The sequence below is a fragment of the Accipiter gentilis genome, chromosome 34 (assembly GCF_929443795.1).
Source record: "Accipiter gentilis chromosome 34, bAccGen1.1, whole genome shotgun sequence".
Taxonomy (NCBI): domain Eukaryota; kingdom Metazoa; phylum Chordata; class Aves; order Accipitriformes; family Accipitridae; genus Astur; species Astur gentilis.
Window position 1 is genome coordinate 16059988 of NC_064913.1, and position 131798 is coordinate 16191785.

General features: G+C 47.8%; 8 protein-coding genes across 63 annotated transcripts; 3 read left to right on the plus strand and 5 right to left on the minus strand.

The window, feature by feature from the left end:
* Positions 1–722: 722 nt before the first annotated feature.
* On the minus strand, positions 723–15062 carry STRA8 (stimulated by retinoic acid 8). The gene is made up of 8 exons (XM_049792280.1): positions 14871–15062; positions 13136–13211; positions 11616–11700; positions 11062–11214; positions 7678–7960; positions 6310–6386; positions 4544–4655; positions 723–993 (listed from the first exon to the last, which is right to left on the minus strand). Exons 1-8 carry the CDS (start codon positions 15060–15062, stop codon positions 919–921), a joined length of 1053 nt encoding a protein of 350 aa, XP_049648237.1. The 3' UTR covers positions 723–918.
* Positions 15063–16103: 1041 nt separating this feature from the next.
* Positions 16104–35692, plus strand: WDR91 (WD repeat domain 91). Of its 4 annotated transcripts, none has more exons than XM_049792502.1 (15): positions 16104–16292; positions 18046–18225; positions 19705–19911; positions 20763–20846; positions 23041–23165; positions 25169–25346; positions 25623–25781; positions 27688–27887; positions 28336–28486; positions 29904–30052; positions 30381–30549; positions 31342–31450; positions 32992–33104; positions 33869–34066; positions 35024–35692. In XM_049792502.1, the coding sequence occupies exons 1-15, from the start codon at positions 16170–16172 to the stop codon at positions 35186–35188; spliced, it is 2310 nt and encodes a 769-aa protein (XP_049648459.1). In that variant the 5' UTR covers positions 16104–16169; the 3' UTR covers positions 35189–35692. The 4 variants fall into 4 exon arrangements, with proteins under 4 accessions (XP_049648459.1, XP_049648460.1, XP_049648461.1 ...); XM_049792503.1 differs by having other exon boundaries at positions 29958–30052; XM_049792504.1 differs by lacking the exon at positions 20763–20846 and having other exon boundaries at positions 19705–19767.
* A 1191-nt stretch (positions 35693–36883) lies between these two features.
* On the minus strand, positions 36884–59656 carry LOC126034588 (ankyrin repeat domain-containing protein 30A-like). Of its 50 annotated transcripts, none has more exons than XM_049792448.1 (31): positions 57323–57534; positions 56715–56829; positions 56296–56469; positions 56101–56207; positions 55501–55638; positions 53919–54067; positions 53703–53764; positions 53064–53166; positions 52886–52944; positions 51478–51580; positions 51300–51358; positions 49892–49994; positions 49714–49772; positions 48306–48408; positions 48128–48186; positions 46720–46822; positions 46542–46600; positions 45134–45236; positions 44956–45014; positions 43548–43650; positions 43370–43428; positions 41962–42064; positions 41817–41842; positions 41573–41650; positions 40404–40556; positions 39393–39562; positions 39099–39192; positions 38359–38433; positions 37847–37959; positions 37303–37426; positions 36889–37075 (listed from the first exon to the last, which is right to left on the minus strand). In XM_049792448.1, exons 1-30 carry the CDS (start codon positions 57532–57534, stop codon positions 37315–37317), a joined length of 3015 nt encoding a protein of 1004 aa, XP_049648405.1. In that variant the 3' UTR covers positions 36889–37075; positions 37303–37314. The 50 variants fall into 50 exon arrangements, 49 of the variants coding, with proteins under 49 accessions (XP_049648454.1, XP_049648455.1, XP_049648453.1 ...); XM_049792499.1 differs by having other exon boundaries at positions 53871–54067; XM_049792464.1 differs by lacking the exon at positions 57323–57534 and adding an exon at positions 59571–59656 and having other exon boundaries at positions 36890–37075; positions 53871–54067.
* CYREN (cell cycle regulator of NHEJ) lies at positions 57547–59039 on the plus strand. The gene is made up of 2 exons (XM_049792509.1): positions 57547–58080; positions 58297–59039. The coding sequence occupies exons 1-2, from the start codon at positions 57547–57549 to the stop codon at positions 58522–58524; spliced, it is 762 nt and encodes a 253-aa protein (XP_049648466.1). The 3' UTR covers positions 58525–59039.
* Positions 59159–65072, minus strand: TMEM140 (transmembrane protein 140). 2 transcript variants are annotated; one of them, XM_049792508.1, is made up of 4 exons: positions 64894–65072; positions 62944–63059; positions 62267–62363; positions 59159–60927 (listed from the first exon to the last, which is right to left on the minus strand). In XM_049792508.1, exons 3-4 carry the CDS (start codon positions 62277–62279, stop codon positions 60314–60316), a joined length of 627 nt encoding a protein of 208 aa, XP_049648465.1. In that variant the 5' UTR covers positions 62280–62363; positions 62944–63059; positions 64894–65072; the 3' UTR covers positions 59159–60313. The 2 variants fall into 2 exon arrangements, with proteins under 2 accessions (XP_049648465.1, XP_049648464.1); XM_049792507.1 differs by having other exon boundaries at positions 59159–60930.
* LOC126034591 (uncharacterized) lies at positions 63087–65145 on the plus strand. The gene is made up of 2 exons (XM_049792506.1): positions 63087–64866; positions 65063–65145. Exons 1-2 carry the CDS (start codon positions 63685–63687, stop codon positions 65066–65068), a joined length of 1188 nt encoding a protein of 395 aa, XP_049648463.1. The 5' UTR covers positions 63087–63684; the 3' UTR covers positions 65069–65145.
* A 2667-nt stretch (positions 65146–67812) lies between these two features.
* On the minus strand, positions 67813–92988 carry AGBL3 (AGBL carboxypeptidase 3). Its single transcript, XM_049792511.1, is given in 16 exon segments — positions 67813–69609; positions 70292–70500; positions 71769–71817; positions 74212–74269; positions 75429–75497; positions 78629–78695; positions 79816–79895; positions 80056–80153; positions 80695–80821; positions 81604–81766; positions 83365–84144; positions 84670–84808; positions 88525–88632; positions 90201–90383; positions 91671–91731; positions 92838–92988. Coding segments are annotated over 16 exon segments (2463 nt in total). The 5' UTR covers positions 92850–92988; the 3' UTR covers positions 67813–69349.
* An 18508-nt stretch (positions 92989–111496) lies between these two features.
* PDE6H (phosphodiesterase 6H) lies at positions 111497–120593 on the minus strand. 3 transcript variants are annotated; one of them, XM_049792301.1, is made up of 4 exons: positions 120489–120593; positions 115606–115795; positions 115317–115357; positions 111497–114415 (listed from the first exon to the last, which is right to left on the minus strand). In XM_049792301.1, the coding sequence occupies exons 2-4, from the start codon at positions 115743–115745 to the stop codon at positions 114339–114341; spliced, it is 258 nt and encodes an 85-aa protein (XP_049648258.1). In that variant the 5' UTR covers positions 115746–115795; positions 120489–120593; the 3' UTR covers positions 111497–114338. The 3 variants fall into 3 exon arrangements, with proteins under 3 accessions (XP_049648258.1, XP_049648260.1, XP_049648259.1); XM_049792303.1 differs by lacking the exon at positions 120489–120593 and adding an exon at positions 118871–119118; XM_049792302.1 differs by lacking the exon at positions 120489–120593 and adding an exon at positions 118863–119117.
* Between the last annotated feature and the right edge of the window lie 11205 nt (positions 120594–131798).

Sequence of the window (131798 nt, forward strand, 5' to 3'; positions counted from 1 at the left end):
TTGGATTCAGCCTAAAAGCCTGGCTGCTGTAGACTGATGGATACCTGGGCATGCCAGCTTTAGTTTAGATTTTAAAATAGAACTTTTAGCCTTTCTCTCCGTGATGGCTTGTTAGCATGACTTTAGCATAACCACTGTCAATACAATCTGTCAAAATCTGCAGAAAGCCTTTAATGATAGCTCTGAGATATGAAGGATTTTATTCATCTTCATAGCATTTTTAATTCCGAGATACTATCTGAGCAGCACTACTCATCAAAGAATGAGATGTGGCAGAAGAGCTCAGGGCTGATCACTCAGCTTTACACGCTGTGCAAAAGTAAATAAGCCAAAGTGTGTTATTGTGCCTGCCCTTCTCTGGGTAATTTGGGAGTGGGTGGCCACTGCTGCTGTCCTCATCAACGGATGGAAGAGACTCATCTCTCTGTGAGGAAATCCCTCTTTCCTTGTCAGCCACTGAAAAATTGCACCAGAAAAGTAATTACTGCCAGGGTGCAGGGCACTTTTTGTGATTTTTGCAGGCTGCAGTTTGAGACCTGCATCCTCTAGGGGTGTGCAGGCTGTCACTGATGTCACCTCTCTGCAGCTCTTCCACAGCTTATGCTAGGCTAGGTCACTTAACTGTACATGCCTCAGTTTACTTGTGAAGTGAGGTTAAACATTAAAAAGCAATAGACAAAAGTATTTCTTAAGATTTTATAGATATCTAAAACCTGGAACTTTTAAAGGTATAAATTACTCAACTGATACATCAAGAAGCACTGATGAGGGAATGGGAAGTCAATGGTAACAAACCACTTTAACACAGTGTCTCCACACTCTGCTCAGAGAGGGGCTTCACTGAAAGAGGTGCAGTCTCTTCACGTGCCTGGCATACCCAGCAACACTTGGCAAAACGTTAGCAAACAGAGATACTGTTTAGAAATCTTCATCATCGAAGGTCTCGGTGCACCTCAGCATCACAGTCTCGTAATCGAACTGAAGATCTTCTTCCTGAAAGCCCCCCCAAAGGCAAGCAGAATTAAAAAACAAGGAGTTGACCGTTTCAAATATACAGTGGGTTGGCCAAATGCTGCCGTTCGTCAGCTAATGGGCCATGAGCCCTCCTTCCTCTCTGAGTCAGCAACCAGCACTTGTCAAGTGCCTGAGGCACCTGATGAAGAATGGCTCAAATTTTCAACCAATTTCTTTCTAAAATCACAGGGCTCCACCCTGTGACTATTTACATCATTTAGACAGCTGTTACTGACTGTGGTAGCAAGTGGGTCATGTAACAGGCTCTGAAGATACGAGAGCTTCCTCGAGGCCTTAACTTCTACTGACTTCAGAGTTTGCTGCTCTTTTAGCAACAGAAGGAAATGGCCTTCTCTTTCACCAGCTTACAGAGAATAAAAGTGGCTCTTGAGAAATCAAAGTCTAGGAGATGAAAGTGTTCATCTAGTCCACCTTCTGCATTGATGCAAGACTCTTTAGGACAAGACTGTGTTTAAAAATAGGTGCTGTTTAAAAAATATATAGCTTAAGGAGCACTAAATCCCACTTGCTTGTCAAGTGACTCATCTAAAATCCATAATTTTAAAAGAAAATGTGCCTTTGAAGATGCAAAGGTGCTCAGTGCTATTTAGAAAAAACCCCAGTCTTTCACTTAGATATTGTAAAACCTTTGGACCTCAATCTAAATTAATTCTTTACTGCCTTTGCTGCCCAGCATCTTTTATGATGTGACCATAAGACAACAGCTCTTGAAAAATGCTTAAATAATCTCATGCTCAGAGATATTTCTCTACCATGTACCATGGAAGCATGCTCCTGTTCTCATTTTTGGGTCACTGTCCTTTTAAGAGCCTTCCCTTTCCTTGTCCAAATGATTTCCTCCCTCCTCTTGTGTGAGTCTTTCTCAAGCATTTTATACCAGTGGGGTGCATGCCCTTGGCAGCCTTGAGAGCCAGGGCAGCGGCTCAAGAGGAGCTGCACTCAGTGGAGCTGTGACTACGAAACGGTGAACATACACAAGCCGACAGTGGTACTGTATACCTGGACAGTTAACCAGAAATAGCATAACATAGCGCTGGCATGTAATGACCAGCAATAAAACCTGTCACTTCATCAGCACTGCAGATGAAAGGAAAGGAGACCATAGGCTGCCTTTCGTATTTCAGTCAGGTGCACATCACATGCCTTGCCTTGGTAATGTACCTGCTACCCACCTCTCTATCTTCTACAAGGTGTGTGCACAGTGCACCAGAACATCGCTTTATCCTTGGGATAATTTATCCCAGCACTGCCCAAACTCCTGAGCTAGTGTAGCACTGGCACAAGTACGATATCAAGGGAGGGGGAATGGTCTGCAGGGTTTCAGTCAGACCCATAAGATAAGCAGGAAGGCCTCCCTTCCCTGTGAAGTTCAGGAGTCTCCAATGCTCTGAATAGCCCTATTTCTGGGGTAAGGTATGTAGCTTAGACTGAGCTCTCTGCTGCTGCTTGAGTTGGTGTGTTTCAAGCCAGGTGGAACATCTCCTATCCCCACTCTGCAACCGCATCCATAACTGCCTCAATCTGTCTGTTTTGAGATGGAGCTGAATTTCTGCTCTCAAAACAAAAAATTCTTGTCAGTCTTTTTTTTTTTTTTTGTCTCTTGGCAGGACTCTCTAGATGTGCTGTACTGCAGTTATCTAATCCAAAACAAACTGTGACCTTCATATTATCAGCACTCTTTAGCCTGGGTGATTTCTGCTCAAACTCCCTTTTTATTGTTTTATCACAGACAACTCAAAGTTCCTGCCTAAAAGAAGTGCGCGCAGCCTTTTATTTCCTTTTGGATCCACAGAGCTGAGTCAACTGCCAATTTGCAGTACAGCTTCTTTTGCTGCCTGTGTTCCTTCCCATCACTCCCATTCTCCTAGTCTTATTTCAAATGTGCCTCTTTAAAGCTAGAAAGAGACACCATCTCTTCTCATACCACCTCATCTGGGACCAGTGAGATGGACTTGGGCTCACATACAACAATGCAGCACCAAGCAGAAGGACAAAATGGGTCCACCTAATGCTGGCAGGCATGATATTCACAAAAGAAATTTTAAACCCGAAAATACAGCATCTTGCCTAAAGCTTTTCTTTCTTTTCTAGGCATGCTCAGTTCACGGTCATTTACATAAACACAGGAAGAGCGCTGCCCTTATGAAGAACATAGCTATTCACAGACCAAAGGGCTATGTAGATCAGTGGCTGGTCTCTGACAATGGCCAGGAGTGGATGTTTAGACAGAAAGTGCAAGAATTGTGCATCCAGTGTGCTCTGTTACACAATATATGCTCCCACATTACGGCAAACTGTGCTGTGAGGACCTTCTGAGCTGGAAATTGTATCTGTACCTTCAGATTTAGTAATTGTCAATGGTTTGACGCCCCAGCAGTTAAATCTGGTAATTTGCATGTGCAAATATTTTTTAATATGCTGTTTGTTCATTTCATTGAGTGCTTTCTAGTTCTTCTGGTGTTAGACACAATGAATAATAATTCTGTGAACCAAATCTACACCATTTAGGATCAAAATTCTCTCACGGTACCCCTCAGTCTTTTTTTTTTGCAGAAGAGTCCTACTCTGGTAGCTTCTGTTTAATGCCTTTTGCTGTGCCTGCTGCCATTCTCTGCACCTCCTCTAGTTCTACTGTCTCCCTGAGATGGTGGAACCAAATGGCACACAGCAGTCACTATGTGATAGATTCAGATAGTAGTGCAACACTAGTTTCTGCTTTGTGTTCTGTCCTAATTACCCCTCATCGCTAACACTCGATTTCCTTCAAAGGAGCATCTGCTCAAGTAACAGAGACTGGGTAGAAGCTAGGCGATAGAAAATAGCAAACAGTGGATACTGTGGAGATACAATTGACTCTGAGCCCAAACAAGCATGCTCTGACTGAGGGATATCTCCCTTTCAGTCCTCCACCCATGTGCAAGCTCTGAGCCACGTCCTTGGCAGGAGGGCAAGAAGGGGAGGAAGAACACTGCAAACACAACGATTTCTGGCTCAGCAAACCTGCAACAGTAGGCTGAGGTTAAGAGGCAGCTCAGCAGCTGTTTATCAGCTCTTTCAAGAACACGAATACCCTACTCCTAAGGCCTGCCAGCGGAGGGCTCAGGGTAGGGAACCTGGCACCCAAACAAGCAGAAGGTGGTCCTACTGAGCTCAGAATGAAGCGGCCGGGGATTAATGAGAACTGCAAAGTGAGCTTTGCCCGCTCAGATGAGATCACTCAAGCTTCTCCACAAGGAACTTTCATGCAACCAATTAAAAAAAACCACATTCCTCATGTCATTTGCCATTTTGAATAATATTCAAAGCAGTAATAACCCCTTGTACTTTGCCTCTTACAAAGGCAATTCTACTGACCTTTTGAAATGACACATCTGAAGTGATGAACCCCAAGTTCTTATTTGTAATGATTCTGGACAATACGATCAGAAGCACAGAAAACAGAAATCCCTTTCTGACAATGACTGAAATACATTACTCCTTCTATAAAGAATCCTTTGGCAAAGCTTACCTGGCAAAACTGTGTATTAGCAAAGAAAAGGCTTTTCAGGAAGTCAGTGATCTGCAGATAGAGTCCGTGGTGATCCTCTGGACTTTCAGAAGTGCAGCTTGCAAATGCTGAACTGAAAATGGAACCAGATACTATATTTAATTTCCTGTTCCCTCATTTCTCCTCCTACTTACTTTCTTTCCTCCACATTTTACTCATAAATTAAAAAAGATTAAAACTGTTTTCAAGACGGTTCTGATATTAAAGACAATAGCCAAGCAAGGGGGGGAGTGGAGGTGGACGTATGGACGAGATACTGTCTAATAAATGCAAGGAAGATATGTAAGAACAGAGAACAGCAAGACAAGAAACCAGAAACAACAAAGAGATCCACTGATACATGACAGCTATAGTAACACTGTTTTGAGGAAAAGTATATATCCATTATAACAGAGAGCAACAATGGTTATTTGGTAGTATATTTTGTAGGGTTGTTCAGAGGAACAACTGACTTCTTTTGTAAAGTTTTAGAGTGAATGGGGTAACATGTGGTCGTGAAATGACATATTAGCTATCACTGGCAGGTTTGTACTCAGGTAACAGGTAACTGGCAAAAAGCTAAGATATTCATTCTGGACCTCACCTCTATATTCTCCCTGGGATTTTACAAAGTTCTGCCATCACGCCTCTGTCTAGAATTACAAGGCAGAGTGATAAGGAAGGAAGGGAACAAGAGAAATGTTGACTACTGAAATACTGATCTAATTTGGGACCTAAAACAGATTGCAAAGATGATGGCAATACACTGCAGTATTAAGGAATACATAGTCTTATTTTAACCTTTATTATGTATTCAAGTATATTCTGATCAACAGCCAAAACAACCTTATTTCCATTCATTCTGTTCTGAAAGTGCAAGGTAGAATGCTGGTGAAAGAAAAAAGAGATTCACACTGAAGAACTCTAAATATGGAAAACTAAGTAGAAAATGGGATTTAAAAAAAACAGATTAAAACCACTATTTGCAAAGTGAAACAATCCTAATGAAGACTAAGTAGCAAGAACGCATAAAAGATGAGTCATAATGTGATTTTCCTCTTGAGGAAAGCAACCCTTTCCTTTCTTTGGTCCACTGCAAAAAATCAAAGGCAGTGCCAGCTTTGTATCTGACACGTTCTGTTTCAGATAACTCATCTGACCTGCAGAGGAAAAAGATGTTATTCTTTAATTGGTCTTGTGTTTCTTTGATGTTACTGTTCAGGTCAACCACACTTTAAGCTCGATCACCTCCTTGTGATCAAATTAGGGTACTTGAAAAAGATAACTAAGACAGTGTTAAAAAATTATCATTTTTTGTCTCATTAAAAGAGAGTACAGTTTATGATTAACTGACTTATCCAGAGAATGCCCTATGGTCCTTATAGACCTAGCAAGTGAGACAGAGAAAAGGAAAACATTACAAATATTGTAATTTGAAAAGATGGAAAGCTACACAGAGTGAAGAATAAAATCAGAAGGACCTCAGTTATCCTGAAGTGATGCTCTTAATAAGGGATTCTTACTGATTCTGCCATAAATGCCTACTAATAATTTCACTTTTGCACATTAAGAGACAGTATTATTGCAAGCACAATTGCTGGAGGCTGCTATTCTAACCATTTACTAAAAATTAGGCACAAAAAAGGAAGCTAGGCTATTGCATTACTACACAGAAAACTTGCCATGGAGTATTGACAGTGGCCTATTAACTTACTTTGTCTAGCAAAAGGGGCAAGTTGGTACTTTACCTCTGGCTAGACATTCCCTGAGTCTCGCTTCTGTCAAGGAAACCAGCGGCAACATCAAATGCATCTTCAAACATTATCTATCAGAGAAAACACTTCAGATGTCAACATATCCAGCCACCTAAAAGTTTTACCTAGGGCATAATTTTTAATAATGAATTCTTTAAAAGCATGATACTTTTTCTTTCCATTTAACAGGTACATTTACAGCTAGAGTAAACACAGAGTAAACCAAGAGGGTTTTGTGGAGACAGGAATAATAGGAATAACTGTATTTCATGACTAGGAACACAAGGTTAGTCCATTCCCTTAGGCCTGTGCTTCAACCTCTAGGTATTAGACTTAACATTACATGTGCCCCAAAATCAGTAAAAACCACGAATTGTATCAGTGCTTTAGAGACCTGACTGTGGACTGCTGCTTATGGCTGGAGATCTCAGCTGTACCAGCCAGTCTCCCCAAATCTGATTTCCAGTCTGCAACCTGGCTTACAAATGAGTTAAGATGCATCCTGTGACAGACCGATAAGCTCATTAGTTCACTCTGCCATAATGCAGTTCACACATTTTCTGTGCCAGAAAGTACTGTACATACATCCCCATAACATTTCCTAAGAAGGTCTGCAATATCAGTTGTGTCCTGTGACTCAAAAAGCACTTGTCAATGCAATTTACTTATATGCTAAAGGTAGACATCTGTTCCTCCTTTGCAGCTAATAAAATTACAAGTCTTTAAGCAGCTAGTTGCTTAAGTAATCAGTGCTCCAGGAGCAGTTTACCAAGAGTTGGCTGTTATTTCATCTCTTTTTAACAAATGCCCCGGTCTACTCAGTCACTGACTTCTTAGATCTGCAGAGATGCATGGCACAGGCAGTCATTAGCCCTGTTCCACTGGAACTGGTCTACAAATACTTTCCTTTTGCTACCAAGTGCTTTGATGAAAAAAACCCACCCAACCCAAAACACAGCAGGCCTTGGCAAACTCGGTATTCCTTCTGGATTTAGATAATCTCTGCTTCTTGGAGAGTTTGCAGAGCACAGTAACTGTATAATTCATGTTCTTTTTCCCTCCCCCCCTGGAGCAAGTTAGAGCAAATTTAACTGTTACTTAGCACAGACACTCTACAGGTCAGTGGAGACTAGCAGGATTACTACCACTGCACTCCTGTAGCTTGCTGTGTATCTTACCACGAGAGAATTTGGTGCAGGCGTTTACTCAAAGACTGCTTATTGTCTCCACTTATGCATTCAAGTAGTCTTGAGAAAGCTTAATTACAACTACTGTATGTTTCCAATTAAAAGCTGCAGAACCAATTAGCATCTGAAGGCTTGGAGTTTCAGAGGCAGACCATGTATGTTACTCAGCACTTACTTCCTCTGGCGTGGAGACTGAGGAACCACTGGCTTCCTCACTGTTACCTCGGCTGTCCCTCACACTACCTTCAGTGCATGCAGGCTCTTGACAAGCAGCCTTAGGATCCATGAGGAAATCTCTCTGGCTACAGTACTGCAAGATGCTGTCTCTCCTTTCTTCAGAAAGCTCTTGCCAGAGGTGGGAAATAGCTGTGGAGACCTCAGGAAGAGGCACCTCCTCAGTGCAAACAATTCTATGCTCTATCAGCAGGTCCACTGTGTGCTTATAAAAATACAGGTATCTGTAAGGAAAGGAAAGGGAGCACCTCTTAAGAGCAGGCTATGAGACAGCCATCTATTGTAAATCAGCAGGAGACTGGGGAATAGCTCTGATTCATAACTACTTCACTGTCTCCCCTCTCTAAGGCTCCATACAATTACTGAAGGTTGCCCAACACTGAAGACTTTAGCAACTCTGTTCTGCCAAGATTTCATCTGCAAAAGACAGGCTCCAGCCACAGCCTCAGCGGACTGCCTCACAACAGAAGCTCCAGGCGCTGCAGGCTGTACTTGTTGCACAGGCAAACCTCATTCTGGCATTTAATAAATTTTGAGTTACTTGCCTTTGTATCCTGAGGCTTTTACACTATAAGTCACTTTTTATACCTTTACTGGCATTGCACTACACTTAAAAGCCTTGGCTGAGGTCATATCCTGACATATTAGGTACTATACATGCACATTGAAAGAGACTACCCCAGGCCTGGATGCTCTGACTTAAATAAGCATGGGAGCTCAATTTCCTCCATTTTACATATGAGGAAATGCATCCCTAAGACTTACTTCTATGCAGTCTGTAGTGAAACTGGTAACGGAACCCAAGTGTTGCAATTTGAACCTGGTGACTAAATCTCAGAACGAGCCTGCTTCTTCTATTAGCACTGTGTGGCACAGTGAACCAGGGATAAGAATGTCTACTTTGGAAAGCACCACTGAAGGTTATTTTATGTTAATTACATGCTTAGAGCGTCTCAAATGAAAATAACAAGATCAAAGGAGTACAAACCAAGAGTTCTATAAACAGCAGTCATTGTTACTAAGTTTGGGCTCAAAATGATTCCTTGGAAGATGTCCCAAATGAGCACATTTCCTGATTAACTGAACAGTATTGCATAACAAAGTAACTCAAAAGAGTTCAGCCTTTTCTTTTTGAAAAAAAAAAAAAAAGAAAAAAAGAATTACTTGTTGCAGCAAATCAATATTGAAAATCTTAAGACAATTCTGCATGCAAGGATAAATATGTTTAAACTCTAGTTTCCATACTCTGGAGTATTTTCCACCATTGCTGGAGACAAAATACCGGAAGGGGAATAAGTGTTCTCATGTAAGGTATTGCGCTCACTAAGGATTCTGGATGTCCAGCTCCAAACAAAGGATCTGGAGTTTCTCAAACAGAAGAATATGAATCACCACTAGATTGCTTTGCTAAAGAAACTAAGCTTGAACCATGACTTCACTATTTCCTTCCCAGCTGCAAGGAGACAACCACATTTTGTTCTGGACAGAGTACTGTGTAGTCCTACCAGTGTAGCTCCTGCTGCTGGACATGGAAAAAAAACCTAGTCCGTTGAAGCTCAAAGCATTTCTGATGCTGCCCAAATAATGTGATTGGACAATCACCAAAAGCCTGTTATTTTCTTTGCTGAAGAGTCTCTATTGTTTTATGCCTGTTATAAAAGATCAATTTTTGAGAATTAGCTACGAACCAGCTGCCGTCTGCCATAAGACTGTAGGATAAGTGCCAGAGGCCACACAGTACAGGCCCTGCTCTACCTTGTCAGTGAAGAAGGAGAAAGTCAGGTGTTTACAGCTCTGTTGTGCAGTCGTTGATGAATAGAGCTTACTTCCCCCAGAAAATCTTGATTCAGCACTTTTCAAGGTCTTGTAAATGATACCTTACCACAGCCGCCTCTGATTCTCACAAGAGCAAAAGTAGAACAGTAGTGGGAGGCTGGTGCCATCTGCTGGCACAGCTGCAGTCTCAGTTTGATGAAAAAATCAATAATCCAAGGGAATTTTATAAATAAGCACCAGTTCAAAGCAAAAGAGAAGAAAAAACTGTGGAAGTTTTTGTTTATGGTGGTGACGCTGTGGAAGAGGATGCCAGCTGCAGCTGTGGATTCTCCTGCACTGCATATTCTTAACTCTGGAACAGTTAGGGTGAAATTGACTCTGCTTGATGGTACAGGATAGATTAGACATCCATCTGTTTCTCAAATCTTTATGATGAAATGATAATTTATCCTTTAGGAAAAGCATCCATGACCTCTAAGTACCTCCTAGTGCTGTCTGACAGCAAGGGGAAGAATATGATGAATAATGTACTCAGTCTTAAGATATCAATAACTTTGAAAAAACCCAGTAATTTTACCATTACAACCCCAGACTAAAATACATGGACCACTGACATGAGAACAGTGGTCTTTTTAGGTCCTGAATCAGGCACTTAGGAGCTGATCCTAAGGGGGGTTACAGTCTCACACCCCCTAGCTATAAATGTAACACACATGTAAGTGTTTAGGTTCCCCTCCACCTTCCCGTGTTGCATTTTGAGGAGTGCTTTCTGGTATCTTCCAGACCACCATTATTCTGCAGCCTGCAGGCTGAGGACTACATGATCTTCTGTGGTCCCATCCAGCCTTATCCTGCTCCGATCCAACAAAAAAGGTACTCCAAGCTGCCAGGAGCTATGGGTCTACTTCTGGAAGGAGCAAGTGTGTTCATAACAATGCTCCTCATAACAATGCCATTAGAGGCAGGATGAACATCACTGTGGGGGAAAAGTATCTGCCTACATCTGGTTCCTGCACCTCCCCAGAACACACATAGCTAGACCTGGTGCAGCAATTCCTACGTTCCTAAAACCTAGCCCCATTGCAGGGATACAGCTTGATAGTGGTACTGATACCACAAACACACAGGGACAGGCACCTGCATAAATCATTCTGGATGAATAACCTCCTATTCCATCTGAGTTTGCCTGTTAAACCACTACTGTTAGCAGGTATGTTGCATCTTACTCTGCAAGCCCTATGGAGAGTGGTAAAACATGGCCACACAGGGACTGACACACTTGAAAGAAATTTTTTTGTCTTTCCTCAGGGATTTTCCAAGGCCTGGAGAACTGGGGGCTGCTACGACACTGGGAGTCCATTCACATGCAAGTCACAGGTAAGGAACTTGGGAGGTGCTCAGCTTCACCACCAACAGGGCCAAAGCTGCTGGCACAAGGCTTCTGCAAAGCAGATGCAGGCTCCAGCAGGGCTGCATGAATGGCAGTGACTGGATGCACAGTGTTAATGCCAACAAATTAAAAAATGAAGGCAACGTGGGGTGCACGTACCGTTCAAATTCCACCAGATCTGGGGATGAAGTCTCTGAAGACTGGATCAATTCTGGCTTCCCATCCTCTTCCAGTGTTTGTTTTTCACATTCTCCAATCAGATGCCAGACGGTAGAGTCACTCTCACTCACAGCTTCCAAGGCTGATGCAGTGCTGGAAAAAACACACAGGAAAAAAAGCCACTTGAGCAACTTCTTAACTGGATTAATAAGGCCCTTGTCATGGTCACTCCCAAGTCCAGGGCCATTCTTCCTGAGCCAGCTCTCTCCTCCTCCTTTCGCTTTGCCAGCAAATGAGAAGTCCTTGGTGGAGATCAGCTACATAGAAGCGAAAGGAAATATAAGCACTGACTGGAAATGAGACCAACAATACGCGTCAAGTGTTTGTGCACTGTACAGGATTACAGGGGTCCAGGTGAAATCTCTTAATCTCTTCCTCACGATGAAAGGCCTCTGCTTGAAAATTCAGTAACAATGACAAAGAGGTTCAGAGATGCTGGGAGGGAAGCAAATGCAAAGTATTACCATCTTTCCTTGATTGGCATAAGCCCTTACCTGTGATTGCTGAAGTGCCTCTTGACATATTCCTCCCTGACTTCCTCCAAGCTGGACGGGTTCCCATCCTCCAGACTGAAGGACTCTGTTGTGAGTAGAAAGGTACTGTCACATCAGTGGCACTTTTGGCTTCCCTCTCTCTCAGCCCCAATCAAACAGAATAATTTCAGCAACTGGTTCTTCACGAGCCAGAGCTTTTTGTCAGGCAAAAATGATGTGAAAGGAGAAACTTCTGCCCCTCCTACAATGTAACTAGCATTATTGGGAGTTTATGATCATTGAGGAACTTAGAATCAATGCCTTCTTCCTAACGTTGGTCTGACAGAACTGATGGTGAAAACAACCAGCAAATCAAAGTACAGGCAAGCACTGGACAACACAGTATTTTGTGATTGCCACATAATGAGGAAATTGCACGTAAAAACCTCTGACAACCAACCCATGATTCACAAGCAGTATGAATTGTACATATATGCAAGTGAATACAAGGGGAAGTTACCCCTTCAATTTTGCTCTGTCAAACTATTCCTTCTACCTATGACTGACTTTTATGGGTTATCCAAGGATGTGGGTTCAGAGGAGACTGCTTATTTTAAGCACTGGAACTTTTAGTTGATGAAAATTATTGGAGATGCAAGTTGCATGAATAGCAGTGTTTTTTTTCTAGCTGATGATAATTTGGACACTTGAAGGGACACAAAAGTATGTCCAAAGTCTCTACCCCATCAGCCCCCTGGCCTACTTGCTGTCCCTGGAGGCAGTGGCCAGCATCAGTAAACAGAAGGCACGCTGGCGAGGGCGTGAAGCCCTGCAGCAGGAGCTGCCTCAACTGTGGAGAGCACATGCTAGACCAGCGTGACGCATGGTGTCACAGGTGGTAACAGAGGAGCACATGGAGACGACCCGCCAAGCTGCAGTATCTCTCTTACCCATTTCTATCAGAGTAAATTCTTAAATAGAGGCTTCCCTTTCCTATACTAGGAAATCCTCAACAGCTTCTCTGTCCTTTTTTACCTCACACCAGAGCATGCCAAAATTTAAGCTCTGGCTGTGCTTGACTTGCAACGCTGGGTGCTCGGGACGGCTGTGACTCGCACTGCGTCCATGTCGCTGCGGCTGGGAGGAGCACACACGCTCCTGCAGCCTCTCAGTGGGAGCCCAAGCATGCAGCCTGGGGACCCATGCCAGCCCCACACCTGCTGGGGGTGAATCGGCAGCAGGGTGACAAGGGCACTCTGCCTGAACTGCCTGCTGCCATGGGATAGCAGGAGTTACTTGTTTCCTTCCTTCACCTAGGCTGGGGAGGGGGTAGGAATGGCTGAGAGTCAGAGGGGGATTTCTGAGGTGCAGCACTTAGTGGGTCGACAGACTTTTCACTATCCCTTGCTTATTGCTACAACTAAAGCCTCAGTTAGCTCTAATGCTTTAATGGGCTCAGCTGCGTACCTATCTGTCTCTATTTAAGAAATAAATAAAAAACAAGTCCAGGCACTCTAAGGCAAATATTTGCATACAGTTACCTTTCATCTTCAGAAAAGAACCCAAGGTTTGCTCCAGCTTCTGGATAGATTTCTTAGCCTTACGCAAAACCTGATACTAAACATAAGAAGAAATCAGAACTGATTGCTCTCTGCTCTGACTAGATTCGTGTTTTAACAAGCCTTGGTTGTTTTCTTCACTCTTCCTTCATTTTGACCTTCAGTTATCTTGATGTCTCTGTGAAAACAACTGTATTGTTTCACCAGCTACCCTTATCCATATGAAAAGGGGAAAGAACTAATACCAGAGCAAACTTAAATATATATAATAAGAATATTGGGGTATATATTATGCATTACATACACAGAACACCCAGTCACATAAACATTTGCTACTTAACTCTGATCTTCTTTCATCAGCAAATGGTCTTGTCTGGATCGTTCTCTTCTTGAAGTATGTCCAGAAATACCAAGCTGTGAAGTCTTCTTGGATGTCTACCAACTTTAGGCATCAGACTTTACTAATCATTTCCCATGAGAATTTAGCTAGGAGAAGCCTTTGCCATGTTCTACTCTCGGCTACACCGATGTTAACTGGAGTAACTTCAGTGCTGCACATCATTCCTTCATCATTTATAGCAAGCATAACTGAGAACATATGGGCAACGCATTTAAGCATACACATCTCAAAAAAATTTCAAGACTTATGTGATTGGTGAGACCAACCACAATAACCTTAGACAGGATGTCTACCCCGCAGAGCTTTCACGCTGGATATTTTAGCCAGCACTAAGCACTAGAATTACAAGTGAACTTCTGTATTTAGGCTCTTGAAGATACTGAACTTCCTTGGCCCCCAAAAGTCGCACAAGGGGCACATGATACTATGAAAAAGCAATTTTAAGAATTGGTATGTGGAGATAGCCTCTTTAGACTAGACAGAACAAGTATGTGTTTAGTCTTGTCTTCAGAGATCACAGTGACTTCAGCTTAACTTGCATCTTGTTCAGAACATGGCAGACTGAACTCTCACCTCGACCTGCATGAGAGGCAAGAGCTCAGCAGTCACAAGCCCTAGATAGCAGTATTTCGCATGTTCAGAGCCTCAAAAGCCCTTTACAAGGACAATTCCTGTCCTAAACAGTTATGACCCTCTCCATTTTACACACTGGAAAACTGAAAGTACCCACTCTAACTAAATGAACTGGTGGCAGAGTTGAGGATAAAAGGGACTCCTGATGTTTATTCCTCTGCCTTTAACATGGCAATATCCATCTTTTCAGCAGCATTTTGGGTCAATTAAATAGTTTCTTAGTTTAGTAGAGACCAATAAGCAGTACTAGTGTTTTTTTCCTGACTTACTTTTCCAGAATGTCTTGAAGACAGAGTGCACTTCATAAGGCTGAATGAATTACTTCCTCCCCTACAACTTCTTCTGTTCCTACATTCACTATTCTGCTTCATCATGTGATCCCTTGGTTTGTTTCCAGAACGCTATAAAGAAGCCACAAAGCTATAAAGAAGCTGCAAAACCCCTGTAATAAAAGTGCAGATAAGGCACATGATAAACCCATGACCCAGAGACTACAAAGTGAACAATTTGCTTACGCTGAGCTGGCAGCTTTAAAGTAAAAGAGATCCAGGAAAGCTGCACACAGTGAAATTACACACACACTGGCACCCGTGAAGATACAGTGGTCATCCTAATAAACCTGTTTAAATTTAAACACACCCATGTATAGTAGCTATGCATAGAGAAATGGTCACTGCTCCGCACCTTTAAGGCTGAGTTGTCTGACTGGGATAAAACAGCTTCCCGCAATCCGCTGAAGAGTCCTGCCAGCGTAGCCCGGTGGCGTGCCTGTGCCAAGCGCCGCTTTGCCACACGGGGTTCCACCTCCTGCAGGTGTGTCAGGGGATTAGGATTCACTCTGGCACGTGTCTTCCTACAGTCTCCAGCTGTCTCCATCAAAAGCTGCAATGCAACATTTACTTCTACTGAATAAATATGTTAAGTGAAGAAAAAGAAATCTTACAGCCTGCGTAGAGGACAGACAAAAAAAGGAAAGCTCAGGGTGACTAACGAGAGCACTCCAGCTCATTTTTCCGTAGGAAATAATGGGGTTTGAAATCTTCTCTTTGCCTGGAGGATGCCATCTGTAAGTACTGACTAAAACCTCATCTACCACCGATAAACTGAGCAGCACGAAACACAGCTGAGACAAACCTCCCACCTCCTGCACCCTTCCCCGCAATGCTCTGACGCTCCATTTCCATGGGATATCCAGGGCTCGGCTTCACAAAGCGCTGAGACTCCTCTGCTCCCACCGACGGTACTAAAAGACAGACTTCTTCACAGCATCGCCTTTTTTTTCCCCCAATTAACTGTGGCATCAGAGCAGGCAACGATAACCAGACATCTACATGCGTGACACGGCCAGATCCAGGCCCAGCCGGGCCCGCTGCAGCCACCCCGCCGGCCTGACAAGAGCCCCAGGGCGCCCGCCTCGGAAGCCCTTTCCTGGCAACCGGACCGATGCCCCCTGCCCTGTTACCGACCGCAAGTACGGCCTAGAGGTAAGAACGCCTGCCCCTCCTGTTTCTTCCCGGGGAAACCCGTGAGGGCCCCACGCCAGACGCCTCCGGAGGATCGATCGATCGATCGACCGACCGACCACACCACGCCACGCCCGGCCCGGCCCGGCCCCCTTCCCCTGGCCGCCTCCGCGCCTCTGCCCGCCCGCGCCCAGCAACACGAGCCGCACGTGGCGGCGGGCCAATCGGCACGCAGCCGGCGTCCGGCGGCGGCCAATAAGGAAGCGGGAAAAACGCGGGCTGTAGGCGTAGTGTGTGTGTGTGTGTGTGTGGGGGGGGGGTGAGCGCAAGGAAGAGGCGGGAAAAGGCGGGCGGGCTGTGCGCATGTGCAACGGCGGGGACTACAAGTCCCGTCGTGCCTTGCGCTGGGCGGGCGCGGCAAGGCACGCCGGGAGCTGTAGTCCTCCCGGCGCTAGGCCGGGCCGTTCCGTTCGGGGCCGGGCTCTCCCGCCCGTGGGCGGGCGGAGCCGGCGGCTCCCCCATGGCGGCGGCGGCGGAGCGGACGGACGAGCTGGTGCGGGAGTATCTGCTCTTCCGCGGCTTCACCGCCGCCCTGAAGCAGCTGGACGCGGAGATCAAGGCGGACCGGGAGAAGGGTTTCCGGGTGAGCGGCGGGCGCCTGTCCCGTGTCCCGTGCCCCCCCCCCCCCCCTCCTTTTCCCGGCGGGGCGCGGGTACCCCCGCGGGCAGGACGCAGGTCCCCGGGCAGGCCGCGGGCCGCCCTCCGCGCCTCAGCTGTGGGGACTCCGGTGAGGAGAAGCGGGACCGGGCGGCGGCCCTGAGCCGGGTTGGGCGGCGGGGCCCGGCGGCGCCGCCCCGCCGGCGGGACCCCCCTGCGTGGCGGTGGCCGGGGGCCGCCGCCCGGGCCGGGCGCCGTTCTGTCTGCTCAGCCTCCCGGCGGGGAACGGGGGGGAGAAGACGGGGACGGGGACGCGGGGACGGACAAGGCCTCCATCTCCTCGTCTGGCTTCCCAGCCGGGGGCCGCAGTTGCCCGCTCGCTCGCCCACCGGGAGGCGGTCTGCTCGGCCCGTCCGCGGACCCCACGTCCCAGCTGGAAATCACCAGAGGATTCTTCGGTCCGTGGGGAGGGTGAACGGAGGAGACGCGCGTAGGAGAAGGCAGCGGCGGCTCTTTGCCCGGATCTTCTCTCAGGCGTGACATTCGTATCCAGCGGCTTTGCAGCTCCGCTCCCTCCTTGGGATGGCTTCAGCACCAGCTCGCTTGCGAGATGTGTGGAAGTCGGCGGAGACTTTGCCAGCCTCGAAAATACGGTTTCAGTCCTGTCTGCGAGCTCCGTGTTCCTGTAGCAGCAGTTCTGGGCAGTGAATGTAGTGTTTTGAACGGTTTTGAACAATTTTTCTTCAGCCGGCAGTACAACCACTGCCTTTATCGTTCAAAAAGCGTGTTGCTTTTATTTTTCAAACACCAGCTCTTTGCTAATCCTTAGAAGTCAGCAAATGCTTGATTTAATTGGAATTATATTGCCCAAGGAGGGACTGCTGGGGGTCACAGGCTTAAGTTTCCTTTATCTGTAGGAAGCCACAGAGGTAGAGGCTGGATGATGTCCTAAGACATTCACAGAGGTAGAGGCTGGATGTTGTCCTAAGACATTAACTGATGACAGGGGAGCAAACCACATATTAAACAACTTTGATAGTAGGATTTTGTATAGGGTGCAGATTTTTTTCTTCTTTTTTTCCTAGTGCCTGTCTCGGCCATCAGAAATCACTGGATGAAAAATATATTCCCACGTCACCATTCTGCCTTATTCATATTGCAGAAATGATTTTCAAAGAGACATAATGACAAAAAAAATTTCTGTTGCAAACTTTTATGCCTGCCTTGTTAGTAGATGATATTATTAAAGATAAAGGTACTTCAAAGATTGCAGTATGCTGGATCTTTCTTCCTCTTTCTGATGGCTAAATACAGGGTTTTTTCCTTTTAGTCTAAAAATAATACTATTTTCCAGGTGCTGCACTTGAGTTCTCAATATTTAATCACATTATTCCTGTTTCTTCATTATCAACTGGCTTTTAAAAGAAGCTGAAAGTTTTGCTTACTTGCAAAAAACCTCACCAACTGTGCTTAACAAAACGTAATCTTTTTGTCAAAATCTGTTTGGCTATGTTCTTTCATGTTTCTTTCTTGTTTTTATTTGAAGGGTGCTGCAGAGTGGAAGAATGCTAATACAAAATGCAGAGTGTTTCCAGGATTAAGAAAATAGCTAATGCATTAAGTGCTGGATTGTAATATTATTTGTGCAGTTAAAGCTTCTCAGCATTAAGTTACAGAAAGTCTCTTGTGCCGGAAGAGCCCTCATGTGACTGCAGTCTTCCCCGTTTTGCCCTCTTTAGGTAGATAAGATAGTGGACCAGCTGCAGCAGTTTGTTCAGAGCTATGATCTGGCAGCCCTTCGGGATTACTGGAGTTATCTTGACCGACGCCTTTTCAGCCGTTTGGAAGATGTGTACCGGCCAACAGTGAACAAGCTGAAAACCAGCTTATTCCGATACTACCTTGTCCATACTGTTCAGGTAGTGTTTGATTTTTAGGCTTCTGTTTTAAAAAGATCCTGGTCTCTGAAACCAGAGCAATAAAATACTCTTGTGAGCCTCTGACAGGCCTGGCATGTAAGAGACAAGCAATTTATGTGTCATGTATCAGGAGTGTAGCAAGGAGTTTGATGCAGACTCACATGACAAGCTTGTAAAGAGGATAGAGAAGCTCGGGCGAGAGGGAAATACAGTTAGCTGGGAGCAAGATACTTGTACTCAGTCATGAAGGCACATCCCGCTCAGACAGGATGGCTGTACTGCTAGTTCAGTCCTGCTCAGCTTCTGTTAATAACTTGCATACTGGGAGAGATCACAAGGTTTGTAAACACCTCCTTGTGGGGCATTGCCATGGGAACAGAGGAGGACAAGAACAGTGTTCAAAGCAATCTTCATAAGTTGAAGAAACAGACAGAAAAAAAGCCCCAAGCACCTGTGTGTAGGCAGGAGTCATCGATGCTCCAGTGCAGAATAAAGAACGATTGAGCAGGCAGCAGCAGTGCTGGGAAGGGCCTTACTGCATGCAGCACTGGGGATCAACGGGCAGGATTGTCTGTATTCCTTCTACTCAGCCAATCCTTCCTGGCACCCCAGTTCTTAAAGCATCAAGGGAGTTGGAGGGCCCAGAAGGAAAAAAGGTGACTTGAAGTTGGTGGAGTTGAGTTTTAGTTTATAAGAAAGGGGAGAAGTGGGCTTCAAATCTGTACAAGGTAATGTGGAAGAGAAAATGAGTGAACGTTTTTTGTTTGCTTTGAATAGAACAGAAAATAATGACCTTAAAATGGAGCAGAGATTATCTTGTTGAAACCCTAGGAAAGTCAATGGAATATATTACGCAGGGTGGGCTTTGGCAAACGGAATAGACAAATACCTGTCAGGAATTCGTGTTCCATTTCTTACGACTTAGAAGCATGTTTCCTCCTTGATTCTATTTCCTGACTGAAAATCTTTAATGACAGGTGTTGGTGGAGAAGTCGAAATCTAATGCATGTTTCTGGAAGTGTGTTTTTTCATGTTTTGTTTTGCCCTGTACTTACCCTGAGGCATGTCTGTCCTTCTCTGAATAATGTATCAGATGGAAACCTTTTCAGCCTACATCTGCTGTAGACTTGGGTAATTTGAAGTACACTTTGGTCCTATATATGAATGTTCAGGTCTTGTGTCAGTGCACAAACTGCACTGGTTTAGCTGAAAATCAGTGTAAGTGATTAGTTTGATTTGCCTCAGCCTTTTCAACAAGACTGTGGTGAGTAGAAAGAAGGTCAGATCAAGTGCATTTGTGAGCGTCTCTTAGCGTATTTGAGAGTCTTTTGTTGCCCGATGAATCTGTTAACTAACCGCTTGCTCTGTTGGGTGGCGAAAGTAGTTGTTACTGTGTTCATAACACAGAGCAAATATTCCTAGAACCCATGTGGTGGCATTAATGGAAGCATGAGCCCTGTTCTTCTTGCTGTGTTTCAGACCGGCCGCAATGACAAGGCGCAGGAGTTTTTCCTCAAGCAGGCCTCTGAGCTCCAGAACCAGGCGGAGTGGAAGGATTGGTTTGTCCTGCCCTTCCTCCCTGCCCCAGACTCCAACCCCACCTTCTCCACCTATTTCTCACGCCAATGGGCAGATACGTTTATTGTGTCTCTGCACAACTTCCTGAGTGTGTTGTTTCAGTGCATGCATATCCTTTTTTGCAACTAATAGTTAAATCTCCCTTGCCCTGGTGTTATGCTTACTATTAACAGTGGTGCCAAGAATATAGCATTACAGAATTACAGCAGTATTGCTGCTTTCAGGTGATTGTTTAGAGCCAAGACTTTGTAGGAAGTTGGTGTTTACCAGAGGGTGTTGGAATAGTTATTGTTCAATTATCTGATGATATGTTATATTCCCTGGGTACAAGCAATTGTGGTTGTTGCTAATGCTGTGCTCATCACTATGCTAGTGACTAGAAATCTTGTCCATATCTTGTTCTGAAACGCTTTTCCTTTTTGCTTGGCCTGGTACAAAACAGGCATGCAACCTTGGGTCATAGTCCATAACTGAACTAGCATCTCCTGTTAGACCCTTCTCTGGGTACATATGTTGACAACATTGTCTAGTGACAGCTCACTGTAATAGGGTAATTCAATGTTAGCAGAAATAACAGCTTTTGTCCCACACTATGGAGTTCTGACCTTGTCTGTTTGCTGATGGGCAGATTTACACTGTAGCTGGAATACAGCTCCTCTTGAACTGTTTCTTCACTGTACACTAATGCAGTAACATAATCTGTCTTGTCCTCCACATCTGACATGTAAAAGGAAGACTCTAAAAATCCTTGCAAAGCCTATATGAAATAGTTTGTGCAACAGTAAAGTACAAAGAAAGTACAAAGTTGGCTTGGGTAACTAAGCTGTTACTAGTCTTCTGGCTTTGCACATATTTCTTGCTTTGCTGTTTTACAGTCCAATGGCTAGTATGGAGTACGGGCTTTTAGAATTAAGCCAGGTGCACACAAGTTCTTGCCTTGTTTTCTTTAACGTTCCTCACCAGTTCCAGTCATTTTGAACTTTGAAGCTGAATGTCTCAGGAGCAGTCTCATACAAGAAGAAAATGAATTGTTGCGGCATAAGGTCAGAACTGAAGTCACTCTTTAGTTGCTGACTGTGTGAGGCTGTTAGTTTTGTAAAATTGGTTCCATCCATTCAAGAAGGTTGTAGCTGTTCAGTTCAGTGCAATTATTCCAAGGCAGATTCTTCTGTAAGTCCTTTGTTATTTTGCTTTATCTTTTCAACTGTTTCCAGCAAACTTAGGGTTGTGATCATATCATGAAATGTCTGTTTAGGGTATTAACTGTCCCTCTGCTGGAGGTGACTGTCTCTCTCCCTGTGCTATCTGACAGGTGGCTGCATACTGTGCAAACTGCTTTCCTGCTACACTGCAAAGTCAAGACAAGCTGAAACTAGTGGTGGGTTAAGGGCATATATGGCTGACTTTGCATGGAAACTCCTGAATAGTATTCAGTCACTTCCAAGTTTTAGCTGATGGAGCAACAGAAAAGGGCAATAACTTCCGGCAAGGAGGCAGAAACTATTACTTCTGAAATGGCTGCTTCACCATGGTTGAAGTGCACTTAAAACAATCTAGATCAACTAATGGAAATGTTGTGAATGTCTGTTTTCCAATTCTGGACCTTAGAGTAACCCATAAGAAGGGCTGACCGGTTCAGACAAAATGTTGCCCAGCTCCATGTCTTGTTTTTGACGGTATCGTCAGCAGATGCTTGGAGAGAGGGTGTAAGAGTATGTAGCACAGGTCAGTCCTTTCCCAGTATAATTTCTTGTTAGGAGAGATTTCGGAAATCTACAGTTTAAGAACTTTCTAAACTACAGATCACATGTGGATGATCACATACAAGTGGGAAGCCTTATTCATGTAAGCAGGACTTTAGTTTCACTTCCTCAAACATATCAAGTAAAAGTTCATTCTGTATGAATACTTCAGTAAAGTGAGTTTTGTGCTTTGCCTCTTTTATTACAAAACATTATCTTGTATGTTGTGCTTCCTGTTTCAGCTGTTTTGGTAGCTGATCAACACTGTTCGTTTGTCCTAAGAATGTTGAAGTAAAATATAATAATTGATTTCAAAAAGGAGGCTTTTTTGCGAAAGAAAAGCGAGGTTTGTCACTGTGTACTGTATGGAGTCACTGGATCAGGCAAACTTTGACAAGAGGGTTCTGCAAAGATGGTCAGTGAATAGGGACAGCAGGATAAGGTATGTTTTGAAGTAGAGCTCTTTTATTTCCTTCAATTTTGTGTTCTGTACTTCTAGTCAAATTAAACCTGTTTTTTGTTTGTGGTATGTTGATTGATATTACTTACAGACTGGGTAAGCATTCTCTGGCAAATAGGCAGAGGTAAAACTATAGACTTTCCTTTTTGGAGAACTGCTCAGGTCAGAAAAGGAAGCAGCCACCTATAGAATACAGGTTTAAATAAAAAATGGTGTGAATAAATGTTGAATTTGATGCTAGTTGAAATTAAGTAGTGATTCTGATTTCACTGTTGAAACAATGCATATATGTGAACAGCAAGCTGGATTTCTAAAGCTCCTTTTTCTTCTTGTAATTTCTTTCCTTAAATACTATGGTAAAAGGAAAAAGAAGAATTATATCTGAAAAACAAATGTACAGAAGCAGAAAAGCCTGAGGAACTCTTCATGTGCAGAGGAGTCACAGGCATAAACCACATCTGTCACAGAAAGCTGCATCCTGAGGTTCCTCTCTGCTAAGGGGGGAAAAGAAAAATTTCTTTCTCCATGATGTGGAGATAAATCTCCCTGTCATGCTTGGGAGGGAGCTGGGCAGGGTGTGGAGCTGGATTTCAGGGTGACCTGATGGCGTTGGCCTCGGTGCACCCTGACAGCTCACCAAACCCTTGGCTGTGGGAAGAAGATTACCTTCTAGGCTCAGTGCCCATACATCACTACTGCCAGTCACATGCATCGCCCTGGCCTTGAACTGCCTGCATGGAGTGCCTGATCAGCTCTGCCCTGGCTGGCTCTAGTTTCCCAGCACCATTAACGTTCCTACAGCAACAGCCCAAGGAGAGGTGTGAAGGGTTTTAAGTAGGCTCCAGTTTCATGTGTGTAAAGTGCTGATTGTTTTGACTGCTTGGACTAATGTGATGCTCAGCCAGTCAGAGCAACTTTCTTCCTTCCCCACCCTTCTAGGGCTGTTGAAATAAAAGGAGTAAACAACTACAGCAAGTGGGAAGGAGGTGAATCTCTGTGACCCTCTGTTTACTTGGCTGTCTTCTCTTGTTGTAGCTGTTTGCTTTGCAGGCTGAATCCTCCCGCATGAAGAAAGAGGAACTGGAGGTGGAACAAGAAGTTGTGCATCACAAGTTGCCTGCATACGTGGCCAACATGGATCGACTGGGGGACTCTGAGCTGTGAGTGCCTGCAGGGGAGGAGCTGGGGACAGACTCTGCTGCTTTTATTGGGTCAGGGAGGCTGCTGAAGAGTCATTTCCTTGTTCCCTGCCCTGGGAATCGATGCAGAAAGACATCCCGGCAGAAATTCTGGTGACCAAAGTGGGTTTAATGGCAGAATTCATGACAGGCTTCTCCCCTGCTATTTGGGAGAGAGGTTTTTGCCAATCAGTGAGAGCCCAAGCACACATGGAGGTGACTCTGCTCTGCTCTCAGCATTGCGCCAAGGTGTGCTGGGCAACCAGGGCACTGGTAGCAGTACAATACCTTGCAGTATTGCTCAACTGAAGTGGATTGTCTCTTGACTCCTATTTACTTTAGTGCCTGCGGTGCAGTAGGTGAATGCCCTGTGTTGTTTTGTAGACACTGTTACTGTATGACCCAAAGGGGTCATTGTTATGCAGAGATGCTTTCTTGCTCTTGCAAAGTCAAGGGAAAAGGAGTTTCTCTTCTGCAAGGCTCAGTTACACACAGAATTCACCCTAAAATTGCTGCAGTTAGTGTGTTTTATGGCTACATCTATTGTATTCTACATCTATTGTATTCTTATCTGTGGAAATTAGGCAGCATACACAGTGATACAGCTTGTTTAATTGTTATTTAAACTCTTACTTTTCCCCCAGTACACAGTCATGCAAAGCAAGTCTGTGTGTTTGAATTTATTGTGTTATTGAGATTTTGGGTCTTTTTTCTTGTTTTAAAAGGATCTGAAAGCAAAAGTAGCTTAGCCACAGGGTATTAATAACACTTCTGGGCCTTTGACTTTCTCATGTGCTTTTTTCACGTCTATTCAGACAGGAGGGGGATTGATCAAATTATCCTGCTGACAATGACAAATAGAAGTTGTAGCAGAGACCACACACAAAGTCTTTGTTATAGTCTAAAAGTTGTCTGATTAAATAGACTTCAGTGTCTGGTGACCTATCTTGAGAACTGCTCTGCAATCTCTGCATGGGACAGGCTACAGAGTTTAATATGAGGGTTTTGTTTGTTTTGTTTTGTTTTGTTTTTTGACTACTCTGTGTGGGAAGCCCTGATGTTCACCTGCACACGGCGGGGAGAGTGACATGAGGGATGGGATAATTTGTTCCCATAGTAAATTTTGTCCATTTGTATTAGAAGAACTTGCCTTAGAAGTGGCATTTCTTATGTGTGCAACTTGTCTCTTAGTCTGGGGGCCAGTTCTGGTTGCTTTTTCCATGTCTCTGCTCAACGCAAAGCCCAACTTTGATAGAACAGTTCCTTCCTAGAAGAGAGGGATAGGCACAGTGCAGATGATTGTATTCCCCTTCCCCTGGGTGCTGCTCTGCTCTGAGGAAGCTGTAGCAGAGTGAGGTCAGACAGTTATGTTCTGGGAAGCAGCTGCTGCTCTTGACATTGTGGGGTGAGAAGGGAGGCGTGCGTAATCATAGAAATGGACCTAAACTTTCTTATTTTCTTCGGATCTGGTTTTTGAGATATCGAGGGCCTGTGCTTTAAAATTGCTGAACATGACTTGCTGAGTAACTAAGGGTGTTCAGTAAAAACTCTGGATACTCAATGCCTCTTGAAGTAGGTCTGTTTTATGCCTTGAATTGGGAATCCCAGCTGAATAGGTTCTTTGGAAATCTGGATTCCCCTGCCTTTCCCTTAGGGTCTTTCTAAACTAACCAGATGGAGTGGAAGGAGTTGGAGGTGGCCCTACAGGGGATTCAGCAACAGTTGAGCCCACTGTCTCAGTGGCATCACTGAGAAGTGAGCTTTGGTTACAGTAATTATAATGATCTTCCCCAGGCACTAACAGGATGTTTTAAAACATTTTTTTTTAATGCACAGTGGTCCATCAGCTTGGAAAGGAACATGTGTCCTCCAGTGGTTCAAACAGCCAGCACTTCGCTTGTTGGGTGGTCTTTGATCAGGTTGTCTGGCTACACTTTCATGTTCTGTTTGGTGGTGTTTTTTGTTTTTGTTTTTTTTTTAATTAGTGATATGACCTGCAGCCAGAGGAGTACTACGCATTCTCTTCAGACCCGGGGAGGCTTTCTGTCCTCTTTTCTTTCTCAAAGTAAAAAGGGCCCTTCCAGACCACCCCATCCAAGTGGGGCGTCTCCAACGCAGACTGGCAGTATGCTGCTAGGGAAGAAAGAACCAACAAATCACCAGGTAATTCTCAACTGTGTTAGTTGAAAGGTGCTCAGTATCCAAGGAATTAACTTGCAGCACAGCACTGCTCTAAGCTTTTGCTTCCACCTGTAAAAAAGATGTCCTTTCCTTCCTTGCAAGTGTATGCTGGGTGTGAATGCAGCGCAAGAACAGCTGCTGTTGTCTGGGGTCTTGTGAAGCCCTTGCAGGTGCTTGGTTTCTTTGCCTCCTCTTTTGCTCTTTGTTCTGCAGCCTAGCACAAGTGTAACTTTGCCAAATCACTCCTCTGCCTTCCAGAGTGCCAAAGGAAAAGAAGGAACAGTGAGCTGTAAGGACGGGAAGAGCCACTTCAGTGGGTTAGTAGCAGGCGAGTCAAGTTCCCTGCAGCAGCGGCAGAAGCGCTTGCAAGAGCATGGGAAGGAAAGGAAGGAACTGCTGTCAAAAGGGACCTTTCAGGTACCAGGCAACACTGCAAGGCTGCAAAGCGGAGGGCTGGTGTTTCTGTAGTTTGTTGTGCTAGGTGGTAAAACAAGTGCAAGTGTTCATGTTAAGCTTCTGAATTACTACTCAGCTCTTAACTGTATCAAAGGTTAATCTCTGTAGTTAATCAACTCCTTCCACACTCGGTTTATTTCTGTGTCCCTGGAAGGGAATCAGTATTGACATATCAAATGGAAGAAGAGTTGTCTTTTGTCATGATCTTTTCAACAGCCTGGTCTTGGGGAGGGTATGTTTCCTCCACCTTAATGGTTATATTCAAAATACCTTGTTATAAACCCCATTCCTTAGTGACAATGGGCTTCGCTCACCCATCCTGCCCAAGTGAGTTCTCTCCTGTGGGTTCTTACGCTGGTTTGTACAGGCTCTGTGTGGGACAGATAAAAATTGATAGAAAGTTCCTGGGTAGGAGTGGAAATATCCTTTGTAGCAATCTTAGCTTTTTGGAGATTTTTGCACTGTATGTTGCAGTTTTGCCTGGGGGCGTGCCCTGCTTTCTAGTCTAATGAAATGATAAAACTGTATTCTGGATTTTAACTGCTGAAGGTCAGCAGACTACTTCTGTTCACCTGTGTGTTGTCTGGCTTTCAGCAGCCATGTGGTCAAAGGATACAGAGCGCAAGAAGAATGATGGGAGCATCTTAGCTGTGTTTATTTTGGCTGTATGAGACACTCTGCCTCGGGGGAGAGACAGTGCTGAGGGACTGTTGCGTATTGGCCTGTATTTGTGGCTGTTCTGTGTTGGGGAGCGCTGCTTTAGGGAGGAGATGTTATTCCATGACTGAGCATTCAAGGCTACGAGAGAACTTTTTTTTTCTCAATGCATGTGAGCAAAAAGGAAACTGAAAGGCAGCACTGTTTCTTTCACACGAGTGTCATTCATTGGTTGTTATCTCCCCACACTAACTAACACAGAGAGAGGCATTCTTGGATTTATCTCCCAATCTTTTCCAGCTTTGTGATTTCAGATTATTTGATTATGGCGTGCTTGACCCATTGCTTAAGATGTGAAGCTACTGTAAATAAGGCAAGGGTGTGTTAGGGAACAGGGATTCAAAACCATCAATACCAATACCATTGTGGGGCATTTCATCTTCAGAGGATGGTTTAGCAAGGGAATGCTTGCAGATGTTTTACTGGCTTATGTGCTGTATCTGCTTCTTGTTCAGTTTCTGGTGGCAAGGGAAGACTAAGCTGCTTTCAAACACTTCTGCATGCTGCAGTGCAGATCTTGTCTCATTCAGATACCTTGACCTCCTAGAACTCTTATTTGTTCTGTCTGCCTTGTCAAATTGGGTTTTAAGCTTTTGGGCTCATGTCGACTTTACCACTGTCATCAGTCAGTTGGCTGCCATGGTTGCCCCATTGCGCACAGATTAAATCTCTGGCAGACAAAGATAATCCGTCCACTGGGGCTCACCATCCAACAAGAGATTTTGTCCAGGTTTACTGAACTGCATATTACACAGACTTAACTTAAATTGCTGAATGCAAGAATTCCTTGAAATATGTTGATTTGCTTCTGACACTGTGCTCTAATGGCATCAAAATGGGCCTCTGATATTGGCTGGAGTACGCCAAACAGATGTTGTGGTTCCTTTAATACAGGAAAGCGTATGGCTGGGCACATGGAAGGGGGATATAAGGGACTCTACAACGAAGGAGGCTATATTAAATGGTGCAATTGTGCAACACACTATCCTTGTTCTCAGAAAGGTCTCTGGTAGGAGGGGTGTTGAACTGACAATGCTTCTTTTTCAGTGCAGCTTCTTGGGGTTTTTTTCTCCCAGCCAGCTGGGGTGGCTGAAGAGCTTGATCTGGAGCTTGTGCTTCCTTGTATTTCACATAGGATTTCTTCCTTCAGGGCCAAAGTGCTGAGAAGAAAACAGATATTAGCACAGCTGAGACAGAGCTGTGCTCAGAGCTGCATGCTGAGCAAACAGAGACTTCAACCAAAATGCCTGTCAGCAGTGCAGAGGCTGTGGGGGTCCGGCAGGAGCAGCCTTTCATCGTCCTGAGCCAAGAGGAGTATGGGGAGCACCATTCATCCATCATGTACTGCAGGTAGTGGACTGGTAGAAGAGGGCTTTCCTGTACAAGCTGTTGTAGAGGACCAGCAGTGTCTGGCATCTTTCTCCCAGCCTCTGTTCTGTCCAGCACATTGTGCAAGTACTCTCAGTTGTAGGGCAGTTGAGTTGGTGTGACTGAAAATAGCCTGTAGCTTATGCAGTGAGAATGGATGGTGATTTTTGTGATTGGGAGAAGCCAGCCAGGAAGAAACTCTCTGGGAAAACAGGATGATATTGCTTAAGGGCGCTGTGCTTTGCATGTGGAGCTTGGTGCGCTTCATTGTGCCAGTTATTGTGGACTGAACAGGAAGTGGTGCAAGGAAGTTCTGATTCCTGCAGAAGGAATTGGTGTGTGGCCAGGACGGGAAGGATTACTGAGTTATCTACTGGCATCTGAGAACTTTAGGGAGAAAAATATCTAATCAGTTTCCTTCTGCATATAGGGTTGATTGTTCTGGACGGAGGGTGGCCAGCTTGGATGTGGACGGGGTCATCAAAGTCTGGTCTTTTAACCCCATAATGCAAACTACAGCTTCATCCATTTCCAAATCTCCGTTGCTGTCTCTGGAATGGGCGACCAAGCGTGATCGGCTGGTGAGTAGTCTGCGTGTGGAGGCTCAAGGGTCACAGCAGATGATTTGGGACAGTGTTGCTATGTGTTGCACGTTAAATTGTAGACAGATGCATTGTGGATAAGATCAGGGCAAAAGTTAGTTTCTACTTCAGTGGCACATGGGGACCTGAAGCCTGTAGGGTCTAAATAAAACTAGAGTGGGGATTGTGCTCTGTGTATTGAGCAAGGAATTCCACCTTACAGTAGGTGAACCACCACTGGTTGCCCTGAGAGAGAGGTTCCCAGGCTACAGTGTGGGTACAGCTGCAGGATAGAAGTAGCCCCTTTGAGAAGTGCCTGTTTTCAGGCAGAGCAGGCAGCCACTTGTAAAGGCAGGCAGAGGCAACCAGGTACAACAGCCCATGGGAACCCTGCAACAGGGAGCTGTGGAGCTTTACTCGCACGCTGAGCCAGAAGCAGAGAAGGAAGAGCAGGGATGTGGTGTTGGCATTCTACTTGCACAGGTGTGAAAAGGGCTCCATGGCCAGTTTTATACTGGTGCCTTATGACTTGGGGGGTGGTGTGTGCGTAAGGGGCTCGGGGCTTGTTTAAATACCATGGCAGTTTAAGTGTTTCCTATAGCACTTTTCCTCTAGTTCTGTTACTAGAGAGGAGCCTTAAATTATATGCATTCTTCTGAGTCCTAGAACTGTTGCTAGTGTTTCATGGCCTCCCTTGGTGAACAGAGTGGGCTGTGTGAGAAGGCAGGCCTGCAACTGGGAATATTCCTTACATTCTGGTACTGACAATGTGTTGCTGCTAACCCCAAAATGCCTCCTGTGAAGAGCTGGTGCTACAGCTTCTCTTTCTTTTCTTTTGCTCTTAGAAAGGAGGCTGTCCATGTAGTTGTTCTGATGTTTCTTCTGTTTTGTGGAGTTTATTTCCTGCTTGCTGAAATAAATATTCTTCTTTCTGAAATATATGGGGATTCAGCAGCAAATCAGGCTCTGAAGAGAGAAGGATCTGGCTTGCTTAATTTTCTTGGATAATGCATCCCTCCATGGTTTTACTTTAGATCTAAATTGTAGCGCCACTGGTAAAGCATGTGTGAGCCCTTCTGAATTTCATTCTCCCCAAGGCTTCTACTTGGTTTTCTCTTAAACTTAGATGGTTAATTCTGTTACTCTTTCCTTGCTCCCCTAGATAATGAGACTGCACATAGGTTTTGCATCCTATAATGTTAAGCCATACTCTAGAAAGTGGCTTTTACTCCATCTTGGTGCCTATCAGATCTTCTTCTCACTGGAAAGCAGTGCTTTTACTCTGACTTCTGTGGCTCTGGGGTAGTCCTTCTCAGCATGATATGTAGAGAAAGACAGGATGTACCCTAATGGAGCGACATTTAATCCAAATGCATAAATAGAAAAAAATTTACTCTGTGTCTTGATTGTTGGACAGAATCATTGTACTCCTCACTCACACTTCTTCCATCTCCTCCTTGCTGGTTTCAAGCTATTGCTTGGCAGTGGGGTTGGGACGGTTCGTCTTTATGACACAGAAGCGAAGAAGAATCTCTGTGAAATCAGCATTGATGAAGACATGCCCAGGTAACTCTGGAATAGTGATTTTTATATGTAAATATAAATGTTGTTGGTTCTGACTGTGAAAAGGTAGGTGAAGTCTCAACGTTCCTGCTGCTTTCCTGAAACTGCAGGACTATCTAGCCTTCGTCCAGAGGGCAGTCCCTGCCTGAGCAGTGTAAAACTGCTCAGTTAAATGGGAGACACTCAAAATCTGTCTAAGCATGTGAATCCTACCCTCCTTTACAGTGCACCCTGTCTTGCAGGGTCTTAATGGTAGAGATCGTAGGCAAGTACTGTGTTTGAGGCAGCTGCTGGAGAAAGGCAATTCAGGATCATGTTCGCTCTGTTTCAGGATCCTCTCGCTTGCCTGCAGCCCAAGTGGTGCCTCCTTTGTCTGTTCTGCGGCAGCCCAAAGCCCCATCTCCCACATGGGCTTCTCAGCAGTCAGCTCTGGGGGCAAAAGCATGAACCAAGTTCCTGGGAAGCTGCTGCTGTGGGACACTAAAACAATGAAGCAGCAGGTATTTGCTGAGTTTCTTTTCTTTCTCAGTCTGCTTGCTGAGAATGAGTGTCTTCTCTTTCAGTGTGTAGGAGCTCTCTTTCTAAATTATGCTGACTTTCTTTTTCCCCCCTTCCTCCTTTCCCCTCTATCACATGCAGGATAAAAATGAATAATGTAAGTAGCTGCTGGGTTTGGATGGGGTTTTTTTGTTTTGTTGGTGTGTTGGTTTTTTTGAGGGATTCCTCAAAATAGTCCATAGCCTTGTTTCTATCCTGCCTGCACAGTTTGTGACTGGAAATGTCCCAAGAGGACTGAATGACGCTTTGCTCAGGCTTTCTCTGGTTGAGCTATACTGAAGGGTTTTCTTTGCTATTTCCCCTGCCTTCCCTGTTTTTTAAGTGAAGTGCTTCCTTCAGAGGTTTCATCTCATGTCATCTTCTCCATTGTTTTGATTTAGATGGGTCAGACTCTGACAGGGAATCTCATCCCATCCTTCACCTTTGCCCTTAAGAAATGCTGTCCCTGACATGTAGGAGAAAGCAACATACTCAAGCTAATGCCTGCCAGAAGCTGGTTTTGCAGCCTTGAGGCCATGGCCAAGAAAGCTGTGGCTTGGCTGAGGTGAATTGTTGGGTTAGTGTCGTAGTAAAATGCAGCTGCCAACCTTGAAGTCTGTAGTCACAAGAGGTGTAGGGCTCCAAACTGGAGGAGTTCTTGCTACTAAATACCGTCTTCCCTCCCTCCCCTGGAGATCAGCTTCTTGGCACCCCCAGCTCCGTTTCTCAGCATTAATGCAGACTTTCCCTTCCAGCTGCAGTTCTCCCTGGAGCCTGAGCCCATTGCTATTAACTGCACAGCCTTCAACCACAACGGCAACCTGCTGGTCACTGGGGCTGCAGACGGGATTGTTCGTCTCTTTGGTACGGTGGAAAAGGACCTGCGGGTGTTGGTCGACAGCTGGTTGAATATGAGCCAGCAGCGTGCCCAGGTGGCCAACAAGGCCAATAGTGTTCTGGCTTATATCAGAAATAGTGTGGCTGGCAGGACAAGGGACGTGATTGTGTGTTTGGACTTGGCACTGCTGGGGCCGCATCTCCAATACTGTGGTCAGTTTTGGGCCCCTCACTCACTACAAGGCCAACCTTGAGGTGCTGGAGCGCATTCAGAGAAGAGCAACGAAGCTGCTGAAGTGTCTAGAGAACAGGCCCTGTGAGGAGCAGCTGAGGGAACTGGGGCTGTTTAGCCTGGAGGAAAGGAGGCTTTTGGGAGGAGACCTTATCGCTCTCTGCAACTGCCTGAAAGGAGGTTGTAGCAGTGGGGGTGCCGGACTCTTTTCCCAAGTAGCAAGCGACAGGACAAGGGGAAAGGGCCTGAAGTTGCACCAGGGGAGGTTTAGATTGGGTATTAGGAGAAATGTCTTCACTGGAAGGGTTATGAAGCCCTGGAACAGGCTGCCCAGGGAAGTGGTTGAGTCACCATCCCTGGAGGTATTTCGAAGACGTGTAGACGTGGCGCTCGGGGACACGGTTTAGGGGTGGGCTTGGCCGTGTTGGGTTTACAGTTGGATGTGGTGATCTTTTCCAACCTAAACAATTCTATGATTCTATGAAATTGGGCAGTGAGGTGGCCCCTCAGTGTCCCCAGGTGGCTACTCCTAGCACCTTTCTTCTGCCAGCAGTGAGGCAGCAGTGAGGCATGCCTGAACACCAAGGTGAAAGCTATTATCTCTCCTCCACAATAGCTGTCAGGAGTCAACTGACATAAACTTTCTCTGGGGGACATTGGCTGGAGACCCTGGTAGTGCTGCTGGATTTGTTGTTTCCTTCTTGCTGAGGAGCAGAGTTAACTTGTCTTTGAGCCATGTGGTCTTGGCTGTGCCATAGAGCAGTACTACTGCCAGAGGCTGAGTCTTGAGGAGAGGAATTAATGTGTGACCTTCCAGTTGAAGGCAAGGGCTTCACTTCAGTCCTCCTTCCCTAAGCAATTTCTGTTTCTCAGGTTTTGTCCTCTTCAGCCTGTCCTTGTGATAAAGGCAGTTTGGGCCTCCTTCTTCTGTGAATGAGGGATCTGCTTCTGGTCGGGTGCTGAGCTGGAGGTTGCAGTCCCACATCTGTGGGAGGGTAGAACCAGCAGCAGCTGTCCAGGTGGACAGGATAGCAAGGGGAAGAGAAGAAGAAAGGTCGCAGTGGGGCTTGGATGCCAAATGCCTGCAGTTGACAGTGAGCATGTGAGCAGCCCTATAAAGCTGGAGGAAGAGGTGACTAGTTAGAGGCGATGATTTTTGTGGCCAGTGTAAAAGCCACATGTTGGAGAATAAGCACAGGGTGCTGGCATTGGATTGAGCTGCCCCAGGCTGATTTAGAGGGCTGGGACAGAGACCTTATGAACGTAAAGGGCCTCTCTGTCTTTACCTCAGTTCTGTGCATCTATGAGGAGTGTTCAGTACTGGTTCTTCCTTCAGATATGCAGCAGCACGAGTGCGCCATGAGCTGGAAGGCACACGATGGGGAAGTCTACTCCGTTGAGTTCAGCTATGATGAGAACACAGTCTACACCATAGGAGAGGATGGCAAGGTAGGCTCTGGGTGACCTTCTACTGGTCAGCTGGCAGTGAGATCCCTTCAGGAGTCTTCTCCATATGGTGGGGATGGCAGTAAAAATACCCTCAGGATCTGGAGGATCTGTGGGCTGCTAACTGTAATTTTAGCTGTGCAGCACCACCCTGCTGCATACAGTCTGCAGAGAGACTGGCTGGAAAGCATATTAACAGCTGGAGCGGTCTTAGACCTTGTCTGCAAATCCTGCTGTTGGCGACATCCCCTTCCTATGGAATCCTATGGAATGTGAAGATGACCTTTCCATGCCCCTGAGATCACCACATTTGAGGTCTGGGATTCACCAGGGACCAGACCCTTGACCACTTTGCATAAATTTCCTTGTCAGCAGCTCCCTGTTGCTTATAACAAAGGCTTCAATTTCTGTGGTTCCAGTCTTCAGCAGTAGAGGTGTGGCTCTGGGAGGGAGACTGCCTAAAGGTGCGGGTCCTTGGCTGGTGCCAGTTAAGTGAATTCCCACCAGGATCCTGCATGCGATGTGGAAGGACACACAGGCAGCAGTGCTTGTGGAAGGGAGAGCCTCTGTGTTTGCCTGGATAGTAGGCACTCTTACAGCTTTTGCAGGCTGTGTTTTGTAAAGATACCCACTTAGATATGCACGTCCAAATGCCGTCCTCTGTTCGTGAGGAATAGCCACTTTGCTTAAAAACCACAAATGGCCTGTCTACTTTCATCCCAGTCCATTAAACTATGCGCTTTTGTCATCTCTTTTTGTCATTCTAGTTTATTCAGTGGAATATTCACAAAAGTGGCTTGAAGGTGTCTGAGTACGATCTTCCCAGCGAAGCTACAGGTCCTTTTGTTCTGTCCGGGTACAGTGGCTACAAGCAAGTCCAATTCCCGCGAGGAAGGCTTTTTGCTTTTGACTCTGAGGGCAACTATATGTTGACGTGTTCTTCTACTGGGGGAGTCATTTTTAAGGTAAGTCTGAGAAGTGACAGGGAGTGCTCTTGCACATCCATACAAGCTCTTGTTGTTACAAGGCTGCAAGAGCAGCGGCTGAAGTTCTCGAGCAGCACCTACCCATCCGTGCTCTGTGCAAGTTGCCGCTCGGTTTCATGCAGCGTGCGTTTTAGCAGTGTGTGGTGCTTGGCAAGTGTTTGAACCCTCTGTAAGCGTTTGGCCCTCTAGAGTATGTAACTAGAGTATGTGTGCTCTGTGTTCTTAAAGCTTAGCTGCAGGAGTTTTCCTTAGTACCCAAGTGCCTAGGACAAAATTTTAAATTTATTTTTTTTTACTATATTGATGCATGCCAGTTCAATGCAGAATGTGTGATTGTTGACTGATGCTCATGTTTAACCTGCCTTGTGTGCTTGCTGATGCTATGTTAGTCCCAGCCTGATTCTCTCCTCTTACTGTGTACTGGAAATGAAATGAAGGGTAAGGCCGAATGGTTCCAAGTACCCAAATTTCTGTGCCGCAGTAACAAGCGGTTACTGATCGCATGCCCCTTGCCTGCCTCCTCTTGAGTCAATACCCATCGGTATATATACCCATCAGTATAAGCCACTGCAAGGCAGGTTAGATGGAATTTTTACTTTGCATCTGGGGCGTTCAGAGCACCCGCACTAACATGAGCTATAGCTTAGGCTTACGTGTTCTTCATCAGCGTGTGCTTTTAGCCTGCCCTGTTCAATTGCTGCAGCTCAGCTGATAGCAGAAGCTGAGCTGCTTGAGACTGCGTGCTTCTGTTGTGAGACTGGAAATTTGCTTCCTCGTGCGTGCTACGTACATCTCGACATCTCTCTGATTTTTCCACTTAATTATGTACGCTGATGGGGATATGGAGTCTGTGGCAGGCTTTGGCTTCTCCTGTGGGTGCGCTGCCCCCACTGCAGAAACTTGCCTCATTAAAAACTTGTGCTTTCCTTCTTTTAGTTGAATGGTGAGGAAAAGGTTCTGGAGAGCTGCCTTTCCCTGGGAGGACACAGAGCTCCCGTTGTCACAGTGGATTGGAGCACGGCCATGGACTGCGGGACCTGCCTCACTGCCTCTATGGATGGGAAGATTAAATTAACAACCTTACTGGCGCAAAAGTCTTAACCCGGACAGTGCCGAAGGGAAAGAGCAAAAGACTTGACCAAAACAGCGCTAACTCCCCAGGAACAAACTGCATGGGAGAGAAGGCAAACCACAGTCCCTCTTCTCATTGTAGCTTTTGCCTCTTGACAAAAGTTAAATGCATTTGCCAAACCCCTGTGCAGTAGAATGCTGGTATGGGACTGGATCAGTGGCAGCACTGAAAAATAAGTCTTCACTGATCCATAGTGGCAGCTGGACCCACTCTGTTAGGGAGTCTTGAGTAGCATGTGGCTAGAAGGCTGCTGGGATCACGTCAAGGCTTCTGCAGAAGAAGGTGAGGTTGGAGGAGGCATGCATGAGGCAGCACAGTGCACGGTGATAAGATGACTCAAACTGGAAAGGCCAGTGCAAAACCAGAGTATTCTTTCAGTATAGCATTTGTTGTTGTGCTTTTATTATTTTTTTTTTTGTTTGTGTGTTTCTTCAGGTCCTGTCCCCATCCCCGTGTGTCGTCGTCCCCCCCCCCCCCCCCAAAAAAAACGAAAGTACTCCCTTGCACTTGATTCCTGTGCTCTGTTCAGTTGTTGCTGCAAAACATGGGGAGGGTGGCTGGGGCAGGGATGTGCTCAGCAAGTCTCCTGCACGGAGAAAAGACCCTTGGGCTTTCAGCGGGTGCTTCCAGCACTGACACCCACACACTGAGGGGAACCAGTGCAAGACATCCAGGAACAACAATAATTGCGTTTGTTTGGATGTATTGTGTTCCCTTGGGGTAGATGCCTGCTACCAACCAGAGGAGAGATCCCTAGTCAGACTTCTTGAAATGCTTGTGTTGGAGTTCAGCAGCTCCATAAATGCCTGGCAGCTACCTGATGGGGGATAGGAGGAGGGGGGGCCAGAACGAGTCTGGTCATGTACAGTGCTCTCTGTCACTGGAGCCGTCTGTCCCCCTGCAGCCCCCCAAGGTCAGGGGAAGTGCTGTGCTTGGGTGTTGCATAGTCTTTGAATGGACTGCTAAGCAGCCAGCTCTCATCTGCTTGCACATTGCCGTTGAGCTCGCTGGCCCGACTTCTTCGTTCGCCCTCGGCACCGCTGCCTCCCCACGCGCTCGTTCGTCCCTCCAGGCTCTCGGCTGCCTTCCCCGGGGACGGCCCCGCTCCCCTTGCTCGTGCGGGCCGAGGCTGGGTCTGCCCCGCTGGCTGCGGGGACCCCCTTCGGCTCCCCGTCCCTGAGGGAGCAGCGTGCCTGCGCCGCTCCCTGCCAGCGGTCCCTGGCCGCCCTCGCAGGAGGAAGGGTTTTTCCTCGGGTCGAGGGGGGTTTCTCCCTGCTGCGGCTCATGCCCGCTTCTTCCCACTTTTCCCCTTGGCAGGCTGCAGGTCCGTCAGGTCCCTGTGGGATCTGCAGAGCTCACCCAGACTCGCGGGAGGGTTGCTCTAGAAAGGAGTCTGGCAACCGGTTATTAGCAGTCGCTCAGCACTGGTCCCTGACCTGAGCACCGTCACAGTTCCAGCCTCTGCAGAGGGAAGGGACACGGATGCGTGCTCCCTGCTGGCGACGTCTGCAGGACTGGTTTTCATTGGGAGCGAGGGCAGAGAGCGATGTGCTGACTGCCTGCATAGGAAGGGAGCCTGAGCGAGCCTTCAGAAACAGAGGATGCTCCTCATCCGGACAGGCTAGGTCCGAAGAGCTCCAGTTGTGCAGCAAAACTGAGACCCGTACTACGTGACAGAGTTTATTAAATACCAAACTGCAACAGAACACTTGGAATTACATGTGGGGTGGGGGGTGCACAGGGTGGAAGGCAAAGGTTTCTAGGCTTCAGGCATCAGCCCTGGGAGCACTCTTTTCTGGCATTGGTACTTCCTCTGCTCCAGCATCTTCTCATTGTTAACCGTGTTGGAGGTTCAGCTGTGATGGGGCAAGGGAGGGAGGGAAAAGAAAAGGCTGTGCGTTAGTTTTACGGCAGGCTGGGCCAAAGGCAGCACTGCAAAGTGGATCCTGGAAGTACAGCACTAACGTGCAGATCCAGGTACCGAAAAAAGTATAGGAAAAGAATCAACACAGGTTCTAGCAGAAAAAAATAATCGCCTCAAATCCACCAAACAAACCAGAGCTCACTTTTCTTCTTAGTTTACCAATTTAGCTAGTCAATTCGGAACAACTGTCTTCATCTCTCCCCGGAAGCTGAGCTGGGACATTCTCCTTCTCGCTGCAGATGCAGTCAGGGTTGTCGGAGACATCTGCAGAAGCATCTTCAACCTGCACAGCAAATTAGTAAGGAAAGCGTGAAGCAAAGCAGCAGTCGGCCTTTTTCACATACTCTTCTGTAAGCAGCACAGCCATGGATGGCTTGCTTCCTCTCTAATGTGCTTGACAAGCCAGGAGTTACTGGGAACAGCCAGCTCCCCAGCACCACCCAACACTTGGAGGGCCCCAAATTTATCTGAACAGAAGAAGAAAAGACTTCCTTCCCAGCCAGGAGAAGTGCAGGCAGCCTGCATTTGCGAGGCCTTTTGCAGCTTTTTCAAACCATAGGCTCATGCACAGAAGCACCTTGCAAGATCGAATGCGAGGCTTGAATTTGCTCACAAATGCTTATCTACATGCTTTTACACTAGGGTTCAGTAAAGCTTGACTTCTCCTCAATGTCTATTTCTTTAAAGCACTAAAAAGCCTTGCCTGGTCTGTTCTTCCTCCAGTGCGGCGCTTCTTTTCGACACTTCATCCGGAAGCGCTTCTGATCGGCATTTCGTCTTGCCCAGCATCTTTACTTCCTTGCTTTCACTCCCACGCTTTCAAAACAGAAAAGATACATCACACACAGGGAACAGGAACAGGATCCACATGCAGAATGTGCCGACAGCATTCCCCACAAAGAAGAAAATGTGCATCTCCCAAGTCCAGTCTCCTCTCGCAGCTCTCACCCACAGATGTCTCTCCTGTCCACAGCACACAGCCTACCCATCAAAGGAATCGTGCTGATGAACGCAAGGGCCCGCATATTGGCTACCGAGCAGATGCAAAACACAGTAGCACCAGGGGAATGAGGAAACGTATAGACTTTTCCCCTGAGGGGGTCCTGCCCAAAAACCTGGGGCATTCCCCACAGCCCACCTGACCTTTTCATAAATTACCTGCCCACAAGAAATTCAAAGACTAAACCCAGTCATTCCCAGAAGCTGTTCATGTACCTGCCAACGTTGGTGTTCCTTTGCAGTCCGTGCTGTCTGAAAGCCAGTTACCGAGTCCTCCAGGCCATTATGAGACTACAGCAGCATTAGAAGAAGAAAAAAGAAGTCACGCTAGGACTTCCCTGACTGAAGGTCATACCTCATGGCAGCGCCAACCAAGCATACAAAATATGGCCTGTGGAGGTGTCATTCCCTTATTAGTTGCAGACTTTCATCTTTGGAGGTCTTCTTGTGGCATTACAGAGCTACACCTTCTGGCCAAGGAATCCATAGTCACTAAAACGGGAAGGTGCCCAGAGTACAGGCCACGGAATAATTCCTGTCACAGTTTGATGATGCCAGTCAGGCCTGCGGGACTACGTGCTCACCACCACCAGAGCCCCAGGAGTGTCCGCAACCGAAGGCACCAAATCCCTCTGCGGCAGGACTGTCTGAAGTGCTGCCTGAGGTCTCAACCTCACGACGGGTCTAAAGCAGAAAATACTTAAGCCAGTGCATTGCTGTCAAGCCCTTAACAAAGATGGCATTAAGAAGGACTTGCTATAGTCTCACGGAACAACTCTCAAAGCCAGAAAGCTGGGGGAACGGGCCAGCAGGACTTTCAGAGCAGCCTGTAGTCAGTAGAACAGAGAAGCTGATCTCTCCTAGGCTCTCCAGGAAAACCTCATCTTAAAACTTCCCACACAAATACAGAACTAGGCTCTGTAGCTCATGAAAAGGGAAGGCTGTGACTAGCTTACTGAGGCACGGGCTTGCATGTTTTTCCGAAGGGCTTCAATGGTCTTTGCTTGTTGCCGGACTGTGGCTTCCAGCCTGGCCTTTTCACCTTGGAGCCTGGAAAAGAAGTACAGGCCTTACCACAGAAATCCACAAGAGCACAAATCCCCAAAGAAGAATGTGAAAGAACCTCATCTAAACCAAAAGCGTCTTTGAAAATCGTGTATTGTTATCTTGCTGGGATGCAAGAAGACAGTCCTGTTGTTTTCACACAATCGCAGAAAGCGAAGCCTTGCTCCACTGTGTTACTTCCTTACCGTTGTATGGGGTCTTCCAGCTCTGGGCTAGCCGCAGTTGCAGAAGATGTGGTCAGAAGGTCCTGCAGGTTCCTGGAAGTTTTTAGTTCCCTCTCGTTCCTCTTGATGGCGTTCTTCAGGTACTCGGCATAACACTCAGTCAGGATATGCCGTTCTTTTAATTCCTGCAGCTGTCAAACCACAAGAAGAACCGCCGGTAGTCAGCTTACGTTTGATAAAAAGGAGTGCGCTGCTTTGACTCTCGAGTCTCAAAACCCCTGTTACTTCTACATCTTTTACACTGGCCCCTCTCCTATGTCTAAAATGATTTCCTAAAGCGTTTCCTAAACGCTGCCACAACACTCCTCCTCCTCCTCCTCCTCCTCCTCCTCCTCCTCCTCCTCCTCCTCCTCTCTCAAGGACTCCAAACACTCTTTGTAGCCACTTGTTGGCTACTCCAACATGGTTAGGAGCTCCTCCTGCTCCTAAAGTGACTTTGCAACTCCATAACGATGATGATGTGATGAGGAAATGCAAAAAAGCATGAGCACGACGCTCCAGTATGCCTACTCTTTCTCTGTCAGCACACACTCTGCTTTGGCAAGCCAAAGAGAAGAAGCAAATACACGTGATCCGTGGACCTTGAGAAGCAGCTGTTTGAAAGGAATACACCCCCCCTTCTCCAGTCAAGGACACAGTGACGTCACGGTTAGTGACCTTCCTGATTGTAGGCGCCAGGCCTATAAAACAAGGCGAGTCAATTACATGTCACTCGGTCCACTCCTGTTGCAAAGTTGTCTAGTGTACTAAGAGCACCTTAGTGCAGCCCTCCGCTGTTACTTCAAGTGGTGCAAACAGGCAGGCACCAAAGGCAGCAGTGCTGTTCCCTCCCATCCCACTCATCACAGCGAACTGCACACTGAACCACCCTGGGTTAGGCAAAACCCCCAAGACAGGATCAGGTCCCCGCTCTGGTTTGCTACAGAAAGGCCTGTGCCCTGCCAGGAGACAAGAGACCGGCTTTCTCCATACCTCAGCTTTAGAACGGTACAGTTTCTTCTGCAACTGAAGTTTCTGCGCCTGCAGGTACATGCTGTACAACTTCACAGCTTCAGGCTGGGCTTCTGTGAGGGAGCTCCTTTGGAGAGGGTTTGCAAGCTCCTGCCACGGCTGCTTGACCCGTGTCTAAAGAAATGGTGTTCCATGAGCATGGAGAAATCAGTGAGAAGATGACAACATGAGAGCTGCTTTTACTCATGGGATTATATCATTAGATGGGTCTTCAGGGTGGCCAGCAGGTCGAGGGAGGGGATTCTCCCCTTCTGCTCTGCTCTCATGAGACCCCACGTGGAGTAATGCATCCAGCTCTGGGGTCCCCAGCACAAGGTCCAGAGGAGTGCCACAAAAATGATCAGAGGGCTGGAACACCTCTCCCGTGAAGAAAGGCTGAGAGAGTCGGGGTTGTTCAGCCTGGGGAAAAGCAAGCTCTGGGGAGAACTTACTGCAGCCTTTCAAAATAGAAAGACAGAGACTTTTTACTAAGGCCTGTAGTGACAGGACAAGGGGCAACTGTTTTAAACTGGAAGAGGGTAGATTTAGATGGGACGTAAGGAAGACATTTTTTGCAATGAGGGTGGTGGGACACCAGACCAGGTTGCCCAGAAAAATTGTGGCTGCCCCAACTCCGGAAGCGTTCAGGCTGGATGGGGCTTTGAGCAACCTGGCCTAGTGGAAGGTGGCCCTGTGCATGGCAGGGGGGGTTGCACTAGAAGATCTTTAAAAGACTCTTCCAACTCAAACCATTCTATGCTTCTATGACTCAGTGAATTCAAAGTTAAGAGATTTTGGCTGCCACCAGCAGGCATCTGCAGGCAACTTTCTCAGCTGAGCATATCTAAAGGATCACCAGTTCCTCATGAGGCTTTCTCTTTCCTAATACAGAGAAAAAGCTAAATATTCTTCTCCTTGGAATAGAGGATGAGAGTCTGTGCATGTGCTTTTGCCCAACCCACTGTTTTCCCTCTTAATGCAGCCCTTCTGCTTCATGAAGGGAACAAAATGAGGTGCGAAATACACCTCAGGTCCAGATTCAGTCACCACCTCTCAGCAGCATTCCAAAATGAACCCAGTAGCAAGAACAGATCTCTGTACACTGACTGGTTCTATTTATGGATATCTGCATCAGCCTCTACTAGAGTCACCTGTTTGTCGCCTTGAGAGTCAGTTTGACATGAAGCATCCTTCTTTAGTGGAAGCTCTTCACTCTCTGGGGCAGAAACCTGAGCAAGTGAGAACACAGACAGACAGACCATGGGGAAAGGAATCTCCAGCAAGACTGCAGCATCGCACTGCATTTCAGCACTGGGGATACAGGAGCGTGACTTCTGCATTACCTCCAGAAAAGAAAGTACCTTGTTCTCAGAAGAGTCAAAACCTCCCTCTTACCTGTGCTCCTGCTGCTGGGAAGACACCTACAAAGGAGGCAAGAAGCGAGACGCTGCTCTGAGTGCTTATTTCACTCTGCTTTTCCCCATCTGCTTCACTGCAGAGAACCTTACAAAGGTAACCATTTAGCGCCTCAGGAAATTACCGTTGCCGCTCTCCTCTGCAACAGGCTGCACCCATGCTTCACGTTTGTAGACAAGTGGAAGCAGCACGTCGGCCGACGCTTTCGTTGGAGCTTCACAATCCGACTGTGTAATTTAAAAGACGTGCGTGAGAACTGGCACAGATTCCTTCTCAACCCGTTTCCACGCACAAAGCTCCCGCTTCAGCCAACACGCATAAGGTGGTATCAGATGACGGAAAGGGCAAACACAACCAGCGTGTTAGGCATCTCTGTTGAGCAGGGCTTTCAAAAGGGGCCGATGTACACCTGCCCCAGGCAGAGGGGACCTAGGCAGAAGCAGCTAAGCGTCTAGAGGGTAGGCCCTAGGGGCAACCATTTGACGCTGACTGGATCGGGAGCAGAGAGCTGTGTGGTGGAAAACAAGCAATCCTCACAGCAGCAGCCTTCTAGGATTTCGGAGGACTGTAACTGGCAGGAAGCTTTACTGCTTCAAGGCTATACGAGCAATCCAGCTGAAAGGCCAGCTGCTGGGAGACCCGGGCCATTAGCTTGGCCTCAGTTGCTCCCAGTCCTAAGTGAAGAGCTTCCCTGCGGCACCGGCATGTCAAGGTCCCATTGACGAGTGTGTGGTGGAAGCAGCAGCAGAGGGAAAGGGGCTCAGAAGCAAGCGAGCCCCGTGGGGCCCCATTGCCCCCTTCAGAGAAGGGCAAGAGTGGCTGGAAAGCTGCCTGGCGGAGAAGGACCTGCGGGTGTTGGTCAACAGCCGGTTGAATGTGACCAGCAGCGTGCCCAGGTGGCCAAGGCGGCCAACGGCATCCTGGCCTCTATCGGAAATGGCGTGGCCGTCAGGACAAGGGACGTGATGGTGCGTTTGGACTTGGCACTGCTGGGGCCGCACCTCCGCTACTGTGGTCAGTTTTGGGGCCCTCACTCACTACAAGGCCAACCTTGAGGTGCTGGAGCGCATTCAAAGAAGAGCAACGAAGCTGCTGAAGGGTGTAGAGAACAGGCCCTGTGAGGAGCGGCTGAGGGAACTGGGGCTGTTTAGCCTGGAGGAAAGGAGGCTTTTGGGAGGAGACCTTATCGCTCTCTGCAACTGCCTGAAAGGAGGCTGTAGCAGGGGGGGTGTCGGACTCTCTTCCCAAGTAGCAAGCGACAGGACAAGGGGAGAGGGCCCGAAGTTGCACCAGGGGAGGTTTAGATTGGGTATTAGGAGAAATGTCTTCACTGGAAGGGTTATGAAGCCCTGGAACAGGCTGCCCAGGGAAGTGGTTGAGTCACCATCCCTGGAGGTATTTCGAAGACGTGTAGACGTGGCGCTCGGGGACACGGTTTAGGGGTGGGCTTGGCCGTGTTGGGTTTACGGTTGGACTCGATGATCTTAAGGGTCTTTTCCAACCTCAACGACTCTATGATTCTACGCATCTACCTCAGAATCAAAAGTGGAGTCATCATCTTGCTCCTGTGCTCCTGCTGCTGGGAAGACACCTACAAAGGAGGCAAGAAGCGAGACGCTGCTCTGAGTGCTTATTTCACTCTGCTTTTCCCCATCTGCTTCACTGCAGAGAACCTTACAAAGGTAACCATTTAGTGCGTCAGGAAATTACCGTTGCCGCTCTTCTCTGCAAAGGCCTTTGCCCATGCTCCAAGTTTGTATGCAGGTGGCATCCATACGCCGGCCGACGCTTTCGTTGGAGCTTCACAGTCCGACTGTGTAATTTAAAAGACGTGCGTGAGAACTGGCACAGACTCCTTCTCAACCCGTTTCCACGCACAAAGCTCCCGCTTCAGCCAACACGCGTAAGGTGGTATCAGATGACGGAAAGGGCAAACACAACCAGCGTGTTAGGCATCTCTGTTGAGCAGGGCTTTCAAAAGGGGCCGATGTACACCTGCCCCAGGCAGAGGGGGCCTAGGCAGAAGCAGCTAAGCGTCTAGAGGGTAGGCCCTAGGGGCAACCATTTGACGCTGACTGGATCGGGAGCAGAGAGCTGTGTGGTGGAAAACAAGCAATCCTCACAGCAGCAGCCTTCTAGGATTTCGGAGGACTGTAACTGGCAGGAAGCTTTACTGCTTCAAGGCTATACGAGCAATCCAGCTGAAAGGCCAGCTGCTGGGAGACCCGGGCCATTAGCTTGGCCTCAGTTGCTCCCAGTCCTAAGTGAAGAGCTTCCCTGCGGCACCGGCATGTCAAGGTCCCATTGACGAGTGTGTGGTGGAAGCAGCAGCAGAGGGAAAGGGGCTCAGAAGCAAGCGAGCCCCGTGGGGCCCCATTGCCTCCTTCAGAGAAGGGCAAGAGTGGCTGGAAAGCTGCCTGGCGGAGAAGGACCTGCGGGTGTTGGTCAACAGCCGGTTGAATGTGACCAGCAGCGTGCCCAGGTGGCCAAGGCGGCCAACGGCATCCTGGCCTCTATCGGAAATGGCGTGGCCGTCAGGACAAGGGACGTGATGGTGCGTTTGGACTTGGCACTGCTGGGGCCGCACCTCCGCTACTGTGGTCAGTTTTGGGGCCCTCACTCACTACAAGGCCAACCTTGAGGTGCTGGAGCGCATTCAAAGAAGAGCAACGAAGCTGCTGAAGGGTGTAGAGAACAGGCCCTGTGAGGAGCGGCTGAGGGAACTGGGGCTGTTTAGCCTGGAGGAAAGGAGGCTTTTGGGAGGAGACCTTATCGCTCTCTGCAACTGCCTGAAAGGAGGTTGTAGCAGGGGGGGTGTCGGACTCTCTTCCCAAGTAGCAAGCGACAGGACAAGGGGAGAGGGCCCGAAGTTGCACCAGGGGAGGTTTAGATTGGGTATTAGGAGAAATGTCTTCACTGGAAGGGTTATGAAGCCCTGGAACAGGCTGCCCAGGGAAGTGGTTGAGTCACCATCCCTGGAGGTATTTCGAAGACGTGTAGACGTGGCGCTCGGGGACACGGTTTAGGGGTGGGCTTGGCCGTGTTGGGTTTACGGTTGGACTCGATGATCTTAAGGGTCTTTTCCAACCTCAACGACTCTATGATTCTACGCATCTACCTCAGAATCAAAAGTGGAGTCATCATCTTGCTCCTGTGCTCCTGCTGCTGGGAAGACACCTACAAAGGAGGCAAGAAGCGAGACGCTGCTCTGAGTGCTTATTTCACTCTGCTTTTCCCCATCTGCTTCACTGCAGAGAACCTTACAAAGGTAACCATTAAGCGCCTCAGGAAATTACCGTTGCCGCCCTCCTCTGCAACGGGCTGCGCGCAAGCTCCCTTTCCATCTGCAGCAGGAGGCAGCTCGTCGGCCGACGCTTTCGTTGGAGCTTCACAGTCCGACTGTGTAATTTAAAAGACGTGCGTGAGAACTGGCACAGACTCCTTCTCAACCCGTTTCCACGCACAAAGCTCCCGCTTCAGCCAACACGCACAAGGTGGTATCAGATGACGGAAAGGGCAAACACAACCAGCGTGTTAGGCATCTCTGTTGAGCAGGGCTTTCAAAAGGGGCCGATGTACACCTGCCCCAGGCAGAGGGGGCCTAGGCAGAAGCAGCTAAGCGTCTAGAGGGTAGGCCCTAGGGGCAACCATTTGACGCTGACTGGATCGGGAGCAGAGAGCTGTGTGGTGGAAAACAAGCAATCCTCACAGCAGCAGCCTTCTAGGATTTCGGAGGACTGTAACTGGCAGGAAGCTTTACTGCTTCAAGGCTATACGAGCAATCCAGCTGAAAGGCCAGCTGCTGGGAGACCCGGGCCATTAGCTTGGCCTCAGTTGCTCCCAGTCCTAAGTGAAGAGCTTCCCTGCGGCACCGGCATGTCAAGGTCCCATTGACGAGTGTGTGGTGGAAGCAGCAGCAGAGGGAAAGGGGCTCAGAAGCAAGCGAGCCCCGTGGGGCCCCATTGCCCCCTTCAGAGAAGGGCAAGAGTGGCTGGAAAGCTGCCTGGCGGAGAAGGACCTGCGGGTGTTGGTCAACAGCCGGTTGAATGTGACCAGCAGCGTGCCCAGGTGGCCAAGGCGGCCAACGGCATCCTGGCCTCTATCGGAAATGGCGTGGCCATCAGGACAAGGGACGTGATGGTGCGTTTGGACTTGGCACTGCTGGGGCCGCACCTCCGCTACTGTGGTCAGTTTTGGGGCCCTCACTCACTACAAGGCCAACCTTGAGGTGCTGGAGCGCATTCAAAGAAGAGCAACGAAGCTGCTGAAGGGTGTAGAGAACAGGCCCTGTGAGGAGCGGCTGAGGGAACTGGGGCTGTTTAGCCTGGAGGAAAGGAGGCTTTTGGGAGGAGACCTTATCGCTCTCTGCAACTGCCTGAAAGGAGGCTGTAGCAGGGGGGGTGTCGGACTCTCTTCCCAAGTAGCAAGCGACAGGACAAGGGGAGAGGGCCCGAAGTTGCACCAGGGGAGGTTTAGATTGGGTATTAGGAGAAATGTCTTCACTGGAAGGGTTATGAAGCCCTGGAACAGGCTGCCCAGGGAAGTGGTTGAGTCACCATCCCTGGAGGTATTTCGAAGACGTGTAGACGTGGCGCTCGGGGACACGGTTTAGGGGTGGGCTTGGCCGTGTTGGGTTTACGGTTGGACTCGATGATCTTAAGGGTCTTTTCCAACCTCAACGACTCTATGATTCTACGCATCTACCTCAGAATCAAAAGTGGAGTCATCATCTTGCTCCTGTGCTCCTGCTGCTGGGAAGACACCTACAAAGGAGACAAGAAGCGAGACGCTGCTCTGAGTGCTTATTTCACTCTGCTTTTCCCCATCTGCTTCACTGCAGAGAACCTTACAAAGGTAACCATTTAGTGCGTCAGGAAATTACCGTTGCCGCTCTTCTCTGCAAAGGCCTTTGCCCATGCTCCAAGTTTGTATGCAGGTGGCATCCATACGCCGGCCGACGCTTTCGTTGGAGCTTCACAGTCCGACTGTGTAATTTAAAAGACGTGCGTGAGAACTGGCACAGACTCCTTCTCAACCCGTTTCCACGCACAAAGCTCCCGCTTCAGCCAACACGCACAAGGTGGTATCAGATGACGGAAAGGGCAAACACAACCAGCGTGTTAGGCATCTCTGTTGAGCAGGGCTTTCAAAAGGGGCCGATGTACACCTGCCCCAGGCAGAGGGGGCCTAGGCAGAAGCAGCTAAGCGTCTAGAGGGTAGGCCCTAGGGGCAACCATTTGACGCTGACTGGATCGGGAGCAGAGAGCTGTGTGGTGGAAAACAAGCAATCCTCACAGCAGCAGCCTTCTAGGATTTCGGAGGACTGTAACTGGCAGGAAGCTTTACTGCTTCAAGGCTATACGAGCAATCCAGCTGAAAGGCCAGCTGCTGGGAGACCCGGGCCATTAGCTTGGCCTCAGTTGCTCCCAGTCCTAAGTGAAGAGCTTCCCTGCGGCACCGGCATGTCAAGGTCCCATTGACGAGTGTGTGGTGGAAGCAGCAGCAGAGGGAAAGGGGCTCAGAAGCAAGCGAGCCCCGTGGGGCCCCATTGCCTCCTTCAGAGAAGGGCAAGAGTGGCTGGAAAGCTGCCTGGCGGAGAAGGACCTGCGGGTGTTGGTCAACAGCCGGTTGAATGTGACCAGCAGCGTGCCCAGGTGGCCAAGGCGGCCAACGGCATCCTGGCCTCTATCGGAAATGGCGTGGCCGTCAGGACAAGGGACGTGATGGTGCGTTTGGACTTGGCACTGCTGGGGCCGCACCTCCGCTACTGTGGTCAGTTTTGGGGCCCTCACTCACTACAAGGCCAACCTTGAGGTGCTGGAGCGCATTCAAAGAAGAGCAACGAAGCTGCTGAAGGGTGTAGAGAACAGGCCCTGTGAGGAGCGGCTGAGGGAACTGGGGCTGTTTAGCCTGGAGGAAAGGAGGCTTTTGGGAGGAGACCTTATCGCTCTCTGCAACTGCCTGAAAGGAGGTTGTAGCAGGGGGGGTGTCGGACTCTCTTCCCAAGTAGCAAGCGACAGGACAAGGGGAGAGGGCCCGAAGTTGCACCAGGGGAGGTTTAGATTGGGTATTAGGAGAAATGTCTTCACTGGAAGGGTTATGAAGCCCTGGAACAGGCTGCCCAGGGAAGTGGTTGAGTCACCATCCCTGGAGGTATTTCGAAGACGTGTAGACGTGGCGCTCGGGGACACGGTTTAGGGGTGGGCTTGGCCGTGTTGGGTTTACGGTTGGACTCGATGATCTTAAGGGTCTTTTCCAACCTCAACGACTCTATGATTCTACGCATCTACCTCAGAATCAAAAGTGGAGTCATCATCTTGCTCCTGTGCTCCTGCTGCTGGGAAGACACCTACAAAGGAGGCAAGAAGTGAGACGCTGCTCTGAGTGCTTATTTCACTCTGCTTTTCCCCATCTGCTTCACTGCAGAGAACCTTACAAAGGTAACCATTTAGCGCCTCAGGAAATTACCGTTGCCGCCCTCCTCTGCAACGGGCTGCGCGCAAGCTCCCTTTCCATCTGCAGCAGGAGGCAGCTCGTCGGCCGACGCTTTCGTTGGAGCTTCACAGTCCGACTGTGTAATTTAAAAGACGTGCGTGAGAACTGGCACAGACTCCTTCTCAACCCGTTTCCACGCACAAAGCTCCCGCTTCAGCCAACACGCACAAGGTGGTATCAGATGACGGAAAGGGCAAACACAACCAGCGTGTTAGGCATCTCTGTTGAGCAGGGCTTTCAAAAGGGGCCGATGTACACCTGCCCCAGGCAGAGGGGGCCTAGGCAGAAGCAGCTAAGCGTCTAGAGGGTAGGCCCTAGGGGCAACCATTTGACGCTGACTGGATCGGGAGCAGAGAGCTGTGTGGTGGAAAACAAGCAATCCTCACAGCAGCAGCCTTCTAGGATTTCGGAGGACTGTAACTGGCAGGAAGCTTTACTGCTTCAAGGCTATACGAGCAATCCAGCTGAAAGGCCAGCTGCTGGGAGACCCGGGCCATTAGCTTGGCCTCAGTTGCTCCCAGTCCTAAGTGAAGAGCTTCCCTGCGGCACCGGCATGTCAAGGTCCCATTGACGAGTGTGTGGTGGAAGCAGCAGCAGAGGGAAAGGGGCTCAGAAGCAAGCGAGCCCCGTGGGGCCCCATTGCCTCCTTCAGAGAAGGGCAAGAGTGGCTGGAAAGCTGCCTGGCGGAGAAGGACCTGCGGGTGTTGGTCAACAGCCGGTTGAATGTGACCAGCAGCGTGCCCAGGTGGCCAAGGCGGCCAACGGCATCCTGGCCTCTATCGGAAATGGCGTGGCCGTCAGGACAAGGGACGTGATGGTGCGTTTGGACTTGGCACTGCTGGGGCCGCACCTCCGCTACTGTGGTCAGTTTTGGGGCCCTCACTCACTACAAGGCCAACCTTGAGGTGCTGGAGCGCATTCAAAGAAGAGCAACGAAGCTGCTGAAGGGTGTAGAGAACAGGCCCTGTGAGGAGCGGCTGAGGGAACTGGGGCTGTTTAGCCTGGAGGAAAGGAGGCTTTTGGGAGGAGACCTTATCGCTCTCTACAACTGCCTGAAAGGAGGTTGTAGCAGGGGGGGTGTCGGACTCTCTTCCCAAGTAGCAAGCGACAGGACAAGGGGAGAGGGCCCGAAGTTGCACCAGGGGAGGTTTAGATTGGGTATTAGGAGAAATGTCTTCACTGGAAGGGTTATGAAGCCCTGGAACAGGCTGCCCAGGGAAGTGGTTGAGTCACCATCCCTGGAGGTATTTCGAAGACGTGTAGACGTGGCGCTCGGGGACACGGTTTAGGGGTGGGCTTGGCCGTGTTGGGTTTACGGTTGGACTCGATGATCTTAAGGGTCTTTTCCAACCTCAACGACTCTATGATTCTACGCATCTACCTCAGAATCAAAAGTGGAGTCATCATCTTGCTCCTGTTCTCCTGCTGCTGGGAAGACACCTACAAAGGAGACAAGAAGCGAGACGCTGCTCTGAGTGCTTATTTCACTCTGCTTTTCCCCATCTGCTTCACTGCAGAGAACCTTACAAAGGTAACCATTTAGTGCGTCAGGAAATTACCGTTGCCGCTCTTCTCTGCAAAGGCCTTTGCCCATGCTCCAAGTTTGTATGCAGGTGGCATCCATACGCCGGCCGACACTTTCATTGAAGCTTCACAGTCCGACTGTGTAATTTAAAAGACGTGCGTGAGAACTGGCACAGACTCCTTCTCAACCCGTTTCCACGCACAAAGCTCCCGCTTCAGCCAACACGCGTAAGGTGGTATCAGATGACGGAAAGGGCAAACACAACCAGCGTGTTAGGCATCTCTGTTGAGCAGGGCTTTCAAAAGGGGCCGATGTACACCTGCCCCAGGCAGAGGGGACCTAGGCAGAAGCAGCTAAGCGTCTAGAGGGTAGGCCCTAGCGGCAACCATTTGACGCTGACTGGATCGGGAGCAGAGAGCTGTGTGGTGGAAAACAAGCAATCCTCACAGCAGCAGCCTTCTAGGATTTCGGAGGACTGTAACTGGCAGGAAGCTTTACTGCTTCAAGGCTATACGAGCAATCCAGCTGAAAGGCCAGCTGCTGGGAGACCCGGGCCATTAGCTTGGCCTCAGTTGCTCCCAGTCCTAAGTGAAGAGCTTCCCTGCGGCACCGGCATGTCAAGGTCCCATTGACGAGTGTGTGGTGGAAGCAGCAGCAGAGGGAAAGGGGCTCAGAAGCAAGCGAGCCCCGTGGGGCCCCATTGCCTCCTTCAGAGAAGGGCAAGAGTGGCTGGAAAGCTGCCTGGCGGAGAAGGACCTGCGGGTGTTGGTCAACAGCCGGTTGAATGTGACCAGCAGCGTGCCCAGGTGGCCAAGGCGGCCAACGGCATCCTGGCCTCTATCGGAAATGGCGTGGCCGTCAGGACAAGGGATGTGATGGTGCGTTTGGACTTGGCACTGCTGGGGCCGCACCTCCGCTACTGTGGTCAGTTTTGGGGCCCTCACTCACTACAAGGCCAACCTTGAGGTGCTGGAGCACATTCAAAGAAGAGCAACGAAGCTGCTGAAGGGTGTAGAGAACAGGCCCTGTGAGGAGCGGCTGAGGGAACTGGGGCTGTTTAGCCTGGAGGAAAGGAGGCTTTTGGGAGGAGACCTTATCGCTCTCTGCAACTGCCTGAAAGGAGGTTGTAGCAGGGGGGGTGCCGGACTCTCTTCCCAAGTAGCAAGCGACAGGACAAGGGGAGAGGGCCCGAAGTTGCACCAGGGCAGGTTTAGATTGGGTATTAGGAGAAATGTCTTCACTGGAAGGGTTATGAAGCCCTGGAACAGGCTGCCCAGGGAAGTGGTTGAGTCACCATCCCTGGAGGTATTTCGAAGACGTGTAGACGTGGCGCTCGGGGACACGGTTTAGGGGTGGGCTTGGCCGTGTTGGGTTTACGGTTGGACTCGATGATCTTAAGGGTCTTTTCCAACCTCAACGACTCTATGATTCTACGCATCTACCTCAGAATCAAAAGTGGAGTCATCATCTTGCTCCTGTGCTCCTGCTGCTGGGAAGACACCTACAAAGGAGGCAAGAAGCGAGACGCTGCTCTGAGTGCTTATTTCACTCTGCTTTTCCCCATCTGCTTCACTGCAGAGAACCTTACAAAGGTAACCATTTAGCGCCTCAGGAAATTACCGTTGCCGCTCTCCTCTGCAACGGGCTGCGCGCAAGCTCCCTTTCCATCTGCAGCAGGAGGCAGCTCGTCGGCTGACGCTTTCGTTGGAGCTTCACAATCCGACTGTGTAATTTAAAAGACGTGCGTGAGAACTGGCACAGACTCCTTCTCAACCCGTTTCCACGCACAAAGCTCCCGCTTCAGCCAACACGCATAAGGTGGTATCAGATGACGGAAAGGGCAAACACAACCAGCGTGTTAGGCATCTCTGTTGAGCAGGGCTTTCAAAAGGGGCCGATGTACACCTGCCCCAGGCAGAGGGGACCTAGGCAGAAGCAGCTAAGCGTCTAGAGGGTAGGCCCTAGCGGCAACCATTTGACGCTGACTGGATCGGGAGCAGAGAGCTGTGTGGTGGAAAACAAGCAATCCTCACAGCAGCAGCCTTCTAGGATTTCGGAGGACTGTAACTGGCAGGAAGCTTTACTGCTTCAAGGCTATACGAGCAATCCAGCTGAAAGGCCAGCTGCTGGGAGACCCGGGCCATTAGCTTGGCCTCAGTTGCTCCCAGTCCTAAGTGAAGAGCTTCCCTGCGGCACCGGCATGTCAAGGTCCCATTGACGAGTGTGTGGTGGAAGCAGCAGCAGAGGGAAAGGGGCTCAGAAGCAAGCGAGCCCCGTGGGGCCCCATTGCCTCCTTCAGAGAAGGGCAAGAGTGGCTGGAAAGCTGCCTGGCGGAGAAGGACCTGCGGGTGTTGGTCAACAGCCGGTTGAATGTGACCAGCAGCGTGCCCAGGTGGCCAAGGCGGCCAACGGCATCCTGGCCTCTATCGGAAATGGCGTGGCCGTCAGGACAAGGGACGTGATGGTGCGTTTGGACTTGGCACTGCTGGGGCCGCACCTCCGCTACTGTGGTCAGTTTTGGGGCCCTCACTCACTACAAGGCCAACCTTGAGGTGCTGGAGCGCATTCAAAGAAGAGCAACGAAGCTGCTGAAGGGTGTAGAGAACAGGCCCTGTGAGGAGCGGCTGAGGGAACTGGGGCTGTTTAGCCCGGAGGAAAGGAGGCTTTTGGGAGGAGACCTTATCGCTCTCTGCAACTGCCTGAAAGGAGGTTGTAGCAGGGGGGGTGTCGGACTCTCTTCCCAAGTAGCAAGCGACAGGACAAGGGGAGGGGGCCCGAAGTTGCACCAGGGGAGGTTTAGATTGGGTATTAGGAGAAATGTCTTCACTGGAAGGGTTATGAAGCCCTGGAACAGGCTGCCCAGGGAAGTGGTTGAGTCACCATCCCTGGAGGTATTTCGAAGACGTGTAGACGTGGCGCTCGGGGACACGGTTTAGGGGTGGGCTTGGCCGTGTTGGGTTTACGGTTGGACTCGATGATCTTAAGGGTCTTTTCCAACCTCAACGACTCTATGATTCTACGCATCTACCTCAGAATCAAAAGTGGAGTCATCATCTTGCTCCTGTGCTCCTGCTGCTGGGAAGACACCTACAAAGGAGGCAAGAAGCGAGACGCTGCTCTGAGTGCTTATTTCACTCTGCTTTTCCCCATCTGCTTCACTGCAGAGAAGCTTACAAAGGTAACCATTTAGCGCGTCAGGAAATTACCGTTGCCGCTTCCCTCTGCAATGGGCTGCACCCGTGCTCCAGGTTTGTATACAGGTCGAAGCCATTTGCCGTTTGAAGCTTCTCTTGGAGCTTCACAATCCGACTGTGTAATTTAAAAGACGTGCGTGAGAACTGGCACAGACTCCTTCTCAACCCGTTTCCACGCACAAAGCTCCCGCTTCAGCCAACACGCGTAAGGTGGTATCAGATGACGGAAAGGGCAAACACAACCAGCGTGTTAGGCATCTCTGTTGAGCAGGGCTTTCAAAAGGGGCCGATGTACACCTGCCCCAGGCAGAGGGGGCCTAGGCAGAAGCAGCTAAGCGTCTAGAGGGTAGGCCCTAGGGGCAACCATTTGACGCTGACTGGATCGGGAGCAGAGAGCTGTGTGGTGGAAAACAAGCAATCCTCACAGCAGCAGCCTTCTAGGATTTCGGAGGACTGTAACTGGCAGGAAGCTTTACTGCTTCAAGGCTATACGAGCAATCCAGCTGAAAGGCCAGCTGCTGGGAGACCCGGGCCATTAGCTTGGCCTCAGTTGCTCCCAGTCCTAAGTGAAGAGCTTCCCTGCGGCACCGGCATGTCAAGGTCCCATTGACGAGTGTGTGGTGGAAGCAGCAGCAGAGGGAAAGAGTCTACCTTAGAATCAAAAGAGGAGTCATCATCTTTCTCTTCCTGTGCTTCTTCTGTTGGCAGGACACCTACAAAGGAGGTAATACGTGAGACGCTGTTATGAGTGCTTATTTCACTCTGCCTTTCCCCACCCCTCAAGCCCTGCATCCAATCAAGGGGTTATCATTCTCCTACAGGCCAGTGATTTGTCTTCATCACATCCTGTACGGTGAAGTATGGCACCTGCTCCAGTCAGTGTACGGGTGGCCAAGGGAGGATCAGCAGTCTTCCCAGAGCAAGAGCTATCAAGTACTGCTGGGCCTTCTGTGTCTCCTGCAGAACGTTCTCCCCTCTTTTCGCAGCCCATGTATTGCTCCAGTTGCTTTTCAATGCTATATACAGAAAGGAAGGAAATGCATTTGTTAGAAACACCCCCCCGCTTGCATACACTCTCTAGTGGAAGAGCAACAGCCATTCATGAGCCATCCGAGCCATATTCGTAGCCAGCTGGTAAAGGGTAACACCCACACCCAGCAACACCTTACTGCACTACTGCTGGCAGCTGAAATACTCACTACAGGCATGTTCATGCTGCAGGTGCTTATTCTTGTCTATGGAGTATCTCAGCCCCACTGGTTACAGTCTCATCCGAGAAACCCCCTCTCCGTTTTGAGGGCCATTGAGATTAAGACAACCCTTGGCAGACTGACATCTAACTACAAGGCTTCTACCTCAGTGGGATGCTACAGTAATGTTGCAGCTACTCTTCCTGTGAAGCTGGGGTAACGTCTCCTCAAACCCAGTCCTGACTTTGAAGGGCTTAAGAAATTCCCATGGTTAGTCAGAGGACCAGAGAGTTTAGAGAGCTCCTAACTGGGATATCAAGAGGCCAACAAAGATTGTGGTTGCATTGCAAGCACTGCAGGGGTTAACTACACTGTATAGGTGTTATCGTCTAACAACCTTGGCTGAGGGTCATGTGGGGCTCTGGTGAGAGACCACTTTCAGGTTTGCTTCATAAGCAGAACTAAAACAAACAAACAAAAAAAACAAACAAGAAAAGAAAATACTAAAAACGCGCTCCAGACCAAGGCTGCTATGCAAAGTGGTGCATTAGCACAACAGTGATACTATGCCAGAAGCCTGGAGGGAAGGAACGAACATCTTGTTTTGCTAGAGCAATCCTCAGACATGCTTTACTCCTAAAGGGGTTTTTACTCCACAGTTTACCCAGGCACCCTTCTCTCCTACTTCCCATGGATCCAGGCTGACGGAAAGGGCAGGGGGAGAAGAAATGAAGTCAAGACCCAGTGAGAAGAGCTCACAGGCAGCTGGTTTTGGCTAAAGAAGGCACACTCGTAGGAATAATGCCGTTCATTCGCCCATCACTAGGCTACCGTCACTAGGAAAGTGGGCGCTTTCCTTCAGCCTAGCTGTTAAGCACACATAGCCACCTTAGTGAAGGGACGGCCAGGGGTGCAAAGCTACCCACGAGAGAAGGAAAACCGCTGAAGAGTTTACCTCAGGGGATATCAGTTAGATTCCTCTGAAACAAAAGGCAAGGAGTTGCTAATCAGTTGAGTGGAGTGGAGCTTGGCGGCACACAGGTGAATTCTCAGGGGGAACTGTGGGGGGAAATTTTCCTCAACTTCCATATCCAGTCTTGACACAGAAAGAGATGCATGAGAAGACATCACCGAGCCCGGCTTCAACAAAGGTCTCAATGCCTCACTAAACCCCAGTGATGTTACCAACAAGGGCCGTACATGAGCACGCACATTCTGAGAACTCGTTAGCTGCTCTAACGAGGATGTAAAACACTCACACAGCATGTTGAGACACTCTGGCATAATGTAGAACTGTGCAGCCAGACTGGTCTTCCTGAGAAAGGTCAGCACCATACTGCAGCAGAATTTGTATTATATTCATATCCCCAGCAAGAGCAGCAACCATAAGAGTGGTCCTAAAGCATCCAAGAGAAGATAGGAAATACATCAGCTTCTGCGGACATTGCATTGCCGTTACTTCAGTCCCTCTTTGCTCCCCAAAGAATTCATTTCCCTTCTCCTATAGGCAGAGTGAAAGCACAGCCAAATACGTGGAAGCGTTGGAGAATTCAGGTTGGCAGGACCTCGGGAGGTGTCCAGGCCAACCACCTGCCCAGAGCAGGCTTGGGGCATGGGTGTGTGTGTGTGTGTGCGTGCGGCACCACAGCCAACACACACTTTCTTGCAGTCCTCAGGGCAGAAATTGTCCCCTGAGGTAAGAAAGCAGCCAAGCGTGGGTCTGCTTTCACAAGTCACACAGAAGGAGCTCCTTCTGGGCAGCTCCTGGTTCTTTTTCAAAGCTCATTCCTATGCCTCCCCCCAGCCCAACTTGAAGAATGCTAAAGGAGTCCCGCGCGCGCTTTTGACAAACCCTTCACCTTTTATTCTTGTCTTGAGCATGCACGTCAGCTCCTTTTTGAAGAAGGAACTCCACCAACTCCTCAGAGCGCTTGGCGATGGCAACAGCAAGCGGAGTGTATCCCAACTGAAAGGGGAAATCATCTCCCTTAGAATAACACAGAAAAGTCAAGCAAGTTTTGGGAAGAGGAACCTTACCCAAAGTCCAAGCTAACCTCATTCTGAGCTTCAATATCGGCATTGTGCTCAAGTAACAGCTCGACTAGGGGTTTGCTGGTGGTGATGGCAGCCAGGTGAAGCGCAGTGTTGCCGCTCACATCTCGGAGGTTAGGGTCGGCACCATGCTCCAGCAGAATGGCCACACAGTCTTTGTGCTGGTGCTCGACTGCCTGGAAATAAGACACAAAGGAGGAATACCTTCCAACATCTACCTTTCTCCCTGTCAGAACTCCCGCATCTTCCCAACACCGGGAAGCACAGGCGTCTTCAGAGATGAGGCAACACATGCCCCTTCCCCGCTGACTACAACACCCCTGTTTCTACGCCGGCCTACGTAAAGAATCACGCAAGGTACGCGTCGTTCAGCGCGTAACCGGTCACCCCGATGCTCAACAGCATAACGTGCTCCACGTACCTTCATCAGCGGCGATTTCTGAAACCCGTCACGAGGGTTTAGCTGGCATTTCTTTCTTGCCAGGAATCGGACGACATCTGACTGGCCCTTCGCGCAAGCCAGATGCAGAGGCGTCCTAGAAACGAAACATGCTCAGTCAACGCGGGCGGCTGAAGACACCGTTTCAGGCTGCGGTGCCCGCCGCGCAGGCCCACGCGCCTCAACCGGCAAAACCCGAGCTGAAAGCGCTGGCGGCAGCCGTGGCGCACCCAAAGCCTGGGGCTGGCCAGGAAAAATCCCCAGCGCGTCCCTGGAGTCGGGAGGCGTTTCCTCAGCCGTGGCAAGGAACCTGCACGGACAGACTCCTGTGCCCAGGCGCCGGTCCCTGCCTCCAGCAGGACCGCCCGGCCACCCAGCCCGGCGAAGGAGACGGCGTCTCGGCAGCCCGGAGGCTGCGGAAGCCCGGGGCTCCCCCCCCACCCCCGACCAGTCCCACGCCCGGCGTGTCCCAGAGACAGGGGGACGGGGCTTCTAACGGCGGCCCCCGGGAAGGCCGTGGCTCCTCAGGGCGCCTGCCGCCGGGCTGGGCGCCGGCGGGGTGGCCGGCCGGAGGCTCTCCCGCCCCTTACTGCTTCTCCGCGTCCCGCCCGTTGATGCGGAATCTCTTCCTCCACCAGTGCCGCCGCAGCCGGGCCAGGTCGCCTGCGGCGGCCGCGCCGTGCAGCCCGCCCCGGGGCTCCTCCCGGACCTCGGAGGGCTCGGCGGCGCAGGGTCCGGCACCGCCGCCGGAGGGCGGCGGCCGCCGCAGCCTCCCCAGGCAGAGCGAGAAGAGCCGCTGCATGCCGCCGCGGGGATGGCGCCCGGCGGGCTCTGCCGAGCCCCGGGCGGTCTCCCCGAGGCCAAACCGAGCGCGGAAGGGGCGAGAAGAGCCGAGCCCCGAGCGCCGCCCGGCAGCTCCGGTCGCTCCCGCTCCGCGCAGGACGCCGTCTGCGCCGGCAGGGGGCAGCCTAGCAAGGGGGCGTCACAGAGGGGGGCGGGGCCGGGAGGAGGGGGCGGGCCTCCAAGGGGCGGGGCTCCACGGGGGCGCGGTTCCAAAGGGGCGCGGCCCCGCCCCGCGCGGGAAATGGCGGCGGGCGGCCGGCGGCGGGTGCTGCCGGCCTGGATGGAGGCGGCGGGGGACGAGCGGGTGGTCGCGGCGGGCACCCCCCCGGCAAGGGCGGGCAGCGGCGGCGGGCGGCGGCTCCCAGGTAGCGCCGCTGGGGCGGGCGGGCGGGCGAGACCGGGCCCGGTTCGCCCTCGGCGTCTTCCCCGTGCGGTCGGCGGGGCGGCGGTGTACTGCATGAACGAGGCGGAGCTGGTGGATGTGGCCCTGGCGGTCCTGGCGGAGGTGAGCCCGGGCCCCCCGGGGCGGGGGGGACGCACGCCCACGGGCCTGGCGGCGGGGAGGGCTCGGGGGAGCGGGCAGGGAGCGCGGCCGCCGCCGGCGGCGGCTCCCTGGGGACTGGCCGGGGGTGTCCCGCTGGGGGCACGGCGGGCTGCTCCCTCTGCCCCTCGGGGTGCAGTTCGCGCACGGCCGGCTCTGGTGGTTTTTCCCTTTGGTTAGAGCCTGCAGCGCGACGAAGGTGCGGAGGAGGCCCGCTGCGGGAGCCGGGAGGAGCAGGAGCTCCAGGCAACGCCAGAGGAGGCTCCGGGGAGCACGGCCAGCACCGCGGGAGGCAGCGGCCGCAGCCCGGCCCCGCCGGCCCCTGCCGGTGCCGACGCGGGGAGGCCGGGCTGGGAGGACTCGGAGGACGATGCTCTGAGATACGTCAGGGAGATCTTTTTCAGCTGACGTTGCCTGCTCCGCCGCTGCCCAGGAGCCGAGGGGACAGCCGGGACGGTGGGAGGAGGAGCTGGCGCGGGCTGTGGATCTGCTGGGTGGGTAGCCTGTGGAGCTGGGAGGAGGCCCCTGAAAGCCGCGGGGGAGAGGAAGGGGGCGCCCGCTTCTCCCGGTGCGTGCTGTGTTCCGCGGGATTTGGCTCCGGGTTAGGTTGCGCTCGGTTTTGCTGGGCGTCTCGGAGCGCGGAGAGACGAAAGAGGACGTCTGGGTTCCTGTGAGTGTCGCTCTGGTGGGTCGGTGTTGGGGCTCGAGGGGAGCGGGGCGTTGCTGGCCCTGGCAGGCTTTTGCTGGCTCTGCGGGGCCGAATAGCCGCGGTTCAGCCTTGGGGCTCCCCTGTCCTTGCGGTCCCTCTGCGGCAGCTGCCGTGGGGCCTGGCAGGCTGTCCCCGTTGGGCCTGACGCCGAACGTGCCTCCAGGCCTCCCGTAGCTGGGGAGGACGTGGGTGGGAGCAGACTGGCAGGGGCAGGGACCGTTCTGAGGGGGCTGAGCCCGTGGCAGGGTGCGTGGGGGTCTAGGGAGGGAGAAGGATGGCTCAGTGGCAAGAGGCAGCCTGCGGCGGGGATGAACAAACCGCACGAAGCCAGGGCAGGCGCGAGAGCCTTTAATGGAACGCAGAATCGGTCAAACCAGCGTCACCAGCCCCAGCCCCAGCAAGACGGCAGCAGGGGAGAAAACGGACCCCGGTGGCCCGAAGGGGATGGGGGGGGAAGCAGGCGCCGCTGTGTGCGAGGTCACAGACGGGGCACGGAGCGGTGCTGTGCACCGCCACTAAGGCGGAGAGACCCCATCCGGTGCGCTGGCTGTGATGGCCCAGCTGGGGCACTGCACCCCAGCCTTCGGCAGCCCTTGCGCTGCTCCCCGAGCACACGCTTGCACGGGGCGCGCGTTGGTCTGAGCTGGCTTTGCGGTGACCTGCCCTCGCGCAGAACCCGTTCTCCTGGAGTCTCAGAGGCTGCTGGACTGCGGGGCTCAGCCCTGTAACGTAAGCGGGGACAAACCTGGGGGTCTGCGCCAAAATCCTCTGCTTCCTCGTGGAAACCCTCCTCGTTAGAGCTGGGTTCAGTGTTCAGCAAGTTGTTGGGCTGCCCCTCCAGGGGCTCTGCTGCTGCTTGGGGTTGGATGTGGGCCACTTCACCCGAACAAACTAAAGCAGAGTCACTCCAGGTGTTATTCCAGCAGGTGAGGTACAGGTGCTCCTGCCAAAGAGTATCTCCAGTGCACCTCTGGGGCTGCCACTGCTGCGATGGCAGTGTGAAGCCGCAGCTCCTCAAGTTGCTTTGAAGGCGTCCCTGGTTAGTTCGGGAGGTGGAGAAGGAGCAGAGTCTCTTTGGACAACGGCAAGAAAGGAAGCCTGTTTGCTTCTCTGCCTCCTTATACTTAGGCTAGATATGGCCAGAGGGTTGTGTCCACTGTGTGCTGGTTCTGATCCGTCCCCTTCGCTGTCCTCTGGGTCAGGGCCAGAAATGCTGTCGCTTGTGATGCTATGCCCCAGGCCGAGGGGCGTGTGGCACGCTGCTGTTCCCAGAAAGCTACCACGCCGTGCTGCGGGTGTTGGTGTCTGCTGCCTGCTTGCTGCAGGAGCACTGCACGCAGCCGTTTGCCAGAGGCTGGATCTGGGCCTTTGGACTAAGGATCAAATTCCTACCAGTGACTAAAGCTGTAGTGGGGTTACGGTGTTAAAGCATGTTATCGATAGCGCTTGCATCTTCTTCACTCTCAAATCCCAACGGGCAGGGCCCCGTCAGTAAGAGGGCTTTGACACGGATGTGTGTTGCTTGGCCCAGCTGAGGTACGTAGTGGCAGTGAGAATCTGGAGCAGTAGCAGAGCCTGAGTCCCAAGCAATGCCAGGAAGCCCCCAGTGAAATCAGAGAGGTGAATCCACTGCGAGGTTTGGAAAAGAAACGTACCCAGGCCTCCAGACAGGATTATCATCTTGATGATGAGTATGATGAGGATCGCCTTCCAGCCCTCTCTCTCTTCTCTGCACTTCACGTGTGCAACAAAAACGGGGTAGAAGATGCTGAAGACCAGGCAGGTGTACACACAAACCCTGGCTAGCACCATTCCTGGTAGGCTGATGCCCATCACCTGCAGATGCTTGTACTCCAGGCACTGCAGCTCCCCAGCTGTCACGTTCCACAGGCAGAAGTTGTAAAAGCCAATGCGTTTGTCAGGGAGGTCGACCAGGTTCCCAGCTTCCCAGAGCAGCGCGTAGAGCATTAAGGCCAAGTTTCCAGCGGCCTCAAGGAAGGTCAGTGCACACAGCAGGTGCCCGGTGCACCGCTGCTGCAGCAGACCCATCCTGGTGCCTGCGTGCTCTCTTGATACCGTGGTACAGCCTGCGCTGGGGACGTCTGCTGCAAAACACAAAGGGGGGAACCCGTTGGTGGTTGCGTCTCATGGCACCCTTCCCAAGGTGTGCTCTGAGCCTGTGGCCCTGAGGTCTCGGGACTCCCCTTGCAAGGAGAGCAGGAGCGTCTCTGACTGTGCTGTGCATGTGTTACTGGGTGGGGGGGTGTGCATTTTTGGTCACAGCAAAGGTGGCTTTAATGATGTCCTGTGTGTGGACCATCACTGGGAGGACAGTATGGCTCCCTTAGCCCCGCACGTGCCCTTTGCACCGCAGTCTCACGTTGGACTGTCCTGGTTTCAGCTGGGATAGAGTTAACTGTCTTCCTAGTAGCTGGTACAGTGCTATTTTGAGTTCAGTATAAGAAAGTTGATAACACTGATGTTTTCAGTTGTTGCTCAGTAGTGTTTAGTCTAAAGTCAAGGATTTTTCAGCTTCTCATGCCCAGCTAGAGAGAAAGCTGGAGGGGTACAAGAAGTTGGCACAGGACACAGCCAGGGCACCTGACCCAAACTGGCTGACAGGGTATTCCATACCATGGGACGTCCCATCTAGTATAGGAACTGGGGAGTGGGGGCAGGGAATCGCCCCTCAGGGACTGGCGGGGTGTCGGTCGGCGGGTGGTGAGCAATTGCCCTGCGCATCATTTGTACATTCCAATCCTGTCACTATTGCTGTTGTTATTTTATTAGTGTTATCATTAACATTTAGTTTCTTCTTTTCTGTTCTATTAAACCGTTCTTATCTCAACCCATGGGTTTTGCTTCTTTTCCCGATTTTCTATCCCATCCCACTGGATGGGGGGGAGTGAGTGAGCGGCTGTGTGGTGCTGAGTTCCTGACTGGGGTTAAACGACAACATGGACAAGAGAAGCATTTGTCAGTAAACTGCAGTGATGGGAGGGGAGCAAACCACTGTTGTCTGGTAAGGAAGGGGTTAAGAGCTATTCTGGGAAAATGCTTTTCTTTCAGTTGTGGCCAGACAAGGACATCCTTTGTGATCTTTGGACAAGTGAGTAAAATGCAGGCCCAACAAGATCTGAAGTGCGGGGCTCCCCTTGCCTCCCTGCCCCCCCCCCCCCAGCTCTGGGACACTTGATGCCATTGATGATCATTTCCAGCATCCACATGCCCCTGAGGCCCCTGCGTGCCTGCACATTTCTGGGCACAGCAGGGCTGATCGCCTGCAGCCCTGCTCCCCGCTGAGGCTGGCAGACACGGTGCTCCTCTGTGCCGGTTGCCTGAGGACCGATGCCCCACGCAGACGGGCAGTCGTCCACCGCAAAGAGACACCCCGGACCCACCTGCAGCCACTTGCCCTCCTTTGAGGCTACGGAGACAGACCTGCGATTGCCATCCTCCTCGCTCCTCTCTGAGTCCCTGCTCCTGTCCTGGAAACGTGGACTGTCCTCAGTGCCCTCTTGCAGGCTTCTGCTTTGCACTGAAAAGCAGGGAAATGGCATGAGGAGGGGGTACCGCTGGCTGCAGAGCCACGCAGCATCGCAGCGCTGCCCACCCGAGTCTGTACAGAGGCACAAACACAGGGCAAGGAGCTCAGACCTCGGCTTCAAGCTCAGCCTCCGGCTTGAGGCTCTGCAAATAACCCCTTTCCTGCCTATGCCAAGCACTATCTCCTGTGATTTACCACCTTCCCTCAAGAAGTTCACAACATCGGTCCTGCTGCCTCCCCTCCACTGCCTGTTGCCCACTGGTATATCATCCCAATGTCCCAGGCCATCACCCCACAGCTGCTTGTGGATTTAGTACAGCCTCTGAGTTTTTAGAGTGCCAGGAGAGACCCCACTCAATCTGTACTCGGTGCCTGGCTGCAGTGCTGGTGAGTAGAGACCCTTCAGCATCCCCCCCACACTCCCTGTCTCCCTGGATACTTGGCAGTGGGGCACCGATGTTTAATGTGCACAGGGATAAAGCTTCTCCATCCCAAACTTCTCGTCCTCCACAGTCATAGCCAGGAGGAGCACACACACCGTGGAAGGGGGTCACAGCATCCAGACACTGACCTGTCCCCTTCCCCTGCTCACTACTTCACTACTTCTTGTAGCTTCCCTTGGAGGTCTTCACGACAGGCTTCTGGAGAGACTGGACGGTCACACGGAGGGTGCCCATGGTTCTGAATCTACAGCGGAGACACAAACAACCAGGAAAAGATCTGTGCCTGGCCCCAGAGCGTGCTGCAGAATGAGACCTATTGCACATGTAATTGCACCAGGGTTTGTCACGCCCCTGGTGTTGCCTCTTGGGTTTTTCTGGCTTTACACATGCTCTCCGGCAGCCAGGCATTGCTGCTTTTCCTCTCCGTGTCCCACAACGGCTTACACCTGCCCGCCGTTCTCCCTGCCACCCTGCCTCGCAGCCCTCGGAGGGAGAACAAGCTGTGCTTGGAGGGGGCTCTTGGTTAGCTGACCAGATCCCCAGGGATTTGTGTTGGAGCTCAGAGCTGGGCCCAGTACAGCCCAGCTGGCCCCTGGCCCTGCTCACCCACTAACCCTTGCTGTCGTGTTTCTTTAGACCAGTTTCCTAAGGCAGGCAGGCCTGTAGAAATAGGGGCTTTTCATTCAATCATCTCGTGTTACTTTTTATTAACCCTCCCCCACCTCCACAAAATATAAAAGTAATTAAAAATTGCACGTTTACTAGAGAGGGGACAGAGAGTTAAATCCCTAGCAGGTTTGTGGAGATACATGGCAGGGCTGAAGAAGAGCCACCTCAGAGACCCTGTGCTGTTAACGTGATCTCTGTGGATGAGGGCCCCGGGGAAATCCAATGGTATTTCTGCCTTCTCCTCTGCTTTGAGGCTCATGTCTATCAAGACCTGTTTTTTTCCCAGTGATGCCCCTCTGTTCACTCTGCCAAACTGGGGGCAGATTTCCCCCTCAGCCTCCCGCTGTGTCCCCAGCCCAGCAGGTAAAATCCCTGTCCCCAAGCGCGACAGGGACAGAAACCGAAACCTGTCCGATGTGGGTGCCCGGTGCCAGCTGGGGCAGAGAGTGCATGGCTGGCCTGGAGGCAACGGATGGTTTGGTAACGAAAACTTGAGACCTGGTGTCCAAGACTTGGCATTCCTGAGTTCTGCGGCTCGGCCCCAAGGCCGGTTTGGAGGCAGCCCGGCCGAGACGCAGCGGATAAACAGGAAAGAGCTGTCAGCCCGTGTCCAGCTGGGGCTTTTCCCAAACATCTGCAGCCCCTCCGGCTCTAAGGAGGTGCCTGTGCCCTTGGACGGGACAGTCTGCAGCTCTCCATCAAGGATGCGAGAAAGAGGAACCCCAGCACGGCACAGGGACCCCCGGCCTGGCTTCAGCCCCCTTGTTTCTGGGCTGGCATTGCTGGAAGCACCGGACTGCACCACGGGAGAGCTCTGTGTCTGTCTCCCGGGCAGAGAAAGGCTGCGTGTGGGAGGCTCGGGGGCTCCCTGGGGTCTCTGTGTGCGAGACGGGGCTTGTAGGGACCCTCCGTGCTGCCGGGACTGCGGGGCCCTTCCTTCTGCTGACTCACGGGCAGGTGAGCGGCTTGCGAGGCTGGGGCTGTGCGTCCCCCCCAGTGAGCTGCTGGCCGAGTGCCTTGGCTTTCCCGCATCCCCCCCTCCCCGGCTGCTGGGGCGAGTAATGCCGTGCAAGAGTGGTAGGAAAGGAAGGCAGCTTTGGACTTGGAACCTTTCCTTTAAGCCACCTGCTCCTCCCCAGGATCCCTCTTTCCCCCTCGGGCAGGATCAGCTGCAGGGAAACCACAGGGGAAGAAAGGCCGCTGACAAGTTAGGGATTGCTGGCAAACAGAAACCAGCTGGCGGTACACGGACCGGGCTGCGGAGGAATTGTCCCAAAAGCGTGCCACAGCTGGGGAAGGACCTGCTCCCTCCCAGACATTTGCGTCCTGCAGCACCACTTCTTCTCCTGGCAGCTCCCCGCGATGCCAGCGGCATTAAAAAGGTGGGGGACCCAGTGGAGGATACTTACGGGCTGCCCATCTGGCTGGGTGCGGAGCTGAAACTCGCTGGAGAGGGCCGAGGTGTCACCCAGGCGAGCTGAGCCCCGTCTGTGGCTGCTGCCAGGTCCCGTGGCGTCTGGGCTCTGACACCGCAGCCCCTGGTGTGTCACAAACAGCTGCCTCTGGTTTCTCTTTCAGTTTTGAAGGTCGTGGGAGCCTAACGCAATGCTCCTCCCTGATGCTGCGTCATCTAATAAATACGAGCAAGAAAACAGGCCGAGCGCTGCCGCCGCCATCCAAAGCGGTGGCGGGTTTGCACTTTCTTCTCCCAGCTGTGCTGACCGACGTGAATAACTGACCGGGCTAAGCTCACCCGGGAAAGTTGTGCTGCTAGAGCGGCTTGGGTGTCCGTGGGGGCCGAGACGAGTTTGTTCTGTTTGGACACTTCTGTAGAGGTGACCGACCATCCCAGTGCCAACCCCACCGCTGTCAGCGTTCACCAACCACTTTGCCCTTCTCGCAGGTTGAACGCTGCTCCCCTCCCTCCGCTTCCCAGAGCCAGCTTTGCCCTGACTCCCCCTCGCCTGCAGACGCGGCGCCTGCGCAGGCACAGCGCGGAAGCGGCAAGCTGCCTGCCGCGACAGGAAACCTGTGAAACCTCGAGTGATGTAAGGGGTAAAATTCTCCTTCCTTTAGTCCTCCTGGCCAGGTCCAGTCCTGTCCTGTCCTGTCCTGTCCTGTAAGCAGCCTTGGTGGTGGGTCCGGTAGAGAGGTGTGTGTTGGGGGGGGGGGGGGGGGAGTACGTGTGGGACACCTAGCCACGAAGCTGTTCATGGAGTCCCACCTAGTCATTCCACATCTAGGCACGGTCTGGAACCCCCCGGGTGGTACAGAGGTTGCAAGCCTGTAATATTGGCACTCGCATCCAAGAGCACAAGGGAGGCGAAGGGAAATATGGGAGGAAGAAGAGAAGCTCGATGGATAGAGCCATTGGGCAGGTAGCGGTGGGGAGGTGCCTTCCTACCCAGCCTGTGTACGTGGAATAATTTTAGCCCTGAGAAGGACAAGGGTCTGGATCGAGGTGGTTTGGATCACAGATAGCTTGGGCTGGGGTTACGGTGGGAGAAACCAGGGGTGGGGGTGGAAGGTTTGCAGCCAGTAAAGCCTAGCAGGCCGTAGCTGCTGAGCTGGACGTGGTGAATGGCGGGGACGCAGAAGGAAGCCTTGGGGCTGAGTATGGCCGGTGACTAGCACTGGGGCTGCTGGCTGCGAAATTGGGGTGCGAGCAGAGAGCACCGAGGTGGGACCTCTGTTCCAGTGAGGAAACACGCATTGGCAGGAGGCACGTTTGTGCTCTCACGAGGGGCGGTCACGCGGTTTCGCCTCACACCACTCGCTTTTCTGTCATTCAGGAAGGAAAAGGGTGTTACGATTTGGGTCTGGTGATCAGCCGACGACTCTGCTGACCTCAGCACCGTGGGGGAGTTTGCCGTTTTGCTGCCACAAGCAGCTCCATCACACGCATCCTCACGTCGCATTGGGGTCCTGTTTGCTGGGGCAATTGGGATGACTGCCGCAATGGGTCTGCTCCATCATGCCGCGGCACTTCTCCTAGGGAGGCGTCTGATCCCCTTCCCATCTCCTACGCCTCAGCCTTCGTGAGCCTGGCAGATGGCCACGCGTCCCGGCTTTAGCCCTCGCATACACCTCCATCTCTCTGGCCTTCTCTGCACAGCTCAGAGCCCTAAACACACCATTTGGGAATGTTACTTTTGGAGTGCGGCCCCTTCCTGGCCAGAGCCGGTCGCCTGATTGTGCACCTCTGGTGGAAGCGCTCCTCCGTGTTTCCCGTGTCTCCTCCTCTGCAGGGTCTCGCTCTCTGCTGCTTCTAATGCCTCCGGGGATGCGCAGGCTGCCGGCGGGGAGAGGCGCAGTCAGCCTCTGGCTCAAGACCTGCCCTTGGTACCACCGACCTTATTCGGGAGGCCGCCTTCCACATCTTTGGCTGCCTCTCTGGCAGGCTGTTCCCCCGCCTTCTCCTTCCAGGCGTTTGGGCAGGGAAGATTGCGCCTGAAGGCTGGGCAGGATGCGATATGCCCCGCTCTTCTCCCTAGGGACGTTTTACAGGTGTCCCCTGGCTGCTCCTTTGGCTTCAGATGCTCAAAGTCTGTCTGACGATGGAGCAGCTGGGGTGGTGGGTGTGGGGTGAGGTAAGCAGGGGGATGGTGGTCAACATGTCTGATGGAGAAAGAAGAAGGGAGAGGAGGAAGAGAGCGGGGCTTCTACATGTGTGCCTGGACGTGGGACAGATCGGGTGAGTCTTTGGGCTGCTGGGGCCTGGTGTCTGTGGGTGGGAAAGGAGAGCTCTTCCCAGGAGCCAGCTTCCACTAAATCCCCATGCAATTGTTTCTTCCTGGAATTGCTTCCTGAAATAGAAGCATTAAGATGTTCACATGGCTTTACAGTGGAAGGAACTGCTCTGCAGTTCCTTGTGGTGCCGTTAAAGCACACACAGCAACGCTGTCAGCAGTTCTAGTAATATTAGCAATGACAGGTAAAGCATGAGATGAGCTGGGACTTTCAAAAGTGTTTTGCTTATTTTAGTCTGCTGTTTTAAAAGTAAGCTACTAGACTTGCTTCCCAGAAGTTGGTCATGACCCTGGTCCTCATTCCTGAAGGAATCTCCACAGCAGAACTCTGCTCCCTCTAGTTACTCAAAACCCCTCTCAGCTATAGCCAGTACTGCCCCATTGTACAACACTTGAGGGATTCCTGCGGGAATCCTTATGCTGGTGAGAAGAGAGGTTGGAGCTCACTTCATGTTATTCTACTTTGTTTAGAAATAATTTTTATTCAGAAGAAATCATAAAATGACTATTTTTTTTCTCATCTGTAATCTGCTGACAACTAACAATAAATAAATCTCAGTGAAACGAAACCAACATTATGCTTTTCTTCCTATAGCTGTCATAAGGACATTGCTGGCAACCCAAGAACCGGAGTCCAAAGCAGTGCAAAGCTAAATGGCTTTGTGCTGTCTGCACGTGTGCTGCATTTAGGATTCCGTGAGACTGAACCCTAATCCCACAGGGTATCAGATATGAGGCTCCCAGAACTCAATCCCCAGGACTTTGGTCTTTATTACTCCATTTGTCTTGCTGCAATACGGTATGATTTGTCTTCTTGTTTCTTATACAGTGCACAACAGAGGGGCTGTATGGGGTATTTCCTTCCAGCAATACATTTTAAGTATTTGGCCAATTCTTTCTTCTTGCAGATAGAGTGCAGTTAAAGAAGCGCAGCTCGGTCTGGGGGTCCAGTGTTAGTTGCTCTGCAGTTTGAACCCTAGGTTTCCTGAAGCAATATAATTTAGGTTTTATTTGTTATTGGCAATTCTAGTGCAGCCCTTCTCAAATGCTCAGAAGTTAATGGCCCTAATTTTGCAGCAATAGGTTCCAATGTACAGACTAAAATGGAGCATGCTGTAGAGAGAGGAAGACCACTGACTTGCTTACTGGGCAATCCTAAGTGCTAGGAAATTTAAAGGAAACAAAACTCAGTACCTGTCTTAGTGTATTTTTCATCTTGTCTCCCACATGTCTGTACAATGCTACATGCATTAAGAAAAATGCAAACTATGCAGGTATATGACTGTTATGAATAAAATATTACCCAATTATGTAAGCACACATGAATGGCCACACTGCTTTAGGGCAAGGGGCCATCTATCACAGTACCCCACCTCCAAGGTGACCATGAGTGGATGCCCAGGGGAGAGCAGGAAGAAAACATATCCAATGCTTTTCCCAAGCACTCGTCTAGATTCTCACTCTTTTCAGCTGAGGAGATTTCCCAAGCCATATATGTCTATCCAAAAACTCCCAGTGGCCTATCTATAAGGTACATATCCAGCTGAAACCATGTACATTTTTTGCATCCATGACATCCTTTAGCAAAGAGTTCCACAGATGGACTATTTGTGTACAGATTTTGTGTCAAATGTTTTTGAGTGTAACATGTATTTGGTTTGTTGGTGAAAGGGGGAGAATGATTGTTGTGGCTTAGTTTCTCTACTATGATCAAGGAATGGTGGCTTCAGCTGCTTGGTGAATAATCACTTTCCTTGAGAACCTTAAGGAAACTTCCAAACAGAATGAAGAAGGAAAAGAAAAAAAAAAAAAAAAGGAAAAAAAAGAAGGGGGGGGGGTTGTCTTCCTCACAAAACCAGTATATATTGTTTAAGACAAATGATACTTCATATTCAGGAGAGACTTGCTACTAAACTGGTTTAGAATTTAGGATACTTCTTCATGTGGTGAGAGAAACTTCATGTCTACATTAGCCAATGTGTGTGAACTATTTTTCAGAAAAAAAAAGAGCATGAAGAATTTTGATATCTGCGGGTATCTACTCCCTTGTTGGTAGAGTCATAATCCATAACCAAAGTCTTGGGAACTGTTTAAGCAAATCAGCTACATGACACTTTCATATGCCTTCACTGGCTGAAGAACTGGGGCTCCAAAATATACCCCGATATTTTGCAGCATGTTGTCTATTCTTTGCTTCAGGCAGTAATGGCAGGGAGAACTACAGTGTGTCTTGTGGCTGGCAGGATTTACTCTTCCCAAAATTTGCATTCTGGCTTGCTGTCCTGGTTTTCTTGGGCCTTGTGCTTTCTGAGGGGAGCCTCTCCTTCATTTTCCTTTCTTCCTTTTTTGAATTGCTCTTTGCAGTACGATCACAACCTGACCCAAAAAGGAGGAAAAAACAAATCCATATCAACTACTACAGACTTACTACTTACTGAAAAAGTACATGGCTTTGGTTTCCTTCACAAGAAACTGTGGTATTACGGCAGAAACATTTCCTTTACTAAAGCAGAGCCACAGCATGATTCAAAATCTAGTGCTAAAATGTGGAAACTTCAGCCATAGGCACAGGACCTGGTTTTACTGCTCCAGCAATATGATATTCTATTGACCTCCCCTGGAAAGGCTAATCCCAACATTTCACAGCATCAGACCATACGTCCCTTTATGGAATGCTGATACATATGAAAAGCAATGCACCGACGGCTAGAGCCTCTCCACCAGTAACTGCAGAAGGATAGTGCAGGGTCAGAGGCATTATCCTTTGCCATTAGGTTGAGATTTTCCAAGCTCTTTTCCCTGGGCTGTTCACAAAGAGGTTAATGAGCTTCTGGACCTCCAGTGTTTCAGCCGGGAAGCTCCATGACACCAGTTCTGGTATCTGCCACAGTGCTATCAGCTGCTGCTGAACACCTAGGAGTTTTCCAGCACTGCTGATGTACTGCTACCATCTGTCTTATGTCTTTCAGAACCTTGAGATAGCTAGACCAAGAAACCCAACAAACAGAACTAAATCCTATTCTCTGGTGTATTTCAAATAGAACAATAACTGAGAAACCTTTTAAATATTGAAATGTCTTCTCTGCAGACTTGGAGACACTTTTGCCATTGTGTTTCTTCATCTTCTGGGAGACCAGATTAAAGCTGGGTGAATGGAAGTTGTCTCTTGTGGATAGGATCGTATCATGGCACACACTTTTTCCTGCTTCCTGTGGCACAGATGGCTTTTCATGACTGCCTTTAGCATCCTGGGTGAGACTCTCAGAGCTAAAACACACAGATGTCAGGCCAGACAATATTTTATCTCCACACAATTTCATGACAAGATACACATAAAGATGACCATGCAGAATAGAAAATCTTTACAGGTAAAATTCCTGCTACTTTAGTCTGAAGCATTTCACAAGAATCACATGGGGCAGGGGGGGGGACCAAAAAGAAAATAATTTACTGTATTTCAAACTACAAAGAACCACAATGCCACGATACTATCTTAAGTACACTATTGCCAGTATCATGTAGCCATTATCCCACTATCCTTTCTGCGTCAGCCAGAAGTACCCATCATAGAAACAGCAGAGGGTTACCTTATCATCACAGAAGTAAAGACAGACACCAAAGACATTTCTTTCCTCTTTTATCAGGGGAGAGACTACAATTTTCAAGTTTGTGTAGCAAAGTCTGAGCTGCAAGGTGCAAAGCTAGAGTCCTTGAAATCAGTTAGTGTGAACAAATTAATATGTATTATTTCATAAAGTGTTTGTGGCAGGATTCACTGCAATCTAACTAGCTAGCTAACTTCACTTTGCTCCATTACCCAACAACAGCCACATGTATGCTTGGCAAGACACAGAACTTTTTATGCTATCAGTAGGAAAGTAGTCAACACTGATTGTCAGTGTTACTGCCACAGGGCCTTGCACACCCCTAAGAGTGTACAACCGTCATTGTTCATCACCAACGCATGAGAATCCAGAAGTGAAGGGAGTGCACTAGCAATAAGCTATGCACTAGCACCATGACAATATTGTGATTATAGGATATCCAACCATTCTAAATAAGTAAATGTCTGTTTTGGACTGTCTGTGCCACCTAGCCTGGCTTGGCCTTTATTTTCTCACCTCTGCCCTGTTTCTTAGTAGCTGCATGGCCCTATTTTCTCTCTCCCTCCCAAGGCAGCAGCAATCACCCCTTCCTCCAGAAAAGCACCAGATCAGTGCCTGTGAGCCACTGAGTCCAGCAAAGATGGGGAAAGGAGCTTCAGCTATGTGCTGAAAGAGGGGGGCTGGTGCTCCAGATAAGATGGAGGAAAGAGGATTCTCTGCTTCTCTAATATCACCTTCCACTGCAGTCTCAACCACAGCGTGAAGTGGCCAAGGACAGCTGTCTAGTTTATGAATGAAAAACAATGAAGCAGTGTCAGAGGAGCATAAAAAGGAGGAGAGTGGCTTTGTAGAGGAATCAGGCTGGGATCATTCTCTCACTCCCGCTTTGTGAAAAATGCTAGAAACTTGTAAAATATAATAGTATCCTACCTGAAATCCTCTCCTACTTGTTTGGCAGAGGCTGCAATTGGCAATTTTACTGTAAAAAGTAGAAAAAAGAAAAACACTGAAAGCACGTATCAGATCTCTTAAAAAAAAAACATCAACACAACGAAACAGCCAAATTTTGTCTTGGCCAGTTCAGACTCAATAACTGGCTGAGTCTGATACAGTTACTTACTGTAACTCTACTTATGGTAACTCTACTTACTGTAACAGTAAGCAGACATTGCTGGACATCAAGCCATTTACTCAGATGACTAGTTGTGGGGATTAAGATTTTCTTCATATTGAGCAGATTCCAACTCACATGCCCACCTCCCCTTCTTCATATATTGCCTAATAAATGCTGTTTGGGAAAAAGATACTCTAGGTATCTAGGCAGATACTCTGAAACTGTTCCACTATGCATAGAACTGTAAATCAGGAAGTGAAGGTGCCAAAGGCAACATGATTATTTTGTTTTGGTAAGCATGCAGCTCTGTTGAAGAACATGTTCTCACTCCTAGCATCTGCTCCAAGGAAAGCAAGTGTTTGACATCCAAATGACACTGCATGAGGGTCCTAACAGACATCTCCAGAGCACGAGTACTATGTCGAGCACCACTGGTCAAGCAACATGGGTGGGAGTGGGAGAGAAGAAGAGCTGGTGCCACCTGACTGATCTTGACAGGCGGTAGGTGTTCATGGACTGCTGGCTGTGTAAGAACAAGGTGCCGCAGGGCCTGAGCAGTGCCAGCACCCAGGGAAGCCAGAAGTTAAGTAGTGCAGAAGCCTCCAGCATGGTGGTGCCACTGCATTCAGGCAGCAGCTGAACAGGGGTCCAGTGCAGGTGAGATAAAAGTACCTGAGTGACAGCAACCTTTGGGCTAGAAATTGTTTCCTCTCAGGGACATATATAGCACCTGCCTTCACTACACACCCTGCTGATAAGACATCTCCGGAAGAGCAGTAGGAGGCAGAAAAAGGGGATATAAAGTGTTTTACAGGCTGTGGGACAGTATTCCAGTCCAGATGTAAAAAACCACAGCAACAAAGTATTAAGAGCCAGGATTTGGTGTTTGGGTTTTGTTTGTTGTTTTTGTTTGGGTTTTGTTTGTTTGTTTGTTTGTTTCCCTTCCTCTAAGCAACATCAATTCCAGGAAAGCTTAGAAGAATGTGATCTCTTAAATTTTTACCCTTGGGTATGGTACACAATAGCTAGGAATGAACAGCTGCAGCTGGGGAAGAAAGTTATTTTAAGTCAGCCAAGATTGCAAAAACATTTAAGAATGCATTCTTTATTAATCCCCTCTTTGGCAGGCAAGCCCTTATCAGTCATAATACTTAAATGTACTCAACTGTACCATACTTAAACTGTACTTAACTGGACTGCCTGTCCCATAGAAGCCAATTACAGCTGTAATGATTTGTGCCCAGACTTAGAGGCTGGCAGAGGGGAAGTCACTTTTAACTTCACCTCTCCCTCCATACTGCAGGTGGCTCAGCCATCTTCCTTCTCAAGACATGGAACTCCAGCACATTGGCTGGTGTGACAGGCATGGCCCTGGTGAGGCAGGAAACTACTGAGTAAGGTCCATGGGCGAGATGAACCAGGTCTGACAGTGTATGCGCAGGCATGTCCCTTAGACACAACATTTACAACATTTTGAACCTCCCTTTATTCTAAGTGAAGAGGTGCTTTATACAGTTGATACTGAATTTCATTAATAATATTTAACCCACCTGGCCAAAATAAAGTAGGGAGGGCAAAACACAGGGAAACCTTCCAGTTATATTTACATAGGTTTAAAAAATACATTAAGAACACAGGATCTCCTCAATCAATGAATCCTGTCCTATTTTCACATATGGAAGAACTGTATTTGTCCTCGTGGCACAGTATGAAGATAACTCATACTGAGCTACTTGTTCACTTTGACACCTAAATCTTTCCTAGATTTCCTAGTGCTTGCAATGACACAAGTCCTCCAGTTCTGTTTCCTTAGCCTCCATATTTGCTTCTTTCATTTTGTCTGTATTAAAACCAAAAAGTTCTGGTTGATCCTAATTTTCCATAGGATTTGGCCTGCCTTGTTTGACTTCAATGAATGTTTTCTCCTCTAGTTTCTCTGGACCAAATGAGCACATTATTACAAATGCATGTATCCTACTGCCAATAGGAGCAAGTATTTTTTCACCTCTCTGGAATTTGCCTCAGGTTGTTTTTCTCCAGTGAGACTGTTCCCAATCAGTAAAGCAGAGTGTAATAATGTGATGAGGACAGTTTAAACTAAAGGAAAATGAGCTCTTCCAAATGCTGAGACTGAGTGAAATCCCAGCCAAGAAACTCTGTACTTATCTTTCTTGAAGATACTCCCTACTGAGGCTTGTGATTCTAGAAAAAAAATGGCTTATTCGGATTTTAAGAATTAAACAAACATATAATGTTTACCTTTTTTTGCTGGTTCAAGTACCTGAAATATCTTATGCTGAGTTTCAATGCCTTGAGTCTGTGAAACAGAATAGAAACACAAATGAATTATTAGTATTATTAAGTTCCAAAAGACTGACAGAAAGGTATTATCAGTCAGCCACTTTATGGCATGTTCAAGGAGTGTACACTAGGTTAGGACAGGGGAAGCTTGGTAAGGGTTCAATAACTAGTGGGAAAAGAGTTAACATGTAAAGGCTGGGTTTTTTCTTTTTGTTCTTCTCCCCCCCCCGCCTCCCCCCCAAGCAGAAGGCAAGCTAGGCATTCAGTATTTGGCCTGATTTTCAAAAGCTCAGAAAACTCAGCAACTTGTGTTCACATTGCAAGCTGTTGGGTGTTCAGCATTGTAAAAAATATTTAAGTTAAATTTCTTTTCATGAAAGTGGGAACATAACATTAGACTACACTATTTTCATCTATGATTTTTAAGTGTTTGTCAACTACAGCAAGGCTCATAAACAGTCATGTAGGACGCCAAACAGCAATAATAGATGGAGAAGGGATGTTTTAAAAAAATTAGATCTTATACCAACTATTCTGACAATGACCCTTTAGTAAACTTAATACCACGGTAGTTGCTAGGCCGGCTAATGTCGAGTACCAAGTCACACACTCTGAATGGTAGGGAGGGGCACGGTGCAGCTTTAGGAATATTGCCAGCACAAGTATTTCAGGGCTGGGCTGATCCCAAAGTTAATTAAAAAATGTATTGCCTGTTTCTCTAGAATGTCCTTCTCTTCTTTTCACAACACTCTACTGGACTGGAAAACACAACAGAAAATGTTTTAATGGACTTGGCAAAAATCGGGTTCAATGAAACTGGAAGTGAAACAGGTCCAGCTGAGGGGGTGAGATGTTAGCAGTTTTGGAGACTGAACAAGAACTGGTATAATCTCCAGCTCCAAGGCATATTCCTTGACAGAAAGATCTAAATGTATCAAATAATATATTCTTAAGACATAATTTTACTATTTTTTCCTGCCCCAGACTTGTTGGTGTTGATACTTCTTCATTCACAGATGAAATAGACAATAAAGAGCAATGGGCATTCTAGGTCAGCAGCTTTTGGTGACAAAATTGTTTGTCTAAGGTTACAGTGGTTAAGTTAAGTTGTCATGTATCAGACTCTGGTCAGAAAAAGAGCACAAGATGTTTCTACCGGGATGAAAAATACTCACATTTTTGCTTTCATGATTTCTGTCCTCAGCAATGCTGTGAAAATGTTCTCCTGATGTTTTGTTTTTTTTCTGCACAGTATATAGTATGTAACCATTTTGATTCATGAGGGAATATTACACTTACAAACAAAAAACCCCAACAGTTGCAAATAAACATGATAATCACAATGCCAGAAGGAACACATGTAAGCAAGCTGCTCAAGACTGAATTCTTTATGCTGTTCTGTTCAGGAAATACTTATGAACCTGGACACAAACATACCACACTGACTAGGGACCTCACTTCCTACTCAACATGGCTTGTTTATTTTTAGTCTGGGAACCTGGACAGCCATGCTTTCTCAGTAGTATTAATTGCCACTGCTCTGTTTTTCTGACGTTGGGGCTTCTGAAAAGAAAGATTGGCATAAAATGCAAAAAACTTGGGAAGTGTTGGTCAACCTATTGAACCAATGAAAGCATTAATAAAGCAGCCAGCATTACAATGTTTATGTACATAACAAGAATATTACCCATCAAAATATTAACGTGACTTCTTCTTTCCAAACAACAGTTTGCTTTCTCTAGGCACTAATAACAGTGCTCCTGTTTTACATCTGAGGGCTATATGTGTTTCTAGACTGAACATCAACAAAGTGCCACTGAGGGCTACGTACAGCTCCAGCATGAATTTTTGTCAAAAACTCTACTGTACATGTGATATTCCTTGCTATTCACCTTTTTCAAATGCCTTTAAGAACTCCCATCAAGAACAACAATGGAAATTTTGGTAGGTCTTTTGATCTAATAACTTTAGTCACTGAAGTAGATCCACATGGAAAAATGCACATAATCATGAAAAGAACAAAAGAAAGAGACTTCTTGAAGGAATTGTGATGTACTGTTCTTTCAAACTCCTTTGATAAAACTGTTGTTGCTTTCTTTACATAGTAACAGTATCACTCTGATGTGTTTTGCTCCTAGTATGCATCCAGCAAAAGCGCTTTAATTCACTGCATGAGAGATGCATGAATGCAATTCCTACAATTTCATTGCATGAAAGATGTCTTTGCCTGTGTTTCAGCACAGAAATTACAGAACGGACCTAGTGAAGCTCCATTTTACTAGTAGTTTTGCGATATATACTTATGTTTGCAATACACAGTTATGAATGAGTTATGTGGCAGCCTGCTCAATCTACAGCTTAGTCACAGATGTCAGGCAAACCCACCTGCCTTGCTTGTATGTACCATTTACAGACCATGAGGAAATGGTGCTTACGGACATCAGAAAAAAAAAAGAATCAATCCCACTGCCTGGCATGGTGAGTGTTTCGACCCAAACAAGGCTATTTTTAGCAAATGAAGTGGAAAGGCTCAGAGTTTTAGGCAATGTTTTCTCAAGTTGCCAGTCCTGAGAGCTGCCAGCCCCATGTCACACCCCCATGCACAGGCACACTGCCGGCCAGATGAGAGGAGGCGGGCCAAGAAAGCATGAAGGGCTGAGAAGTACTAAAAGGCCCAGAATGCTTGGTGTTAACCAGAAAATGCTGCTAACTGAGTCCCTTTACCATTTTCATTCTAAGGTTTCCATGATTTTTTTTTTTTTTTTTTTAAATCCAGCATCAGGAAATGTGCCTGTGTGGATTTATCATTCACATATGAATAAACTCAATCCCAAAGGAAGCGTTACAAGAACAAACAAGACAGAGGGCACATTAAGGAAAAAACATCTCAGTACTCATCCCTCCCCTGTGTACTTTCACAAACCCTCTGCTACCAGTCCTTGTACCATGCAAAAGAGACTTTTCATCCAACCCATTACAGTTGACCTTCTGTAACTAATATAGTCCTGGAAATACCATGGCATCAGTGGTGGAAACTCCTGCTTGGTTCTTCAGCACTGAACAGAATAGGGGAAGAAATTTCAAGCTGTGGATAAACATTAAAAGTTGACACCACCCTCACAGTCCTTCCATCAGAAATTACTACCCCCCAGGTGGGTTGGGCGAGTGGAAAGTCTGTCTAGACTTCACCTTCCTGAAACACAAAACCCAGTAGCTTTGCTTAAGCTCTGGATGGCAGTGGGACTAAGTGGAACTGTTGGACTTTGCACAAACATGGGTTCTCCATATAATTCCTCCAGGGACAAGCACCTCCAGGGAGGGGCAGAGCACATAAAGGGATCTGTGGCAGCTTCCCTCACCACAAGTGCACTCACCAGAGCTTATCTGACTACATCATGTGTCAAACTATCATCTCTGAAACTAGATCTAAAACTCCAAATCATGCAATTTGTCAACCAGCCCAGTCATCTGATATGCCTATCTGCATGTTTTGCGAAGTGTTACAGGGGTCACTTCAGTTCTACACACTCTTAGTACACAGTCCCAGAACTAGCGTCCCCTTTTACTGTTGTTTATTTACTGTATTTATGTCACAAACAGGAAGCAACAATTTACAGGAACTATTATTGTTGGCTAAAATTCATCCACAAGCCTTCTGAAAGTAATACACTCAACAAAGTTTGTTTTGCTTATCTACAGGAAACATCTTGAGTAATATTATGGTAATCACAGGCACCAAAGAAATAACCACCAAGTAAACAAGGACAAAAACCATGTTTCAACCTATTCTTTTCAGCAAAACAAGTAAATACAGGTTTCAGGAAAATAAAATGTTCTCATTGCCCTCCAGTGAAAGCATTTTGTTAAATCTGGGGCTACATTTGCCTGTGAGCTTAGAAGCAGGCAATGGGATAGTCTTATGCTAACTGCACTTAGCACCAGCGTGATGACTTGCCTGCACACGAGAAAGGAGAACACAGCTCCTGAACACTCTGAACTGGGTATCTGCAAAGTATGGCTGACACCAGTGTACTGGTGTCACAATACTTTTTGTGCTTATAGCTGGTGCCCTCCTCATCCTGACCCTGTGTCTGCTTACTCAGCTGTACTGTAGAACCTGACAGGTAGAAAGGCACCTTCTTTTGGAACAAATGCACCACCTTCTGGACAATCCGAGTTAAGCTATAGGGAAAATTAATACTGCTCTGCACTGTTCATTTGGACTGTATCTCTATAGACCATTGATTTGTTAATTACTATTCTGACTGATTTAATCCTAAGGTTCTTCAAAATAGAGCCTGTTAAACTCTAGTGGTTCTTTCCCAGTGGCATCCAGGACAGAGATGTAAACAGACAAGAAAAAGTCATAGCATACCTTAGTACCTAGTTTTAGCTGGTGTTCAACAAGATCACAGGAGTCTGGGCTGTCAGAAGTTTGGCTGCTGTGGAAGATGAGCATTGTTTTGTTTAATTTCTGAATTTGGTGACTGCAAACAGTATTTTGCACCACTCATTTCAACCGTTAGCAGGTGTCTTCTGTAGCAGCCCTAGTTGTAGAGATGTAAATGTATTTTCCACATGCCTGTCTTCTAGATCCACATTTTAATTTTACAGACCTAGAGCTAACCTGCAAAAAGTGGGCATTATCATCTTACAAAAAGCTTGGTTATTGAAAGAGATGTGATCTATCCAGATGGCATCTCCTACCTAGGTTTCTTTTAGTTCTGCTTCACACACCTTCCCCCTGCCCTCCTAAATCCTCTCACAGAACATCATCCTCTTTGTTCCCAATGAGTCTTCTCCTAGTTCTCTGATGATGCATTAAAGATCCTGTGTCTCTTTCTATTTCCTTGCAGTTCAGCACCAGTCGTGAAGCTCAGCTCTTGATTTCTATATTCTGGGCACCTAAAGTTTGATAAGATAGATCCAACCTATTAATGTTTCCCCAAAAAAGAAATGTACATAAGTTTTATTCCTTAATAAATGACCACAGGGCCACAGCTGTTTATAAAACACAAATGCCCACCTCTCACAACTGATCTTGCAGTCACTCCCAGTCCACACTGGCATAGGAGGAGCTGATCATGTTTCATAGGTATATCCTTTGGTTGGGTACAGATTCTTGCACTGCCATCAATTACCCCGAACTTAAACCCTTTGGCTAAATGGAATCAGATTAGCATCTTCCATGGTTAATGAAATTAGGTTTACACAAACCCAAAACAATATACCTTATATTTTGGCTAGACTGCTCTGCAAAATGTAAAGCTGAAAAAAAGCATATTGATTTAAGTGATGCAATACAGCAAGTTGTGTACCAATGCAGTTTCATTTCTCCTCAGGAAGGCCACCTGGGGTAGATACAGAGCTCTACTTCCAGTGAACTGGCTATTAAGGTTTGGATTTAAGATCTGTGTGTAGTCTTTTAAGGAGTGTTAAATTAAGGAGTGTGACAATTAAAAGTCCAATTTTAGTAATATTTCTAACATTTACTCTGGCACTCCTTATGAGGTGCAAAGAACATATAATAAATTGTGGCATATCTGAATAGTTCTAAGTTACCTCGAATCCCAGTCTAACACATCAGAATTCAGGACCTTGGAGTTCACCCTGGCTTGCTGTTTCACTATTTTCTTGTGTTCCTTCAGGCACAGATAATAATAAGAAACACCACAAATTTAGTTCACTGCTTAAAGAAAGCCATTATCAAATTTATTATTGATATAACCCTATAAAGTATTATTTTTTGTCACAGGAGGATGAACTGAGGCAGGAGAAAAGGCCTAGGGGAGCTTTCCTTACCTCCTTGTAATGAACACAGTAGTTCAAGAGAGCATTACAGAAATGCTGTCCCATTGACTCCAAGTCTTTCGTATCAAAATGGGTGCTTCGTCTGCGGCCTGCAGCATCAATAGGAGCAAGACAGAAATGAAAATGTCAGTTATCCTGCTGACTGCTAGGTATCTATGGTATTTCAGGATGGTGGCTGACCGCAAACTCACACATCTTTCACTCACGGATGCTAGAGAAGTCTATGACTGCCAGAGTTTTATACAGATATTACAGATTATTATCCTTCTTATATGAATAAATCTAACCACTCGAAGGGGGTTAACTATATTGCATAGTTAACTGATTTCCCATTACAAAATTTCCTACAAATATAACTGGCTTTAGTTACTGCTTTGAATTTGCCATCCACTAATGTTGTTGTTTCATGATAGTTATGCAATAATGCTAGCGGTGGCCTGAAAGGTTGCTAGGTGAATGCCCTAGTTTTAGTGTATTTTCCAACTCTTATCTTAAATCATCATTCATTTCTACTCAATAAGAGAGAACACCCAAGGGAATGGTAGCTCCAGCTACCATTTTCCATGAAAAACCAAAAGTAAAGGTCTTGTTTGATGATTCCTACTAAATAGGTACAGGGAATTGTCTCACCCAACTTAGAGCCGCAGATAGAGGCTTCCAAAGTGTAGCTGTTGTTGATGCCCATCTTCCACATTACCACTCGACCCGTGCCTTCTTTGCTCTTTTGTACTCTGAAATGGCAGTCTGGGAATGAGAACTTAAAAGACAAGTACAGCATTAGCCTTTGAAGTAAATAGGAGGATGCAATAATTATATTTTAACACTCCATGGTCTTTAAACCTTATCTACCAGGTAAACAATTTTGAGTTTTCACTCTACTTGAATATTGCACAACATAGGTCAGAGCATACTGTTATTACTGGTATAACGGAGATGTAGGTGAAATAACAGCTCTTTGATTAAAAGTTTATTTTACTTTACGGATTTCTGAGACATCTGCAAGTAATTTTTTATGTGGCTGTACTTACTGTTTCTAAATGATTCTCTATTGACAGCTGACCAGCTGAGATACCACAAATTCTGTTACATACCAACATGCATATTTACTAAAAAGTCGGAATAGCTCTTCTCTCGTGAGTTAACAGACCAACAGTTTAATGCAACCGATCTGGAGGCCACAACCACCTCATTATTGATATCTGAGGAAAACAGCATTAGCTGCAAGTATGCAATGACATCTAGTAGGTTAGTTTGTGTGTTGTTTTATTCCAAAGCCTTTGCAACCTTTCTGGTTCAAAAAAAGCTTACTGCAGTCAGATTTTGCTTGAAAATGATGTATTTTGAAAGCTGTCATTTCCCACTAAACTTTTTTTTTCCTAATTAATAATTAATTCCTACCATTTCTAGTTTTAGCCAATTGAAGATTATTTTACTGGGTGAAGTGCAGTCTTTTAGTAAATGTGATACCTCAACAAAAAATGAAGGATCCCAGACAGTGCTTGAATTATTAAGTAAGTTTCTAGCCAGACATTTTCTTACCTTATCTGGGCAGCTCTTGCTCAGCAGGAGTGGGAACACACGTGGATGCATGTATGGTGCTTTTGCTTGCTGCTTTCTCTCACAACCATACATGAAGACATTTTGTTTCCTATTGTGACCATGGATGTCACAATATAGAAAAACACCATGTTCCCCCATCACTCTGTAATACGGGATGACATAGAGTACTTCATTAAAAGTGTCTTTTTTTTCTCCACCTCAGAAACTAGTCTAAGCTAATACATTACACTGAAGCTCACGTGTAACCTAAAGAGCAAGAAATACAAGTTTCATATTCTGAGCTCTAAGTTAAACCTTTGGCATGCTAGATTAGAGCCAAACTGCTCATTTCCCTCCAGAATAAAACACTTGTCACTGCACAGAGATAAGATCTAAGTATATGCATCATCAGCCTTTGTCCATGTGTTTGTTCTAAATCTGAGGGTCAGTTACATACATCCAGCTCTGTAGATGTGTACACGAGCATGTTGTACAGCTGAAATAGCTATTCTTATCTGCTGCTCTTTCACTATTGTAGATGTGTTGAATAATACATGCTGTACAATTATGAGACTGAAGCATAAATGGCAGTGAATATTCTTTCCTTTATCAAACTGGAGACATCAATTTTTATGATGTGCCAAGATTCTGCAATGTATTATTGCTTAACTAACTTTTAAAAGAAAATTTGCAGGCAGACACATTGGGGTTTAGCAACCCACACCCCCAAAGCCCAATTCATGTTGAAACAGAACTCTACAGGGAAGATGTGATGGCACCACAGCTTGTCACTTTGGGCTTTACTCTGGGCAGGAGTTGGAAATCCATGGTGGAACTAAGAAGGAAGCAGTAATAAACACATCTGTCTCAGCTGACAGTAGCTGAATAGAAGGCTGAAGGTCAGCAACACTTCAGCAGACATAATTAATATTAATTACAGGGCACTCACAAATGCAGGCTCTCTCCATATTTTAAGACACAGAGAGAAATTCTCACGGATAAGGAGAGGTGCAGTGCTCATCCCCTGTAAGCTAGGGATCTACACGCCAAAACATTCATTTGAAAGAACACAGATCTTATTTAAAACAGGCTGTAACTAGATGAAAAACATTACTGATTACCAGATGAAAAACTTGTACTGATTCTGACACTGGCTTTCTGCACAAGAGTCTTGTTTGTATTAATTTGTTACAGAAGTTAAACCAGATGGATTTAATTTACGAGCTGACGGTTTAGTTTAATATCCAAAGGTTTAGTTTTATATCCAGAGGATCAATGTCTCTGTGACTGGAAGTCTGCGTAAGAAATCAAACATCTTTGTAGCAAAACATACAGCAAACTTGGCAATCTTTGCTGTCAAATGGACATCTGGGATCTATTCTGAACCTAACTTCATTCTGGGACATGGCTGTATGCCAGAAAAGAAGAAAATGAAAGAAACAAGGAATTTGATAAGTAGATTTTGGTAAAGGATAGTGGGGAGAAATATGCTAAAAATGTTTTGACAAAAACTCTTTTACTTTGGAGACACAACTTTTTACCAGGAATGGAGAAAGTATATTAAAGGAAAACCTGCACAATACCGAAGAAAAAAATAACCCACTCTGAAATGCAACTGAATGTAAACAAAACAGAAAGGCTTAGGTACAGGGCAAAAATGTAAACAATACCAAAACAATAAGGGACATAGAGAAGTCACACTAACAAAGAGACAGTGGAAAGGCAAATCATCTATTCTAAAGGGAAAGAAAATGAGGTTACCTTTTGATCATGTTTCGGGTATACCAAATGGAAGGATAAAATTTCTTCACGGTAGATCTGTATTTGCGGTTCAAGTCCTGACCTCTTAAAGAGCAACGGTGATTTCCCACAATCACACCATCTGGATTCAGCATGGGTACCACTTTGAAGACAAAACTGTCCCGCAGGAGTTGAGCTTTGCCTGAATTGCCAAGAATGTAATCCAGAAAGCCCTTCACTACCCAGGAACTGTTAGTTTCTCCTGGATGCACCCTCGCGGTTAGTATCACCGCCTTCCTGTTGGTGCCCTTGCCACTTTTTGGGGGGTTGGTGATAGTTAAAACATACACTGAGTTTCCTGCCAGTGAATGGCACAAGATGTGAATCTTGCAGAATTTGGACTTCACTGGGTCTTTAGAGATGGCCACCAGGTACTCCTGCAGGTTGGAGTAGGTGTAAGGATAGCAGTGGGCGAAGTAGCAGGTGTCTCGGTCATGAGGGAACTGGAACGTCCAAGTGAGTGAGAAATATTGATGTCCATCTTGGCCCGCATTGTTTTTGTAATACTTGATTTCATTTCCAGTCCTTCGCCAGCCAACCTTGTGTTTCTTAGCATCAGCTTCTGAGTACAACAGTGGGCGCAAGCCATGTTTGTATAGGCTGTTACGCTTGGTAAAGTTGACAATAGTGAAGCGATACGGCATCCCTGCCTGTGTGTTGCTTACTTGGAAGTAGTACCACTGTGTGTGTCTGCTTGTGTAGAGGTCGGTCCGCAGGGTCAGCTGGTACTTAAATTCATTGCTGGTAGCAAAAAGAAGACAAACAGTTGTGATCCTGGCTAGTACTGTAGTATGATGCAGTGTCAAATAATGCAGATTGCAATGAAAAAGCACCCTGCAGTGAATGAGGTGCAAAGCCAATTTACACTGTCATAAATCAAAGTCTACGCAGCTGCCAGGAAAAGATGCTTAATCACACCAAACGTGTCAATAATGCAACTGCTGTCTTCGTTAGGACTTTTAATGATAACTAGGACTTCTAAAAATGTGCTTCACACTATGCTTTAAAAGGAGGTGCTTAAGAAAGGGTGTTGAGTTTGTGTGGGTGATTATCACCTGCAGCAATCATCCAGTGCTATGGAATGGCTATCAGACCATTTCAAGTGAAGGCTACCTGAAACTACTTTTGAAGCTTGTTCAACTAATGTAAAACAAGTTACAAACGCAGAATAACACATCCTGCTCAGAAACTGATAGCAGGCTGCTGATAATAACAACTCCGATAATAACTCCATCTTAATAAAAGAAAAAAAGATTAGAAACTTACACTTTGACCACCTTCTGCAAATTCCCACTCTCAAACCGTGCTTCGAAGATCAGTGTGTTGTCCTCTTTCTGATGGAGGATCTGCTTCAGGGGGCAGACACCTCTTTCTTGGGAATACATAAAGCAGGAGTTCTTGTTAGCTAGGGGAAGGAGCAGAACAGATGTCTTTCATTTCTGTCTGAGTCATTTTAGGGAATACCTGCATCCTTCTGAAAATTCCTTCTAGAAACAGACAATTGCATGGAGCTGAATTTCAAAGCATATCTCAGGTAAGTGTAGAAGAAATTATACAAAGGTTTTGTTGCCCATTCCCACTTAACCTTATGGATTTCAGCCAGCCTAAGATCTGATTCTGTCTTGGAGGCACCTGTGTCTCTCTGCACAAGCAAAGCGTAATTCATACTCTGCGCTTAGGCAAAGCAACTGAGTTAGGTGGAAAGACTCTAGGACTCAGCTCCCCCAGGTCTTTTCACCAGTCAAATGGGCAACCTCTCTGCTCAGAAATCATATGTAGCTGACAACCATTGCCATCAGTTTGTTTTTAAATCTCTGTATTCAGTTATTCTAGTGTGGAAGTAAAAAAGGTGACACCCAGACCCAGCAGCACAGTTCACTGTTCCTCAGATGAGATGCTCACAGAGGCATAACTGAACTTTTTACTCCAATCTTCATTACCGTAGTTCATTAAAAACCAGAACTTCTAGATTTGCCATCAGCAAGAATTTACTTTTCTGGTGGGGCAGTTCTTTAGATACCAGAAGGCTTTTGCCACCAAGGTGTGGAAAACCAGGGTAATCAAAACTTCCTGTCATCTCCAAACTGTACCCACAAAATAGAGAGGATGCACTTCTTCTGCTGAAAGCTGGGAGCCCAGAGGTCCTGCTGCAGAGTCAGTGTAGCCATGCTGGCGACTCTGGCCGACCCCAGCAGCACGAGCTGCACTCTGCTTGGGTTAAGACCAGCTCAGGGAAAAGGAGAACAGGTGAAAACTGTGGGTATTCCAGGCTGGAACTACATACTGTGAGACTGTGGGTTTCACACTGCCAATATCGAACTGGCTGTCTTACCTGCCTGAAGTGAAATTCCCTGCTACATAACTTTCTAACTGGCAAAATGAAGGATTTGTACTGGTGGCTGGACACTGATCACCAAGCTGTTGTATTCTCAACTCCTGTATTCTTGCTTCTCTCTGTCTCCCTACTGCTGGATCCCCTGAGGAGAAACAGCCACCTTACCATGCTGTCAGATAAGGGGGACTGACCCTGTACTATACAGCAGAGTTAAAGCTGCACAGCTGCCCCCATTCAGATCAGAGTTGTGTCTGCCCTCGCTTGACTGGGGCTGTGCTAGAGATTTATCCTGCAGCAGTCCGTCTGTCTTATTCTCTCCTGTAGTGTTATTAAAGCTCTGACAGTACTACTCAGGAAAGTTGTGTAAAGGCAAGATTCCTAGAAGTAATTTTTTCATTTCTTAAATCACTGTTGCCATACACAAAAGATGCCATATTCAGTGTACTGTTCTTCATGATTGAAGTTACTACAGACCCACAGGGGTTTTCATTATAGAGAAGGACTGTTAGCTTTGCTGGCTGGGATACCCACTCAAATAATTACTTTCTATTTAGCTGAAATTTCATTCACAGTTTCTCTACCCTTCCCTTCCTCTTCATGCTCTTCCTTAACATTAAGTAAGAAAAAGGATTCAGTAGTTAGTCCAGTGAAACTGTTTCTGGAAACATCTGTATCAGTCAAATGCTAGAGAATGAAATGCATGCATAAAATCTGAGATCTCTATCATGATATTTTAATTTTTCTGCATGGGGGTCACCATTGGATTGTATTTTTCCTTCTCAAATCAGATTTTAGGAGGGCCTGTAGGAACTCAGCAGCAGGTAGTTCCCAGACAGGCAGTAACTCCCAGCTCCTGCTGAATTCAAATTCTAACTGAGTGGGAATCAGGAGAGTGCTGCTGCTGTCTCCCACAGGATGCGATAGCTCATTACATGCCAGTCTGAGGCACTCAGGTCATAAATCTGCATAATGCAGATGCCTGTCTTACCCTATAGAGCTTCTCTGTGATGTGGATTTTAGGGTTTTAAAAAATTCTATTTATTGCTATATAACTTGGATGGCAAAGCTGGCAAGCTGGAGGTTTGTGTCCCAGGAACAGAAAGAAGATGAATTCCATGGGGCTCCAAAGCTCACCTCCTCCTCCTACATGCTCCTGTCCTCCAGCTGGCCGCAGCGCCCATCAGCCCAGTTTGCCCAAGCAGTCTACTCTCCCTGGTGCAAGCAGGGAAGGGGGAGTAAAGGCTGCAGGGCTCTGAAGTTCTCCGTGGGTCCTGCTAACAGCCAAACCAAAGGCTAGGGGGCAAAGTGGCACACCAAAGGCAGTGAACATACAATTACAGTCACTTAAAACCTCAACCTGTAGTCAACAAATATTATTACTATCCATACGTTTAGATACAGAGTCTCCACAGTGGTAGCAAGCACTCGTATTCTGCTGCAGCTTGATGTCTGTTAGCCTAGGAACTGCTAGCTGTCTGCCTGTAACTGCCTGCACAACGTCATTCCTCAGGAGCAGGACGTTCTTAAAGGCAGCAGTTTTCACCTCCTTCGTTGGAAAGTTTCATTAACAAAGCCTGAGAACCATGATACCAAAATCCACACTTTGCTGGAGAGTTGTACAGGCTGAAATAAGAACCACTTCCAGTTGCCTGCGCATGATGTTCAAGTCAGTAATAAAGGACATGGAAACTTGCATTTTTAAAGAACAGCAACTAAAGGACCATATCAGAAATCACTGTCCTTGTTTTCAAAAAGGTGAGGAGCTGGGATTCAGGTTGTTCCTCCACATCTTATCCCTTGCAATAAATCAGCAGGTCCAGTTGCAGACGACAGAGGTTCCTTCCTAGTCATACAGCCATTACCAGTTTTCTTGGCCACCAGATGTAACAACCTACTAGTGACAGGTAATACAACCATACTTCAGAAGTAGCTAATTTCTAAATAAACATGAAGCCAGAGAGTACCAGTGCTTTTCAGTGTATTGCAAGCTTTTATCATCTGTGTTGACCTCAAGAAGGATTACAGCTCCCTTTCATTTCTGTGCTTCTCAAAATTTTGTGGCCACATCTAGTTATCCTAGGATTGCAAAACTATTATCATCCTTTCTCATCTCCATAAAGGTAGCCCAGGACCAAAATCAAAAACTGCCAGAAGTTCCAAGTTCATCCAAGGAAATGGAATCAACTTAGCAAACACACGAAAGAATAAATAACTCTGTTAATTAACTGGTGATGGTGGAATAAGGCAACTAACTCCCTTCAATTCTGTCCAATGAATCCTTGCCAGACTTAGGAGCCTGTAATCAAGCACTGATCCAATCTGACCAGATTTTGTTTATAAGTCTTGGCAAAACCACTACAGCAACCAGGACAACAAAATGTTCTCCCAACACAGACTTTAGTATTGATCTTGCAGTTACACAGCTCTCATCTTTTTCACTTTCTCTTTTGGCTGTTAAGTTACCTTTCTCCACTCACATTTTCAGAACAAACTCGTTTTAGACTGGTTCATACTGTTATTCACTCAGAACAATGGCTTCAGCTGAGCTGGACTTTTGATATAATTAACAGTACAAGCAGGACTTATTGATGATGAGACAGCTGTGTAACTATGTAACTAATTTCCTTCCCTATCTATAGGAAAATAATTTCTTCCCAAGTGCTTTAAAATAACAATAGAAAAATCACATTGATTTCATCAGGCTTTGAATTAGGTTCATAAAGGAGATCAAAGCATGTGCTTCATCTACCTACAGCTGACAGCAAGATTTCTCAGGGTGTTCCCACCTTCTTCTCCTAGATAAATCACAGTGCCTTTGTCAGGAGTTTGGTATGGCGGCATCATCTCCAAACCTGTTGTAGTGTACAATGGCTCAGGGGTAGTGGGTATCCAATCTGAAAAAGAAAGAGACACACGGAAGGAGTACAAGCACGAAAACTGTATTGGAGTCTGTATAATATGAAGGACATATTGAAAAATGGTTCATCCTATTTATACCAGTTGCGCATAAATGAATAGAGAAGCCCCCTTTTGAACCTCATTTTTTGGATCAGTGAACAAATCTTCACTATAACTCTAAATAAAAATACGTATCAATCTGTGCATAGACTAACTTTTGCTCTGCAAACTTACCTCTGTTCCCTGTACAGCTTGCTTACCATCAGCGAGGATGACAATGGTGAACATTAGACAGCACTGGTACCACTAGGAAAACAGATGCTCCAACTACAGAGTGAAATCATTGATTGCTGACCACACAGATGCTGCATGCATATAATGCAGTATCTCCATGTAACTCACATGACATCTGCCTGGCATATCAAAGATCTGTTGAACACTGATTCGTTCTGACAGTAGGCCTTTCCTTACTGTAATACTCACAGCAGTCCTATCCCACTCCATTCAAGATACTGGGAACTATTTTCAAAGGTAACAGAATAAGGGCATAGATGTCTCAATCCCACTTCTGTGCATTTCCAATTTCTACTGATTACTTCCAAAATGCAATTGGTTGTAGCTATAAAGCACAGGGACTGCTTGAATCTTCGCTATCTCGAAATAAGTTTGCAGTATGACTTTTGTATAGACTGCATAAAAGCAGTTATTAGCTGACATTCCTATTTAACCGTATAGCCCTGAAATACAGTACTGACACGGCTAGTAACAGATGAGATTTGTAATGATGTAAGACTTCAGGACTAAGGCTTGTCAGGTTTGCTCTGTCTAAACTTTTCTTTATCTGCCTGCAGCTTTGTTTCACTTAATTTAGCTGTGATAGCAACTTCTCTAATTGACCAGACGTGTATGGCTAATTTGGTTTATTTTTGTTTATCTTTGTGTGGTACAACCATAGGCTTATACAGAGAGCAGTAACAAGGAGTTGTTCTGTGCAGAAATGCAGACCTAGAGCAGGACAAAACTCATTTTAGGGGTAAAAAAGAGAACAATGAAATAATATCTAACCTATGTAAAGAACACCATATATGGTAAATTCAGATGCAACATGGAGCTGCACACCAATGAAGAAAGAGAAAGGTGTAAGACTGAGCTAGCAAACATGTGAAAATGACCCAGGTTACTTGGATCCTAGAGTGAGGAAGAAGAATCATCAATACAAACATCGTATTTCTCCCAGCAAAAGACTCTAGAGGCTGACAAGTCGCAACAAACAGCCCCTCCCCTCCTCCAGAACGACACCTCTACAATGAAACTTCTGACCTTAGGACCTAGAGGAGCAGTGGAAGGGAAGCCAGGAGAAGGGTGTGGGAGAAGCATATGTATAATAATTGTAACTGCATTATTGTTTGGGTTTTTTTTTCTGTAGCAATTCAATCTGGACTAATAATGATTTGTCTCTTAAGATTTCACTTCTACTAACTACAAATTCTTGGCTTTATTTATATAAAAGGTGTGCTTCCTCTTTGCCCATACACAAGATTTTAAGCATAACACAATAACTTACCAATGTGCTCAACTCTGTCCCTGATGACTGTACAGTGGTGTGGCCAGTACACCAGGGAAAACTGACGGGCTGGTGATGAGTCATCCAGATTCTGAGGCTCCTGAGGATAGGGTGCCACTGCCTCTGAGTCAGATGATAACAGAATCTGTTTTGTCTTTGGAAGAAGATGAGCACAAATGGAATCTATAAGAAAGTGAAAAAACCCTCGCATCAGTCTCTCTTGCTCTTCCAAGTGGAAACAGGCTGCAGAGATTATCTACGTAAAAATAACATAACTAAGCATGGCACAGTAAAATTACATCCCACTGAAATATAAATTTAATGCTCCATCCTATAAGTCACACTGAATTTAAAAGTAGTGTTGATTGAACCGTTAATTCATTAAACCACAAAGCACATCAAGCATTCAACTGCAGCAGCGAATAGCTTAACTATAGTTATAGTTAATTACTTAACTATAGTTCCTATAGAAAATGTTGGCACCCTTTACTATTACTGGTTTTATTACTAGTGTGTTACAGTGAGGCCTACAATCTTGATACCCGAGTCAAAATCTGTACTGTGCAATATTACACAAATAACAAACAAAGCGTATTCCTAGAAAACTTATCACACAGCATGTATGCAACAACGAGATAGTACTGGCTAGCACGACAGGAGAGGTAAAAATCTGATGCTGTCAAGAATTTTGTAAAGCAACGGAGACATTTGGAGGAGGTAGGGGGTTGCTTGTCAGCAAGGAATTCTGTGAGAAGCCACTTGAATGAAAACATGACAGGCAGAGAAAAGGCTTTGAAAAAAATCTAGTAATTGGATGACTGGCACTGCTGGTAATGTGCACTGACCACAACACTGCCCAGAGTTAACTACTTACCTTTTGCCATAGATATGAAAAGATCTCCTTTCAAATTATTCCCCATCCTTCCTACTATCTGTTTACAGCTGGCCAAAAGATAGGAGTTTGGTTTAATGGGAAATTTTTTGTATTTGCTTTGGGTCTGAATCAGATACCAGCACCCGTGAGACTTATTTTACCAGAAAAAAATTCTCATCAGCTTTAGACCTGGTTGCCAGATCTAATTCTCCTCACAACAAACAAAAGAACATACTAAGCAGAAGAGCTTCACCTGAAGGATCTGGTTTCAAGTGTAGATGACATCATATGTGAAAAGTAAATGAATTAAAAATAAAAATGCTGAACCCATTTTTAAACTGTAGTGGATACCTAACTCTAATGGATACCTGGCTACTATAACACCAAATCAGTAACTGGTGACCAAGGCCGTGCTCCAAGATGGGACTGAGATAACTACTCATCTAGGTCAAGAACCATAAAGTATGACTAGACCAACCTCCAATTTTGTTTAGACCTTGACAGTTATGTGAGCACTAATATCTTCCCCTTTCCCCTTTCTTCCACCTTGTGGTCTCATAGGGAAAATGTAGGGGAATAACTGAAAGGGTCTTAACCTGTAAGAACAGCACACTGCTGCCTGTCTTCTGTCACAAATGAGTTAGAGGCGCCTTCAACCTAAAAAAAAAAAAAAATCATTAAAAGACTAAAATAAAATCGAAAGTCCACAGTAGGACAGCTTGCTTTTTTTTTTACTTTCAGAGAGAAGAGATGCCTCTGTTTTGGTTTACTTCACGGCCTGAGTAAGAATTAGGCCAGATCTGCATGGTCGTGTACTCTGTCATTCCCGTCTGCTGCTCAAAGCTGACACGCTTCCACTTGTCCTCTTTTGCTTCCCCAGTGCCTCTCTTGTGCAGTACTAGTATTCCTACTGCTGTGTGAAAAGCTAGAGAAGAAAGCTGATAAAAGAAAAAAATGTTTGGTTTTCAGCTGCATTAATTAGCCCTCTGATCCCACTCATCAAGCAAGGCAAGCCTCCTGATCTACGAGCAGGAGAGACAACGGAAACCAAGAGCTAGGACGGCCCTTCTGGTGGCGATATATGCCACAATTATCCCAAAGCAATAACGACTGGGACAGGGAGGAGAGGAACTTGATACAGGGGAATTGAGGCGTAACACTTTGCAGCCAAAGTGCATGTGGGCCATGAAAAGCAATCAGCTACCCTGGGTTAAATTTGGAGCACACTGGCAAGGCAGCACTGAGACAACAGTGCTTGTCCCCTTCCCTGTGCTTAACTTGGAACATTTATTTCCCGGGATTTCGATCTAGTCCCCTTCCATTAACATCCCATTCAATTAAAACCCGAATTTCCTTCCCGAGATAGGAATAAATGCCGGTAGTGCATTTCGCGGCTGGTAAGAACACTCTCAAGCTTTATTCACTGCTCCCATTGACATTCACCACACTCGCAAACGTAACGCAGGGTTTCCGAAAACCTGCTTCTTGGTCCAGCAGCTGATCGGGCGCTCGGTTTCTACAGGCCAAGCCCTGCAGACGGTTCGGGGACCAAAGCACGGGCAGGATGGCCGTGTGGAGGAGATGGAGGAGATGGAGGACTTCATTTTGCCCACCCTGCCCTCCCTCACAGCGGGTTCGGGCTCTCGGGGCGGGGGTAGCCCCGCACTCGGCGAGCTCCCCACACGCAGCTGACAGACGCGATGCACTTCGGCTGCCTGTAGGAGCTACGGGAGGCGGCGGGGGGGGGGGGGGGGGCTGCTTACCGATTTTCTCATGAGAATAAGATGCTTCTAACGGCTTACGGCTGATTTCCCCCTCACCGGGGACCGCCTCAGAGCGGGAGCAGGCGCTGGCGGCGCGGACTGAGCTGCCTTCCTCCCTGACGGCCGGGCTCTCCCCGGCCCCCTCCCGGTGTCCCCGGCCCCTGAGGGGCGGCAGCGGCAAAGGCCCGTCCCGCCCGAGCGGGAAAACCGGCGGGCTGCGGGCGGCTCTCGCGAGAGTTCGGTGAGGGGCTCGGTGTGAGAGGCTGAGGGAGTTGGGGTCTCAAACGTTGTCGGGGGGCGAATTCTGCCTAAAGGCAAACCCTGCACAGCGAGGAGCCAGGGTGGAAAGCCCGTCAGCTCAGGCGTCAGCAACAGGAGGGGAGGGCTGGAGGGTGCGCGGGTCCCTGGTCTGATACAAAACCCAAACGATGGCCGTGTCTGCAGGGAAGGAGAAGTTACCCCACAAACGGCCCCCAGGCCCAAAGGCTCACAAACCGCTCATTAGCCTGAGGAGTTTGGGTGCCCGCCCGAAGATGGATGATAAAAGGACACAGACTGAAGCCCCGGGTGCACAAGCCCACCGGGACTGGACCCCTTGGCTGACTGAATCAACTCTGGACCCAGGACCAGTGAAGTCTTTCTCTTGTCCTCTTTCTCTCTCTGTCTTCTCTCTTTCCTTTTCCACAATCCCTACACCTCATCCGTTTCAAGATATAAACCGTTGACCAAGTCCCTGGAAAGCCAGGGGGTCTGCTCGGAACCTCCTGACCCAGCGGGAGGGATCTCCTTATTCCCTGAATCGATGTAGATGGATACACGGTTTACAGAAGTAGTCTTATGCCAATTCCTGTTGTGAGAAACCCTGCCACCTACTACCACGCCTCCCCAGTTCAGTTTGCTTCTGTCATGAAAAAAATCTTTAACTGATAGTTTGGTGTCGTTTCACCTTAATTTACCCAGAGGGAATTTCGAATTAAGCACAACTTCCTGGTCTGTCCAGTCTCGGTCGTGACACTGGTAGGGGGGGAGTGGAGGTTTTCCCGCTGTCCCCTGTAAAGCCTTGGAGCTTTCAGTGGGGGAAGGCAAGCAGCACAAAGCGCCGCAGTAAAGTAAATGCTGCGTCGACGAACGCCGTGGGTTTCCATCAACCAGGCAACCCCTTCTTCTGTGGAGGAAGGGTGGTCTTCGGCTCTCCGAGGAGGCTCTGGTGGGCTGTACCTGGGCCATCGCCCTGCAGACACACGGGGGACTGGGCGCTTGGTGCCGGGGAGACTGGAGGAGACATTTCCCAGTTCTTACTGGGCGGTATCGTAGCTGCCTTCTGTAGGGTTTTTGCGGGCCCTTTCGTGGACAGAAGATGTTCTGCTCAATCATCCCTCATCCAGTTTCTTATTACATTCTGGCCATTACCTGTCCTGGTTTTGGCTGGGATAGAGTTAATTTTCTCCCTAGTAGCTGGTACAGTGTTATGTCTTAGATTCAGTATGAGAAGAATGTTGATAACACACTGATGTTTTCATCAGCGTTCCAGTGTTTAGAACAAGTCAAGGATTTTTCAGCTTCTCATGCTCAGCCAGTGAGACGGCTGGAGGGGCACAAGGAGTTGGGAGGGGACACAGCCAGGACAGCTGACCCAAACTGGCCAAAGGGGTATTCCATACCATGTGGTGTCATGCCCAGCATATAAACTGGAGGGAGCTGGCCTGGGGCTTCCTTGTCATAGTTCTTCACCCTTTCTAGTGCCTGGATGGCTGACTCCCAAACGAGCTAGCTTCCAGAGCAACGCCTCTGCATAAGGCCCAGAGAAGTGCCCAGAGTCCAGAGCCTGGGCAGAGACCGCCCAGGGAAGGGTTAACCTCTTTGCTGACCAGTGCCAAATTAATTTTGGAGTCCTGAAGCTCGCCTCCTGGTGCCAGCCCCAGCTCCTGATGACCAGCCTGGCAACGGTGCCAGTGGTTCAACATCCCTGGCTGAGGGGATCAGAAAGTAAAGGAAGGCAGAGTGAAGAAAAGCAGACCTATGCGTTGCTTTCCTAGGAGAAGATCAGTGGCTGAAGAGAGGAATGAAGACCCAACAGAAAGAGGGACATAGACAGGAGTTCAGAAATAGTTGTGATGTTGGAAGTTGCAGTCACCTAAGCAAACTAGCGGGACTCCCTCAGCTTCCTCTGTTGTCCCCGGAGGTAGGTTCTCCCAAAGAACAATCCAGAGCACTAAATTTTGGTTCTGCTTGGGTTTGCTCTCTGGAAGACCTGCTTTTCTTCCATCGGTTACAGAGGGACCGGTGGAGAGTTCCTTGGCTAAAATAGGAGTCCAAGTTGGTTGAGTGTGAATACCTATGCCCAGGATTTCTGTGAATTACGGGCAGGCATGACTGCCCAGTGCCCTGAACCTTGCCCAAAGCAAGTCACAGAGGTGACAGGTAGTCACAAAAGGACTGTGGGTGGTAAGCATACTCTTCTACTGAGCAGCAGGGAGAGTATTTGAACCTGCCTCTTACAGTAGTGACGTGCTACTGTGCATTTTTGACTTGTATCATCACAGAACACCTAATAGCTCCACAAATAGTCTCCAGGACTAAACACTTATGGGAGTTTTGCTGTTTGCTGCCATAAGACAAATGCTGTGACCTCTATGTCAGCAATATGTGCTACGGTTGTATCAATTTGTGCATGAAATGGGGGATCGCTGCTTCTTGACCCATGCAGGAAAGTTAGTTCCTCCCTGCAATAATCTCATTCCACATATGATTATACAACCCCTTCGACAGGCAGACCCTGCCACTTCAGCACTGGAAAGCAATGCATACGTTTCTCTCTATAGTGAAGATGGTCCTGAGATGCATGCAGGTATGGAACGTCTGTCCCATGCTATTAAAATGTTTGAAAGAAATTAAGTCTCTGAGAAAAGAGATTTGAACCATAGTGTTTCCTTATTTATGATGAGTGAAAACTGAGCATTTAATGTAACCATATTTAGAGTACTACTGTGTGTCGCAAGAAAACCTTTGGGAAAAAAATTATTCAGTTTTGTAGGCTGAAAAGTAATGTTAAAGTATTCTGGTATTTCCAGAATTGCTTTTCTGGCTTCCTCAAATGCCAGTTGAACAATCAGATTTGCTCCCCTTGTATAAACAATAATCTCTGTAATCTAATCACAAAACAAATAAAATCAATCATATGCTCTTATTTCAATTATTCACTCGGATTTCTACCATCACGGTACTTAAAAATCATCATCTTAATTAGATTCTTTTTGCCTTAGGTGCCGTGTTTTGCTAGGAGTCCACCCTTCCTTTAGAGAGGTGAACAGGAGAGGCAGGGAGGGCAGGGACAGAAGGCAGGAGTGACTTTGCCCACAGGATGGAGTGGCAGAACTGCGAGTGGAAAACTGTCATAAATCCATCAAAGTGAGCTGCTGAGCTGGCAGGGGGAAGTTCACAGCCTAAACTTCAGTCTGGGGTCTCCAGGAACCTGTGGGTACCTCTGGTGAGAAATTGCTATATTCTTTCTTGGGAAAAAGCTTCTGTGTTGGTAGCAGCTTGATTTAAAATGTTTTATTTAAGCTTTATATTACAAACTGTTCTCTGTTTCAGTCTTAGTTTGTTCCTGAATGAATCAAGGATGGCAGGATTTCAGGATGAGTGCTTTGTTTGATATTAGAGAAATCGTTTCTTCACAAATTATTCATTTGTTTTTAAAGCATCTGTGCTATCTTTCCTTAAAAGAATTTCATTTGCATTTGCAAAGCGGAGCGATAGGTGCTACATTGCTATCCTTGTGCAAACTTGACGAAAAAGGTTTTTGACATGTTTTTCTTCAGCCTTACTTTTTCTACAGTGACACAGTTCTCCCACAGTGCTTTGGGTTTGCTACTTCTTTCCCTAAAAATCATTTATCTCCACTGGAACAGCTAACGGGGGAGAACAGAATTAACTTTTAAAGGATTCGGGGGCTGTTGTCAACGTAGGGAAGAGAATGGCCACGAGGTGGTAGCAGTCTGTAGGGGAGGACCTACAGACAAAGCTCTGAGCTTTGCTTCTTGAGCCAGGGAGGCCAATACTGCCTGTGTGCCTTAGGCCATACAGTGAAGCATTTGCAGTATTCAAGCAGAGTTATTTTAGATCTATTTCCTTGAGTTATTTCACTGGGAGGTAATCTCGTGTGAGGTAGAGCAATGGGGGATAACACCAAAGCATCTCTCTTGTTGGCCCCGTAGGCTGGCGGCGCGTGACTTGGCCAAGGATGCCCAAGTGCAAATCTATTTTCAAATTGCCAGCGTAAGCTAGCATCTGGGCTTGTGTGCTGCCGTGAGGCCTTGGCTGGCTCATGCAGTCCATCTGCTTTTTGGGCTCTCCTAGAGGCATCCAGAACGGCGCGGCCCCAGGTTGCAGAGTGCTGACCTCCTACGTACTCCTTCTGCCAGCTCGGATCGGTTCGGAGTAATGTAGCGGGTTAACTTCATACTGCCTGGCTTTGTGAGAGATCAGGCGTCATCCACCCTTCCCGGGCTGCTGTAAAGTTCGTGTTAATAGAAAAAGAGAGTGAAAACTCCATCATATGCTCTCTCTGATTTGACAGAAATGCAGTCATATGCCCACACGTGATCAAGATTAAATTTGTGCTGCTGAGCAATCTGGCAGCGTGCAAAGCCCTATTAATGCGCATGAAGCCACAGTTCTGGGCAAAAAAATATGCTCTTACATCTGCTGCTCCTGCTATGAGAGAAAGGGGAGCCTCTGACAGACTACTGGGGCAGACAGGGGTCATATTGGTCTGGGTTACAATTACCAGAAAAGATACAGGAGGTTGTTCTGTAAACTGTTTCACTTTGAATTCTGGGAGAATTTGATGCATGGGAATTATGGAAAGGTGTGTGAGGACTGGCAGCACTAACCTATTTCTACCTTCTGTCGGCTCTACATCATACTTGAGTGAAGTTTTTGTGTGTCAGCAGGACTTAATATAAAGGCAATATTCAATTTACAACATTATAAGGTTAATTTAACTCTGCCATGAAGATAAGCCTTGCATTTCTCGCTGCATTTCTATGTATAAATGCTAGTTGTGCTGTGAATAGCAGCAGGTTCATTTGGGCGCGGAGCTCAGATGAGAATGCTCAGACACTTTGCAGCATGCAGTTTAAACCTTTTAAAGCAAAAAAAAAAAAAAGGATGTCAGTACTAGTACGGACTCAACATTCATTGCCATTTGCTTACTGAGAGCCATAACCAGCAGTCTGAACTGCTGTTTCCTCCACGGAGTCCGTCTTTACTCTTGTGCAAGTTTTTCTCCTCAGTGCTAATGATTTAAACACCTCTTCACTGCTCAGCAAGAGTCCGTCCCTGGAGGCAAGGAAGGAGTGAAAAACTGTCACTTAATGTTGCACAGAATGAACTCGTGGTTTATATTAGGTCCCTTTCACCCAGGGCTGCGAACATGCACACATGCTTTAAATTTTTCTCCATTTCTATAGGACTATTCTTAGTGGTAAAGTGAAATGTGCTTATGTTAAACATGCTACAGAGGAGTTTCAAAATAAATCATGTCCTGACTTGACCTGATTCCCTTCATTGTTGTTTTCCTTTGGCTGTAATATAGCTTATGGGGTGATAAAATGCAGCACTGAAGGTAATGGTCTCGTTTGTTTCTCTCTGATACAATCATTGATACATTTTTCTATTTCTGGCTTAATTTCCATGTTTTCCTTTGATTTCACAATTCTCAAAGGTGCATCCTCCATTTTACAGAAAGCAAACTGTTTAAGAATATATATTCCAGCTACTTTTAGCTAAATACAAATAATATACTCTCTGCATACTTATACAAGTGGCTCACTTGAGGGATTTAGTAAATCTCTATGAGTTTTTACAGGTATTTGAGAAGCTCTTAGTCAAGAAAACTCCTTTAAATCCAGTTATTTCCGCTTTGTTCTTTTCTCTTCTTTGCAGATATTTTCTTCTCTCAGGCCATCTCATAAGCATCACATCCCTAGCTGCCAATACTGATTCTTGTGTCCATGCTTGGGTTTCTTTTTTTTTTTTTTCCCTTTTCCCAGCTCCAACTTTAATAAGCCTCCTGGGCTTTCTTTGAAGATTTCATGTGCAACTGCAAATAAACCCTTGTGTACTCTGACGTTTCTATTTGGATTAAAAAGCCAAATGACCTTGTTTTAAAGACTGAACAAAGAGCTCTTGAAGATATATGGAGATGGATACTCGACACACACCTGAACTCAAACCTGGAGTACATAAAAAGTAAACACATTTTTTAAATTTTTTTCTGCCTTCATTAACAAATTGCTCTGACCCTGCTGTAATGTTTAAGTTCCTTCATGTGTTTACTGAGTGAAAAAGGAGTTCTGTAAATTTTTTCATTAGACGGGGTATGTTTGTTTCCCATTTTTCCCCAAACGCTCTGGTTCTTATATATATATAAAAAAGTTCTCCCACATACTTGGGGAATACTTCTAATATTTTTCTTTGTTACCTCATTCTGTTTTAAAGCCTTAGCTGAAGCTCTTGAGACATGTTGAAACAACCTGAGATCACCCAAAAGGAAACCTGAAATGTCATGCTACAAACTTGGCCTTGCAGTGTCAGAAAGTTTGCAAGCAACAATATATGCCCTGCTCTGAGGCAAACTTGTTTTAGCACAAGTGCTTCCCAAAATCATGTTACTGCATTCCGGCACAACCCCTTGAGAGAAATGGGAAATGGTAAGGCCCTCCTGGAAATGGCTCAAAAGCTTTCTAAATCAGAGACATGGTCTTTGAATCTAAATACATGAACTTTCACAAACAAGGTGGGGATGTGGCAGTTAGTCTGAGGTTGACATGTCTAACCCCTCCTCTACCCTCCTCGCTCTTGACTGGGCATCGCTGGCTGTGCGGCCGTTTTGTAAACGTGGGGTTTATTTACAGGAACCAACTCAACTACTTTTTCTCATTTTTTAAAATAAAGCAATAATTAATTTTTCCTTAGCTATAAACTCCAGAGAGACTGGCTATAGTAAGAGAGCGGAGAAGCAGTTAAAGAAAGCATTGCCATCGGGGTTGCTAATGGCCTTGTGGGAAACCAGTAGTAGCAGGGCTGATGCATCTCAGTGTCAGTACAGAGCCAGTGAGTTTGTGACTTGCACTACAGATTGCCTCTGATTTAACACTCAGTCCAGGACGTGGACCTGCTGGGATAACCAGGATCTGAAGAGCCTTGTGACTTAGGAAGACCTCTGTAAGATGCAGTCCAGCCAGAAGTTCTTTAGCTCAGAGGATACATCCCCAAATTGTAAAGTACAGGCTGATCATAAGCAACAATGTGACAGCAGTGCTGGGAGGAACAGTGACCAACTTTCCAAAATGGCACAGAAATAGGGGAGACAGTGAGAAAAGCTGATGGGGAAGATGGTCTGGGGAGGGAAAAGTTGAGAGACCTGTTTTACAAAAGGGAAGGTGGGCAGACAGTATATACTTGCTGATGGCAAGCTCCAACCCTACAGCATCGCATCAAGAGAACATCTATCCTGATTGAGTACCCTGTTAAGGAGCATGAACTTGAATTTACATTTCCACAGCATCAGTGACAGCCTAAAGCCAAACCCCTCTGAAGTTAACCCAGTGGTTTGCTTTCCTGCCTAACTCAAACTGGGAATGACACCAAGTGGTTCCCTGGTGGAATGGCAAATAGATTATTTTGCTATGGCTTTTTGTACCTGGTACATTTCTAATGTACCACCCTTAACCTGCACTGTTTTATGCTGCTGCACAAGAGCATGGAAAATATTTTGTTATTTGCTGATTTATATCTTTATGTAAACATGCTGTCTAAAGGTGTTGTGCTCTGTGTGAAATACTCAGCATCCCTTCAGTGATTTTTGGACTAGCACATAGGTGGCATGGCTGTACTTCAGAGCTCAGATGTCCTGGCGCTAGCTCCAGTTAGAGCGGGAATAGCTGAGCAGTGCTGTGCTGAGATAGCAGTCTGGATCTAGAGAACAGTACAGCAGTTTCACTAGTGACTCCATTTCTCTGCAGGGAAAATTAGCTGGCCAGGCGGCTGTGCTGAGGTGTTAGGCTGTTTCCCAATTCGGAGCTATTTTTGTGGGCATTAACTCTGCAACCTTTGCATCAGGCTCTGTTGTACAATGCAGGTATGCTCTGTTGCCTGTTTCGGCACCAAATAGACCCATGATATAACAGACAACATGACAAATGTTAACCCAGCAGAGGTTATTTTTGTCTGACTAGGATAACATGGAGTAGATCTGGTGATGCTTAACGAGTCAAGAAGATCTGTGACTGGCTGGGTAAATCAGCAAAGCAGATCTATAATGCAGAAAACAAACAGTTCAATAATGTTCCTACTTTTAAGATGAAAGCAGAGCCTCTTGACAGTGAAATAACAACAGCTCAGATAAAGTAGCACTAGAAAGGTGATGAAACCACTGCACTAGCTTTAAGCTATCTGGCATGGATGCTGCTGAGGAAATTGGTGCAGCAGCAAGAATTCTGCATGGGCTGCAAAATGCTGCTGAGAAGCTATATAATATCACCATAGTTTCATGCTTCAACTAGTTGAAACACTTATAATCCAGAAAGTGGTATGTATGAAGCAGGTTCCTGCTCTTTAGGTGGGTTCATGGACTCTTCTAGACAGCCTCCCATTTTGGATGATGTCTTTTATCTTTTTCCAATATGTTTCAATTTTTTTTCTAATGGAGTGTGAGTTCCTGCTTGCCTTGGTTGTTTTTCCTGGCCCCTTTAGAAATAGTTCATGGAGTCCCTGGGGTCTGTAGACCACAGGCTGAAAATCACTTAATAATTCTCTTTCCTGGTACCTTGCAGACTCCTGGACACAGCATCTCTTTCAGCAGAAGAACCAGAGTGATATAGCCACAAATGCATTCATAGCTTATTTGAGACACAAACCATGTTTTTTAGGTCAGGACAGTGGGGTATGCATGGCAAAAAGAACCTGACAGAGAATCAAAGGGCTAAGTGACATTTAGTGCATGACAACAAATTATTAATTTCTTTTGCATTTGAAACTTTTCTCTGGGAGGTGAGCTGAGAGGTAGGTGAGTTTGTAGGGTAGAAAGTACTGGTTAGACTTACTCTGCTGTGGCTAGGGTTTTTTTTATGTTGACTTGGGGTTAGGAATAGTCTGTGGCTGTTTCTTCTTCAGTTGTATTTTTAACTTTTGGCAAGGTCTCACAGTCTTGAAGATGCTTATTTTTATAGATTACAAAAAACAAAATAAATAAAACCAGGCTATTTGTATCTCTGTGCTTGTGTCATTCAAAGTCATAGCTATGACTTTCACTGGTCAAAACAGGACCCCACAGCTGGTTTTCTACAGCTGTGGAGAGCTCAGATAATACTTCATAGTGCTAAAGGGACACTATATTTTCCCCAAAGCCCCCTGTCTTTGCTTCCAGTAAGAGAAAGTTCTTATTTATGGGACAGCTGCCAAAAGATGAAACTCATGTTATAAGATCACTTTTTTTCCAAGTCTGTACCAGCAGCTGGCATTTCCTAGAGTAGAAATCACTGCTTCCACGTAGGGGGAATTTATCCTGAGATACACACCATCATTGTGGATGAGTATCCCGGACCCCTCTGCACTGCTCCCGGCCCCAAACACTCCGGTATTGCTCCCCTCCCGCATGGTGGGGTGGGTCGTGGGAGGCAGCAGGGCTTCCCATGCTCTGGATTCACGTGTTGGGTATTACTAATCCCACGGTTTCTCTTCTGAAAACTCTCTAAATGTTTCTATGGTTGAGGAACTTCCCTGTGTTTCAGTGCCAGTAATGGCAAGCTCTGTTTGAGGATGTAGCGTGCTGCCACATACCAGCTGTGGCTTTGCAAGCCAACCGTTGTGCTTTTGGGCGGTTCTGGCAGCGCGCTTTGGAAGGCAAAAGCTACTCTGGCTCTCCTTTCCCCACTTTCAGCTGGACTTACAGGGCAACAAGAAAGTGGATAAAGGCTGGAAGATGGCAAAGGGCAGCAGGATGGGACAGTGATGCTGTGTCAGGAGGGTCTTCACTTGGTAAAGCCTCACTCAGAATGATTTTGCACCAAAGCCTGAGAAGCATGGGCTGGTAGGGCAGAGATTTTAGGGCTCTGTTTTTACAGCCTCTTAAAGAATGCCATTGTCATAAAAGGAGCTTTATGGTATTTCTGGATTTTAAAAGTCCAATAAAAATTTAAGTGAGAAAACATACCAAAGCCACCCTTATTTTCTGTATTTATAGCTCCAGTTCTCACGATATACCACGGACATTGCTGTCTAACCATACAAAGCCGTGTCCTCAATAAGGACATCTCTGTGTTAAGGAAATCCCCCTTGGGTTTGGCATGGTGAGGAGCTGAGCCCCCAGAACTGTGTGCAGAGGGGCAGCAGGGCACAGTGACCCTTGGATGAACAGCAGGCAGAACCAGTACAAGCATGTGGGGATCCCCAAGAGAGCAGGACATACTTGCCAGCCACCGTCATCATCCTCCAAAGGAGCTTAAAGGAGGCAGTTGCATATAGGGGGTGGGGAGCAGGAGTTGGAAAGGGTCCCCACTCACACGCCTGCAGCCTCGCTGCCTCCAGGAACAAAACTGGAACAAAAGCAATGCCAGGTCAGTCCCAGTCTGTGCTTACTGGTACTGACAGCAAATCCGAGGGGTGGCCTTGCTTCTTCTGCAGCTGGACTTTGCTCTGAGGGAACAGGGGTGTCCTGGCTACCTTCTTGTTAATTAAACCTTATTTGCTACAAATAAATTATTAGCATCTCTCTGTTTTGATCCCCACAGGAATCTGCAGTTCTCCCTCTGATTCTGCTGTGTCAGGTGTGGACCCTGCCTGCTGGACACACTTCCCCCATCCCAACGTTACTCACCCAGTTTCTGTCCTAGGTGTGTCTTGCCACAGCCTTTCTGAGGCAGTAATTCTCCACCATAGCCTTGCTTTGCGTAACCCATGAAATGTAATATCCTAGGGTAAAATATTAGTGAGCACGAGGCAGTGCCTTCTGGTTTGCCACAGCTGGCTAAAATGTTAAAGCAACAAACTACCTGGTCTTCTCTAAAATGTTCCTCCTGGCTAGTTACTTCATGAAGCCTAAGAACTTTACATCTCTTTTCACAGTCAAGCCCTCAGCCCCGTTGTTTCAATGAGCTTAGCTGGATTTTACTGCTGGGATCAGCTGCCAACCCTTGGAGGAGCCCAAGGTTGATATTGTGAATGGTGGTGCCTCAAAAACCAAATGTGGAAAAAGACTGTTTGCTGGAAGAAAACACAGTTCCTTGAAAAAGGGCACACAAGAGCACCTGAGCTTCTCCTAAGGACCTGGAAAGCTGGTCTTGTGACCAGTTGCAGTAAGTGTATGGTGACTTATGGGAGCAAGGTCAATTTTCAGCAGCAGAGGTTCTGACCCTGTCTGTTAGGGGAAGGCTGTGAAGTGTATTTTTTAATCTTGAAACTACTGGGAGAATGCCGTAATTGTAGAGGTTATTTTATCTGCCCACAGGAACTTTACTAATCCAACTTCCAGTAACTTCTACTAATCTCCACCATGTCCTATCTGAATTCTTGAAATGCTGCTCTTAAGTAACACTGACTTAAAAGAAAAACCAAGCTCCCACTGTCACTTATTACACTGTTTTGTAACTATATTTAAAGGCAGAAAGTTTCCTGACCTCTCTAGGTGAGGAATAATGTAAAGCTTGTAATATTTTTCAAGCAATAATGTTCTAACCTGGAACTCAGCATTTGTAGTTGATTACGATTGGCCAAAAAATGAGTGACCACAGCATCCTCTGCTTTGGAGCACCAAGAGAAGGAGGAAAGCTTTGTTTTTGTCAGTATAGTGCTAGTGTCTCTTCCAAGGCAAGTGTTGAGGAAACTTGCAGGTGACAGCAAGCAAAATGAGGTGGGTTTTTTCTGTATTCTGAGATAAGCAAAAGGTCACACTTCTATTTATTTCTTTATTAGGTATGAAAGGGTTTGTTGTGTGATCTCCTTGCCTAAGGGTACTGTGGATAGTAAAGGTTTCTATGGGTTCAGAAAGTGTCTCCACTGCATCACGAAGAAAATATTTACCAAGTGCTATGAAACACAGAGACATCAACTCTTGCTCAGGATGTCCTTGAGTGCAAATCACTGGAAGCCACTAGATTACATAGTGACATATATATTGCTACCTTCTTTTATCTTCTCATTTGCATTCAAATGCAAATGCCACAGCTCTGGCCACAGCTGGAGACAGAGTATTGGGTTTGAGGGACCGTTTGTCTGGTTTGGTAGAGATGCTTCTGCCTTCTTAAGCTTTTCTGAATGTTTCTGATTTAAATTAGCTGTGCAGAAGACAGCAATGAAGCCCTGTTTTGTCTGTCCCATAGCAACAGGCTAGAAATTTTACAGTGCCTGTGTCAGACTCGGTGACATTGGTTTAACGTGCATGCCAATCTCCGTTTTTCCAAATACTTACGTATGAGTATGAAGGCGATCATATTTAAACACAGCTCTTGCTCATGGGCTCCCACCTGTGCACCAGTGGGTAAGCATGGGTGACAGATTGTCAAAACCAGCTGGGATCACCCTAGTGACATCCTGTATATCTCTGGCTTGAAAACTTCTCCAGTGGTCCTGCACAAGAGCTCTGAACTGCCTGAGCCACAGATGTTAGCCACAGCATATCTGTCCTCCATCCTGTCACACAGTCTTGGTTTGAAGACCTAGAAGGCACAGATCACGTGGAAAGCTGTTTCTGAGGTTCATTATTTCCTCTGTCAGAACTGAGCAATGTGGTTCTTATCTGAATTTGTCAAACACTAGTTTCCAGCCACCAGATCTGATTTTACTTTTGCTGTTTGGAAGATAGACTCATCTCCTATCAGAAATGCATTCCCATGAAGACATTGCTGGGTCTGATCAAATGGTCCTTTGACCGTCTCTTTAGGAAACCAAACTGGGGTTATGGATGGAAAGTAATGAAGCCATTTAGGGTTTCTGAGTAGTGCTCAGCAGCTGAGCTGCAGCAATGAGTTGTTGCTTGTGCTCTGAGCTTGCTACAAGCAGAAGGGATACATGCAAGCATAAGCCACCGTGACCTGTATTTTATTTGACAACTGGAGCAGCCAAAGAGGTCACCTTCTCCAACCCAGTCAATGAGCAGTAACTTTTAAAGCTGTGGCAACCCGCCTGCTGTGGATGTGTGTTTGAGCCCTGAGCTAATTTGCCCCCTCTGTGCACATTCAGTGCCTCATCGCAAAGCTCGAGGGACTGAAGGGGCCATGGAGACAGATTTCTTTTCTTGTTTTTAAGTAGTGTCAAAGTGAAGATGCAGGAAGGGCACTGAATGGTTTTTGCACTGTTGTGTAGCTCCTGGCCACAATTCCAATTTGAAAGCAAGCCAGAAGATTTGTACTATTGGGATCACTTGGGACTTTTATCTGGGGCTCAGAGAGAAATTCCAGGTGGTCCCCACAGTATGACTTTTCTCAGTCCTTCAAAAGAGGTGATTTAAAATTTGCTCTGTAATTAAATTATTATAACTAGCAGCAATTTCCTCCTGCTTGCAATTTAGATCATATTAAATTTATCTGTATCACTTTTGTCTTCGTTAACTTGGGAATCTTGTTTTTAATTGACTAATTTAGATAGATCAAGAGATAAGGTTCTTCTGTGAGTAGGCACCCGAAGGCTCCAAACTTCTCATGCTGAATCACCATATCAGCCCAGGGCCAACGTAGTGAGGGTAAGGAAATATTCCTTTCTGCAGAGTTTATCAAGAGCATCTTGGGATGAGGGTAGCTAATTATTCAGGTTAAAAAACACTGCTTGACGTTCTTGTGAATGCAGATTTCATATACCTAGAAAAGCTGTGTGTTAAAAGGATATAAAACCACAGCGCTTTTTCAGTCAGGCAGTTCACCGGTTTCCAGTGGGTTGGGGTGTTTTTTTGAGTCTGACCTGATCCTAGGCCTGTGGAAGTCAGTGGAAAAACTCCAAAGACACTCCTGGCTTTAAGTCAAGGAATTAAGTTGTATGCCTCAGTGGCATAGGATATTATTGCACTAAAGAGCTTATTAAGATTAAAAATGGGATTAGGCATTACCATGAATGAACGCAAAGAGGTTACATGGCTGGGATAAAGCTGCAAATCTTTATTCTGCCTTTCAGGGAAATGGTCCCAGACTGGAGCCAAGAAAAAAACCTACATATCATAGCATTAGGCACAATGAGGTGCATCTTGTATCTTCCGAAGTGGAGAAATCTGGCACTAAAGGTAGGAAGTGGAACTAAAATCTCACTTTTTTTTTCCAAGAAGCAGTTCTTGCTGATCAGTGAAATGAAAATATCTCATGTACTTCCATGCTCTTTCTTTTGAGCCTTCAATTTTTGCTGGTTTTTTATATTTATTTTTCCAAATGACCTTTCGGTTGCAGTTGCTCCCTTAGCACCTAGAGACTCAGCAAAGGACCCCCGGTGCTGCAGGAAAGATGTCTGGAGAGGAGAGGAGAAGGGATGCAAGGAGACCTGGGCCAGCTGCTGCCAGTGGGAGCGGATGGAGGAGGGAAAAGGCTTTCCTGAAGCACGTTGTCTGGCAGAAAAGCAAAGCGAAGCGCACAGGGATGGGAGGAGAGAGGGGCAGGGAGGATGAAGCAGAGGGGGAGCAGACAGGGTAGTGCCAGGGACCACGGAGGGGGCACGCGGATGAGGCGGGGGTCAGCTGGAGGAGGGGTTGCTGAGGACTGCCCTCACTGCGTCCGCGTCCGCACCACGCCGTCGTAGTGCCCGGCGAGGCCGTGGCTGCTGACCTTGCCCTCTGATGGGGAAACCGTCCTGCGGCGGCAGGAGGTCGCTGGGACGGTCCGGCGCTTGCTGAGGGCGAAGGGCAGGTACGGACACCTTTCCAGAGGGCTTGCTGGGTGCTAATGGGGGTGTGGGTCTGAGCCAATGGTCCCTACGCTGCTTTTTTTTTGGGGGGGGAGTCCCACAGAGAAATAATAACTCCTGACAGGTAACAGGGAGCTGGGGTGCAAGCTCAGCTCAGACGTTTTTCTTCCATCATGTTAATGTGTTTCTATTTCTTCACTGGTTTGTTTGTGTCTTGTTCTCAGAAGTTTACAGATGGCTGCTAAACAGAGCTTCCTGTGTATTTAACTTTGATACTGTAATGACTGAGCATAAATTAAATATGAAAAACAAACTTGCTTTCTATACATCATTACTGTATATCTTGAGAGAAAGCACCGATGGCGATGGCCCAGTGTGACTGCCCTGCCTCCTGCAGGAACTGCGCCTGATCCATACCAGATGTGCTCTGCAGGGGATTCTTGGATGCTTTCTACAGCCCACAAACGTCCTAAGTAACAGAGCCTTCCCACTTCCCATGGGACAAGAGGCCAGCTTTCCCAAGGAAGACATTTGCTAGGACTCCTCAGTAACATCTACTTAAAATTTTGATGTCTTGTCATGTTCAGGTAGATTTTCCTTGTTTCATCCTAGCTAACAGTTGTCCTCCTTTGTTATCTATGCCCTGCAACTACTTCCAGACGGTAATCGCTACTCCACCTGGCTGTTTCAGGGGGCTGTGCGTGCTGGAGCAAATTTTCTGCTGACTGTGGAGTCCTTACTCCTCCTTTCTTCATTTTTCTATCCGTATGTTTCTTTCCTCTCCCTCCCACTTCTACATTAGCTTGAAATGCTTAACAGTTTGTCAGCCTCTGTCCTCAAAACACCTAGAACTGAACGCAGCTTTCTGGTTGGGGATGCAACAGTGTTAAGTTCCTCTCAGGTTTCTCATAATATAGCTCCTTGTGGTACTATTTGTGTATAGGCACCTGCAGTCCAAAATGTGCCGATCGTGTTTCATTCCAGTTTCATTGCTGACCTGCTTTCCCCTTGCTCTTGTCTGGGACTGGTGCTTACCAGATCTTCTCCTAGCTTAAGATCTGTGTTTGAAAGGACTGTTCCCTGATGCCTCCATCTGTGTGTTCCTCATCCCAACTGTCTGCGTGTGACCTGGCCAGGTACTGACATTTTCAAGACTGTGTTGCATCTCCACTGTCCCCTCTCCCTTGTTAGTGAAGTTCAGTATCCACAGGCTGGAGTAACAAACTGGCTTGGAGATCAGGATTATTACTAATTCACTAGTTCCCAGTGATGTACTTACACAGTGCCTAGCATGGAAAGACCTTGATCCGAGTGAGGGTTTCTGGGAACGCTGCAGTTGCTAAAGGCAGATCTAACACTACTTGTGGTTTCCCTGCTGTTATTTTTCTTCTTTTACTTTCAGACCTGCAGCCAGCTCCCCTGGTGCAGACAGATGCAAGCTTGCTATGCCCGTGCCAGCAGCTACCTGGATGAGAAGGTGGCTGTCTGCTGTACAGGTTTGAGCTGACCTGCATCCAGCTAGCTTGTAAGATGAGCAAATGAGCTTGCCTTCTCCTTGCGCCTAGAGAAACCAATGTGGGCTTTTGATGAAGCAACGTGGGGTCACCTGTGGGGCAGAAGCCTCTGTATGGCTGAGGAACCGGTCCTTTCTCCCATCTGTCTATAACCCGCTGTGCCCCTCATCACCCTCTGTGAGCCTGCAGAGATGACACTTCCAAGGGATGTGTTCTAGCAGCCTACATCGGAGGGATTCTTAACAGTCCTGGGTTTTCCACCTTTTGCTCCTCCTGGTGTCCTAACCAGAGGTGAGGGGAAACCTCTCACGGTGCCAGAAGTCTTCTTCACAGGGTGATGAAGTTCATCTATTTGTGTCGTACTCCTGGTCTGCCCAGCCATCGGGACAGCCTGGTGTATGTTGCATATGTGCTGGCGATTGCTGTGTTCAGCCACTTTGTTTACAGCCTCAGGAATGTGAGAGGCCCTCAGAAAAATGCCAGAGACAAGAAAGTGTTTGAAAATGCCTGAAGGCAATGAGCCTTCATAGTGACGGTACCTCCTTCACCCAGCAGGAGCAGCAAGGGCCAAAAATCTCACCGCAGTTATGCTAAACTTCACAAGGGCAACCACATAAAAAATGAGAGCACTTGTTAAAGATAAGCTAAAAGTTGAAACTGATAGAATTAAATCCTTATGCGCTCCCAGCACAGAGGCTTCGGCCATCCCACTCCCTACAGGTGGATTACAGCGGGTGTGGGGAAGCATGGGAGCCGTAAGCGCTCCCTGCTTTGGGCAGTCAGGACAACCTCCAGAGGTGCTGGTGCCCGACATCGGGGTACCAAGCTGAGCCCGGCTTTAACGACCCTGGCAGCACTATGAGGACTGGAAGTAAGATTTCAGAGTTAAGCAGTCCAGTATGGGGAAATTCCAGTGTTGAGCACATTTATAAGCATGTGATACAATCTTTAATTTGAATTGCATGATCTTCTGTTCTTTTTTTTTTTCAAAAGAAAAAAGATTTGCATCACAGTGGTGTGGAGATACTGAAACAGACTGTTGGCTGGAATAACCTGCCCACCCTTGAGTGATGCTCGAGCCATTCCTGTGAGGCATTACATAAGTGCTCTCAAAATACATACTCATTGTTCCTTGGATCTCCAGGCTGAGGCCCTGGATCTTACTGTCTGAGTGAGATCAGACTCAGAGAGAGTGAGAGTCACTAATGAGTACTCATAGCTGCAACCACAACCAATGACATCTGTATTTCAAACACCAAGACATAATGTCAAGTACTCTGGAAAATCAGGCACTGGAGACCTAAAGGTGATGGACACTCTTGACATTATTTTTTCTAACTCTCAAAATCCTGTTTATAAATAGAAAAATGCCCCACAACACACACAGTGATATTGTCAGAGTACCTTTGTTAGGCCATACCATATTGATCAATACCACAGGAAAATGCGACAGTGGCTTGATACTGAGGTGCTGATTTGCAAACTGTTGGAAGATGGGAATCTTGCACTCAGCATCTTTGGATCTCCTGAAGAATCCAACTTACGCTGAAGATTTATTTTTTTTTTAAATTGAGATTCCTGATGTGATTTAGATATATTAGGGGAGGAAAAGCAAGACAAGTGCTTCTCCCTTTTCCCAAGGTTCATTCTTCTTTTCTTTCAGGGGTTTAGGTTTATTTAAGCTTCTTGCTACAGCCAGAAACTGAGGTCAGTGAGGATGGGACTCATCTTTGAGGGCACTCTTGGTGTGCTACAGAATTTTCTAGGTAACAACTAAACCAGGAGGCAATTGAACCTGACCGACTTGAAACCCCTATAAACACTTAGAAAGTTCAGCAACAACAAGAAGTAAAAGGAGATGAGCATTTGCAGCTCTATCTTGCAGTCATAGCCATGAGAATGAAAATAAGTAGCATTCACATCTCAGCCATTTTTGTTGCTATAGGGTAGAAACATGCTGGCACGCAGTTGCATGAACTGTCCCAGAAGACATAACTGGCCAAAAGATTTCAGCCCTAAGAAAATCACGTGCACCGTGCACGGTGCCTGGGAGAATACACCATCACTCAGGGAAAAACTGCTTCTCAGATGATATCACAGTTAGTCTTTATTGCCTATTGTTTGGAGATAAATAGCTGGTTTTCTCTTGTGAGGAGTGGTGAGTGGCTTTCAGAGCTTTCCTGAGGAAACGATTTTAGAATGAAAAGCTAAGTTATCTGCCTTTCTCTGGATATATTTTGAAAACAAGACAGACTACATTCCTAGGATTTTTAAAACATTTTTTATTCATTTTTATTGCTTTTGACTTGTTTTTATAGTAAAAGAGCAAAGAATAGCATATTACAATGTATATAGACTCAAGTCCTTCAATAAGCTACTTTAACACATTTGCTTTCTTGCACCATAGCCATCTCTCACTGTTTGAAAAATGGAAGTTTCTGGGGTTGTAGCTCATTAGAAAAAGCTCAGAACCTCAGACAAAACAACTGTGAGGATGTTTTAAGACTCCTTCCAAGTCTCAAAATTCCTTACAAGTAAAGGAACGAATGTAGTTCCTGTTAATGAATAGAAATTATTTTTAAAATAACTAACAAACTATGTTGACTCAAAACATCTTCTGATACAGCTCATCAGCCAGGCATGAGACCTGGGGTATGTGTGCATTCCTGCTGGATGCCTCTAGGAAGGAGAGTGGAGTAGGTCTCTGATGGGAGCTGGGACTATGGCAATCAGATGTGGAACTACACCAGGACCCTCCCATTTGCTGAAATGTTTCAGTCCCTGGACTAAGGAGAACTTTGCTTTTACCCCAGTATTTTCTGACAGAGGATCTCACTATCTTTGGACTGCTTTCCCAAGGCCTGGGATGAAAAGGAGCAAAGGGCTAATTCAAAGGCTCTCCTCTTGTTGTTCTCCCGCTTAAAAAAGGGGAAAGTCAATGATAATAGAGGCAGCTATCTTGCAGGATCCAAAACTGGATGCAGTGGGTCTTCTCCCAGATAGAAGAGGACAGACTCAGGAGGTGGAATAAGGATCACATGCTACGGGATGGTGTAATATGAGGGAAAGCACAAGAGCATTGACATAGGAACATTCACATTTAACCACAGAAGGAGAGAGCTAGCACGTGAGCTTGGAGAAAAATGAAATCAGTCCCCTACAGTAAAAGCTAAATAAAACATCGTTTACGTAAAGAACACTTAGGGAAAGAAGGAAAACCTTAAAAGGTGAGAAAGGTGGGAGAAATTGGGAGCAAGTGGAAAGGACAGACTGCCTCTGCCCAAGGAAATAGCTGTGGGCTGCAATTAGCTAAATGGTACATGACTCCTGCGCTGTGATTGTGCTGCGGTTCTGAACTGCTCCTCGGTTTACTGCTGTTTCTAACGGCAGGAGTGCTGAATAATAAAAGCTGTACTCTGGACTGCCAACAGGAATTTCCTTTAGCTTTTGGTGCTGAAGCTGTATTGTAAATGAAACCTGCTAGCTCTTACTTCTGGAATAACAGTAGCGGATAACTATAGCACAGCCATGGATTTATAGCAATGCTTTATGCGTGGGGATTGATCTTTCAGGCAGGATTTGCTCTCCTCTCCATAACCACTCCATGCTCCCATGAACATGTTCAGCATAGGAAAGATAAGCTGGGGGGAGGCAGTTCTTATGCAATGAGGCTCATCAAGCTGAAGGCAATGATTAAAAATACCACCTCTTCTTATGAACGTTAGGTAGCTACAACAAAGCTCCCTCCTTGCCTCCAAACAAAATAAAAGCTCTTCCTTAATGCCAGGGCAGCAGGGAATCTCGGTGCCTTCCCCAAGCATTTAAGTGATTATGAGTGCCTCACCACTCACCAGCACTCAGGCTGCCAGAGACCAGGAGACACAAATCGATAGGGTTAAGTGGATTCGCTCTGGGCTTGCCTGCCTATACTCATCCTACCCTCCCCCTGCCTCCCACCAGCTCTGTGTTATCTCTCTCGGGGGAACCACCATTTGCCTGCTTGTCCGGTCAAGCTCCAGAGCTTGAAGTTGCTGGGGGTGAAGAGAAAAGCCTTCCTGCGGATGGGGCAGGGTGTGAAGGGAGACTTGCCCCATGCTAAATACAGAGAAGAGGGAGCAATTAATGCGATACCATCTTCTGCTAGATGAGGCGGGACTACTGGCACTGTCTGGTGACAGATCGTAACATCCTCTGTCGTCTTACCTGGCGGCAAACGTGCTGGGGAGCAAACGCCTCGTGTAGGGGTGTGTGGGCATGGGGACAGTGCAAGTGTCACACGGGGTGCCCATCGAAGGAGAGGAACAGTGTCATTTGGAGTGCTGCTTCCTTGGAATTGCAGACACAAAGGAATGAATAGTCAGATTAATTCACTTAGCGACTGATCTCAGACACACATATTTTCATTTAACATTGTTGGAACAGCCAGAGTCTCATGGCTCATAGCCTGTGGGCAGTACAGCAGAGACGACGTTTGCAACCCCTTTTCCCCATTTGCTGGTCAGGTAAATCTTAGCAGCAGCTTCCTTAGGGTGAACGCCTGGGGAAGGGTCTCCTACAGAAAAATAGCCTAACATCTGGACTGGTGACTCTAATGCTGTTCTCTACAGATATACTCTCAGCAAACAGTTGGTGGCCTGGCTAACTTGGGGACATATCTGTGGAAATCCTATACAGAAAGCTGGCAGGGAGGGAAGAAAACAGAATGGGCTTGATATAATTAGGTCTGGACATACATGCACACCCATGCACACAGTATCTCAGCTAACCAGGGGAAAAGTTAACCAGGGGAAAAGTTCAAATACAGCCTCCCTCTATCTCCGTAAACCTGAAGAGCAACGACAGTGGGACAAGACAGAATATGGTTCAGGGAGGCATTAAGACATTTTTCAGTAGTTTCACCACATGGAGCATGAGGTCTGTTCAGGGTCCCAACTAACTTCTTTGCCAAATTAATCTGCAAAGGACTTTCTCATAACTAGCTCTTACAAAACCACCCTGCCCGTGAGCAGGTGGATGTAAGGGCCAAAAATAAGTGTCAAAGGTGATGAAGACCATGCTGGGATCTGTGGAGTCACCAGGTGACACCAGTAGAGATGCTGGCACCTTAGATGATCCCAAATTGGGCCAGCTCGTGCAGTTCCAGATGGCTGAAAGCTTCCCATGGGCAAATCACTGTGATATCTGCAAAAGAGAGAGAATGAGAAATGGGTTCTGGTCACTGCGCTTCTTGGATTTCTTTCGTATTAATAGAAAGGCTGATTTACTCAGGAAACATTAAGACAAATGAGATTCCACTTGAAGATTAAATGAGCAGATCAGCTCTTCAAATCTGGCACTACCTACCAGACCAAACCAGATCAGTGTATTTTCTCCTGTGCCATCTTTCTCTGCGAGCAAAAGCAAACCAGCATTTCCTCTAGTCTCTTCAGTGACTGTGTAGACTGGTGTAAAAATTCATTCCAGTAACGAGGTTTCTTCTGTTCTTATAAACTACCTGTAGCCAAACTGTGATCTTGAAGATAAGTGCAATCTTAAATCAGATGCTGAATAATTTGGTCTACAGCATTCAGGATCTGTAACTCTTTGATAGGTGCAGGTGTTTTTGGTACCTAAGAAGTTCCGATTGGCTACAGCTCATCCAGCGTGTGTTTCTCAGTCCCAGACGGGTGCATAACATTCTTAAAATTAGGATTCTCGTGATAACAGAAATACTTAACCAGCTGGGATTTAGTTCCTGTGATTTTTGGTATTAATAGCTTAGCATTTGGCAATTCTTTGAGAACCTCATTCTGCTGAAATTCTTAGGCAGAGCATTAGCAGAAAACAAACAAGCGCATTTGCAGCCAAGCGAAAGTATTCAGAAATTGAAGCGTGCCTAAATAGCCTTTCTGTCTCGTAGTGCGTGTAAGCACAAGCACGACCGCGGCAGCTCGCGGAGGGAGTACGAGCCTTCTGTGGTGACCCTGAGAGCTGCAGAGATGCCAGGGGGACAGAGAGGCCACCCCAGAGCCCTCTCCCATGCTGAAGCGTGACTGCACTTGCGTTAAGGCAGGGCATGACAGCAACATCCCACGGGGCTTACCTGTGCCCAGTCCCTCCATGCCTGGGATGTCATCTCCAAACCTAGGGGAGAAAAGAGCAGGTGAGGGTGAATTTGGACCAGCAGCTGCCCTGCACCCCCAGCCAGGGAAGAGCTGCGGGAGGGCAGCAGCCGGAGAGAAGCAGCTCCAGGCAGGAGAGCTGAAGGCGGCGGCGCAGGGTGAAGCCTCCTGGGTCCTTGCCCAAGGGAAGACGGTGCCGCAGAAGCCCAGCTAATACAGTGGGGAGCCACCGGACCGGCACGGTTTCTTTTCTTTCCAAAACACCCTTACCCTTTTACTCCTTTTTTAGGGGGCTTGCTCTTGAACTGCCTTGTCTGTCTTTGCTTGAACTTGGGAGGCCCCTTGCGTGGTGTGGTGGGACCAGCTGGAGCATCTCCAGCGTTGAGGTTGGCGGGTGGGTTCTCACTCATCCCTGGGCTGCGGTGTGCGGCAGGCGAGCGCTTCTCTCAGATCCCTCTGTCTGCAAGATAACAGCAAGGACTGACGACGCTCTGCTTATCACTTCTAGGTATCAGTAGTCAGATGACAGAATTACGGAAAATATAATTGTGACAGGATTAAAGACAAGGACAGTAAACATAAAGAAAGGTTGTAATGCATACAAAGTAAGCAGATAGCATGGTCTTTCATCTGGCATGCTAGAATTAGGAGGCCAAACAAAGGACACTTGAGCTAACTTAACCCCATAGTGCAACGACTTGCAGAGTCACGGAGAGTCACACCTTTTTTTTTCTCAGACATAGCTGGACTCTTGGAGACAGGTTGCTGCAGCTGATTGCCCCGCAGTTTGGGTAAAATAGGAAGGTTAATGCCAATGTTGTTTGGTTTCTAGTTAGCCTTGGAACAGCAGTGCTGATGTTTTTACTTACTGGTTCACAACATGCCTACTAGGACCCACAAAGACACACTTACAGCTTCGAGAAATATCCTATCCTTGGGAATCATTATGATGTACTTCACCTATTCTTATACTTTTGCCTAAGCGTTACCTTTTGGACATTGTTGGAGATGGGATGCTGAGCTACATAGCCCCTTAGTCTGGCTGGAGCTGCAATTTGGGCCTCCTGTTTATCAATACCGAACTTATAGCACAGAATCTTTGAAAGATTGTAAAGAAGGCTAAGGCAAAGCATTGGAGAGTGTCTTTTAGGCAGAAGTTAATTTCTCAGGATTTAGGAGAGTAAAGCCTGTAACTTTCCCCAGGATACGTCCATGTTGGTGTCTGTGAGCATTATATGACATGCACTGTCCTCTTCTGCCCCACACCGCACATGAGCCAAACTCCACTTCACAGGGGCTAAATAGTTATTAGGGAGTAATTCTTGTGTGGGAGACATCTCTCTTGCCTCAGAGGGCAGAACTGCTGCATTCAGAGCCCTTTGCTTCCTTCCCAGAGAGGACAGCAATAACTCTCACCAGTGCCCAAGGGGGACCTTCCAGTCCTTCATCTAATTTTGTGCTAATTAGTATGCTAGAACGGTCTGAGCAAGTGCATTTATGGACAAAAATAAATGCCATTTTTCACTCCCCTCCTTGAGGTCACATTCTTCGCCATGACCATTATATAACTCCCATCTCCAGGTGTTCATCCCTGTGCAGCCAGGCTGCGATGGAATCGCTGATGGAATTAACTTCAGGATTTGGAACTAAAAGCTAATCTCATTAGGTCACCATAGTGCTCTAGCCTAATCTCCAACATCACCTGCAGTGACACTCTAGACTTTTAATCTCAGAACTATAAATGCCATCAAAAATGTTTGGGTTTGTTTTTTTTTTTCTTAGTCGGAAGACAGTTCATGTCTTTGACAGTCCTGAAATAGCCAAAGTGCCGGAAATCAAAGCCTAAGATGCAAGGAGAAGGACCATCCAAGCACTCCTCCCATGTCACTTCCACATCAGTGCAAGGCGAATGCGTTCTGTATCTGTGGCAGTCTGGGAATACTTCACCCCTGACATCTTTCCATCTGTGCTGACAGTAGGATGGATCCTAATGATAGCACCTAGAGGCATGCTAGTTCTCCTGTCGCTTGTGGTTGGGCTCCTGTCTCAGCTGTAATATCCCGAGCAGGAGACTGGACAGGTTCCAGCAGCCCCAAATGGAGCAGCAGATGGTTGTGTCTGCAGCTGAAGTATGCACAGATGCTATTTCCCCGCCTGTAACACAACGCTTCCGAAGCACACACTGTGCCCACAAACACAGGGATCAGCTCAAATCGTGGAAGTTACTTATTTGGCTGCCATCTCCGCAGCACCTAAATAATCACCCAGTATTTACAGCTTTATCCTCACAGCACGGTGGCAGGACAGGCAAACACTGTCACCTTCATCTTTTACAGAATAGGAATGGAGGTGCAGTGATCGGTATGACCTGGACTGCACTGCTGGGAGGATTGACAAAATCTTTTGACTCACAGTTTTTTAGGGCCAAACTGAGACCTGGAGGTAGTTTGGCTCCAAACCAAAGAGAGAATTTGGTGCCTCACTGTTACTCAGGACCAGTGAGGAATTCAGATGGTACTGCCCTACAACAAAATGCTTTGCATCAGAAAACTGCTGCATGGCATGTCTGCTAATGCCCCGAAATGTAGTATTATGCCTCTGCCCCAGGTGCAGTTCTCATCAGTAGGGTGTCTGTCTCAGCGCTAGACACCCCTCCTGAACTACGAGAGGTACACATCCACTTCTAAGCACCATGTTCATCTGACACGCCAAGGTACTTGGCACCCCCCTCAAGGGCTACTCCCGAACGTACAGCAGAAGAAACAAACCAGCTAACAGATTTCCAACCCTTTGGACTGGCATCCAGAACTTGTAGGATGCATTTGAGCTCCATCTCCAAGTGAGTTCCTGCTCTGCTTCACCAAGACCTGCTGTGTGCCAGCGTGGTACCTTAACCACAAAAACGTCTTGGAGGGTCGACTCCTCTTAGTTCCCTGAATCCATGCCTTGCCCCTGGCCTTCGCTCAGCAGAGAAATAGATAATGGGAAGACTCAGTCCTTGGAGTTTCCTTTTCCCCCAATCTGAAGTGGTTGCATCCACCTACTAGCTACTCAATAACCCAAGATTTGGTAGGAAGAAGGAGCTGCCTAAATCACACTTCGTCCCCTCTCTGACCTGCATGAATTCAAGAAAGAGCACTCAATGAAACTAAAAGGGACGAACCTTTCTTCCTTACCAACCTCCTCTACCTATTCTCTCCATGCATCACCAAAAGAAATGGCAGAGGACAGAAAGCAGCCTTAATGACACACAACAGCCTCCACCCTGCAGCAGGAATCGAGCTGCCCTCCCACCACTGAGCTGGTGGGACTCGCTTGCCATCACAGGCAGGCAAAGGTGTCCCCGTTCCTGCTGGAGAGGGCCCTGCCCCGCGGCACCGGCGCTGCCCCGGTTCCCACACCTCGGGCACCAGCCGCCTCTGCAGGCAGCCAGGCATGGGCCGGCAGGCACCCCGCCATCACAGACGCAAAAGAAGCTCCCACGGCAGCTTCCCAGGGGATTTTCCCAGCCTTTCGCCTCCCCGTACCTGCGTACTTGGATAGTCCTTGGTACCGCGCCGAGCAGATGGCTTGAGAAACGTCGAGGAGACCGAGTCTCCTTCTCTAGATCTCTGCAAGATGCTGCCTCCTCCCAGCGCCCCTGGGCTGCCAGAGCTCTTCTGCTGCCGCTGGCACTGGGAGGCAGCTCCCGGGAGAGAGCTGATGGCTGTGGGTGCAAAGGCTGTTGGAGAACAAGATGTTCTTCCACGCACTTCCTCTGCCCCCTCCTCTGACGAGGTGTTAACTAATCACCCCTGACAGCATTTCTGCTCACTCCAGGGTTTAATCCTCTGGGTAAGAGCTTTGCTTGCGTCGAATGCTAATTATACCTAATAGATGGTAATGGGCTTATCTCAGTTGCGTCAGATATCCCACCTCTGGGTTGCTGGCCAGGTTAATCATCCTTCTTTTAGTTTTCTTTGAACTTAAAGGGACTTGAATACTACCGACAAATGCTGACTCTTTAATCTGCCCTCTCCTTAATCTCTGATTCTCTGTGGAAAATTTCCCTGACAGATAATGCAGATGCCTTGCCTGACCTTCTTCAGACAAATTCAGTGTAGGAACTCATCTTCCCCTGTCTGAAACCTTAAAAAATACAGACTCCTCCGTGTGCGCTTGTCTTCGTGGTGCCTCAGGGATGTCAGACCCAGAACCCCCATGAGCCGTGGCCTGCCATGCAGGGATACACTGGGAATAGACAGCAGGCAGGAGGAAATATCCTTGTTTTCACTTTCCTTTTGATGGGGTTCTTGCATGCTCAGCTCTTGACCTCACGAGAGCCACTAGCATCATTCTTGCAGCCAGGCTTTCGTCAGGGAATATTGTATCCAGTGTAAGATGCCTGTGAGGAGCTTCACAGCTCCAGTCTCAGTTGTTGAGCTGGCTAATCACGGTGATGAAGAAATCCACGCAGGTTCTGCCCTTTCTGTTCCTGTGTTTTACACAGGATCTGAGACCCTCCGTTCTAGCAGCAGTTTTAAGACCAAGAACCGATGAAAGAGGATGCACTCTACAAGCCAGAACTCATCTCAAGTAGAACTACGTTCCCACAACTGCTTCCCGGGTGGGGATCATTGGAATGACTATCCCAGCTGAAAGAAGGGATTCAGTACTGCCGGAGGTACAGCATCACACGGTACAGACTCCCCACCGATGTGCCCCGCGTCTACGGCTGGGCGCCGGAGCACGAAACACCGGCTGCCTGTCCCCACCGTTCCTCAGGACCCCCCCGGCACCGCTCACCCTCCGGCCCAGCCAGCCAAGGACACGAGCCACGGGGGTGCTGGGGACCCCCGACCGAGGGGTGCTGGGCACGAGGAACCGAGCGGCCCCACGGAGGGCAGAGCAACCCGCACAGCCAGGGAGCTTTGAGGCAAGGCACTGCTCCAGCACTTGCCCTAATAGCGGGAGGAAACAGAAAACGACCACGCGAGAACCGCAACCCCCTCTCTTAGCTGCTGGGTCTGTTCACACTCTCCAAGCACAAACATCCGAATTTTCCTGCCCTGGGGTTTTATGAGGACTTTTCTCTCCTCTGGGTTTTGCGGCCGGTTCCCCTTTCATCTCCCTGCCACCCTCATTATTGCTTGGAGCTGCTGGGAAATACTTACAGTGCCGAGGGCTCCTCCTGCAAATCATCCAACTCCCAGCCTGCGTCGAAAGGGTCTCGAGGTGTCCTTTCTGCTCTAGATATACCCTGCTACCAGGTGACGTCAGGGTGCCGACCGTGGGCAGGCCCCCGCACGGTGCAGGGGGGGGACGTGCGGGGAGCGCCGTGACCTCGGGGCTCTGCAGGCACAGCTCCGACGGGGTCTGGGGGAGCAGCGGAGCTGCGACCCCCTCCCGAGGGGTGACGTGCCCCTTTCTGCAAGAAGAGGTTGTGGCTTCTTCGGTGCTCCTTGAGGGGGAGATCTCTGGAGAAGCAAAGAGGAATAAGGAAATCACCCGCCCTTTGAGCGATGCCGCTGCTCGTGAGCGTGCACGCACGCCTGCACGTGCAGGGAAGGGAGGAATTGGTCCTAATCACCCCAGGTCCCTCCCCGGTGCTGGTGAATGCGTGGAGAGGCTTCCAGCAAACTCCTCAGCGGTGCCGCAGGGGACGAGACGCACCTCAGAGAGCGGTGCACGCAGTCAGCCCGGTGCCGAGAGGGCTGAGTCTGTTCAAGGGAGTCATAAGAAATGCTGCTGGGGTGCTGCACAGGGCCCTGGCGAATACTGAAGCGCATCCAGCAGATGGGATGGCAGGGGAAGAAGGGAGAACCTTTGTGTTGCACGTGTGCGGCCAGCCAGCGGGGTGGCCTGTCGCTTCTGGGACCCGCGGCGCTGGGCTGAGGGTAAGAGCTAGGTCAGGTCTGGGTACCGGTAGCATCGCTACTGTAGGGGCTGTCTGAGAAAGGGAAGAGCTGGTGCCTCAGCCCAAACTCCAAGCCAACAAAACTCCGTGGACGGTAATGCGCACTGTTTTATCAGGCGCTTTGTACCTCTGATGTGTTACAATAGCCTGTTGTGCCTGCCTGGGAGATGGGTGTCAGAGATGTGGAAGAAGTGAGCGGAGTCTCAGGATGAAAAGAGAAGGTCCAGGGCCCTGCTAGAAGGTGCTGGAAGATCGTCCTCATCCTCAGCTGCAGCAGCACCTCAGTCACGGGCTGTAGCTGTCTGGCTTGAGGCATAACCACCGGGTTAACAATCCCGTGGGGTCTGGTGAAGCACCGCTCACTTACCCATTTGAGCAACCAGAGCACGACATGAGATCAGGGCTGGCAGGGCCAAAAATGGTCCCAGAGAAGAGAGCGTCAGAGCCAGGAGCATCAGACGGGGGCAGAAGGAAACCAAGGTGTGGGATTGTGCAGTGATGGACGGGCTTCGTCTTTGGGTGAGGCTGGAGGAGGGGGTTTTGGGGCAGCCGTGGCAGCCCGTGTGACTGCACTTGGCCAAGAAAGGACCGGCTCTTTCTGACATGACAGACCCTGGCAGCGGGCACCAGTCCAGCACCGCGCTGGTGCTGAGCAAGGGCCCCAGAGCCGAGGCCTCTGGCCTTTCAGATGGCTGAAGTTAGATGAGATAAACCCTTCAGCTTCTATTTAAAAAATCGATAAGGTCCTAGACCTTGAGTGGGCACAGAGAAGCGGGGAAGTAAATCCTAGATGCAGCCAAGGAGCTTTCAATCTAGCAGAGAGGGAGCAAACGCACTTCGCGCTCCCACGTGATTGAGGACGATCACACAGCTTTCGGAGGCTTGTGCGATAATTTCTGGGCACAGGAAAGAGGACGGGGGCAGCACCGTGTTGGCATCGTCTCTTCCCTGGGACGACTAGAGCTTGTGTACAAATGCGTGGAGATTGATTGCGCTCAGCAGCTCCTGACAGCAGAAGTGATTACCGTGGGCAGGGACCTGCTTGTGTGGATATAAAGAGGTGCAGCCTGCTGGCAGCAGACTCCACTCCCGTCCCCGCTGCTCATTCCCATGCCTCCATCTGCTGCAGACAGGTTTCCGGGGGCTCCCCCTCCCCTTCTGCCTTCTCCTATGTAGGTAGAGTTGCCGGGGAGATCAGCTCTACAACCCCCTGCTCCTCTTTCCTGAACCTTAAAAATTTACATATTTTCAGGCTGTTTGTTTTCAAAACACCCCTTTTGTTTTCCTGTTTTCCCAATGAAATCTGGCTCATTTCTGTTTAACAAAAGTGGACGTGTGGGAGAAAAATTTCCATGGTGTCACGTGAAGCTGTTTTTTGGCCACTGTCAAAACGCAGCAGAAACTCCCTAAAGGGCCCTGCTTATCATGTTCTTTCCTATCTCCTGTGCTTATCGGGCCATTCCCCCCTCTCCTTCTCTCTCTCCGTCCATCCTCCCTCTCTCCCTTCCCCTCACAAAGCGGGTGACATTTGCTTCGCAGGGATGCGGGTGCGCAGCTCCTCTGCAGAGCAACAGGCGCCAGCTTTGTGTCGGTTGCCACCCCAGCGGGATGAGGAATTCTGCCCAGGGACCAAGTACCTCATCCCTGTCCCTCCCTGCCCCTGCCCAGGCTCTTCGTCCCCTGGCCCCGGGAAAGCCAGCACCGGCCTTTTGGGCCACATCGGCTGCCACCCGATCCAGACCAGAGCTGCACCAGAAGCCAGGGGGTCCAGGCGGGAGCAGGGGTGCAGCCCCTGTGGCCCCAAAGGAAAATCCATGAGCTTCGTTACCTCTGGCCGGTTTATTCCCTATCGCAAGGAATCACTTAAAAACATCTCCAAGGTTTCTGACCCTGTTTATGAGCTGGTGTAGCCATGGTAACTGTAGTTATACCAGAAATAGCAGTTCCCCTGAATGACAAAGAAAACACAAGTTTACAAGACAGTGACTTTTCCAGGGGCTGGCGGATCTCATGGGACTGTGGGAGGAAATCCCAGCTGGGGCGCCGACTCGGGGATGCAGCAGATGAGGGCTGTGGCTGACACGGGCCACAATAACTCGTTTGAAATCTATCTGTACAAGCTTGTGCCAGGTGCTTGGGAGACTTTGTGCCTTATTGATAGAGCTTTATCGCTTGCCACACAGACATACTTGACTGGAAAAGAGCAGGGAGTTTCCCAGGCATCTGCAGTTAAACCTCGGTTTCCCTCCTGCAGACAGGCAGCCTACCACGTGCCTCTGAATCCCTGGCGAGAGAAGGACAGCGGTGGGACCTGGATTTGGAATGAGATTGTCTACTGGGCTTGTGGAAGGTCAGTGAGGTTGTCAAGTCAACAGCATTTTGGTGAGAAACTCAGCGTACCAAGGTGCCCGCAAGCGAAGATTTGCATGCTGTAACCCTCCTTCCCCAACGGCCGTCCTGTTCCTAAGCTGTCTGTCATTTGTGCTAGTGAAAAAAGAGAAACAGATATAGAGGGTTGGGCTTTGCCTGGCACAGATACTGAGCTGTTTGTATACATGCAAATTAGTCCATCAAAGATGCAGAGAAGAAGGCATCCTCCTGGAGAGTTTTATCGCTCTTCCTTCAGGAAATCATGCACCACTATTCTGGTGTCAGGATCAAGCATCTATAACAACCTGCAATAAACCGGGTGTGCTGACTTTGGGAATCTGTGCCTGCTGCCGGGTACAACAGCTATGTTGAGCGTCTCCGAGCTCAGCTTGCAAAAGAGCCTGGTCTCGTTTCTCATTTCCACTCATGCCCTGGAGGCTGCTCTGCCAATGGGGCAGAGATTAAAGAGGCTGAGGTCTGTTTTTCCACTGCCAGGGCTCTAGGGAGAGATTTCCAAGGTCAGTCTGGAGAAAAGGGTCCTTTGAGGAAACATAAATAAAGCTGTAAGGTTTAGCTGAACTATCAGCAATGGCCCCGTCTGTGTCAGAAACGAGGCGGTGCTGGGGACACGACTAAGTCCGCAAGCCAAACGGCCATTGCCAAGGCTTCTTCAGGAAAACCGAAGTCCCTGCGTTTCTCATTCAGTCAAGGGTGCTCAATCTGTGCATGTCAGAACGTCTTTAGAGGCCCCAGGCTTTCAGGCACCAATGCTTTAGGACACACTGGGGCTTTTTATAGCAGATGATATAAAAACCGCATAGCCTGTCATATACTTCATTAGTTACCAGAGAGTTACGTTTTCTTCTGAGTAGTGAGTCTGGCCTTTCTTGGAACAGATAACCAAGCCTTACCATCTAATACTCACAAGACTGCTACACTGGTACGATACTCTTCATTTACATGAACTTCTCCCTGGTGGGCATAAATAAACGGAGAAGCAGAATGAATCCTCTCTTTTTTTAGGTAGCACTTTTCACCCACAGATCTCAAAACACGGAGCTAAATTTTCATCATCCCTATTTGTAGATATGGAAGCTGATGGACAGAAAGTTCATAGACCTGCAGATGAGACCCAGCCATCCAGCCATCTGCTGTGGGGGCTGATGTGCTTGGCCCCGCGGCACAAAAAGCTCAGTGCTTTATAACTGCTTTGTGATTCATTGTTTAAGAGCATCCCCCTGCTCACTGCAGAGTTGTCCCATGAGAAAGCAGTAACATTAGTGAGTGTCCTCTCCCTGCACTAACTTTGCTTAATGTCTGCATCCAGGCTGTTGTAGTGCTGCAATGGGATTGAGTTGGTTAGATCATTTTAAAAAGCTTCCTCTCTTTCCTGTTTTCATACTGCCCACAGTTAAAATATCTGGGTTTTTTTCTTTTATAAGATTATTTTTCTCCTGAATGCCATTTACAGTACATGCTTGACATTAATATAGTGAACCATGACCTGACATTTTTCCCCTTTTTTGATCAAACCCAGGTAGTTAATCTTGTTACCTATCTGACTGCCGACGGCCAGAAAGCAGAGCATGCGGTTGCTCTTAAAAATGTACGTGAATAACACAGTTTTCGCAGTATTGTCTCAAGAGTCTGTCTTAGATTTTTTTTCCCCATAATTGATTCCCTCTCTATGAATTACATGCCATATACCTGTGAACAGTGACTAAATGATGCACTAGCACTCATTAAAATGATCATGCATTGAACTAAAGAGAGAAGTAATGCTGCCTTGTTTAAAACAAATAAAACCAACGACAAAAAAAGAGGCTGCAAGAGGGTGTTTTTATTTAAATGGAAATCAGATAATTCCAGAGCTTTATTCAGTTTAGAACAGTGAAGCAAATGATTCAGTGTCACTGGGCTAAGAAGAAGAAACTGTACACAAGTCAGCTCCAGATGTCTTCTTTCCTGACAGCTCCTTTTCTCATCTTTTTTCCGAACGATCAATTCTTTCTCCTTGGCAACCAGCAGCCCAATAAAGAAAGGCTCTTCTAAAACATTTTGGTAAAATGTTTCTTTCTTCTTCTTAAGGGGACACATCTCTTCCTATGGCTTTCACACCATGCTACAGACATACTCTTCTTTCCTCCTCGTACCAGATAAAAGCACCACTGTGCAATCTCATTCAGTTCAGCTCTTTGCCACCATTATTATGATTTTTTTCATGTAACAGCTGAGGCTTTCAAACAGAAATGATTGCTTCTGGGGAGCATCTCGCACTCTCCTTGGGAACATTCAACTAATGGGCAGAGGAGGCAGCTCTTCCTGCTCCATTATCTTGTCTCTTGGGTGGCTGCTCACCTCCCAGACATGGGGATGCTAAATGCTCTAGCTGCCATGTGATAGCAGATCCCTGGTGGAAATAACTCTGAAAGGTGAAAAGCCAGGGGATGAAAATGTGAATCCATTTTTTTTTCTCCTGATTTTCTCCTTCTGTTGCTCAGGTGTATTGCCAGGTACTAAGCCTTCTGTTCTCCCCTCAGGATCTTGCAAATGCCTAGGGTTTAATGTTTTAATGCGGTTTTTTTAATAGCTTTTCACTGGCAGATCCCGACCTTTCTTTTAATTTAAAGTCTCTACACTCTTGCTTTCCCGTGGAGGTACACACCTCTATAAAGTGAATTAGAGCCTCTTAATGGGAGGCTGTAAGGATATTTCTGTGCTAAGAACGTGACACTGCAGCCTACTTCTGGGGTCCAGTCAAGCATCATAAACACATCACGTAGCGAGTGAACTGTTTAGTAGCCATCATTGCATGCTGGGCGAACACATGTTGCACAAAGGATGTTCTGACAGTTTCATATACACAAAGATTTATTTGTGGGGCCCATAGCTGATGGCGTACTTCGGCTGTAATGGTGAAAGTTATTTCTAGAGAAAAACGAAAATAAAGGAAAAGGAGAGAGAGAGAGAAAAAAAAAAAGGGGAAACTTTCCCCAGTGGCCAGCTGGGAAGGGCAATGAGGGGGTCCCGTAGGAGCATCCTCCTCAGAGGGCTCTCTCCAGTGCAGCAGGTGATGACAGTGGAAATGACGAGGAGGATGATTTCTTGCCATGCTTTGCCTTAGCATTACACACTTTTCATCAGGACCCACTTAAACTCCCTATTGGTTATTCCCAGTTGTGATTCTGTTAGATCTGGGAGGAGAACGCTCCACGCGTGCGAATGTTGCACATTCATTGCTTGTTAAGCTTCTGTGAATAGATATTATTGGATAATACTTACTGAGAATTTAAATAGCTGTTACCTGCTTTGTGAGCACCACACTCGTTTTTCTCTTTTCTATACTAAAGTCTACAAAACAAGAGATAAAGAAGGAGAGGGAGGAGGGGCAGTTCTCACACCAGTGCTTTCCATGAGAATCCACCGCAATAACGCTGTGGGGGTTTGCAGAGGCAGGGCTGGGAGAGCAATAATATGGGAACAGCACCAGTGCAATAAAGGAAAAACGTTGCCACAGAGACGCTGGTAATTGCTGCCTCCAGGCTTCAGGGAGAGGTTATGTAGCTGCAAGCAGCATGCGCTGAGCACCGCTAAGGCTAAAGCACCGAGGTGCGTCAGGCACCTAAGAGCTAGTGGGAGCCTGGACACAGCCTGACATGGAGCCATGAATTCCAGTATAAAATCAAGGTCTCTCTTGAGAGGAGTGTTTAGTGCAGGCAATGCAGGGTGCAGCTGGCGAGAGAGATTTTCTAAGGCCAGCAGAGGAGGAGAGGATGCCACAGCTTTCCTAATTTAGTCCCAGCTTTGGCTCTGGCTGTTTTGGAGGAAAGTCACAACGCAAGGAGGAGCGCTTGGATAAATACCTCCTAACACCCTGTCTGGTGATCAGCTTAGGGCTGAGATTTGATTACACTTGCTGAGATTTGACCTTACATAACCACCTGTTTTCTGAGAGGTCCTAAAATAATCCAGTCCTCTTTCAAATCCAGCTCCGGTGGGTGACTTCTGTAACACCCCGCTCCCTGCAAGACAGCGGCTCCCACCACGACATCCACTGAGGGATGGAGAGCAAAAGCTGCTTTCCTCCATGCTGGCCTCTGGAGTGCAGGGGGGGCAGCGAAGACACCCCGGCTCCCCGGGGGCAGGGACCTTCTTCCCCCACCCAGCCCCGTCCTCCCACTCTCCCGTAGCTCTCCCTCTCCCTTACTGGGCTGCTCTGTCCACCCTCAGCCTTTTTCGGGCTAGCCCCTGGAGGACACTGGCTCTGCTTTGCCCCCACTCTCTCATCCCCAACCAAATCCTTTTCCTTTCTCCCTCTTGCCGTTCCCCTTGCTCCCCCAGGGGAGCCGAGTCCTCCAGAAGTGACATGTGAAGACTTTGCGCACCTTCAGGCTGGAGATGGGGGTTATGGGATTAGCACGTTAACCGGCCTGAAAGCTGCTTAGACAAGCATTAAATCTCCAATCTTCTCTCCGTCTCTCAGGGAGAGCTCTTCTGGAGGAGCTGGAGAGGCGGCGCACCCAGTCACGTTTTCTGGGGTCAGCTCCTCAACCCAGCTGAGAGCCCTCAAGTCCTGTGGCCGGGTGGTTTGAAGGGATTGCCATGGGATCGGGGGGGTGGGAAACGCAGCTGAGCCCTCACCGGGGGCTCCGTGGCTGCAGCCCAAAGTGCCTTCTTCCTCCTTGCTCTCCATGCTGAATATTGGCTCCCTTGCCCGGCACCGTGCCTAGCCCCCATCCCTTTCCTCCCTTCCCACCCCACTCCTTTGCAGCGCTTTAGGAGGGGTGAGTGGGACCGAGTAGGAAGAAGATGGGCTCCATGTGGGCTAAGCACAGCAGGATCAACCTTGGGATTGCCTTTTAAAGCAAATCCTGGGTTGTTTTTTTTAATGCGGAATGAATTCATGCTTCATTGGCTGCATCTCCCTGTTTATCCCGCTTAACTGGGAGGCGGAGGAGGCAGCGCTGGGTTTACCAAGGAGTTGGGTGGCGCCTCGTGATGCAGCGAATGCCTCCTCCTACGGCAAGGAAAGGCCTCGTGTCTGAGCTCCCCGACCCGTCACCTTCCCCCATGCTCATCACCTCGTGACGGCCGCAGGCCCGGATTACCTCCTCCCACCCCCGGAGGAGAAAGGGTCTCCGCACGGAGTGAGGGACACCCACCCGGGGACACCCACCCGGGACACCCGTGGCCAAAACTGGCGCTTACCTCGCAGCAGCTCTTGACGTGAGTTTGCTGCACCGTGGGGTCGTCTTCCCCACGTACCACCTGCGGTCTGCCTGGAGACTGCAAAAAGCTTGAGGGGGAGGTAAAGGTCATCACAGTGACAGGATTCGGCACCATTATTCATTAGAGAGAAATCTAAGTTAGTAACGCTATGTGCCGAGTTCAGTGCAAATGCAAATGAGGAGCTCCAAACCAAACCGCTTTACAAGAGAAGTACTAAAAAATATTACACTGTCGGGCCTCTTAAAATTACAAAAATGGGTTCCCTGACTGGACTGAAATCTCTTGTTATTTTTCCCCTCAGAGCTTCCAGCCTGGGAAATTTCAGCTCCAAATTAGACAGTTTTGGAAATTAAGAGTAGGTGAAAGTAAAGGATTCTAACAGGTGAGGGTTTCCGAATGAGTCACTTCTAAAGGCTGTAAAATCGTTCCTTGCCTCAAACGCAGCCACCTCTTCTGCAGAAGATGGAGAAGACATTTAGCAGCACGCAGCAGCAATGTTACCACCAATCTAAAAAATTGAAATCCAGAACTGCTGGGCAGCTTATGGCAGCAATCCAAACTCAAATAGAAAAAAAAATGCCGTGCCTCCTTTTTTTTTTAATCTTACAACCTTTAAGAAATCTCAAGATTTGTTGGGTCCAACAAGGTGCTGCAGAAGGTATATGACTGTTGAGAGGAAAGGCTGTGTAGTTGAAGGATATACATTTAAAAATTTGCATGAACTTTTAGCTATTTACTTGAAATAAGTTCAGACACTAGCGACTGATCACACATTTTAATGTGATCAACTAATTGTACCACCAACCAACTGTGATCAGTGAGGTCAAAGTAAATGAGACCTAATCATAATATTTTAAGCAGAAAATATTATTTTCCAACTAAGAACACATTTGAAATACTAGGGTTTCTTTTGCAATAAAGCAGGTACTCTCTAGCTGTTGTCCTTGCCTCCTTCTGTCACAGGCATAAGAATTGGCTGGGGTTGGGCAACGTCTGCCAAGAGATGATCTTCGTTGCATGGCATCAGTTTGTCGGAGATTAAATACCCGGTGGTAGGGATTTGCTTTCAGTGTTGTTCTGCTCCAACGCGGTTCAAAACCTGCCTTTCTTCCAGCAGATCAGTGACGTGGTTCCCCAGCAGGATGTTGGATATGCTGACCCAAAGGATGATGCCTGGCTTCCAAGCTCCCATCTGCTCGGCATGCTGCACATCCAACGTCTGCAGCTCACTCGCACCCCTCTTACCAACAGGAAGATGAAGCACAGAGCAATGACATGATTTACCCGTGATTACATACTGGCTAATTTCTAATCTAGGAGTAAAATCTGTTTTGCCTGCGTGCTAGGCAGGCGTGCCAATATAGGCTGAGCATACATACCCATGGTGGCACACAGCTATACACCCCTATACCTCTGTGCACATTTTTGGATATACTGGTCTTGACATATGCTGACACACATTTAGAAATAATGTGCAAATAGCTACACAAAGACGCAGGCAGTCTGGTATTTATCTCCAACTAAAAAAAAAACCACGAGGTAAAGCTGAACCCTACCATCCTCCAGCAAAAGTGATCATCATAACGCTAGAGTTATGATTGCATTGGTGTGTCTGTACACAGCCGCCAAAACCAAGGAAATCTCAAGCCAAGCCATGAGCAAACTGTAACCTCAACCCACACACCCTCCCAGCCAAAAGGGTGTTCTGGTCTCCCAGTACAAACTGGGGAGTCTCCTGAAATCAGAGAGTTAGTCCAGACAGCACAGGAGCCAAGACAAGGAGTTGATGTACAAGACGCAGAGGCTGCTTCACAAGACCATTTCCTCAAAGCTCCCCAGGATTAACACATCCAACTCTTCACACCTTTCCCGGGCCAGGACTGTTCACATGAAAAGTTTGAGCCACCATAGCATGGCACTGTCACTGAAAGAATTTGCTCTGTCCTTTCCCCATCCCTATCCCACACGGCTCCTTCCCTTGTGCTGGCACAAGGGTTGAGCCGCATTTGGCCATCATGAACAAGGATCGGGAAACCTATCTGGGTTTAAAACTCAGTGGTATATACTTATGGCTTTGCTTACATATATTTGTCAGGTACGTTTTTAAGCTCAGCTCAGTGCTGTATTCAGCTCAGTGCTTTTGTGCTGGCCCATGGGGAGTGTTAGCGTAGGAATGAAAAAGAGCAGCAGAGAATAAAATAATTTCTCTTGGTGGTGAAGCTATTTCATGGAGGCTTAAAATGTTTCTGAGGCTACAGCCCCTGCTAAGTGGAAATCCACTGCCAGCCAGACATATGCTCTGTTTGTCCCTTGAAATGCATGAGGTCAGGATTAAAGTGCCACCCGCATCCTAAACGAAAGCTATGGTAGGCTGCGAAAATCGGTGCCCCTCGTCCGAGATCTGTCCATCCCTGAAGGAGAGCCCTCTTAAGCAGTTGTTTGCAACCTTTAAAAATTTGTGTACGGTAAATGTTTCCTAATGGACGTGTGGATGTGGGGCAGTGAATTTAAGCCCATTGACAATAGATTCGCTTTGCTTATTTTGCTTCTGCAAGTGCATTAAGAGCAGTCTATCCGTCATTGCAGATCCAGATTTGCTGGTTGCAAACCAATGATCTAATTTGTTCTTAAATTGTGCGCCGAGGATTGTGTGTGTGAAGGATTTATGTGACTGAAGAACTAAGTGGGCACTCCGTGAGTGGAAAAGAAAGAGAAAATATGCTGATATTTCAGAAAGGAAGTGCTGTAAAATCTTTCCGATCATTTAAGCATCCCTGGGAAATGAGAGCCTGTTCTTCCTGAGGTGGCTGATCTTTGAAGCTGCTTGCGTGAAAATGGCTGGGAGTTGGGAACAATTAGCTGATGAAGTACAGCAGGTAGCATGTGTTAACCAGGAAAAATGAGGTTCATCAGCAATAACCCCCGTTCGCCCCCCCCCCCACCCCCCCCCGTATGCAGAGATACACCC

Coding starts and splice junctions, on each gene's coding strand:
- STRA8 (XM_049792280.1), bottom strand. CDS start 15,062: ATGGAGACAGCTGGAGACTGTAGGAAGACACGTGCCAGAGTGAATCCT. Junction 11,701..13,135: donor TTCTTTTCTGAAGATGAAAG/GTAACTGTATGC, acceptor TACTCACAACAG/AGTCCTTCAGTCTGGAGGAT. Junction 11,215..11,615: donor AGGCACTTCAGCAATCACAG/GTAAGGGCTTAT, acceptor TGTTTTTTCCAG/CACTGCATCAGCCTTGGAAG.
- WDR91 (XM_049792502.1), top strand. CDS start 16,170: ATGGCGGCGGCGGCGGAGCGGACGGACGAGCTGGTGCGGGAGTATCTG. Junction 19,912..20,762: donor GTGTGTTGTTTCAGTGCATG/CATATCCTTTTT, acceptor TAACGTTCCTCA/CCAGTTCCAGTCATTTTGAA. Junction 28,487..29,903: donor CGACCAAGCGTGATCGGCTG/GTGAGTAGTCTG, acceptor ATTGTTGGACAG/AATCATTGTACTCCTCACTC.
- LOC126034588 (XM_049792499.1), bottom strand. CDS start 57,534: ATGCAGCGGCTCTTCTCGCTCTGCCTGGGGAGGCTGCGGCGGCCGCCG. Junction 49,995..51,299: donor ACTCCACTTTTGATTCTGAG/GTAGATGCGTAG, acceptor TAAATTACACAG/TCGGACTGTGAAGCTTCAAT. Junction 39,563..40,403: donor TGTACCGTTCTAAAGCTGAG/GTATGGAGAAAG, acceptor GTGGTTTGACAG/CTGCAGGAATTAAAAGAACG.
- CYREN (XM_049792509.1), top strand. CDS start 57,547: ATGGCGCCCGGCGGGCTCTGCCGAGCCCCGGGCGGTCTCCCCGAGGCC. Junction 58,081..58,296: donor CCCTGGCGGTCCTGGCGGAG/GTGAGCCCGGGC, acceptor CCCTTTGGTTAG/AGCCTGCAGCGCGACGAAGG.
- LOC126034591 (XM_049792506.1), top strand. CDS start 63,685: ATGAGGGCCCCGGGGAAATCCAATGGTATTTCTGCCTTCTCCTCTGCT.
- PDE6H (XM_049792301.1), bottom strand. CDS start 115,745: ATGAGTGAGAACCCACCCGCCAACCTCAACGCTGGAGATGCTCCAGCT. Junction 115,358..115,605: donor CCTAAAAAAGGAGTAAAAGG/GTAAGGGTGTTT, acceptor TTTCTCCCCTAG/GTTTGGAGATGACATCCCAG. Junction 114,416..115,316: donor CATGGAGGGACTGGGCACAG/GTAAGCCCCGTG, acceptor TCTCTTTTGCAG/ATATCACAGTGATTTGCCCA.